The sequence below is a fragment of the Lathamus discolor genome, chromosome 6 (genome assembly GCF_037157495.1).
Source record: "Lathamus discolor isolate bLatDis1 chromosome 6, bLatDis1.hap1, whole genome shotgun sequence".
Classification (NCBI taxonomy): Eukaryota; Metazoa; Chordata; class Aves; order Psittaciformes; family Psittacidae; genus Lathamus; species Lathamus discolor.
In genome coordinates, this window is record NC_088889.1 from 30,590,871 (window position 1) to 30,734,532 (window position 143,662).

Below are 143,662 nucleotides of genomic sequence, written 5' to 3' on the forward strand. Positions count from 1 at the left end.
TGTATTCCCCTTCACCCCTCTCACCACCAGAATTGTCCACAAAAAAACCTCAGCTTTCCCTAGAGCCAGTCCTCAGATGACTAAAAAGCCCTGAGTATCAGCTTTCTAGGTCTGATTTCAAGCCACACTTACGCTGAATAGACTGAAAAAGAACAGCTGGTTTGCTCATACCAAGGCTTGAACATCTTCCAGTGATGGCACTAATTTGGGGCTCTCCTCTAACAGAATACAGGAATTTAATGAACGGTAACCTAAAATTTTGTTTAACTGCGCAGAATTTGAATCAATAGGTTAAAAAACCAAAACTGAGAGATTTTTGATCAGACTCTCCTGTCTTTATCCTTTAAGAACAGCACTATTTTTAGTTTGATTTCCTAAGGGATTTTTTCTTTATTAGCATATTGCATGCAGACATGTGTGAACTCTGCCCACGCTAAGCCCTCAAGTCCTAAGGCCAAAATCATCACGGACAAAGAAACTCACTTTATGAAAGTTCATTAGTATCAGCAACAATACAACAGTATTAACCAACAAGCACCCAGTATCATATAGATTTAGATAGCATTGCTACAAACCAGCTATGAAGTTGTGGCTGTCAGTAAAATAGAAAATAAAAAAAAAAATAATAAAAAAATCCCAAAGCAGCACATTGAAGCCATTCAGTCATTCCTAGCCAAGGTTTGCTTTGTGTAACAAAATACGTTGCCAATGAGTATTCAGTTTTCAAGGTTTCTACATTTTTAGCATATAGTTCTAGCAAGTGCTTGTTTTGTTTTAACACGGTCTTCAGTTTTAAGTTACTATTTAAAACAGAATAGTCTGTAGAGCAGATAGAAAACTATTTCTCAGCAATAAACTGCAAAGTTAGTTATCTTTTCACTGAGAGCCCACAGGGCTATTTTTGCCACTTTTAAAAAAGTGTTTTATTTAAATATACACACAGAAAGTACGTATTACATTGCTGCTGTATGTAAAAACAAGCAAGCAACTCTCCGCTGCCAAAGCCGGTGGTTCACACATGGACAGGTAAAACAAGTATTAAATAAACTCTCAAGAGGCCATTTGTTTAAGTTATTTCTCAGAAATTAAGGTGCCCAAAACTGTGCTCATTTTCACCTAAAAAGGTCAATTCCCAGCATCAGCAGCTACAGTAAGTCCCACTGTCAACTAGAATGAAAAATGGCACAACATATGCAAATAGAATGAAACATGGCACAGAACCATTAAACAGATCACATGAGTCAGATTTCAAGATAAAGGATCTTCCTGAACTTGGCTCATGGCACTCCAAACAAACAGCACTGCATGGGTAAAGGCTTTAAGCTTTGGAAGGATTAAAGTCAGAACTCAAAAAGATTTTCCAGTTGGCATAATTTTGCAAAAGCTTGAACTGAAGCACACAATCAACTGCCTGACAGTATTATCCAGTCATCCTGGAGTACCTTTCCAAAGTAAATTTTTTTATATAGAATATAAAATGCTGTTCTGGAACAAATCAGTAAGACACAGCAGATGCAAGACCAAGATGCAGTCGGATTAACACTGGGGGAAAGGTAGACAAGTCTAGCTTTAAATGGCTATTAAAATTGTACTTTAGCTAACCTTCATTTAAAAGAACAAAAACCAAACAAAACAAATCACACTTGACTGTCCTGCTAAGTCAGAGTTATTTATAAAACACAACCAAACAAAAGAAAACCAAACCAAAACCCCCAACTACACAAGAACCAAAATGAACAAAAGCAAAGCAAGTCATGGTTCCCCAACTAACGTTGTTTTAAAATAGAAGAAAAACTTTGCTCTATTTTGTATTCTTTGGCAGGGAATCTATGAAACTAAGACACACTCTGACAATTTGAACCTTTCCTAAGGATAATCATAAACTCATTTACAATATGTTATGTGGAAGACAGCAACAGTTTGAAAGTCGATAACATGGAATGTACCAACAGATTTATGAAGAAGACGAGTAGCCATTATTTACATGTTCAGGGTAGTTAATTGTTCTTTAGGAATTAGGTTTCACCTGTATAAATTAGAAAGCTACAAAAAGTCAAAATTGAGAGAAGTCCCCACTGTCTTTAAAAGTTCAAATAAAACCATTTTTGCAGCACTTTCCTTAGACAATAGCATATTGCTCGTATAAAAGGTCTCTTATCCTATAGAAGTCCTGACAGAGACAGCCTTCCAATCCAATGCGCCCCGTTTCAGTCTGAAACAAAAAATGTTTCAATTTATTACTTTTAAAATGAAATTTCTCATTAGTGTAATTTAGAATATTATTTACCAAAGAGTTTAATACACAGAACACCTACCCTGCGAACAGCCACCAGGTTGTTGCACACAAGAACTCCTCCTACAAATTCAGCTTGAATACCTTCCCGCAAGAGAACTTGCTTGAAGTCAGACAGCCTTGGCTCATTCATAAACACAGACTGATGTCCAAGAACCTTTAAACAACACACACACAATTAATACTTCTGCTACCAAATACCTCCCCCATTTTTCCCAAGATCTCCTTATCATTGTGTTGGCAGCAGTGTGGCCAACTACAGGACTATAAATGAGAAGGTAGGTTCCGTTTCTGTTCACCTGCAACAAAACATTTCCAGGACAGGAAAAACCCAGAAGTTATCCGTCAAGTAAAAGCAAAAAAAGGTTTATTTCTCTGTTCACATATTGAAGACAAATTGAAAGCTGTCACTGAAGCTCCCTCTCCCAAGCCATGTTATGCCAGGGACAGAGCTGCAGTAAGCTGTACTGTTTATCAGTACATACTTCTATGACAGTTGTCATGAATCTGAACAGACTTCAGAGTTGTCTTCTCATTTATCTAGCTCCTAGAACAGACTACACTTCGGACTGTGCACGAGTATTTTAATAAGCAATTCTAGGATTGGAAGGCATTGTAATCATTAAATGGAAAAGATAAAAATTGTATCTACTCACACACAAAGTACTTTAAAGCAAAGATAAATTTATAGAAGTCTCAAATCACTACTAAAGGAGACATGAATTTCAGTACATGAAGTATTTTCCATAGCATCAACAAAACATAATGTAATCCAGGAGTGACTAAACATCAACTAGTTTCCAAATCTGCAAGTACTAAGTATGAATATAAAACATGTTAGTTAAAAATCTTTATCTTCATAAATAGATGGTACTGTGTACTGGGCAGTGTTACTGGATGCAAGAGATCATCCTCACCTACAAGCATGAAATATGAACAAGAACAGTACCAGGTTTAGGCTTTCATTTCAATAACATCACAGCATCAACCTCTAAGCACTAGAAAAAGCCAAATGAATACAGAGCTCTTGAAAAAAGAAGCCCAAATCAGCATAATTTCTGTACCTCATGGGGTGGCAGAGGTTCCAAAGTAGGAATGATCTCACTCTCCTCACACATATCCTTGTCATCATCACCAAAGAGGCTTTTCATGGCCTTCTGCTGTGCAATGACACTAGAGTCTGAAGAAGGCACATCCACTTGCATCTCTAACTCTTCATCTTCCCTCAGCTCCCCCTCTTCCAAAATAACTCCAGTATCCACTTTTGAAACCCGCATGTCCAGAACACCATCTATCCAAGCCAACTCAGCATCCTTGGCTTTACAGAACTGAAGGGAGCTGACAAGAGAATCTTTTAACCTGACCTGGTTTGCACAAAATTAGAAGTGCTATTAGTTTGATGGAAAACACAGAATTCTTATTTCAAGCTTTAAACCAAACAAACAAACCCCCAAAAAACCCACAAAAAAAAGGCAGTCTTCCTTTTACTATCTCTCCACATAGGTTTGATTCACACTCTTTTAGGGCAGGAAAGGAAGGAAGGAACTGGTATCAGCAAGGCAAGACGGTCTATACTTGCAGAATAGAATTTGTATAACCCTCATGTTGTTACTCAAAAGCAGTGAAGATCAGTATCTTTAAAGAACCTATGCAACTGCAAACTTGAGTTAAAAGGTAAACCAAGAGCAATCAATTCCTTTTAAAATATCAGAAACTTTTTTTGCAGCCAAGAAGTTCCTCAGTTGGCTGTAGTAAATTTAAGGAAAGTTTCCATAGATACATTTAGGTTACTGAACAGCAGTTCCAAATTTCAACCCTCCAAAAATACAACCAATATTTTATAGTAAAAAGGGACGTCATAAATATCAGATTCTAAAGTGACCAAAACACTACCTTACTCTGAGTACTCTGGTGCATTCCAGGACTTTAATCCATCAAAGCCCTACTCTGAAAGACTGTTATCCACATGAGATTGTGCATGATCCCCATAGCAGAATGAAGCTGTATCCAGGATACTACAACTATCCATTTGCAGCACAGCCCGATCAAAAGACACTGGGGTTCTGATGCCCCACTTGTATCTATTATTTTCTAATTCAATGTCTCAAGTGCACTTCATTTGTTTAGAAAGCTTCAAACAAAAAACAAACTAAGGCTAGTAGTTACAAAACTAACAAATTCCACTACCTTACCTGGTAAATGTGAGTTTCGCTGGTTGCATCTACAGTTTCATGTAGTTTTGGCATATAAACTTTAATATCTTTTCCACCAAAAGCTCTGCAACATTCTGCAAGGTCCTGACTGGCCTCAGGTGGTCCATGGACAATGATCAGTTGCCTTGGTTTCATTTGGTTAATAATTTTTTTAATTGAGTCACCATCTGAGCGTCCTTCATAGTCAATATATGTAACTCTGGCTCTAATTTGAATTAAAAAGCCCAAGAACAACATTTTTTAGTTTAAAAGATTTAACCTTCAAGTGCTCCAAAATACTTTATTTAAAAATAGAAGATATATTGAAATCATTCTACATCAGCAAAAGCTGCCAGTACAAGGTATATTATCAATCAGTACGTATGTGCATTTAACACTATAAATTCTCAAAATTCACTCACACAGTTATCCAAAACAGGAGATAAGCTTATTTGAGTAAGTTCTTATTTAAAAATAGATATATGAACATTTGAGTATCTATGCTAACACACTATTCTTCCTCTTTCACTTGTCTCCATCAGACAGAACAAACAGAATGCCTTATGAGTGGGGAACCATAAAACCCTGTACCACACCCCAGAAAGGACTATTAAAAAAACTAACTTAGCTTGGGGGATGAGGGGTGGAGGCACACCAAAACCGAAACAACAAAACAAACCAAAGACCAAGCCCTTTCCCACTTTGTTAATTCCAAACTAGCCTTTTACCCAATTTGCACCGTACCCATACCACCATTCCAGCAGAACTGACAAGAACAAAGCCACTCACTTAATTTCCATTGATTCTGTTGCAGAAATACATTTGGTAGGAACATCTGATAAATCCTGGTCCATAGGCTCTTCTCCATTTGTCAAACCAGATTCTAATTTGCTTTTTTCTTCTTCTGTTGCTTGAAGTTCTGGAACTAGAAAATCCTCAGGTCTAAAGAAAGAAAGGCATTTTGTTTTTAACAGTCTCACAGTGAAATCAAAGCACTACATGATGTAAAAAACAAATAATGCTGACTGTTGCTACTGAGATGTTTTATAACTTTTATAGCCAACAACTGCTTTCAGTATTTCCGTATCTGAGCAGAGGTCATCTGGAAAATACCACTTTCCTATCTTAAACAACCTTGACATCTTGGGAAATCCTGCAAAACTGAGGTTTTCTAGCAAGTATTCCTTACACAAAAAGAACAAAAATCACTAGATTTTTCTAGGGTTAACAATATTCTTTCCCATCATTACAAATTTATTAAAATTATGTGTAATTTAAAGCAGAAAAATAGTCAAGTTAAAAAACTAAACAAAACAAAACCTATCTCAAGATTAAAAAAACCAAAAAACCAAAACAAAAACTGGAGTGGAAACACTTCCAAAGAGGTGTGAATACAGGCCAAGGATCAGGACTCTGCAGCTTCAAACCGATCATGAGTTTCCTGTGAGACTTAGTGCAAACTGTTCTAACTGCAGTTGAAAGAGTATGCAAGAGTGGTGCAAAAGAGACAAAACTGTCATTTTTATTACTTTTATTTCTGAAGTATTATGAAGCTGCTACATGTCAGTATGCATTCCCACCACATACTTGATAATCTCGCCATATTCATCCCATTTAATTCTTTCTTCAGGGGCTGGAAACATAGGATAAGACTTTTTTGCCTGCTTGAAGAAGCTTCCTTTCCGGCTACCTTCACCTTTCATCATCAAATCATGTTTGGTCTTATGTACAGTTGGCTGATCAATATCCTCTTCAGCATCACTCTCATCGCTGGAATCGATATCTGCCCTGAAATGACATTCCAAAAAAGCTGGCATTTTTTTCCTTCAGGTTTAATGTTACATAAACACTCTTAACTGGAAAATAACAGTTTACATAAACACTAACCAAGGACAAGAGCAGTTTCTGTATCTGAGAAAGAGCTCACAGTCAAAGGGCAAATGAAACAGGTCTATCAAAACACCAGATTAAAGATAACTACTCCCAATTCCTCAGTGCCTTTAGACAACTCTATCAAAACTATGTTTTTCATTTATCCCTGTGAATGGCTGAACAGCAGAATGTTCACACAGAAATCTCAGCTCTGACCCTAACTGCAAGTACAAGAACAGCCAGTATACTTACTCTTTAGACTGTTCTAACTTCTTAGCTGCTTCTTTCTTTAGTTTCTCCTTTTCTAGGTATTCTTCAAGTTCTTTTCCTTCCAACTTGACACGTTTCCTCAACTGAACAGGATTAAAATTAATATTATTGTGAGCAGTGGACATGACTTTAATACCCTTCCTACACACTGCTAACAAGAACATTCATATTTAAGTACCAAGGGCAAATACAACTTGTATGTTACATACAACACAAGATTATGCAAATGTGTGACACTTTGGCATGGCAAAATCATGACAATGTTACCTACTAGTAGATTCTACTTTAACAGAAAAACATTTCAAAAAATATTAAAATAAAAAAATACAATTTTTTTTTTTAATTTACAATTTTTTTTTTTTTAAACATCTTCAGGAAATCTCTCTCCAACAAGGGAATACAAATACTCCCAGATGAGCAGTGTTTACTTTTTGTGTCGCTAACAACATAGAATCATAGGTTGGAAAGGACCTCAAATATCATCTAGTTCCAAACCCCTGCCATGGGCAGGGATACCTTCCACTAGACCTGGTTGCTCAAAGACCCATCCAACCTGGCCTTGAATACTTGCAGGGATGGGGAAGCCACAACTTCTCTGGGCAACCTCTGCCAGGGCTTCACAGTAAAGAACTTCTTCCTAATATCTAATCTAAATCTACCCTCAAACCAGAAGGGCCTGGCAAAGTCATACTAACAGGCAAAATAACAGTAAATTTTATTTCTTGCTTTCTGAAAATAAAATTCAAATACAGGCCACTTTGAATAATGCTGAATTCTAGTAATAGTCTAATACTGTAATTCAATGCTTCCAATTCAATCTAAAACTAAACCAAACTGCATCATGAGGACTGAAATTATCATGGTGATCACAAGGGAATCACATTAACAATGTTTACACCGACAGAAGCAGACAAAGGTATAAAATTACTGAAAATAATAATTTTAAAGCAAGAATAACAATTAAGTGTGTCCTAATTCCTGACTTATTTTTCCAGTTCAGGGGGGATATATTGTAATTTGACTTGATTCTTCCCTCATCCAAAACCAGAGTAGGAACAGGAATACAAAAATGGTTAGGGACACTTTTCCCCCATTACATTTTTTTTTTTTCCCCTGGAAAAGTAATAAGCCAGAAATTCTGCTGGACTAAGATATGCCCCATTAAAGTTAATGCTGCTAGCACGACCTAAAGCCAGTTGAGGATATGACCTCTTTTTTCAACAAGTGGCCAGATCCTGCCAGGATAGAGGAGCTGGTATATGTGCAACGTCATGGCGCAATACCATAGAAGAATACCATGGTGCAAAAACCATAGAAGGGCTACAGGTTGTAAACCTGACTATAAAACTGAATCTTATTCTGGACAGAGCAGCCAGGGAGCTGCAGGATGGTGGCTACATGGTGTGCAGAAGCCCATGTGGGTTTATGGCTGGACTCAGTCTTGGAGGTCTTTTCCAATCTACCTGATCTATGATTTTCTGCCAAGAATAACCCATCATATATTGTGATCTGTATATCAATTGCAAGCAGAATTTCATCTATTATAACAAAACCAGAGTGTTTTCTAAAGATAAATATTTAAAAGCAATTTCATGCTCATCTCTATGAAGTATCAGTTTTGCCACACACCAAAAAGCATTTTGCTGTTTTTAGTATGAGACCTATTTTTATCCAAGTCTATCCACAACCAGTTAAGCATGCAACATACTGATTTCAGATTTCCCTCTGCCACTAGAAGTGTTTTCAGTAGGTCAGAAAGGAAACTAAGTTCAGCTTTACCCAAATTCCCTCAGACAGCCCACAGTAAAAAAATCACTGGCATATACAGATGCCACTTACCTCAATATCAATTACTTTCTCAGAAGGATTATCAATCAGGAATCGTGCTAATGTTCCAGCTGTAGTCCGGTAAGTTAAAATTATAGAGTTTTTGGAGTCCTGGCACCACTGAATGAAAAGATCTCTAGAAAACCCACACTCTAAGTCAGGCTGACTGGCAAGAACAACTTTTGGACTCGGCACTCTTGCCAGATCAGACAGACTATGACATAAAGAGAGATGGCGGAACTGAAAAGGATTGTTTCTCTTGTCTTCAAAGCACCTCATCAACTTGTCGCTCATCCATTCAACCTAAAATAGGTTTTAAGAGAAAGTTATTTATAAGAATACAAGTCCTACGACAAGGTAAAAACCTGATAAGAAGTACAGGATGCAATATGCACTCGAAATATGCCTCTCATCAAGGGTAGAAATAATGCTGAGCATAACCAACACAAAAGCAAGTACTTTAAGTCCTCTTCTTAAAGTTATAAACTATGTTAATTAGTATTGTGATAAAACAAAAAATGAGCATCAAGACACATGCTTGTAGCCATGACTGCACTCTGTTACTTGATTGAAAGATCTGAGACACAAACACACACTGTAAAGAGGAAAACATCCAGTATTTACTCATTCTTTACTATTAAAAGAATGTTTTGGCATACATATTCCATTACCCTCATCATAAATGCATTTTAAAATCAGAACAAACCTGCGATTTAGAAAACTCCACTACATTGTAGCTGACGTTATTCAGAAGTGCTAGGGAGTAGACTCCTAATCCTGCATCCTTCGTTCTCCAGATCTGATCAAGGAGCTGAGCAAGCTCCAGAACTCTGCCTGCTGTATCCACCGCTATTAACACATTTCCATCACCTCGCAATGTCTCCAAAACATTAGCTAAGAAGAATTAAAAACAAAACAAAAGCCTACTTATACTTTGAACCAAAATTAGAATGTTTGTAGCTTGGTTTTGTTTGTTACATCCACCAGCAATCATAATCAAAGCATAATGAACACAGAATTAAATTAATATTCAAAAGAGATTCAAAGCCACATTTTTATCAACATTAAAGGGAACTGGATTTTTCTTGGTAGCTCTAAAGATCTCACTGTCTTGATGCTACCTTTAATTTTTCACCAAAAAATAAAAAAAAAAAAAGGCAAGCAAAAATAACACCACCCCCCAAAACCAAACCAAACAAAAAAAAAAACCCAAACAAACAAAACCAAGAGTAAAAGAATGTTTAAAATAAGAATGTGCTGACAAAGGAGATACTGGGTGAAATACACTGTTTTCAAGTATGTTTTTGTTGATTTCAGAAAAATATTTAACCCAAAGGATCAGTACAATCAGAAAAGAGCAATTCAAAATTTGTTACATTTTAATATAGGTTATTAGTTGGATGCTGAGGGAATTTCTCATAGAAAAACAACTGACAGTAGCTAACAAATCACATTACTGCTTTTTTCAAGCCCAAACAGAATACATACTCAGTAGCTGTTCATCCCTTTGCTTCCGCCTGGGTTGTACATAAGTAGCATTAAATGAATCTGTAATAAGCAATGAAGGCCTGCTCAGCATTTCCAAGGAACATCCATTCAGATGACTGTGGAAAAAAAATGCAAAATTTCACTTTATTGCATTTCTATTTTACAAGGGGAAAAAAAAGAAGAAAAAGATACAGCTAGCTTCCAAATACCTGCATGCACACAAACCCCTCAGGAGCTGAATGCTTCCTGCTTCAATCTTTATTTCAAATAAATAATATTGAGTGGAATAAAGAAACCCAGAGTTAACACTTATTTCAAACTGATTAGTCTGAAAACAAGTGAAATTAGTGCTCTCATTACAGCTGGAAAGGCACTGCTACTTCCATACCTGCTTATTACACACCAAATGATGTATACCTAACACAACTTTTAATACATATTGCCATGTTATACTTACATCTCCCTCTTGTGGTTGAAATCCACTGCATAAACAATTTCTTCCTCTCCATCCTTGACAATCTTCCAGATTGTGCCTCCTATCATGTGTCCAGCTGGCAGCGGTGTGATTGACAAACCATGTCCTTTGCCTGCAGAAGTTTTCAATATCTTAGATACATGTATTAACATCCATCACTCTGAATAAGTGAGTAATTCTGAACAACGACAGGCCAAAATTATTACTGGCAGAAAAAAGTCAAATGAAGTATGAAAAAAAGCATTAACATCTGTCCTTCCCATCTAGCCAGTAACTTCAAATTTTTTTGCAATATACTTCTATTCAGCCTCCAGAAAAAGAAACTAAAGTGAAGATCACTTCTTTCCCGCACGGATACTGAGAGGCACTGAGAGCTGCTCTATAGACCTAAGCAACAGCAAATTATGTAACAAAAGTATCACATGAAAGCAGGTACTCTGGTGCAAAACAGACCCCTTTCTAGGGCAACACAAGATGCTTACTGCATCACTGGCTGCCTGAGTACTTACAAAACCACATATGTATTACACAAACTGGGAAGTTTTTCAGAATGACAAATACGCAAATCAAACAAATGGGGAAAAGTGTTCAAGTGCTTCAGTCAGGGACAATCGATCTTTTCAGTACCTGATGCCTTTCTTAAGGCATTGCTGCTCCTTGATGTTGCTGCTATTGTTGCCAGAGTAAAATAAGACTACTCGCGACCATTACTCACTGACTTCATTGCGTGCCACCAACTTGAACAGAAGCACACAGCTTTCATAATAATTAAAACATACATCATCTTCTTATATGCATCCACTGAGTCTTTTCAAATCACTTACATTAAATATGAAAGAGTTTTTAAGAAATACCCTAGAAAAAAGTTGTTCACTAAAATTACTTTTAAGATGTGAAAGTTGGCAGCACAAACATAGCCTTGTTACACATATCTTGAAAAAGGGTCAGCAGCCTTTCAAGGACGACATCCTGTTTCTGTTTTCCAAATTACAGGGCAAGTATTTTGGCAAGCAGCATTCAGGAACTAGGAGATACTGCACCTGAGACTAGCTGCTGGTGGTTAGCTTGTATGCGTCTGTTGAAGAACAGAGTTTCCAATTCATTCTGATCTTTGACTTAACGAGTGAGTGAGAAGCTACTGATCCTCTGGATGCCACAGTTCCCAGCAATAAGCTACACTGAATATCATAGAGAGCCAGTGAAGACCTCCTAAGCCATCCACATGGTGTAACTTAACATCTGAAAACTATCCATTCTCTAGAAAGCCTTCCTTTGTGTTACTAGTTATTGAAGAGTTCAGAGTTATCTACCACTAGGCATGAGTATATGCTTTTGAGAGACAATAGCAGGAAAAGTTACAAAAACATACAAGCAAAAACATGTCTAAATATGTTTTGGCATGACCGCCTCCTCATTAAGTGGAAATTCTACCCATTTCCACATACGATTACTGAGGCAAATGTTCAGCTGATATAGACTGATACAGAGCTACTGATACCAGTCCTGCAAAATGCACATGTCAAAGCTTGCTCCCTTTTTAAATTAAATGTGTATATATATATATTATACATATATACATACACACATACTTTAACTTTTAGTGAAAGACAAGTCATTAAAAGTCATTTAGTGAAACTTGGGTGACAACTTTACCTTTCAAGTTCACAATCTGAGAAAACTTCAGCTGTTGTATCTTATCAAAGGCTGCATCTACATCATCCAATGTAAAGAGTGTGAAATCTTCGGTATTATGGCGGGACTAAAACAAAAAAAGTATGGAGAATTCAAGAACCTGAGCACACTACCATATAGATGCTGTGTACAAAAGTTATCAACTTAAACATACCTGGTAGAGATCATACATGAACATCTGTCCCATTTTATATACAGGAATAGTTGCATAAATGGCACAATTCAACCCCATTTTTCCAACTGCATATGGAAGTGCACCAAGGTGTAGAGGGTCAGGATGAGAAAGAAGAACAGCATCAACCTGGTGTACATGTCTACAAAAAGAGGACAACATAAGTTGGTGAGAAGAGTTCTGTATGGTGTTATGTACTCCCTACTACGGCTATTTTGAGAATACATACACAGCCTGAAGGCCAAACAAGAAAACTTAAATCCTTCCAAGTTCAGAATGACGTTTTTAAAATCACCATTTAAAAGTTACAGATATTTCCAAATGTTCAAGTACTAGAACTGCAAGCAAATACTGAAAACATGATTTCAAGGTCTGGAAGACATACATTTCACGTCAAATTCTTGATTAGAAAGACCTTAATATATACTTGGAAACCAGAAAGTGCATTAACTGAGGGGTCAAAAATATTACCAGTGCAGACATGCTAAAAATTGTTTATACACTTAAAATTCAAAACAGACTACAACTTTTCTTCTGATGAGAAAAACCCACAGAACCAAAGACACAACAATACTTAAATTAATAAGGATAAAATCAAAACATATTTCTTTAAAAACATAAAAGTAAAAGACATAATTAGGAAAAAGGACACATATCTGGGGGAGAGTATTCATTTAGAGTATTTTTTCCTTGAAAAGCACTGCACAAAATCAAAATCAGGCTAGAAGTTTACTACCTAGCATAATTGAAAAACTTAAGGGCATAAAACATATGCAACAAGTGAAAACACAAGTATGGCTGAAAGCTTTAAATTCCCTCACATTGTAACTGAAGTACACACATCCGTCTCCATGGCTTTCACTAAAAAAGGGATTTTATCTAATTGTTTCACAGATAGGACCTGAAAAAATGTACAAATTATCCTAAGTATACAATAATTCTTAGTAAGAATTCAAAGACTGCAAGTGTGTTAATGCTAGAAAATACATGACTAAGCTTAGTTTCTTCCAGGAATTGTCATGGCTCATGTAATCAATGCTTGCATTAAAGCTCCTTGCTGTAAACCTGTAGAAGGTTCAGTATTAAAGCCTAGACAGGTATATTTCTTTGCAAGGCTGGGATAATTTATAGAAGCTATTTTAATGACTGATGGTTTATTCAACTTCTTTGAAACAAAAAGAGAGTTGAACCACTTTGTATTGAGCCTATGCATTTTAAGGAGTCTTTCCTTTAAAACTTAGTGAACCATTCTAAATCAGTTTAAAGCCAAAGTCAGTCTCCCACAAACTCTGTTCTATGTCATGTTTAGGGGAAAAAAGAGAAACCAAAACCCACAAACATCCAAGCCAAACACAAACCAGTTTGAGAATTACAGTTAATAGATGTAACTTGTTAAGACTCATAAGAAAAAAAAAAAGATAAATGTTTTTACTGCAAATATTTCAGCAGCATAATTCCCTTCATATAAACCATAACTCTAACAAAGAACAAATCCAAAACAACTTTGGATTTTACATCACCACACACACACCATTGCATGGTATTTCAGAGACCTATCAAAAAAAGAGTGCATTAACTGAACTACTTACTTTTTCAGAGAATCAATAATATCCATAGAAAAGTTTTCATCCCAGCCACAGTCCAAAAGAAAACGAAATTCATCTACTTGCAACAGATAGCAAAGGGCAGACTCCTCCTGCACTCCTGAAAGCGTAGTCAACTTGATAATCGATGTCATTTTCCTCTCCCAAGTGTTTAATCTCCAACAGAACTAATCTGAATGGAGGAAGAAAATGTTTCATTGCCTAAACCAAAGCAAAAGCCTATTTATACCTAACTTCATTCATTTCTGCGAACACTCAGGGTAACACCTACTGGATATTAATTAAGCCTTAGATATTAACTGGATCCTTGCAGGTGTTTGGTTATTACAAAGAAGATATTTTTACTATTGTAATAAAAAGAACCACTCGGAACAGCGCAGTTAGCAGCAGCTCCTCCCCGCCGAGGGCCGGACAGGAGCGGCCCGACACAGCGCATCCAAGGCTGTGTCCCTTCAAGCCCAGCGACTGTCGCAGAGGGTGTCCAGCCAGAGCTGAAATCCAGCACGGGGCGTGCCGGGGGCTACACACGGCGGCTCCGGCATCCCGCTACCGAGACAGCGGCCTAACCCTGACGAAGTGAGCCTCGCCGGCCGGGCCCAACATTAAGGGAGCAAGGCCTGCGCCCACTCCACTCCCCAGAACGAGAGGAAAAGGAGGACAAGTGCGAGCTCGGTGAGGACAAAGCCGAGCGCTCCACGCCTCAGCCCCGCGCAGAGACCGGCTCCCCGCAGTGGGAAGCAGAGCGCTCCTCACCGAGCACCGGGCCCAGCCGCAGTGTCGCCCGCAGCGCTGCCGGCCGAGCAGCCACTCCCGCCGCCGCCGCCGCCGCCGCCGCCGCCGCCACCCGCCCTGGGGTCGCCTGCGCGCCGGCCTCCCTCAGGCCCACCGGCGCGCCCAGACACCGCTTCCGCCCCGCGCAAGAGCCTCCTCCGCCCCGCGGAAGGCGTGGAGGAGGAGGAGGAAAGGTGGAAGGGCAACGGAAGGCACCACCGCGAGGCTTCCCGGGAGGGGTGCGTTCTCCTCCCCCTCTCCCTGCGCAGCCAGTGGGCTCTCCCGGCCTGCTCGCGCCGCCTGTTGCCGGTGTCCTTGGTGTGGGCGCTGCGCCGGGTCTGGCGGTAGGGACGAACGGTAATGGCGTGGGGTGGGAGCCGCTGGTGGGCAGTTTCCGTGGTCCCGGCTTCAGCCTCGCCCTGTGCCCTGTCCCCTGTCCCCTGTCCGTGCGGCCGGAACACAGAGTGGGGGGGCCGGGCCGGAGCGACCTTCAGCCCCGTAGTGTTATGGCGTCTTGTCCCTGCGGGCCCAGGCGTGCGGGGGACGGTGGGGTCCCCAGACAGGCTAGGAGCAGCGGAGCTGGGAGCTTGGCAGGGCTCTCCTGGGTCACTACCGTGAGCGCCGGCCCCAGCCGCCATGGCGACCGCCTGCGGTTTGGGATGTGCGAGCAACGGCGTTGGTTCTGTCCGTCCTCTGTAACTAGTATGTGGGTTTGAGCTCGCAGCTGTGAATTCCGTGGTGTCTCTTAAAACTTACAACAAGACGCTAATCTTAGCTTTGCTTAGGTTGTAAAAGCTCGCTGGATTTTAGAAATGCCCTTTCTTCCTGTCAATTCCCCACTGAACGTATAGATTAACTTCAGCCTTGTTACAGGTAATAAAGTGGCTGTCTACAGGAGTTTAGGTAGTAAACGCATTCGTTAGAGTTACTTTAATGGGCAGATTACTCTAGAACATTTAAATAGAACTATTTCACCAGGGATATCTTAAAAGACGTTTTGTGTTTCTCTCACATTTTAGGTTAAAACTCTCTTCTCCAGGGCCATAAGTTAGGATTCTTTCTAAAACTGTAAGGATTTGGGAACAGCATTGTCTTATAGTAAGTGAGATTAAAGATGCCGGGTATGCAGCACTTTCCATGTACAGATTTATCAGTAACCCTCCTCTGTTATCCTTTTCTCTCTAGCAGCCATGGTGAATTTTGCCCAAGCTCTGCGTGATCACTGGGTTCACATCCTTGTTCCCTTAGGATTTGTGGTTGGATGCTATTTGGACAGACTGAATGATGAAAAGCTGTCTACCTTCAGAAACAAGAGCTTATTATATAGAAGGTTTGCTTATGTTATTTGCAAAATGCTTCTCTGCTCTTCTTGAGAGTCTTAAGTATGAGAAAAAAAACCATCAGTGTCAAAATGCTAAAGGGAAGAAAGCCCTAAAAATTTCAGCAAACATTCATGAAGGGTTTAAATTACTAATGCCCCCTGAAAATTGGGGCTTTAGGAGCCATCTTAGTAGTGAAAGAAAGGATCACCAGGTACTTGTGTAAATCTGGCATTTGAAAATAATCACCAAGGTTTTGAAAATTAACACATTTATGTCATCAGCTGCTGTATCTTCACTGAAGGATGTGATTGTAGACACTGATGAGTTCAGGCTTGCTGGCCGACCTCTGGGGGAGAATTTAGATAATTTAATGCATTGCCTCAGCTCTATCACTATTAATTCTGTATTAAGACTGTAGCGTTAACAAAACAATGTGAACTAAAAGAATGTTACTATCAATTTGCAGGTGGATTTTTTGTTGTTTTGTGTGTTGTTTTTTTTTTACACTCTGATCTCGCCTAATTTAGGTAGACCAGAGTCATAAAGAAAGTTATAAACTTACTTTTGTAGTTAGTTGCGGAAGTAAGTTTATCACATTATCTACCCCATGACACTTTTCTTACTGCAGTTACTGGTGAAATGAGGCTGGTATTTCAGCTTCTGGCAAAAATCCCCTCTTTCACACCCTAGTTCTCTTCCCACTAAAGTAATGAATTTTTGTATTTAAAAGAAGTAGATTTTTTTCCTTTTGGATCCCATTATGTAGAAAGTCTGTTAATATCTTAGAATTCAGCAGCATCAAGCTTCCATTTAAATGAATGAGAGTTAAGAGTACTCAATCTCTTGAAGCTTTGAAAAGAAAAGAGAAAGTGTATCAGTATTGAAGATCTTTTAACTGACAACAGTTGCAAGGAAAGTTAAATTCATACGTCATTCTCAAAACTGTAGAATAATCGCATCTATTAGTAAATGTTCTATAAAATTATGCTAATTTTAGTCTCTTTCCTTTGTTTTTTTATTTCCGCACAGAGAGTTGAAGCCTGGTGAAGAAACTACATGGAAATAAAGGCTGCAGATGAAATGGAAAACATTTTTTTTTCCGATTCATTATCTTATCTGACTCGTTGAAAGCATAGGGTTATGGTTTTTACCTTGGGAGAATACGTAAAGCTGTGAAAGACAACTACCATTCATCTGATAGCTTAATTTTTAATCTGACCTTTTGGAAGATAATTTAATTAGATGACTAGTATGTGTCCAGGGGTTCTCTTAGTCCATAAATGGTGAGAAACGTTTATCCTCAGAAGTCGTGTTCTGGAGGGGAAAGGAAGAATTACATAATAAAGAAAAACTATGCAAAAATCATTCATGTTGTGGTGTGGTTGTAAAATTTATGTATTTATAGGTCATTTGTGAACTAGCCTTCAGAGAAACACGTAACAGAAACCCAGGATGTGGGCGTCCGTGGTTTGTCGTGTCTTTAGCTGTATCTGAACGTTTGTTTTCAGATTTCCTCGGCAGGTTTGTTAGTAATGCCAGCCAGTGGGATGCGACTTTGTGAGCGCGTGTCGGCAGAGGAAGGTGGAAGGGCCGGGGAGGAAAAGGAGAGGCGAGCTGTTACCGCTGAGCTCGGTGGCGTGAGGAGCCCGGGCACTGTGCTCAGGGATTCACGCTTAGCGTGAACTCGAGGAACCAGTTTAACCCCCGGCGGCGCGGGTCAGCTCGCTGGCCTCCTTGCCGACAGGGGGCGCCCGGCACGACCGCCTCGCTCCGGCCTGACACAGGCAGCCTAGCCCAACAGGGGCCTGCGCGGATTGGCTGCCGAGCAACAGAAGGTTGGATTGGCTGGGGGAGGTGTCACGTGAGGCGGAGGCTGTGGCCATTGACAATAAACATGGAGTCTATCTTCCACGAGAGGGTGAGTGAGGGTTTGTGGAAGGGCTGTGGTTCTTTTTTTGGGGACTGCGGCGGCGCGCACTCGGCCGCTGTAGGGGCTGTTATGCCACTGGTTGGCCTTCCGGGACGGGAGCGTCTTCTCTGAGGAGCCGCTCGCGGTGGCGGCTGGGTCTCCCAGCCCTGCGATAGCCCAGGGGCAGTTCTCGGTCCGACGGCGTACGCTTCGTCTGTGTCGTGCCCCTTCCCGTCATCCTTCCGGGAGCAGGATGAGGCAGCACCTCTGTTTTCACTGTCTCGGGGAAGAGCCGAGCTCTTCCCGGTGCTTGTGGCCTGGCCCAGCTTGGCTCTGCGAGGCCTGCCGGCTCCGCGGGGGAAGGAAGTGCTTTTAGTGAAGATCAAAGAGGGTCAGGACTGAGCCCCAGCGCTGCCTCTCGCGTGGTGACTGCTTTTCTTAGGCTTTTAAAAATAGACCTCGAGTATGGGAAGGTACAGGCTGCAGCTGCTTATGTTGCTTGTGAGAGAACTCGCTTGACTGAGGGTGAGCAGCGGCAGGCAGGGCTGGTTTTGTGCCCTCTGACACAGCCCTTCAGCTACGCTGGCTTGTTTTTGCTTGTGTTAGGAGCAGGGAAAGGGAGAGCTGTTAAGGAAGTCCTAAGTAATATAGTGTGCTTTTGTGTGCTGAACAGCGTTTCCTGTTTTGGAGGACAAATGCTTCTATGAACTGTGATTTATCCAGTTTCCCAAATATGAGCTATTTATGCTTTAATGCTATTCAAATGTAACTTTTTTTTTTTCACGTACTTTCCCAGTGTCTCTGCACCTTTATTGTTCTCTGCTCTCATATATTGCTTGGTTTCCTTAGCAAATAAAGCAAGATAGCAGTATAATTTAAAAAAACAAAACAAAAACAAAACTGTTCTGAAATCTGTGGAGCATGAGAAATGTTCTTTCAAACTAGGTTTCTATTGCAAAACTTGGTGGTCACTGTGGTGTTACAAGAGCAGCTGCCCATAGGATGAGTGTTGGATTTCAACCATTATAGTCTCTGCTACAATGACCTTGAGTTCTAGTCTAGATTTGAAAATAAGTTCAAAACAAGTATACCTTTTCCTTACCTGGTCTAGCTTATTGCATAATGAAGTGATAACTTTTTTTAGTGACTAAGTTGCTTTCTAATTTAATAATAAAACTGCTGGAAATTGAAGTCACAGAGCACAATACATTTAAAGTTGCAAGCTGATTGTTGTTTATAGTTGCTACAGGCTTTGGATTGTGGGAGGGGGGCAGCCTTGGATTGCTCCTTTGTAAGTCAGCTACACAGTTATAAAGCTAAACCTGAATGCCTGTTTTAAATTGGAGTACCAACTGCTTTATCTTGTTATCATTATTAGTCTAAAAAAATTTAACTGAAATTCTGTCTCTTAAGGGGTATTTTCCCCCATCAAGCAATGTCAAAATATTTAAAGTGCTGTATGTGCGCACACATGTTCCTACACTTCAATCTGCACACCTTGGATGTTCCAATAAAAAGGCATGAAAAATATGATATTTATAAAGGAAATTTATTAAAACTAAGACCTAAGCAATGGGGCACTTTTAACAAGGTAATGACAATTGCGGAAAGTAGGACTAACTACTGCTACTGCTAGTAGGAACCACTATCTTAGAAGTTGGCCATTTCTTTGATATTAGTGTTTGAAAACACTGAAAGTAGGGCAGCAGTTTATATCCAGGTAGATTTCAAGGAGGAAGTTTCAGATTATGGGAAGATGCAGTATTGTCTCCATTAAAAAAAACAACAACAACAACAAACAAGCCTGAAGTTAATGTCTGTAAGAACTAAGATCAGTTTTCTCTTCTACATTTTGCACTTACTATGTACAAATTTTGCATATGAAAATTAATGTTTATTACTTTAAAACTGTACAAACACAGAAATAAAAAACACTTATAGTAAAATTAAGATTGAAGACTGTAATACAACTAATTTTCAAAGGTATTTTAATATCTTTCTGAATGAGTTTCATATAATCCTGGTGGAGAAACTTGTGATTCTTGAACAGGTTCTTCTGTTACAGTTTTATCATATGACCAGCAGCAGGGATGTGATATCAAAGGGATGGGAGCTGCTGTTAAGTCTTGAGATCCTTGCTGAGGGAAGGACATGAGCTGGAGGAGGTTTCTGGATTCTGTTGCAGCTGGGCTGTACAGCCTGTCCAGCCTTAGTAACTCATTGCTCAATTAAGTGATGAAGTCCTAGAAAGTTTCTATGATCTGCAGTAGAGGGAACTTTCAGTGTTCCTGCTGTAAGGGGAATCATGGAAGATTTGTACATATGATTTTTATGAGGTGTTCATGGAAGTTCAAAGTCTGTTCCTCTAAGCCATGCTCTTGTATTCTTAGTTTCTGTGGGTTTGGTGGGAGGGAGGGGTGTTACTTATTTTAGTTGAGGGGCTTTAGTTTTAATAGTGCATGTGCATTGGAGTTGTTAATGTAAATAAAAATGAGGACTGATTAAAATGAAAGAGAAAAGCAGGATTAAAAAAATTATGTTAATCTTGTCTGTACTTGTAGTTTAGTTACTTTACTATTCTTTTAGTTAATTTACTAATTTTTAATTTGGGTTGACTACTGTTATCTTAAATGTGCTGAATATGTAACAAAATATCTGAAGTGTTTTCTGTTCAAATGATTAATCAAGAAAAATATTTCCATTGTTTAATATGCTGATTTTTTTTTTTTCTTGTCACCTCATCATTGTCATCAAGATTTTAGAACCAGTAGTATTAGCCTCTTTTACCTAAATTCTATTCATAAATTTCATGTGGAAAAGGAGCTTTACTGCTCTTCCAGCTCCTGATCACTTTCTCGGCAATGAATTGGTTCTAACCTGAACTGGAAATAAATTCTGTGGATACATAATTTTTAATCTGTCCAAAGTCCTAAAGGTCTGCCTTTCTTTTCCCACATGTGGAAAGCAGATTGCTAATAGCCACACTTGGTAGGGAAGAAAAACTTTTAAGAGTGCAAGAGAGATATTTTTTTTTTTTATTGAGAAGTAAAAATCTAAACTGTTTGCTTTTCCTGTGGTTGTGACTTGGAAGAGGACAGAGTCTGCTGTACTGATAGTTGCAGTTGTGTGATTTGGTCAGGTGACTGGCAATTTTTAGTGTTTTAAAAAATAACATTTTGACATTAATTTATTTCCTTTGAGGAAATAAAGTGGCATGCATATTGGTTTGTTCCCATCAAATTGATGGGAGGGTTGTATTCTATAGCATGCAGTGTAATACATCCAAAGAATGTATGGCATTCTGTGTGAGTGGCAAGGGCAGGATACCTGAATTAAATGGTTGAGTCATTTTACAGAGTGAAACATTAATGTGATTTTTTTTGTTGTCTTTGTTTTTTTTTTCTCTTCCAATTTAGCAAGAAGGCTCGTTGTGTGCTCAGCACTGTCTGAATAATTTGCTACAAGGGGAATATTTTAGTCCTGTTGAGTTATCCTCTATTGCACAGCAGTTGGATGAAGAAGAAAGAATGAGAATGGCAGAAGGAGGAGTGTCTAGTGAAGAATATAGAACATTTTTACAGGTAAAATCATCTTAATTTGAGGTTACTTGATATTTGCCTGAAATTTAATATTTTGTACCACAGACCCACTGTTTTGCATAGCTAGGAAAGGTTAATTCCCTAGTGCTGAAACTTCTTAATTTTATAGGTCTTTTCATTCATACACCTTAAATTTGGCATTCTCAAATGTTACTAGTACAGCTTTACAAAACTTCTCCAAAAAGCTACATTATCTTCATCTTACAGGTAGAGGGGTCAAGCATCATAAGGAGGATGATCAGCAATTTGCCATTTTTTGGGTTATTTTTTTGTAAGCTAGTGGCAGAGGTGGAAGCAGAAGTTCCCATGCCTGCCTGTCCTTTAAGCATTGAGCATTTCTAATTTAAAAGTTTGGGGATTTTAATTATTTGGTTACTTAGGTATTGTAATTAGCCTTACATACTAGGCCATACAGAGTTGTTTCTTTAAGTATGTGTAGTTATATTTATTTTCAAAACTTATTTCTGATCTTTTATGCTTACACCATTTTTCCCTTCTCTCCCTCCCAACCTCATACTAAGCAGCAGCCTTCTGTAAATATGGATGATAGCGGATTCTTCTCAATTCAAGTAAGCATGGCTTTATACTGACAGAATTTTTCTATTTATGCAATGTCTCATGTAATTTAAATAGCATTGAGCTTTTTATCTAGCTTGCAGTTTGTAAGCTTAATGTAATTAAGTACTGGACTTCTAAATCTTCAGTGGGTTTTCCACTGAGTGACCTGCAATTCTTCAGTTCATAGACCCTTAAACATATGGTAGGAGCATGGACATCCTGAACTGTGAAATGACACGTGCTGGCAATAAGCTTGATTCTAAGTTGATTCTTACAGGCACTTCATGTGTAGATCTTGGCTCCCATAGACTGCTGGTGAAAAAGCAGACTTGAGATTGTTTTCTCAAGTACAGACTGTAAAGCCCTTGGCAATGGTTTCAGGGTTATCATAGCAAATGGAAAAAGCTGCAGTAGCTACATGTCAGTTTTTATAACACACACAAAACAAGAACAAAAGTTATTGAACACCAAACTTGGGGTTGTATCTAGATGGAGGCGAGGATGGCAACATGGTTTAGTGTGAGGTATCCCTGCCCATGGCATGGGGTTTGGAACTATATGATCTTGAGGTCCTTTCCAACCCGAACTATTCTATGGTTCTATGATGCTTGGAGCGGTGATTCCCGTTGTTCTAGAATCCCTCAAGAGCCTCTGTTTGTTTTGGTTGGTTGGTTGGTTTGTTTTGTGGGGGGTTTTTTGTTTTATTAATGTCAGGGCAAGTCTGTTCTAATCAGTGAAAAGCTATTAATGGTTTGGCATTTCTTGTATTCCTTCATTGTGCTTCATCAATATTGAAGCTGAAAAAAAAGCTTCCTTACGCTCTACTTTTTTTGCCCTGTCACTGCTCTGCTCACTTGCTACGCAGTTGCCTGGCTGAAAGGACAGTGAATGTTAATTTAAATTTCTTACAACACTGTTTCAGTTAGTGCTAAAGAGTTACTGTAATAGAGATGTGCTAATGCAGCTGGCTGATCCTGTGACAGTCCAGTGGTGAAAAATTTCCAATAGTTACTGTGGGGAAGGATAATACTGTACTGGTGGGATGGGGATGGCAGAGCAGTACATTATGAGCAGAGAGATAACATCTTATCAAGCATCTGTGAGAAGTTTACTTTGAGTTACAGCTTTGTCTGGGGTAATAAGCTCTATTAATACAACTCAGTTAAATCCTAGTAGTTTTCTTATTTCCCCTTAGATATGGCATGCATGTTACTTTTACATGTAGATCCATGACAGTCGTGTTTTGCATAATGTGATTTCTAGGTTTCCTAGCAGTGTTTTGAAATCCTGAGTTTTATGGAAATAGTATGTTTGTTTATAGCAGTTAAGACAGTTCTATTGCTTAAATTAAGATTTGACTGGTTTGATTCATGAAAAGTGCTGTTTTTTGACAGGTTATAAGCAATGCCTTGAAAGTTTGGGGTTTAGAACTAGTCCTCTTCAACAGCCCAGAGTATCAGAGGCTTGGGATCGACCCTATGTAAGACATTTTTTTTCTTAGCACCTTGCTTTTATTTTACAGAAAAATAATACTCTTAATCTATGACTTAAATCTTTCTTTAAAATTACTATTTCAAGCTCCGTTGCATTCTGATGGTTTTATTATCCCCACTGTCTTTAAATTTTTCTATTTGGGGGTGTATATGAGTATCTGTCCTCTCTGCCTTTATGATATCTCACTATCTCTGGCATCATAGATATATGGAGATTTCAGTAATGCTGACAACTTCGTAAATGTTACAAAAGTAGTATGAGTATGGTTGTATTACTGAAATTTTATTACGTAAGTTCAAATTAGTGGTAGCAAAGAACTTGAACATTAATATGCACTCCAATAGTAGAGTATTTAATTTTATCTATACCTTTTGTTTTTCTTTTTACAGAAATGAAAAATCATTTATTTGTAATTATAAGGAACACTGGTTTACAGTTCGAAAGTTAGGAAAACAGGTGACATTGTCTCTTTTTACTTAAAAATTGACTTCAGAATGGGGGTGGAAAAATGGTTGCAACTAGACCATGTGTTGGCCTTTTGCAAGCTTTGGCTGCAGTTTAGTAGTATCCTATATTAAAAAAAAAGAAAAAGTAAATGTTAAATGTTTGTAATATCACAAAAATACTAGGGAACTTTTTATGAATATTAGCTTGGAGAAATACCCTAGGATCAATTTCTTAGTGAACCTGCCCTCTAGGGACCTGCAGCTCTTGTATAGTCTGTGTGACATCTTTAGCTCTTTTCTGCATGAAAAGAGGGTGAGAGGACAAAGATCAGCATCCGTATAGCATGCAGACTAATTTTAATCCATAAATTTATAGACATTGTAAAAATAATATTTCTCATTTAATGGACTGTAGGCATAAGGAAAAGTTTGAATTTCAAAGGTATCGATAATTATGATTGCTAATGTTTAAGAGCATCCATCAGGATAAGGTTGGGTAAAGCAGAATCACAACTTTCCGCTATTTTAGAAAACTTTCAGAAACAATTGTTTTATAAGCAGGAAGTAGTTGCTAAAGGTAAGGGGTGGCCATACAAGTATATGGTACATACATATAATAACTCAAGTTACATCCATATCCATTGTAACACCAATGCAGTTTTTATTTCAGTAGCCAGTCATTGTTCTGGATCGCACTGCATAAGTTTTATACGACATAAGCTGGTTTGGTGTTTTCAGGTTTGGTTTTTTTGGTTTGGGTTTTTTGTTTTTCATAGAAAATGTTCGTGAAATGGCTTTTATGCTCTACAATAACGGACAGGAGTCCCTTCATGCATTTGGTTCATTTTGCATGTGGTGGCTACCTATCTTGTCATCCAGATTAAAAACCCCAACAAAAAAAAAAAAACCAAGCAAAAACCAAAAACCAACCCAAAACCAAACAAAAACCCCAAACAAACAAACAAGAAAAAAACAAACCAGAAAACAACAAACTTAAATAAAACCCAACTGTGAGTAAACACATTAAACTCTGCTGTTCTGCTTCAATTTGAAAGTATGGGTGATGTTTACAGGCCATTTTCAATATCAAAAAGGCTGAATGGTCTCTTGAAAGTATGGGAATGTTGTTTTATTATATATGCAACCATGTTGGGTGGAATTTTGTGTGATAATATTCTAGCCCAAAATGTTCTAAGTTTGAGGGGTAATGTCTGCTGTTTGTACCTGCAGCTTGTAACAACATGAAAACAATGCTAGGTGTGTGTTACCTAGAGAGGAATGAAAAATAGACTCTAGATCTGACGTGCTTGTCTTCTGTTACAGTTAAAGCAAAAGCAGTTTACCAAACCTTCATCCTCCATGTTTCCTTTTAAAAGTTTGTCTGTAATCTGTCCATCACATTTGTTTATGTAACTTTATTGCCCATTCCTGCATTGTTGGTTATCTTGCCCTTTTGCAGTGGCAAAGGGTGTTTTTAACAAATTCAGTGACTGAGTGACAGATTGGCAGATAGACACCTCTATTCCAGGTGAATTATAGTATGGGCCCAACTGCAACTGTGTAACTGCAATATGGAAATTTAGATAGATAAATGCATTTTTGTGAGAATGGAGATAGAATTCTCCTTCTACTATCTGAAATTATGCTTCCTGATTAAAATGGGTAGTATTGAATGAGTATGGTATGGAAAAAGGTTCTTCAGATTAATTGCTATATATATGGGGTTTTAAAGATAGAATATTTTGACATCCATATTGTTTATATTTTTTCTGTAGAAGAAGTGTTATTTATGACTGCTTGTCATCTTCAGGGAACTATAATCTGTGTATATATTTATGTCATAACATTATGCTCTTAGTTATTTTTTCTTTTTAAATTAAATTTTTCAGCTTTACCAGCTATTAAAGGCAGAATGTTTAATGAAGGTATTTTATGTAAAGAATTCAACTTCTGTTTCCTGTATCTGTTAATTTCTTAAGATACAGTGTTAACTCATGAAGCTTTTCTTCCCACATTAGTCTCTGAACAGCCTTAAAACTCTGATAAGCAGAATTTTAGATGCTGTCTAAAATAACTCTTCTACAATTATATTTTGACTTGCCTGTTTTAGTCTGTTTGCTTGGTATCAGTGTTTGCTAATGGGAGAGAGCATGCAGTAATTTCCTCACTTCATACCTCCTGTTAGCTGAAGAGTATTTGAAGGGTAACCTTTAGCATTAGAGGTATTGTGCTTCAGGACTTTTAATTTGATAATTTACTAGATTTATTCAGATATTCCATCGTAGAAAATGACCACAATGTACAGAAATGGGTTACTGAGTAATCTTTATGCTAATTTGTTCTCTCAAACCTTTTTTTTCTTAATTACAGTGGTTTAACTTGAACTCTCTCTTGATGGGTCCAGAACTAATATCAGATACATATCTTGCACTTTTCTTGGCTCAATTACAACAGGAAGGTAATAGTAACTTGCAGATGTTAAATCTCATTAATTAAAAGTAGGTAATAATTAATTAATTAGAACTTACGTATTCAGTTAATTATCCTTAATTTTATGATTGAAATAGTGAAATAACCCAAGTCCTTTATAATGAAAGGTAGAGACCTACATTGTAATAAATTGCACATTATTGTGTTCCATATAGCGTGCATTTTAGAGTGGTTTTGCATACACCTTAATGCTGTAGACTTACAATTTATTTTCCTCAGGTTATTCCATATTTGTAGTAAAAGGTGACCTGCCAGACTGTGAGGCTGACCAGCTATTGCAGATGATTCGGGTACAGCAGATACAGCGACCAAAATTAATTGGAGAAGAGACAGCACAATCAAGAGATCAGAGGTAAGGTAAACAGAGATTTCATTTTAATAATGTTAAAGTATGATTAATGTTTCCATCATTAATGTCTCCATGGAGACAACCTCCTTAAGAAGTAATTAGAAGTACTTTTATTGCAATATGCTTACTGCTGGTGCATAAAGTAACAGTAAGTTGGTGAATAAAAATGGTGTATTTTTAAGTGGAAAAAAATTACCTGAATAAGGATTCAATCTTACCATGTGTACAGGTAAGCAATGGGTAAGCAAATCTTACCAAACTGTGGTTAATAGTAATCGATCTATAATTAAGACTGCTTAGTGCATTTGGTCATAAGTAGAAAAGAACAAGAAACCCGTACCTGAATTTCACATCATGTAAGTCATACAGCATTCCCTTTTGGATTAATTTCACTGTAAATGTTGTAGTGCTGCTCTGTTATGAAAGGTACTGATGGTATGAAACATCCTTGAAAACATATAAAGTGCTACTTCTGGAATAATTTTATCACATTTTCATAGTGAATGAATTGCAATAAGCCAATTGCTTAAGGCTTTTTGGAGGAATTTGTTCATTATGATTTCTTCCACTTTGTAAAGGTAAACTGGTGTTGTAAATTGATGGAATAAAATCAAATGACTTGACGGTAACATAGAAAGTGTGTCTAGTTTACAGAGGACCTATTGCTCTAGTGTGGTCATCAGTTTCCCAAGAAAGAGACCACATGCACTGTTTTCTGCTGTTGTAACTGTTTAAGTAGCAGTTGTTTTAAATAATATGTATTACTGCTTTTTGTAGGCTTATTGTCCTTGACATTTTTCCCATTAAACATGTACATGGGTTTAGATTTTCAGTATTCTTTTACAGCTGCAAGCTCTTCTTGCAACTCTTTTATGCTGCTTCACATTTCATTTAGAAATGAAAATACTTGTTTATAGAACAGGTTTTCACAAGAGAAATATTTTTTCCCAAAGTTAAAAAAAAAAAAAGTCAAATTAGTAGAAAATACTGACTTTAAATTTCACAGTAAGTTACTATTTCTGCCTGAATTCTGCCATAAATTTATCAATTTCACAGACTACCCAGAAGTGATATGGACCATGCAATAGATCTTAACCATCCTTTTGATGGAACAGGCATGCTAGATGAAGATGAAGAGAATTTTCAGAAAGCCCTGGCTCTAAGTAGGCAGGAAATGGATATGGAAGATGAAGAGGCTGATCTTCGCAGAGCCATTCAACTCAGCATGCAAGGTGCAGTGCTCATGTAAATTTCTCTTACAGTGCTCATGTTGCTTATGCTTTAGGCAGCTACTGAAATTGGTTTCAGTTAGCCACTTTTTTCAGCATGAATCAAGCTCTCTGCAAAGACTGGCTTTGAGGCATGGAAGGACGGTTCAGAATTCCCTGTAGCTATCTCCTTTCTGCTTTTGAAAAGTTGAAACTTGCATGTTAGCATTGATCATTAGGAAGCAAGAACAAATTGGCAAAGGTGGCAGGAAGGAAGGGAAGCAGTTCTAATGAGGAGAGGAGATAGTATCAAGTGAAGTTAGCCTAGGCGCTTATTTCTCCAGTAAGTATATTTCTTCCTCTGAAGTTTGAAGACATTTTCTGAAGCTGTATTTCATTTACTAACTCCATTTTACAGTAATTAGTAGGATATTGTATGTTCTGTTTTTAGGTAGTCGTCGAAGTGAGAGCTCAGGCTCATCACCACAGAATGTTCCTCAGTTGCCTCACACCAGTCAGGCAGACTCCCTTTCTTCAGAAGAACTGCGAAGGAGAAGACAAGCGTATTTTGAAAAGTAAAGTAGTTGGTACAAAACTACATCTGAAAGTACATGTCCTATTTTCCAGTGCTTTTGGCACGTGGATGAGTTTCTCACTGAGACCCAACTTTTCTCTCTTAACATGTTTTCCTAACAGTACCTGAATTTTGGTATTCCCAGGTGGCTCCTTATGAAGAAAAGGAACTTGTAAATAATAGGATTTCTGTTGGTAGTGCAACATCAGTCTTGTGGGGGATGGAAAAAAATAATACATGTTGGGTTGGAAAGGACCTTAAGATAATCTAATTCCAACCTCCCTGCCAAGAGCAGGGATGCCTCACAGTAGACCATGTTGCCCAAGGCTCTGTCTAACCTGGCCTTGAAAACTGCATGGATGGAGCATTTATCACTTATTTGGGCAATTTGTTCCAGTGCCTCAGCACACTCACAGTAAAGACCTTCTTCCCCTATATCTAACCTGAACTTCCTCTGTGAAAGTTTAAACCCATTACTTCTTGTCCTATTGTTATAGTCCCTGATGAAGAGTCCCTCTCCAGCTTCCTTGTAGGCCCCATTCAGATATATTTTAAATGAAATCCTGTAAATTCCTGTAATTATTTTTCTGAAGAAAAGCATTCTTTCTCGAAGACTGCTTCTGGAAATGATGCCTCTAATGTGCATCACATGAAAGTATTCTAGATGATATTTTATGTTGCTGTTCCGGAATACCTTCTTAATACATAGAATCATGGAATCAGCTAGGTTGGAAAAGACCGTTAAGATCATCAGTTCCAACCATTACCCTAAGACTGCCAAGTCCACCACTAAACCATGTCACTGAGGGCCTCATCTACACATTTTTGAACACTTCCTCAGATGGTGATTGTGGCACAAGTGCAGGAACTGGCATTTTGCCTTGTTGAACCTCATATCACTGGCTTCAGCCCATTGATTCAGCCTTTCAAGATCCCTCTGCAGAGCCTTCCTATCCTTGGTGTTGTCCACAAATTTACTGAGGATGCACTCAGTCCTCTCATCCTCACTGGCCCTAATACTGAGCCGTGAGGGACGCCTCTATTGACCAGTCGCCAGCTAGATATGGTACCGTTTACCACCACTCTTTGAGCTCTGCCATCCAGCCAGTTGCCAGCCCAGCAAAGAATACACATATCCAGGCCATAAACAGCCAGTTTCTCCAGGAGAACGCTGTGAGAAGTAGTGTCAAAGGCTTTAGGTCCAGATAGACAACGTCCACAGCCTTTCCCTCATCAACCAGGCAGGTCACTTTATTGCAGAAGGAGATCAGGTTGGTCAGGCAGGACCTGCGCTTCATGAATCCATGCTGACTGGGCCTGATCCCCCTGTTTTCCTGCACATGCTTTGTGATTTGATTTAGGATCATCCTCTCCATGACACTGATGACACCCCCTGGCACTGATCTCAGGCTGAGAGGAATGTCGTTCCCAGTGTCATCCTTCCTGCCCATTTTGTAGAGAGGCATTTCACTGGCCAACCTCCAGGCCTCTGGGACCTGCCCACTCGACCAGGACTGCTGGTAGATGATGGAGAGTGGCCTACAAGCTCCTCTGCCAGCTCCTTTAGTACTCTTGGGTTTAACCAATCTGGCCCCATACACCTGTTTACATCTCAGTGGAGCAGAAGGTCACTAACCATTTCTTCCTGAATTATGGGGACTTCAGTCAGCTCCCCATCTCTGCCATCCAACTCGGGGAACTGAGTACCCTGAGGATACATCGTTGGGGTATTGTAGCTCTTTCTTATTTCTGTCTCCTAGTGATGAAGGAAATAGAAATGCTGTGGATGGGAGGAGTTAGACTTTGCATGAGAGGGTAAGAATGCAGAACATTCAGATTCTAGGAAAATAGTAATGTGGCTTGGCCACATAACGCTGGGGTGGTGTGATGTCTGGGGGGTAGCAGTGTGAAACAATTGAGATTTTAGGTGCAGGGCTGTTACTGTACCAAACAGCTTCCACTTCTCACTCTTGGCCTTCCTTACAATGAACTAGAGTCGATACAGGTCTCGTACTGATGTTAATCCTATTCTGTTATAAATTTATAACACTTACAGGCAGCAACAACAGCAACAGCAGCAAGATCGGGCCCAAAACCTACATAATAAGCCAGCTCTAAGCTCAAGCACTCTAGCAGCTGACCCAGGTATTTTTTAATACTTTTTTTTAAGCTTATTTTCAACAGTGAAATACTTGTCTTTCCTGCTTTTGTGCTCTGTTTCTTACTTTCCTTGACTGCCTACTTCCTCACTCCAGCAGTCATTCAGATGATGGATCAGAGGCATTACTCTTTTTGGCAGTGAAGGATCACTCTCTTGAAAAGGCTGTTCGGCTTTGAGTGTCAATATCCTGTTTCAGAGTGAAGAGCATTGCTATTAGACCATCTTAGTTCTGGTTTTTTATTGTTTTGTTTAGCTTGAGCATTAAAAATTGTAATCTTTGGGATTTGTGCCAATAATTTGTTTCCTAAAGTACTTTTAAAGTTGTATGATAATGTAATAAACTTGGAGTAATATAATACAAAATTACTGGAAACAGTTTTCAGTAGAATGTAAGTATGTAGGCCTTACTAATGTCAAGTATTGGTGATCCAAAATTAATATGTATTACTTGTAACAAACTGTTGTGGATGGAAAGTGAAGTGCAAAATGTTCAATGATTTTAAAAAACAAAGCCAGTTTTGGGGGTGGAGTGGAAACCGGTGTGTACAAAGGGAACAATGGTAGCATTTAACTACAGTTGAGAATCAGCTCTGTGCATTTATTATGACTTACATGCATTTATTTTCTTTAGGAGGTGATATGAGTGAAGAAGACATGCTTCAGGCAGCTATGAATATGTCTCTGGAATCTGTTAGAAACAACTTGAATACAGAAGAGGAGAAATGAATTAACTATTTTTTTTCCTCTTATTGTCAAAACACTTAAGTCTCCATTATAAATTTTCTGTGTGGATATTGCACAAGCAGGGTTCATTTTGGAGTTCTGGAAGCAGGAATGAAAGGGGGACTGGAAGTCAGTGTGGAGGGAATCTGCACTCACAAAAAAGATTGCACTAATTTACAGAACTTTAGCGCTCCTACTACAGAACCTTTGTTCACAAGAGTAGCTGTATTAAAATTACTTAAACTGTTCACATGAACCAAGTTAGACATGTGTAGCAGAAGGAACTTGCATTTAAAAAGCAAGTCTAAACTGTATTGAGAAATTTTAAAGGAAATACAGAAGGTACTGAAAGGTGGCATCAACTGACTTCCTTCAGTATCAACGGAAAAACAGATACAAGTAATAAACTGTACTCATAAATGATGGATTTCTTTGTAAGGAATCCCTTAAAATAGGAGAAAGAATTCTCTTTATCTTAGATAATTTGTTTTGTGATTGTTTATTGTGAATGACTTAATGTCAACTTTTCGATCCTGCTGTCCACTTTTGAAATGACCTGTTTTGCAGGAGAGACATAGAATCATAGAATAGTTTGGGTTGGAAGGGACCTTCAAAAGTCATCTAGTCCAACCCTCCTGCAATGAGCTGGGACATCTTCAACTAGATCAGGCTGCCCAGAACCACATCGTGGCTGGCCTTCAGTGTCTCCAGGGATGGCACATCCACCACCTCTCTGGGCACCCTTAGCCAGTATTTTACCACCTTCATTGTAAAGAAATTTTTCCTTGTACTGAGTTTGAATCTCCCCTCCTTTAGTTTAAACCATTACTCCTCATCACAACAGGTCCTGCTAAGAATTATCTCCCTATCTTTCTTATAGACCCCTTTTAAGTACTGAAAGGCTGCAGTAAGGTCTCCCCAGTCTTCAGGCTGAACAACCCCAATTCTCTTAGCTGTTCCTCATAGCAGAGATGCTCCATCTCTCTGATCGCTTTTGTGGCCCTTCTCTGGACCGTCTTTAACAGGTCCATGTCTTTCCTGTACTGAGGACTCCAAAGATGGACACAGCACTCCAGGTGGGATCTCACCAGGGCAGAGTGGAGAGGCAGAATCACCTCCCTTGACCTGCTGGCCATGCTCGTTTGAATGAAGCCTAAGATATGATTGGCCTGGGCTGCAAGTGCGCACTGCTGTCTTTTATCCAGTCTTTAATCCACTAGTACCCCCAAGTCCTGGATAACTCCCAGTCCAAGTCCTGGGGTACTCTCAGTTCCTTATCCCCCAGGCTGTATTGATACCAGGGGTTGTCCTGATCTGGGTGTAGGACCCTGCACTTGGCCCCATTGAACCTCATGAGGTTTGCACAGGCTCACCTCTCGAGCCTGTCCAGGTCCCTCTGAATAGCTTCCCATCCCTCAGTTTTGTCAGCTGTACTATGCAGCTTTGTGTCATCTGCAGACTTGATGATGATGCACTCAATCCCACAGTCTGTGTGGCTGGTGAAGATTCTAGAGTACTGGCCCCCATACAGACCCCTGAGAACATGAATTTTGCCATTCAAGAGAGAGTCATCAGTGTGTTGTTGATAATGATGTTACTCCTGAATCGGTGACCTCTTCTGGTTTTACGTTGAATTCCAACTCTAAAATTTTCAGATCCATGATTAAAGTAGGATTTTTGCATTGCCCTAGTATCTTTTGGCAGATACACTTGACACCTTTGGTATTTGGGGTTTTGGTTTTTTTTTTTTTTTTTAGTTTTTGTTTTTGTAGGCTCTTTCCAGTTATGCCACTGTCGTTACTACAAAAGTAGCATATAATCAGTTGGGTTAAACAGGTTTTGTTTTCTACCTCTTCTGGAGTCTTTTTTTTCCTCTTCAAGCTCAACCTTTTCGGTCTTTTGGTAGGGAAGAGCTGTAACTGAGTCTAGGAGAAAGGAGGAGGGGATTTATGTGCCATGAAGTCAGTGCCACACAAATAAGGTGCATTCTTGCAGTCTGAAATGACCCCTGTGCAAATCACTCGTTTAAGAATGAATATTTATATCTCTGTGGATGTTCTTAATGCTTCTCATGAGTGTCTGTCAGAATGTTGCAGCCTTTTCAGGAATGGCCTTTATTCGTGCACCTTACAATTTTTTATCATGATGTTTCTGATCCTGAGAAAAACTGGGGAGCAAATTATGTGAGTAGCTTAAGCTATTGGTTGTAAGACAGTTGCTTTGATATCCAAGATGAATGTGTAAGAGGGTGACCAAACCTGACTTTCAACTACAGTGCAACAATTGAAATATGTTACATTTTCCTAAATGGTGCTTGAAACACAAGTTCTGTTTACATATAAATTAAATGGAAGTATGTTGTAGATAGAGTATGTAAGCTGTAGTCCACATAATGCATTGTTAGCACAGGCATTCTGAGAATCTTTTTGAAGATAACCCTGAATTTCTTTATCAAAATATTCTAAAGTTAGATCATTGCACAATAGTAACATTTAATTAAAATTAGTATGAAATGAATGGTATCTAGATGGAAATACACATTCAGCATCAAGTAGTACTGTACATGAAAGGGCTTTTACCTCTCAGTAAAGATTTGTTTACAACATTGGTTTCTTGATTTCTTAGGATGTTTTTATGTTATACATAATTGGACCTAATTCTGTTTTCCTTAGCTGTGTGCTGAATTTCCACCAATGTCATCAGAACCACTGTATGTGTTAGACAGTATGGATTTTGGCATGCAACAGCGCTACTTTTTAAAAGCTTATTTTAAATTGTCTTTTTTAAAATAACCCTGTCATGCACATTATAATTAATAGCTGTAATGTCTCAAATTAATACAGCTAAACAATGGCTTTAAAAGTCCAGGTGTGCATGTGTCATTTTGAAATGCTGTGTATGTTTTTCAGGATGAAAATTTTTGCTTTCAGTTTAAAATTTATATGAAACTGAAAACAGGAAAGAAGTCTCTAAAGCACTGAATTGTTTCCTTGCTTGTCTGTAAATCCACAGCTTTAATTTCCTGTCTTTTGTTGTGCCATGAACTGATTCTGAAATAACACTCTCAGTTTTATAAATAGGTATAGGCTGGCAATTTGATACCAGTACTTGGAACCTGGACCTTTTGTTCCTTATTATATAAAAATATATTATTTCTATAGCTATATAGTGTGGCAGCCCTATATTAAAAATATAAGAAAAAAAAAAGTCCCTTGAATTGCATTAACTGTAACCTGTGACAATTACATGGTTTTTATAATCACTAAAGCATGGAGGTTTGCATGTGAACTTTCACACTTTGTAAATTACTTTATCACCCAAGTGTTTTAATATGTAAAGAATATAAACAAACAGTGCCTGAAAAGCACATCTGTGTCAATTGTTACAGGGCTAACCATACTCCTTTCTGTGCAGAAACACTGTCACTCTGCAAATACCAATTTAATTTTCAGAGGTATGTCAAGTTTCATGAAATAGATGTATCAGTCTAGTCAAGTAGCTAGAGGCAGCAATTTAAGCTACGTATGTTAACTGCGCCAAAGGAAAAGACTAATACTAATTGGTGACAGTATATATTTTATAACCCAGACCTAAAGTTAAAAATGTGTGGACCTGCCAAGAAGCTGTCAAGAAAAAGCCAGTCTCATTTTTTAGTGTGCATTCTTTTGGTGATAAACAGTTCTCAACGTGGCTGAACTATGCTCATAAAGCATTTACTAATATAGAGCCTATTCCTACTGTTATCTGTTCTGTCAAGATGAAGTGGTTTTTGCATGTTGTAGCTTAAGGCCAAAGTCCATTGTAAAGGAGCAGAAACTGATTTTTTTTTTTTTATTTTAATTTTTTTTAATTACAGTATGATATATGAGGGAATTTTAGACTTCTTTCAGCCAACACATTTTTACTGTCTTCCTCACAGTGAGCAGTCTATGTGACTGCTATGTAATTCATGTTTTCCTGCATATAGACATCAAAGGGGTAGGCAAAATGAGTGATACTTACATTAATATCTTCCAAAATTACTTCTGTAAGTATAAGCTGTAAACTGTTTTCATGGTCCTGTAATGAGGACAGGAGGAAAAAGTGTTGTAGAATCATAGAATAGTTAGGGTTGGAAAGGACCTTAAGATCATCTAGTTCCAACCCCCCCTGCCATGGCCAGGGACGCCTCGCACTAAACCATGTCACCCAAGGCTCTGTCCAACCTGGTCTTGAACACCACCAGGGATGAAGCATAAATGCATTCATTTGTAATTCAGTCATGCTTGAATGCAATTCTTGTTAGGCACAGCAGGTATATATATGAGTTATTTAAAAGTTCTAATTTTTCTGGTCTTGAAACTAATCTGGTACAATACTGGCTTACTCTCCAACATTAGGGCTCCTTGTGCCCTTTAAATAACTTCAGAAAGTTTAAATGTAATTTTCAGATAACGTACTATTTTTCATACTTAATTACTTTGCAGACAACTTAAAAATAACCAATACAAAGTTAAATTTCCAATGGATTTTAATGTTGGACTATTATTATTATTACAAATCTGTAAAATGGTGGGGAGTTTAAAATGTATTCTGCACATGTCTAGTAAAGAATTGTATTTCTGTATCTCAAGACTAATATTATTTGCAACCTGCTTTATTACAAAATGACAATTAGGCTTTTAAAAATTACCAACAACATGTTACAGTTCTAAAATGTCTGTGAAATTTCCTAGAATTTACTGTTTCAAAAATTGATGAAAACATACAAATGGTGGCCTTTTTTATTGGGGAATGATTGGAGAACTCTAGTTACTCAGACTTGCAAAGGTGTGTGATTGTACAACTCATTTTACCAGGGTGTACTTTTAACAGAATCAAAAAGAAAGAATCCAAGGAAAAGAAAATTTGAGGTGGAAACTTTAAGGGGTTAGATAGAAAATTGTGTTTCTCACTGAGTAAGCCATTACTGTTTTGACTAAACCAAACTTAACGCCTGGAAAATCTTCACAGTTACTTAGAAATCATTAAAAAAACACCCAAACAAAAAAACCCTACAGATAATAGATATAAATGATATAAACTCATTTCCCACATACTTAGTTGTTCAAGTAGGAACAATGCTTAATATATACAAATTGGCCCCATTCAAATACTTGATTCTTTACTTCAAATTAGTAGCTTCTTTGTGTTGTATCCAGGTTCGCATCTGAAAAGCATGAGCTCTTTTGCAATAAACTGTTTTAACCTGCATACACACATTTTGCCTTATTTGTATTTCAGACATGGAGGGAATGCTTCAGTACTTAGCCTGCCATAGTCACCTCCTTCGTCAACTGCAGTTCTTCGCTATGTTGAAGTACATGTGACTTTTCAACTGCTTTTATCAAATCGTTTTAACTTTATTTTCTTGGTTAAGAAAAGCAAGTAATTGTTACTACACTTAGTTGGGTTTTTTTTCTCCTAACATCCCCTTCTCGCCATTTATAGCCACTGTGTGAATTCAGGAGAGGAAACTTGTAAAAAGGTTTGGACAGAAAGGGATATAATATTTAAATGCCACTTAGCAAAACGAGGATAAAACCCTTGATATTGTCTTCAAAGCATGCAAACACTGATAAAACTTTATTTTTTGCTACATGAAATTCTACATGTACAAAGCTGCGTAGAGTTACAATTTTGTAAGAGAATATTTTATTTTTCATCTCTTGCCTAACAGCTGTATAATTTAGAAATCATTTTCAGTAACAAATTTTTGATCTTGAGACTCTGCTTTCAGTATCATGTCTTCAGCTCTGGATTCCTAAACAATTTTTGTCTCTATTTTGTGTATATAAAGCATATAATACTGAGAAGATTAAAAAAGGGAAAGCTGAAATGCTTTGTCATTGTTTTGACTGGAAAATAGCAGTGCTGTCTGATATTTTGAAAATGCTTTTGAAATAGGCATGAATATATATGGTTGTATTTGATATCACTTTTTTAAATAAATATGATTATAGCTTCTAACATTTCTCTCTTGACCCCAGTATTTATTAATGTGCTTTCCCTTATGTGTGAACTGGACACAGAACCATCAAACATTAAAACTTTATCTTTGCTATCAATGGGCCTTGCACCAGATGTTGTGTACACACATGAGCAACGGGGCAATTGTCTGTTGCTCATAACAGACATTTTATCATCTCTGATATCCCTTGATCTGTTGATACTCCAGAATTTATGTAAAGACACTCTTGTGAGGAAGGGAGTTGGTGCCAATTCTAGTTATCCTACATCTTTACAAATTGTATGCTTTCTATTTCAAAATAAGTTAGTGTTTCCTGTTTTGCTACCAGAATACACATTCTTTTTGTGACACAATGCACTTGTTTTGTAGCTTTGTCAATCCACAGACTAGACTGGATGATCTCTGTGTACCTTTCTCAACAGTGATGAAGCCAGTCTGCTAAAAAAGAGTTGCAATGCTAAATAGTTGGATTTTAGTTTTTCAAGAGTACTAAGTAGGGAAAGAAAGCTTTCTGTGCTACTTTATTAACTTCTTGCCTTACTTGGCATTATAAAATGAACCACAATATGAGACACTTTTATAATTTCTAAATACTTTCAAAAGGCTGGAGGACACCCCTGATCTTGCTTGAAGATGTTAAGACAAGTTTCCCATATAAATGAATTAACCAAATGCTATTGGAAAAGATGACTCATTTTTTATCTCCTATGGACCCATACGTTTTTTGTTAAGCCATGGAATAGGGTGTTTGAAGCATTGTAAACTTTTCCTCTCCATTAAACCCAGTGTTTGAAATTAACAAAATCATTGAAGATGCACATTTACATTCTGTGCTGTATGACAGCACTAATACTTCCTGTAATTGTGGTGCATGGATTTTTGTTTTGGAAGGGTTTGGTTGGATTGGTTTTTGGTTTTGGTTTGGTTTAGGGTTTTTTGGGGTTTGGGTTTTTTTGTTTTTTGAGCTAGAAATGGTTTTGAAGTAGTGTACAATTTTATCACGGATAATTTTAAGGGCAGTGAATATACTATCTAACATTTGGCAATGTATAAACCTGATGGAAAAACTGTTCACAGGGAAAGCAATCTTATCAAACTTGACAGCTATTTCTGTTACTTTTAACTACCAGACTCTTGGTCCACATAATGTACTCAACCTCAGAGCTGCCTCTTGAGTGACAGTTGGAGGTGAAGCTAAAAAGGCAATCGTATTGCAGGCCAGATATGGACACTTAACTAAAGCTCTGCAAGATACCTTTTGGGAAGTAACAAGCACTTTTTTCCATAGAGGCCTGGTAATGATTGTCAGCTTGTAACTCCAGAGTATGTGGCTTGTGCCTGCTGCATTCTCAGCTGCTCTGTAGAGACTTCACCTGTGAAATGCTTTCTTCTCAGGTTCATTTCACAATTGATGTGGTGCTTTCATTATTAATTTTTAATGTAGTTATTAATTTGAAACTTACCAATGAGCTAACTGCCCTGTATCTTCTTTCCAGTATTGGCAAATTTTTGTATCAGTATTGGTTTTACTGTTTTAATACTGCATTTTCTGTAACAGTGCAGTACCCCTTGTAGTCCCTGTAATTTCAAGTATGTCATATGATCAAAACCAACAGGAATTTTGAATCAAACCAGTGTCAGGGTTGTGGCTGGAAGTCCAACCAACAAACCATTGGTTCTACATCCAAAGTAGCAGGGGCCTGGTATCTTAGGAACTTGCCTAAAACACGTTCAAACACGTCTCTGCTCTTGTAGCAGTTGAGTATTGTATTCTGTTCATGACACATGACCCAAGTATGTTTACATCAGGGTTCGTGTTAGTCACAGGGCCCTGCAAGCCGAGCTCGAAGCTCGGCTGACGTGTCCTTCCACAGGACAGAGTGGCACAGAGCCCTGCGGTAGCTCCGCGGTTCGCCCAGCCTCACTTTGTGACGAGGCCTGACTGATTTACTAGGCGCAAGAGTCGCGCCGGCCGTACCTGTTGGAAGAGTGAGCCCAGCGGCAGAACTCAACCACATGGCTCTGGTTTTGTCCCTCTGAAAGCAAACACGCTCCAACACCACCCGCCCACAACCCCGCTGCACACCGACAACTCAGCCACCCCCTCCGACTACCACAGCTACTCCACCTCTATCCCGGCATCCTCCGCTGCCGCGTACGCGTCATTGCCGGCGCGCGGGCGCTCTAGCCGGCTGCGGTCGCTATTGATGGTGTTCTGGGGGAGGTGTCATGGCTGCCGCCGAGGTGGCAGAAGCAGGAGTCGCGGAGACGAGCCGCTGAGCCGGCTAGTGCTGGGGGGATGCTTGCGGCGCTGGCGGAGGAGTCACTGAGATCTCTTTGCTGAGTTGGCAGCAGGAGCCTTGACCCTCCCTAGCGAGGGGAAGGGAGCAGGAGGAGGTGATCGCCCCTGTTCCAGCGGGAGCCAGCTGCCAGCTGTGCGGGCCGCCTGCCCTGCGCGGAGCTAACTGAGCGGCGGTGATGGCGTCGTGGTTGGGTGGGCTGGGCTCGGGGCTGGGTCAGTCCCTGGGGCAGGTGGGGGGCAGTCTGTCTTCGCTCACCGGCCAGATCTCCAGCTTCACCAAGGACATTCTGCTGGAGGGCGCGGAGGAGGTGGGCGGTAAGTGCGGCTGAGGCGCTGGGCGGGGGGTGTCCGTGTGTTTGTGTGTGGTTGCCGGGGCGGGCCTTGTTCAGTGTGTACTCGCTAGGACAGGCCCGGTTTCGGGAGGGAGCCTTTGCTCCGGCCGCCGGTTTGCCCAGGGGTCGGCAGTGGCGGGGCCTGCACCTGTCCGCCGGCCGGAAGCGACTGAGCCGTCCCGGTACGCGGCTTGGTACCTTTCGGGAGAGCTCCTGGCTTTGCTGGCTGTGTTCGTTCTTAGTCAGCTCCTGGTGAGCTCAGGATCTGAAGAATAGACAAACATATTCCAACCCTATAATAGCAGAGGTTAACCTTCTCTGGGTTTATTATTCGGAAGTTTCTGACTTGCTTGAAGCCTTATGTGATCAGTAATGAAAGCACACAACACTCTAATTCCATTTTGTTTGCTCAGCTGATCTAAAACCCCATCTGATTAGCTTTTGGTGTGGTTTCGTAAAACTGCAGAGGAATTTTTACACTGGTATGATCTAAGCCTGATGTGTCACGTAAGCAAAGGTCCAGCGTTTATTATGTTCTTGTTGTTTGTATTTCAGCTAGGGACAGAGAAACCTGTCAAGTTGTACCATTCTCTTGCAGCCAAGTAGAACACTGCTATGGTTTAATAGGGACAGGAAGTTAGGATGATACATGTTTAAAACAGGAAGCTGAAACAAAATAACTGGGACATTGGAGTAAGATTTGAGTAAAGTAACAGTAAACTTACTCTAGACTGTAGTCTTTATATTTATAAGAAACCTTTTTTGTTACAAGCTGTTGAATAAAACTTTTGATTTTTATACTAAAGCAATTGTATAACATGGTACTAAATATCAATAGGTTAATGCCATTAGTATTGTTTACCATCTTGAAACTATACCTTGCTGAAAAAAAAATTACCGCTCTTAAAGCAAGAACAGCAACCACAAAGAACAGCTAGGACTTCTGAATACTCAAATGTGAAATTAATCAATTCTATTTTGTTTGCAGCTTCAAACAAATTTAGATATAAGGAAGAAGTTCTTTACTGTGAGGGTGGTGAGGCACTGGAACAGGTTGCCCAAAGAAGCGAATACTCCATCCCTGGCAGTGTTCAAGGCCAGGCTGGACAGAGCCTTGGGCGACATGGTTTAGTGTGAGGTGTCCCTGCCCTTGGCAGGGGGGTTGGAGCTAGATGATCTTAAGGTCCTTTCCATCCCTAAACATTCTATGATTCACAACTATGAAGCACTGCCTAAGTATTGTATCAGTCTTGCTGGCAAGCTGATGCTACTGGTCTCATTGATGGGGTTTTTTTGATATACAGGTGAAATGATATGAAGAGAACAATTTGTTTGGATAACTGCAAGGTTATCTTTTTCCCACTTTTCTGAAATACTTGCTTAGAATTGCTTTAAATTTCAAAATCCTATATTAGTTTAGTTTGGAGACTTACTCTGTGCTGCTAAATTGTGTAGTCATCTAGTGTGTTTGGTTTGCCCTTTTAAAAGAGAAATCGAGATTCCGATTCGCACATTTGTGCTTTGATTTGTGTAAGAGACGTGCTGATGTTCATTAGTTACTTCCAGGTGTACTTGACTGCTAGATACTGCTGTAAATGACTTCTGCTTCCTAAAAATTTCAGAGTAGTACATTTTTATGGGTTACTAGCCTTGAGAGTGTAAAAAATCTAGTGGCATCTAAGTACTCTTCCATGAAGACCTTTACATATTGTGTGGCCTAGAGAGCACTTCATGCAGTTCCTAACATTCCTGGGTTTAATTTTCTAATGTTTCCTAATTTTTAATATTATCCCTTACATCCACTGCTTTGACTGCCATCTGAACTGATGATAGTGTTTGTGGGTTATAGACTTTTAACATCTTCCATTTAGCAGTTTTCATGAGGATATTGTTGCTTCTGCAGCACTTGAGCTGCATCACTTTTAAATAACACATAGGAAATTATGAAATACTGTATTTACTTGAAAATTATATTTATTTCAAATAATTGTCAAGCTTGTTTTATAGTCAATCAAGGATGTTTTCTCTTTAAGAAAAGGAAATGTGGTATTTCTAGGCATTGAAAATTGTGCATGGGAGAAGTAAATATAGCCTGTTTGAGGAGGGTTGATCATTAATGGGAGAGTGTCCCAGGACAGAGTTATGTGGGTTTTGAGTTAGAGACACTGATATAATCGATAGTGTCACCTCTGTAAATGAAAGTGAGTCCTGTGGGGGGTTTGTGCCTTCATGAGGGAGGCAGGGATGATGTTTTGTTGTATGGGTTATTTTGTGGGTTTTGTTAGGTTTGTTTATTGGTTTTTTTTTTTGTTTGTTTGTTTGTTTGTTTTTCTTTTTGTTTTCTGAAAATTTAGTTACTGTTGTGTCTGTTTTGTGGAACTAATTCTTGTTTTGAAACTTCACATGAGAATACGGAGAAATACACAACTGTCACATCAGGGGCAAAGTCCTGTGTGAAAAACAGTTCAGTGACATGAAATAGTCAAGCAAAGACTTTTCATTTCCCTTATTTTAAAGCTTAAATCTATGTGGTCTGACTTAAAGTCAAGGTAAGAGAGAACTAAATTACACTCAAAAAGACTCAGGTTTGTGAGAAAGAGTTCTGACAGTGTGCTGATAAGAGCAGCTTTTGATATTTACCTAGGAATGAACATCAAAGCAGTGTAAAGTAAGACACTTGTTAATAACTGTGGTCTTAGTTGATGTCTATTTGACAGACTAAAAGTAGCTTAATAAAAATGAAAAATATCCCTTTCTTTCAGATGCAGCAACAGAACTCCATGTGTCCAATTCTAGACTCAGAGAAATAGAAAGTATTAATGCAGCACAAAAGCTTGAAGTAAGACATTTTGGAACACTACTTTAATTAAAAACAATAAATAACATCTGTTTCTTGTAAAGTTGAAATACAGCACTGAATGTGCTTGTCTGGGTAAATCTAGAAAAGAAGAATGTTGGTGTTAGAATGTGGCTATTTACTTTTTTTTGGGGGGTGGGGGGAGACGTTGGGGGCACATTTCTTTATTGGAGTATGTGTGTGGTGCATGTTTTCATTTTTCACTAAGTGCTGCATCCTGCAACTGTTCCTACTTACCACATGGGCTTGGACTGCAGCAATAGTCTTGGCTCTGAAAAGCTTGTAAATGTGACAGTCTGAAGTTTCCATAAATTTTGGCATTTTGTAGATGATCACATATAAAATCAGATCTAGAATGCCTGGTTATGCTGGACAGCATGTCTCCTGCAGAAGGCAGAAGACAGAGCGTATGTGCTCCTTGATGCAGTTCTATGCCTGTGTTGCCCTACTGTATGTTGGTTTTGACATAACTGTGGATGCATGTGCTCTCCCAAAACTGCTTAAAAATCCCATGTGCCCTTGAGGAAAGTGACTTGGTGTACTTTTACAAATGACTTGTTGGTTTACAGCCATAAATAAAGTCATAAGACCAACAACTTCCATGTATGTCCTCAGCCCTCAAGAGCATTGAGAAGTTAAGATAGTATTTTTGGGAAGTAACTTTTCCTGCTTGTCCTTCTTTAGATTCTTGCCATCTGCTCTTGAGGAGTGTCAGAGAGAGAATACTGGATTGTGTGGATATTAGCTCTGATTTCTGTTCTCTGGCTGTTCTTAAATTCTACTGATGGGTCACACTAAGATGTAATTCAGCTTTGAATTTTTCTTCTTGCATTTACCAAAAACCTTTTTCTGAAATGCCGTATAAAAATGGAAAGCTTGGACATGAATGTGATTTTGGACCACATTTGGAAGTTACTGTTGTTTGTGTGGTTTGAGTAAAATAACAAGAGAAATGTGTATAATTTGATTTCTTTACTGTCCGGCAGATTTACACTTTTCTTAATCTGTAAGAGCTGTTCCAAATTTACCAACGTTAATTTCTTATCTTTGCTAGAATGAGAGACTGAAAAAAGTTTGTAGTGATTTAGAAGAAAAGCATGAAGCAGCAGAACTTCAAATAAAGCAGCTATCTATAGAGTACCGAAATCAGCTTCAACAGAAAGAGGTAGGATACAGAGTGAAATATTTGAGTAAATATGCCAAATAAACTTGCATATTATGCTATTTAATCTCTTTGTTATGGTATCTGTGCTCTTTCAGTGGAAGTATTGGTCACAGTTTCAGTTTTTTGGTTTGTTAATGTAGACACTGGGAGACTTAAGACATACATTGTTGACTTTTGTAATGTAAGCAGAGCTGCCAGGAGAAAGTTGAGATAAGAAAACTCCAGGAATGTCATGCATATATCAATTTCTGTCTTTTTCTGTGAGAAAGAACACTTAACTGAATCAGAAATACAAAGCAGTTTATCTTTAAGGAAGGCAACAGGAGCAAATTCTTATTTGAAGCAGTTTTATTGTCTGTAGGTACCATAATTATTTATCTTAATGTATACAATTTCATGATCTGAGAAGTGTCCCTTTGTGATGGAAACATCAGCTTTATAATCTGTTGTGTAACATGAGATTTCATAGCCTTTTAAATGAAGACAGTTGCCAGTGTGCCTAGAATTACACAAAAGAAGTTTTATTTCTGCTCTATTTATAAATGCATGTGGGAACTAGAGGAAGAAGAATTTTGAGATGTATAGAATTCTGCATATTAAATACAGTAGCAGAGTTGTTACAAGAAAATTGCATGCAGGTAGTTTCAGTTTGTTGTAAATACGTAAATTTTCAATACATTAAGTGTAAAAGAAATCAGATGTAACATAAATGTGGGAGCATCATATATTGCTTAATTCTTATATTTGAATACCCTCATTAATTTTATTTTTTTTTCAGCCTGACTCTTGCTACGGTAGTTAAGTACCTTGGCTGCTGAAAAAAAAAAAAAAATCATTGTTTTTACTGAAACTTCACTTAACTGAGAACTGTTAAAACTTTTAGTATGTATCCATGTGGGAGATACTTTGTAAACATCAGCTAAGACTGCTTTTCTCCCTTAGGAGGGAGTTTGGGTTTTTTTTTTTCCTTTTTGCTTTGGTGGAAGCAATCAGTTATTTGTGCTGGGGACAAGTTGTCTGGTGGTTCACATTTCATAAGATTACAAGAGGCAGAGTGTTTATTGTTATTCTTCCTGAAACAATACATTTTATTCTGTATTTTCAGGTGGAAATCAGCCATCTAAAAGCTAGACAGAATGCGCTGCAGGAGCAGCTGCAAAAGGTACAGACGGCTGCTCAGTCAGCACAGTCGGGAGCTGGTGCTTTACCACCAGCCACTACATCAGCTTCGTATGTTCCAGTGGTCAGACATTCCTCAGGGTTTGAAGGCTATGACATGGATTTTGGAGATATACTCTGGTCACAGCAAGAAATAAACAGATTGTCCAATGAAGTTTCTAGGCTTGAATCTGAGGTTGACCACTGGAAGCAGATTGCACTGGTGAGTATTTCCTCTCAGTTTTACTCTCCAGTCCAAGCTAGTGTTTTCATTGAATTTGGTGGTTTTGAATGGGGCTTCTGAAAGTTCATGCTGTACAATTTCTAGAAGCAGCATGATTTGATGGAAAAGCTGAAATGTAATTACGTTTTCATCATTTTCATGCTGTCACGTGGCTAACATTCAGTTAATAACATTCATTGACTAACTTCCAGATGCGCCATGATGCCTTTATGCATAATTTGTCAAGTTAGGGAAAGGGCTTTATAAACATTTGCCTGTGCTACTTCAGGGTTTAATTTCTGTGCAGCCTTTCAGAAAATAATTTTCTTCTTCCTGGCTCTGATACTATTTATTGACAGTATAATACTGTGATAGTTGAATATTTGCCTACTGGTTTTGCTTACTCTTCTCTCAGTCATTGTTATGTCAGTTGTAATTCATGATCTGCTGAGACAAGAAATAATACAGTCTTTCAAGCTGTTGTTGATATGAGTCATTGTTTTTCAAGCTCTAGCCTAATTTCAGAGGTATACTTTTCTCATTTAGAAATATTCAAGTAAAATAAGGTGCAATAACACCCACTACCACAAACTTTTACATATTTCCATATAATAATAATAAAAATCAGTGGAAAATAAAAATATTTCAATGAAAATGTCTTTTTTTTAACCAAACTTGTTGTAAATTTTAATTTTTCTTCACATTTCCTTTGTTTTTCTACTTTGAGTATCAATAGAGGAAACACACGAAAAATATACCTATTTATCACAATTTTCACATGGATATGTGATTTTTCTTTTCTCAGTCTTCCAAAGTGCAAGGGACAAATGATGCTGAACAAAGTGAAATATGTAAACTGCAAAATATTGTTAAGGTAATATGACAACTTTGACAAGCTAGTCTTCTCTTACACTTTATTCTTGATGGTTTTGCATATGATTACATGGCTTATGAATACAGTTAAAATGTTTACAACACACACTTAAATTTTCTCAATTAAAAACATGTGGGCTTGTAATATCACAGTAACATTTCAGTCAGCAATACAATATTTAAAAACTTATTCTGAGAAAGGGTATTTTTGTGAACTTGTTGAATGCAGTACGTAAGCTTAAAAGAATTACATTGGTATTTATGAGGGTGAATCACTTTTGGAAGCTGTTGATGACTGACTTATGAGATACACAAAATAATTTCTTCTCCCTTCTCAGAAATATCTTATTTTTTCTCATTGAAGATGCAGAATATGCATTTGCCTGTTATCCTTAAAAGTTGCTAGAAATGTGTCCTATTGTATCCGCTTCCCATGAAAAAGTTGTAATCTCTCTACTTTAGTGTTTGCTGTTTTGTGGAGCATGCTGTTGTGTGGAGCATGCTGTTGTATGGAGCGTACTGTTGTGTAAATGTATTTTTAAAAGGAATGTCTTTTGTTTATTTTGGGGTTTTTTTAAGCATGTTAAAAGACAAGAAATGTGACTTCTGTGAGGAATACTTTAATAAATCTTTACTTTTACTATGGAAAATGTTTTTATTTACTTTACTTTTTCTTTCTTGTTTAAGCTTCTGTACTGTATTTTACCATTCTATTTTTCTAATTATACTTTTAGGAGCTCAAACGGAATTTAAGTCAAGAAATAGATGAACATCAGCATGAACTTTCAGTGTTGCAGGATGCACACAAGCAAAAGCTAGTAGAGATAACTCGTCGACACCGAGAAGAGCTGAGTGAATATGAAGAGCGAATTGAAGAACTTGAGAATCAGTTACAGCAAGGTCTTTCTTACCACATGCTTTCTTTTTTAATGTACAGTGAATTTTGGTTAAAGCATCAAATTTGTATGGAATGGTGTAATAGATATCAAATACATGATGTTCAGGAATTTGATTTTTCAACTTGACTTCATCTTGATGTTTAAGATGTGTGTCCCAGTATCTTATATTCACTGTTGCTGGCTTGAGCACTGGAATGCTGGCATTTTATCTTCTGATGTATATCAGTCTAGAGGGTCATTTTCTATACATATCAAATGTTGTGCTCCAAATCCTACACTTCCTGTTTTGTTTTTTTTTTTTTTTTAACCTTACACTTAATGTATATGTGGACAAGATAGACAAAGTTGAAAACAAGAAAATCTTAGTACTTCTCATCAAAATTACTCCTGTGCTATGTGCCAATTCAGTTACTTGACAAAAGCTCAAGACTGACATAAGGACCACACTTCAGTCTGCGGCGTGACTAGATTGTAGAAGAAGCTTAGTTCTCAGAAGATGCTTTTTCTTGTCTTGTAGGTTATTTCATATTCCATAAAAATAGTTATGTAAGATTTTCTTTAGAGGCTTCTTTGCATAAATATGTAATATTTGTCTGGAAACTTCTGTTTTATTATGTGTTAAAACTTGGACTTCTAAAGAGTATATATTCTCCTTTTGGAAAGAGAGATCCATTCCCTTCTTGGAAAGAAGGGAAATAATTTCACAGCCTCTTAACACCTAAAGTAGTACTGATAGAGAATTTATTTCTTAAAATCAGGTGTCTGTTAAGATATAATCTGTCTTTTACTGTATGTACATACACCAGCAGGACTAATTTAATGAAGTTAAAGGGAGGAATCCCTTATCTTTTGCATTAGAAGTCATCTGTAAAATAAATACTGCTCACAGCTTTTGAAGATTTAAGAGTATTTAAATTTTTTTTTTATTTTGTCGGTCTGTTTGACATCATTATAGAGACTGGGGCAAGAGGAAACGTTTGAGCTTGCGCTGAAGTGAATTCACAAGCAGCGTGCTTTCATTTAGCTTTTTTCCCTGTAATTTCTGATTACGCCTTTTTATACTCCAACTTTTCTAGAAGTTACATTGTGATAATATGGTAGATGTCTGTAAACATCAATTCTGCAAAATGAGATTTTTTTTTTTAAGTCAAAGAATCTGTGCATCATTTAGCAAATGGTATACTAATATGTAGCAAATAGCTCTCTATAACAACCATTCAACAAACCTTTGAAATCTAATTAAAATATTAAGAGAGTTTTTGCATCAGGCTGAATTAGATGGGGTTTGATTAAATTGTTCTTAGAAAATAAAGGAATTCCAAATCGCAGTATACTAGATTGTGTCATCCCCACACCAGAGGAATGGGGGTCAAGTATACTTTAATTAAATGGCAAAACATACACTGTTCACAACACTTTACATTTTAAAATTGTTTCAATAATAAATACTACACAAGGATGTGCAAGTATTTGAAAAGCTGCATATCAAGCCAATAGTATGTATAGCCCTGCTTCAAATCTTTATTCTATTTGTGTAAGCTTTCTGTTGATGATGATTATCAAGTCTTTGGCAAAAGATCTGCAGTGCTGCTGGTTTTAGTTAATAGTTAAAATTGCTAACAATCTTTTTTGCTTTTTAGATGGAATGAGTACTGATGCCATGGGTGGCTCTAAAATTAGTGAACAGAAAAAAAATGCTCGGAGTCTAGAAGGAGGAAAAATAGAAGAGTTGGAGGTTGTAAAGGACCAAGAGGATGAAATAAGAAAATTAAATCACAAATTGTCTTCTGCTAAAGAAGAAAACAAAATTCTTCTGAAAGAGCAAGAATTGGCAAAAGTAGAAAAGATCCAAATAATGCAAGAATATGAAAATCTTAAGTCTGAATTCAGCAAGCTTCAAGGTGCTGTTGCAGAGCAAGATGCCCTCCTGAAAGAACAGGACAAGAAGCTCCAATCAAAAACATCATTACCAGAGGATATTGTCAGACTACAGCAAGCACTGTTAGGTACTAACACGATGATTATTTTATTTTTTAATTTAATTATTTTTAGTAAACCTTCACAGGTTTTCACTTTTAAAGCTCAGATTTTACTTTAAGAATTTGGAACTTAGTATGAGAATATATATCTTTTGAAAGTTGCTGCTTTAGAAAAGGGTTTTCCATTGAGGTAAGGCTAAGCTGAAAAGGTGACATAACTGGAACTCGCATGACTGATTATCATAGGGCTTTCTGATTAGGTAAGTAACAACAAGAAGTTTCTTGTTTAAATTATAGAAGTACAATTTTGGTAAAGACAATCTGTTGCTAATATCTTCTCCCTAAAGTAACACTGAAACTTCTGTGTTTAAGAAGTGTATCTGTATGTAGAAAATCTTTTAATATTGCATAATTGATACACTGTAGTGCCAAAGTCCTCCTAATGTAGACTCGGTAGTAAAAGTAATGCTTTACTTTGTGGTGATGGTTGATGGTGTGTTTCAGTCTACAGCACTGATGATTATCATCTCAAAACACTGTGAAACTCTTCTGAGCAGCAGTGTTTCTGGGGCAAGGTGGGAGAATTGTTTTTGTTGTTATTTGGAAAGTGGTAAAATTCTGTTGTTTTTTTTTTTTTCCTCTATAGAAGCAGAAAATGAAATAGCAAGACTTTCAAGTTTAAATCAGGTAAAGCAATTTCTAAATTAAGTCACCAAAGTTTGTGTAAATAGTAACTGATGGAAAACATGTTCTGGCACTATACATTTTTTGGAGCACTTGCACTTGTACATTAATAACCTTGTAATCAAGGAAATAATTGTAGATTAATTCTGGAATTACATGTGGAATTAATAGTAACAACACATTTTGACTTGTGAAACTCCATGGTTTCTCTGTTAAAGAAAACTAGGTTTCCACCTAGCCATTGCTACTTAGGCTGCTGTAACATAAATTTTAAAAGTATTAATAGTATATTCTGTAAAATTTGTCACTTTTCACCTGTTTGGCCTATTCCAGTTTTGATACTATTAGCTTTAAAAAGCTGTTGTCAGCTGTAAAATACTTCTTACATGTAGTACTCTAATAATAGTACATTCCATCTTACTGATCAAGTTAAGCAGTGGAGCATACAGTCTCTGGAACACACCTTTAGAGTTTGGCAGGGTTTGACTTGGTCTTTTATAAACTCAGGCTTGAGAGATTTGGCTTAGTTTACTTTGTATCCAGTAGCATTTCTCAACTGGGGTCTTCTGTGTTTTGCATGTGTTGAAGAGTTCCCATGACATTTTTCATAAGCATGTTATTCAGGTGTCCTTTATTAAAACTTCCTGTCTCACTATGCAGCATGCTGCATGTTTAGATTATCTTTTGGATGTACAGTAATTTATCCCAGCTGTGGATCCATGCCTCAGGGGTGGATATAACTTTGTGTGCCAGACAGTGGCTTTTTGTGCAGAAGCTCGTAAATTACAGTCCTGAACTTAGTGATGAGAAAATAAATGTCTATGTGTGAATGGTAGAGACAAATACTTACTGATGAAGAATTTTAAAGTGGCATAGGGTTAATGTAGGCCTAAAGATTCTAAAAAAAAAGGGCATATTTTACTTTTAATTGTTGAAGGGGGGAAAATAAACTATATAAGATCTGAAGAGGTTATAAATTTCACCAAGGTAAAGTCTAATATTTAGATTATTTTTTTTATTTAAGGAAGGACTTGAGAAGGAACTGACAAGTTCAAAACATAAAAGTGAGAATATTCTTTCTGCATATGCTGAGGATCAGAATTCAGAATTAAGTCAGTTAAGACAAGATTTGGAAAGGAAAGAACATGAATTAAATGAAAGTGTTGCTGAAAGAGAAACATTAATAGTGGAGCTGGAAGAACTAGACAAGCAGAATCAAGAAGCTACTCAGGTAATAAACACTGCAACTATTTATTGAACTGCTAAAATATTTAGATTTGTGCATATTAATCTTTCAAGTTGATCTTTGAATGTAGATAACAGGGAAATAGAAGTTATTCTCCGAGGCTTAAAAAGAATATCGGGACCATCTTAGTGCAAAATTCTAAAGTGCAAGTAACCCACTTATTATGGATGAAGAAATAACATGGTGTGTCAGCTGTCCATAACAGATGTCACTTCCCGAAGTCCAGTTAAATATTACTTAATTTTTCGCTCCTGTCCATAACGGATGTCACGTCCCAAAGTCCAGTTAAATATTACTTAATTTTTCACTCCACAAGACTTTTGACAGATCTTATCCTGCTACTATTTAGACCTCCGTCTTATGATAGTATGCATAACATGAGTTATTTTTTTTAACTTGTATTATTTTTAATTCTATTGAATAATTAAGTTGCTTTATTACAGGTTCTTTTGAATATGAGTATGTATGGGGCAAAAAAGGTCACTGACTATAACCAAAATGGAATGATAACCTTTTTGTCACTCTTCTGATATATTGGACCTGTAAACATCCAGTTGCAAGCCATGTGTTTTCAGTACTGGTTTACTTTATGGAATTAAACATTAAGTTTTTTTCCTATGAAATGAATCCCAGCAAATGTGTTTAAAATTAAGCATGAATAAGAAATTGAAAATAGAATATAGAAATAGGCATTCTGTTCTGTAATTTGTTATTTTAAATTTAGTGCCACCCTGGTTTTAAGGAATGGGTATATTCTGTGTCCCCATTCCAACTGTCCTGGCAAATTCTGATGGTTCTTTTTCTTAGGTAGCTCTCTTTTTTGTTCCTTGATTTAAGTAGTTGTGCTTTTTATTCTCAATGAAGTGTAATTATTTGATATGTGTTTTTAATTAAGTTAGCATTGACTAGTTGATCGTACTTGCCACCTGTCCATGGCAACTAGGAAACAGTTTTGCTTCCTCTCAGGTGTGGGGTTTTGGTGGGTTTTTTTTTGTTTGTGGGTTGGTGGGTTTTTTTCTTTTAGTGTTCAGAGGATAAAAATGCATACATGGTTCAGCTGGTTCTCCTTTCCTAATGAGTTCTTGTCTATGTACATTTCAGCATGTGATTACACTGAAAGAGCAGCTGTCAAAGCACCACATGGAAACTGATAGTATCATCAACCAGCTGAAATTTGACTTAGAATTTGAAAGAAATAAATTATCAGAATTAGAAATGGAGAAGATGGAAACTATTAAGGAGTTAGATATTCAGAAAGAAAAACTAAGCCAATGTTCATATGCACTTAATGATTTGCATGTAAGTAAGCAGCAGCTTCAAGATAATATTAAAGATCTTCAGGAACAATTAAGGAAAGCCCAGGACTGTAATTTTCATCACAAAAAAGAGATTGGAGAATTGCAGCAGAGACTAAAAGAAAGAGAGGAGGAAGTTTCTGTATCTTTGAGCAAGTTAACAGAAAAAAGTAATCAGGAATCTGACTACGCTTGTCAAGATCTGATTCTGAAAGAAAGAGAAGTAGAAATTGCAAAACTACAGAATGACATTTCAGAAAATAAACAGCTGAATGAAGAATTAAAGAAATCTCTGTCGGATCTCAGAGCAGAAAATGTAAAGCTGATGGCATCCACCGAAGAACTAAAGCAGGAGTTAAATAGTGCCATTTCTGAGAAAAATAAAGTTTACTTGGAAAAAGACACTGTTGTGGAGGCTTTGAAAATGGAAAAAAGACAGTTGGAGAGTGAATTAAACCAGGCAGAGAGGAGGCTTTTGGAACAAGCACATAAGTATAAGCAGACTATTGAGGAATTATCACAAGCACGGAGTATGGATACCAGTGCGTTGCAGCTTGAACATGAGCGCCTAGTTAAATGCAATCAAGAGAAAGACTTTAAGATTGCTGAACTTAAAAGGAGCATTGAGCAGATGGAAACTGACCATCAAGAAACAAAAGAAATGTTGACTACTAGCTTAGGAGGACAAAAGCAGTTGACAGAGCTCATTAAAGAAAAGGAGATATTTATTGAAAAATATAAACATCAAGCCTTACAAGTGAAGCAGGAACTTGAGGAATATATAAAAGTTTCAAAAAAGCAGGATGCCTTAAAACAAAACTTGGAGGAAAAAGACAGAAGTCTTGCAGTCATGAAGGAAGAAAATAACCATTTGAAAGAAGAACTTGAACGCCTTAAGGACCAGCAAAGCAGATCTGTGCCTGTGGTTGAGCCTAAAACTTTAGATATTATTATTGAACTTGAAAGTGAAGTAACACAGTTAAAAGTAATAAAGAATAATCTTGAAGAAGAAATAGAAGTTCTCAAAAAAACAATAGAAGATCAGAACCAAACAGCAGCACAACTTCAGGAGTCTTTGCAGGAGCAAAGAAAGGAAATAGATGAGTCTAAATTTCAGTGTGAGCAAATGAATGTCACCCACGAAAGACTTTCTTTAGAGAAAGACGAGGAAATTAAAAATTTACAGAAAACAATTGAACAAATTAGAACTCAGTTGCACAAAGAGAGACAAATTATTCAGACTGATTCCTCTGATCTCTTTCAGGAAACCAAAGTTCAGACTCTTAATGGAGAAAATGGAAATGAAAAGCATGACTTATCTAAATCTGAAATTGAAAGACTGGTAAAAGGTATCAAAGAAAGGGAGATGGAGATTAAGCTTCTAAATGAAAAGAATATTTCTCTAAGTCAACGAATTGATCAGTTGTCTAAGGATGAAGTTGGCAAACTTACTCGTATCATTCAAGAGAAAGATTCAGAAATACAAGCTCTCAATGCTAGAGTTTCCTTAGCTTCCTCTAGGCAGGATGTTCTTTGTCTTCAGCAGCAGCTGCAAGCTTATGTTCTGGAAAGAGAACAAGTACTAGCGGTTCTAAGTGAAAAGACAAGAGAAAATAGCCAGTTAAAAACAGAGTATCGTAATATCATGGATATGGTTGCTGCTAAAGAAGCAGCTTTGGTAAGGTTGCAAGAGGAGAATAAAAAGTTATCTGATAGATCTGAAAACAGCAGTCAAGACATGTCTAGAGAAACTATTCAGAATTTATCCCGTATCATTCGAGAAAAAGATATTGAAATAGATGCTCTAAGTCAAAAATGTCAAACATTATTGACTGTCTTGCAGACATCCAGTACAGGTACTGATAACGGATCAGGAGGTGTTAACAGTAACCAGTTTGAGGAACTTCTACAAGAACGTGATAAATTAAAACAGCAAGTAAAGAAGATGGAGGAGTGGAAGCAACAAGTAATAACCACAGTTCAGAACATGCAGCATGAGTCAGCTCATCTCCAAGAAGAGTTACACAAGCTTCAAGCACAAATTTCAGTTGAAACTGATAGTAATTCAAAGTTGCAGGTGGATTATAACTGCTTGATTCAGAGTTATGAACAGAATGAGAAAAAGCTGAAAAGTTTTAGTCAGGAATTAGCACAAGTTCAACACAGCATAGGACAGCTTTATAACACCAAAGATCTTCTCCTAAGTAAACTTGATTTGGTAACACCGTCTGTGACGATGGCTTCCACTGTTTCACAGCTTTCAGGCGTACAGCACAGTGCGCCGGAGCTACTCAGTGACGAGGCTAAACTCCTTCAAAATGAGTTGGAACAACTGAAACAAAAGTTGCAAGAGAAAGATTCAACTATTAGAACTCTTCAGGAAAACAATCAACGACTATCTGATTCTGTGGCTACAGCGTCAGAGATTGAAAGAAAAAATCAAGAAGGAACTGAGTCGGAGATGAGGCAGATCAAAGAAAAACATGATGTCTTACAGAAATCACTTAGGGAAAAAGACATATTAATTAAATCAAAAAGTGACCAGTTACTTTCTGTCAGTGAAAATCTTAGTAATAAAGAGAATGAAAATGAGCTTTTGAAGCAAGCTGTGACTAATCTTAAAGAACGAAATTTGATTTTAGAAATGGATATTAGAAAACTGAAAGAAGAAAATGAAAAAATAGTTACACGGTCTAGGGAAAAAGAAACAGAATTCCGAGCACTTCAGGAGACTAATATGCAATTTTCAATGATGCTGAAAGAGAAAGAATTTGAGTCTCACTCAATGAAGGAAAAAGCTCTTGCTTTTGAGAAGCTGCTGAAAGAAAAAGAACAGGTATGTGCCTTCATATTTATGAATGTTTTTCAAAATTAGTGACTTGGTAATGCATTTTTGTGTATATGTAGCCATCAAGTATTTGCCTGAAATCTGTTTGTGACTCCCTACTGCATTACACCACAACAAAAATCCTACCCCTGCAAAGTTAAGAAATTAAAAGTCAGCGGGTGAGTGGTTTACAATGTTACCTGTTAATTGTGCAGCCACAAACAACTTTTATTTCATTTACTTGGTAATTGCTCATTTACTGAGCAGCTGCTTAATATTATGCTTTGGCCCTGTTCATGAAGTGCCCTATATTATTTTTACTGTAGGGTGCTCAAACTTCTGCAGAGTTGGCCAGCAGAACTAATTTTCCAATGTGCTTTCCTCTACTGTTTGTTATTCCAATGTGATTGCTTCACAACATCCCTGTGAGGTGAATGGACTTCTGTATCTTGCTTTTATGGCTACAGAAACTCCATTGGAAAAATAAGATGAAAGATCAGATAAGCTAAATTAGTGGTTTCTTCTATACAATTTGACAAATGGAAATATTGACACTTTTTTCAAAATGTTTATTCAGAGAAAAGTTGCAGTGGCTTGTAAATTACCTTGTGTGTAATTTGAAGAAGAATCGCTTTTAAAAGAGGCAAGAATTATGTGGCATCATTGATACACAGGTCAACAGCATGTTTTATGATTTACTGCTGCTGGAGTTAACAAGTAATTTGTCAATTGCCATTTCTTTTTGAGAAATAGGTGTTAAGTACAGTGCCAAAGTTTTTCTGTAGTTTAACAAACACTTGACAGCAGAACTCCAGGAAGTAGATGCTCTGAGTATGTCTTGGTGAGAGACTTTTCTGGTAATTAATTCCAAACAGACAATTTTCTTTTTTTTGTTTCCTCTGTACTGTTAAGGTCTCCTTTCTCTTCCTCTTGATGATTCTGGTTGCTGTTCTTCAGTCTTCTCTTACAGTTGTGCCCCTCCATGCCTTCTGTTCTTAGTATCCCTCTGGCTTTTAGCGTACCTTCCCATTCTCTGAAGTTACGAGCATTGCCCATTATCAGAGAGTGGTATTTATGCAAACCATTGCTAAGTACCTTGGCATTAGTTTTCCCCCCACTATAATTGAAAATATAATTACTGTAATTTAAATTACAATTAATATCATTATTGTTATGTTTTTTAAAATATAATTAAAATTAATAGAATGGTTTTGGCTGAAAGGAACCTTAATGATCATCTAGTTCCAACCCCCCTGCCGTGGACAGGGACACCTTCTACTAGACCAGGCTTCTCAAAGCCCCGTCCAACCCATCCTTGTACACTGCCAGGTATGGGGCAGCCATGATTTCTCTGGGTAAACCTGTTCCAGTGCCTCACCGCACTCACATCTCTGAAACTTTTTCGAATTGCCAACTAAATCTGCAGTGTAATGGATTTGGAAAGCAAAATATGAATTACATTTAACAATACATGTCTTTTTAAATTTGTCATTTTTAAGGCTCAACTTAGACCTAATATGAGTTGAAAACTAGTATTTTTTTTTTCTGTGAGAAGTTTGACTTAGGACAGATGTTTAGCTCTGTTTGCTCATAGTACATGTTTTCCTATCCTGTTCTTAAGAAATACTATGGAATTACTATGCAAAGTTTTATTGTCTCGAAGTACAGTGATGTTTTGACAAGTGGCTTTGAATTACCATTGGGAATTTTAACATTCATCAGTCTTTCCATATAAAGCATACTAATACTTTACAAATTAACACTCTTACTATTTTGTTTGTTTTGTTTTTTGTTTGTATTGGGGGTTCTGTGTTTTGTTTGTGGGTTGTTTATTTTGTTTTTTTTTATTTTTAATTCTAACTTCTAGAAATCTGTATTGTCTGGCTAGGTTCTCTGTGTTGCATGTGTTTTGGCCTGCAGAGTTTCACTCGGTGGTTTAGGCTTTCAGTTTCACAAGCATGTTACATTTGTCTGGATGTTTTTCCTGCACAGATCCTGTTACATACTTTGTGATCACCATGGAGAACTAGAAAATATAGTATCAAAACAGTTTTGTATTTTATGTGTGTTTCAGAAGATGATGTGACATTAACAGAGAACGTCTGCCTGCAGGTTTATGGTTCTAGGGCAAAAAGAATTTTACTGTAGTCATAGAAGTGGGTAATAGTCATAGAATAGTTAGGGTTGGAAAGGACCTCAAGATCATCTAGTTCCAACTCCCCTGCCATGGGCAGGGACACCTCACACTAAACCAGCCCACCCAAGGCTTCATCCAACCTGGCCTTGAACACCGCCAGGGATGGAGCACTCACAACCTCCCTGGGCAACCCATTCCAGTGCCTCACCACCCTAACAGGAAAGCATTTACTCCTTATATCCAATCTAAACATCCCCTGTTTAAGTTTTAACCCATTACCCCTTGTTCTGTCACTACAGTCCCTGATGGAAGAGGTCCTCCGCAGCATCCCTATAAGCCCCCTTCAAATACTGGAAGGCTGCTATGAGGTCTCCACGCAACCTTCTCTTCACGCTGAACAGCCCCAACTTTCTCAGCCTATCTTTGTACGGGAGGTGCTCCAGTCCCCTGATCATCCTCGTGGCCCTCCTCTGGACTTGTTCCAAGAGTTCCATGTCCTTTTTATGTTGAGGGCACCAGAACTGCACACAATACTCCAGCACAGTACTCAGCTTGATTAATAAAACAGATAATTGAAGCTAATAAATATTAGTTATGAAAACAAAGATTTGTATACTTTTATCCAGCATATTCAATATGCATTCAAAACAACATGAGACAAAAGGTAAAGAGCATGGTGGCAAGTTTTCAATAACTGAAAATGTGTTCATGTGTACATGTCAGTTCTGTGTAAATGACATACTTTCAGTTCTTTATATGTCTATGTGATGTTGTAAACTGCATGTGAGAGCATTATTAGTTGAAATTTGACATCTGAAAACATGTTGAACATTGTTGTGATTCATTGAAGGCTAATCTTCAGGAGTGAGGTCATGCTATAGTTTATTTTTTTAAGATTTCTTTATGTGTTAAGTTGTATTAAGTACAGGCAAGTTGACCTGCCTAGGCTGATGCTTTACATGTGCATGGCCTAATAAACGGGTATAACAACTAACAGATTTCTAACACCAGGGGGAAAAGTGAAGTTTTCAAGTATACAAGTGGCTGAAACACTATGTACATAATACATATCTCATCTAAAGATAGTTAGGTATCTGTTTGTTGCAGCAGTCAGTTAAGACAATGCTTCTCTATACTGTCTTTTGATTATAACTTTGTCTTGTAATATGTGAGTGAAATAACTTTAAAATAATATTTTCCCCAAGTGTTGTTTTGTGTTATAGGGCCATGAGTGTCTTGCCCTTTTCCTTCTTACATCAGTATTGTCTTTAAGCTCTTATGGGCAAAGACTGTATCTCCTTTGGTAAAACTGTTTGCTGTGCTTGAAATGCATATTTGTGTCTTCAACAGGGCAAGACAGGAGAATTGAATCAACTGTTAAATGAAGTTAAATCAATGCAGGAAAAGGCTGTTACTTTTCAGCAAGAAAGAGACCAAGTCATGGTAGCACTCAAACAGAAGCAAATGGAGAGCAGTGCCCTGCAGAGTGAGGTACACCACCAAATAATTTACAGTTGCAAGAAATAAAAGAAAAAATAATTTCTGTATTATTTTTTGTAACAATCACTTGTAAAAATAATTTAAAATCTATACATGTGCAGTGTGCTTCCATGGACACGTTTTAAGTTTGCTTACATTATGAAAGGTGATAGTACGAGTGACTTAAGGTATGTTGTACACAGTTACAGCATTCGCGTGAGAAAGAGCAGCGCCTAAATCAAGAGCTGGAGAGGTTACGCAATCACCTTCTAGAGATGGAAGACTCCTACACACGAGAAGCTTTAGCTGCGGAAGACAGAGAGGTCAAGTTAAGAAAGAAAGTTTTGACTTTGGAAGAAAAACTCGTGTCCTCATCTACTGCAGTGGAGAATGCCAGGTAGTCTTTTAATTTGTACAGCAGTAGCATTAGCTGTAGATACCACAGTTAGCTACACTGGTACTTGATGGCTGTATTTTACAGAATTACCATTCTATAGCATGCTAAGTACTTGAGAAAACAAAAAGATAAGAACTTTCGTTACTCTAAATCAGAAAGGTGATATGAAATCTACTTTACTGCTATTGAGAATTAAGGAAATACTTGTCCTTTTAGTAGCAGCTATTGAAATCTCACATGTATGACTGTGCTTAGAACTAGAAACAGCAAAAATTCCTCAACCAATCAATCTAGTTGTCTGTTAAAGAAGATGGACTAAACTTTCTTTTTCAAGTTAAGGCTTCATTCAGTTTGAACTAGTTTTATGCACAAGTACACATGCTTTACACCTGATACCATGGAAAGTATATACTGCTGTAAGATTTTTTTTCTTTTTAGCCTGTGTAAAGTAGGATGCTTTGAAGTTCTCACAGGTAAAACCTGGGAGGCTAGAGCCAGTTGTGATCATGGCAAATAAGTAAAACACCAGAATTTTCAGCCAGAACAACGAAAACCCAAGTATTAAAATTAACGAATGCTTATCTTGGCTGTTTTAATACTGTTTTATTTAAAGGAATGTTGGTTACTTCAGGTGCCAGAATGCTTTTTTGATCTTGTCAAAATGAACAGGTTTTTTAATCAAAAAGTAAAACAAAAAAGTATGTGTGTAGCTGAAGTCTTCACATACTAAAGATGGATTCCACTCTTAACATTCTCAGTAAAGAGATTCTGAGTTGAGCAGAATTTGTTGTGAAAAATTGTGGAGAAATGGGAGAGTTGGGAGAAGGCTGTGTAAAAACTGTTCATCAGAATCTGTCTTAATTCTTCATCAAACTTGTCAAATACCTTTTAAGAAAAATAGCCTATGTGCCACCTGATAGGTACTCTTTCAAAAGACTAGCATAGGAGTAAGTCAGGTTCATAATACCTTTGCATAAGAGGAAGTGAAGTGGAGCATTCAATGATCAGTATGGAGCAGGATATACTGAGTTCTTCAGGCTTTAAAAGTAAAAATTCGTAGAAAGACCTATTGATTCATCTAGAAATTGAAGCAGATAATTGGCAAGATATGGAGGGGGTTTTTTGTTTAAGATAAGATAATGTTACAATAATGAATAACAAAGAGTAGGTTTTTCTTTTTCTAATGCATTTCAAACAAAAATGGGGGGGTTTATTGTAAAAAATTTTATTATCAGACTTATTTAGAATCTTTTGTTAGTTGGTGGGATTTTTCATCTGGTTGGTTTGATTTTGGGGTTGTTTTTTCGTGGGTGTTTTTTTTTTTTTTTTTTCAAGGAGGGACTAGTGAACAAAAATTGCCTTCATTTTTATAAATTGAGCTGAAAAATTAAAGGTAGTGTATTTTTGCTGGGATTTAATTTTCTCTGTGATTACTTCTGTTGTCTTAATAAATAACATATTTTATTTTCATGAAGTCATCAAGCTAGTCTGCAAGTTGAATCTTTGCAAGAGCAATTAAACCTGGTTTCCAAGCAGAGAGATGAAACTATGTTACAGCTCACCATCTCACAAGACCAAGTGAAGCAGTATGCATTGTCACTAGCCAACCTGCAGATGGTACTAGAGCAATTCCAACAGGGTAAGTTTTGTCAAGAAATAGCAAAGATTGCAGCAAGTATTTTTTGACTGGCATTGTGGTGCTTTTTAAATATTAGTTACCTGGTTTCCTTTTTGATAGCTTGAATTTCAGAATCTGATATCTGTTAAAAAAATTGTAAGGATACAATTCTGGCCCTGTGAAAACTGATGGTCAATGTCCCATTTAAGAAATTTGAATTCCACCCCTACCTCATGAAGGCCAGATTTAATAATTCTGAGGTTTTTGCAGTCACGTATCTCAGAGTTACATGCTGTGAATTAAGATTTTCTTGTTTGGCTTTGTATTTTTAACCCTTTAGAAGAAAAAGCTATGTATTCAGCAGAGCTGGAGAAACACAAAAAACAGGCTGAAGAATGGAGGAAAAAAGCGGAAAACTTAGAAGAAAAAGTTGTATCACTACAGGTGGGCTGAATAATGAAATTGAGCTGTATGAAACTGAATGCTAGTTCTTGAATGAATTTTTTGTTTTTAGCTGCTGTGTTGAGTGTAACTGTCTAAGAATGCATTAAGTTACGTAATTATTCTCTCTTCCTTGGAAGAGAGGGGGGCACTAAACGGTTAGCTAAGTAGCATTCCTCTGCTGACCATCAGTTTTCTGGGGATGTTTACAACCCAGTTATTCTAAAGAACAAGTGATGTAAGTCTCCACATCTGTTACATTTGATTTATGTTGTATCAGCGTAATAGTGGTAATGAACTCCCTTGCTTCTCTTTTTGTCTCTTTCCTGCCCTCTATTCAGGAAAGCTTAGGAGAGGCAAATGCTGCACTGGATGCAGCATCAAGGCTTACTGAGCAGCTTGATGTCAAAGAGGAGGAGATTGAAGAACTTAAGAAAGAAGGTAACTACTTCTTTTACATTCCAATTAGCTCAGGAGACAATATAGTATTCCTAGAAACTTATGAAATTCATCTCCTATGAGGAAAAGAGTAATTCTGTGCCATCTTTAGAGTTTTTTTGCTGTTTGTAAAGCAAAGTTGAAGAAGTACGCTTCTGTTAGGAACCTTTCTCAAACAAAAGTCCTATATGGTTGTGGGGTTTTTTGTTCCTTTCCTCTCTCCTCCCCCCCCCAGTACCAAGGCCCTTAATATAGCTATTAAAAAAAAAAGTCATTTTAATATGTGTATATAGTGCCAAATGTCATCAGACTTTCCCAAGTAACTAACTACCCTATTTGATGTAGACACGGGAATACAATCAGGTAGAGAGTAAGGGTGTGCTGTTGGCAAGAGGTGTAGAGGGCACAGTTCTTGCACAGATGTGAGATTGTCTGAAGAGATTATGTGGAAGATCTTGGACATGTGTTTAGATTGTATTTTTAGTTCTCTTCTAAAATAAACTTCCTGATTTCTGATATTTTGAAAGATACCTTCTGCATTGCTCTCAGATTAAGTACTCTAATATTTGGTGAATGTCATTACTTTGGGTTTGAAAACAAAACTTGGCTAGATGGTGGAGTTTGCCAGAAGAAAGAGTTTTGAAGAGTATTTATAGTGAGGGTGGTCAAATGTTGGACTAAGTTACCCAGAGACATGGAGTGTCTATCTAGAACGATATTCAAAACCCGACTGGCCATGGTCCAGGACAGGCTACTGTAGATGGTCCTTCTTGAACAGAGGGTTTTGGACTAGCGGATCTAGAGGTCCCTTCCAACATAAATTTATTTGATTTTGTGGTTCTGTGAATTTTTTGGGGTATGGTTTTGTTTGGGTTTCTTCATGTTGAGCATTAAAATTACAGGAAATCCTAAAAAGACACAATAATATTTTACTAAAAAACAGTGCCACTTCAGTGTATTTCTCTTTTATAGCCTTCCATTATTTAATGTAATCAAATGGAAAAAATGGAGGTAGCTTCTATACAGTGTATTTGAATATCAAACATCAGTAAGATTTATAAACTGAGTCACTCACTTTGGGGTGACAAAATAGTTATCTGAGTAACATAAGGTCAACTTTTTTTCCCACTACTGCATTAATTTTAGTTTTCATGAGAAAAGTTGTCATAGCATTAGCTAAAGTAGGATTTAGAACTAATAATAGTTCTTCTGGATTTCTGTACTTACATCTTAGCCCTGACATGTAATTTTGTCTGCAGTGTTCCATTAAACCAAGAGGGAAAGTTAACTTCTCTTTGTCTAGTTCCATGACAGTTCTGCTATAGGTGAACTTAGTACTGACTGCTGAGGGAATATTAGGCTTTTTTTCTTTTTGTGTTACTGTCTTCATGTATATTTTCCTTCTTTGTTTTCCCAGATGAGCTCTACTTTGTCTTTCACTCTTTATTGTGTGGGTCACCATATTTTACTGCAGCATCCTCTGCTATGGTCAGGCTTTCACTGAGCACATGGGATAAGTCTAAAACCAGAGGAAAACTTGTGGTTGGTCTCTGAAGCATCTCTAAAAAAAAGGAGTTTGAACAGCAAAGATTTGCTTATTCTCCGTGGTTACTTAACAGATTTTACTTTCTGGGTTTTTTTCCCCCATGTCTGGGGAATTTTGAGTGGATGACTTTACTTCAGGTTTGCTGAGGCAAGACCTGGAACATATCTCTGCTGGATGCAGTGGTAACTCTTGCCCTGAACATACAGAACTAATTGCTTTTTAATTTTAAATCATGATTTATCTTACTTTTGAGAAAAATTTATTTTTTTTGAGCATACTTGCTTATGATCATATAGTTGGTGTGTAAAGTCATTTGAAAGTCTTCACAGTTGGAGCATAAACTATTAACAAGTTACAACTTCTCTACTATATAGTTGAATGAATAATTTAGGTACTCAAAATTAGTTGTGTCTAAGCACAATTTGACATCCAAATAGGAATGTTTCCTGAGTTCACATATTAATTTTACAAGCTAAATTAAATTTCAAGCTGCTGCATGAATGTACAGCTAAACACATTTGGTTTTAACTTGATGTATCTGTATCTTTTTGCTTTGCCACAGACATTCACAGCAAAAATTTTCAAACACTGTGGGTGGAAATTAACTTTGGCATAGGCAAATCTAGTACTGTCAATTAATTAATTTTGATTGCAAACCTTTGCATATGAAAGCAAGAGGGATTTGAACTTTAAGGGGAAATGGAATCTCAGTATTTTATCAAGCTATGTTGTATTGGCAAGCAATTTACTTGTTAAAAAAAAATTAACAGGGGATGGTTGCATAAAGGAAACAGCACTTTAATGTTGTTGTAGAATAAATCATAATTTTTATTGAGGGGAAAAAAAAGACCACTCCATTTTCTCTATTTACACAAGAAAACATATAATAGCTTATTGAAAATTGTCCAAACACATTCCCAGACACAGTTTTGTTGGCCAAATCTTTTGAAGGATTTTTTTGAGGATTTTTTTGGCAGGAGAAGTTATTTTAATGGAAAAATATAAGATGTACCAGATGCAGTTTTCTGGATTGCCATAAATGGTTAACAAATTACTGGAGGCTGTTGTAAATGTCTGGTTTACAGCAGTCCATACTGAATTTTGGCTCAGGTCTTTTTTGTTATTCAGTCTTTTCACATACACGAAGTACGTGTTTGAGTCCTTTTCAACTCTTAAGACTCTGTTTTAGAAGGAAATATTCCATTTAAAAAATATGTTTAATGATGAAGTTGCATAGCTACTGTGGATGGAATATAGCTGTTTAGCTGTCCTTAAAAGTTGGTCCTCTTTGATATGAAATCTTTTTTGCCAGGAAAAAAATAGAAAAATAGAAGACAGCAGTGACATTTCATCTAAATTATTGATAAGTTTGTTCTAAAATTTATCATGTGAATAAAAGTTGAAAAGTAAACTTGTGATTGTCTTGCTTTGTAGAGCAGCAATAGCAACAGCATAAGATTTACTTGAAACTTATTTTCAGATTTTGGGTTTCGTATCTTTCTGAGACATTAGTAGTTTAATTTTTTAAGCCACTTTTACTCTGTGGAGACCCAAATAGGAACTAAACTTCCATATACGCTCCTACAACTGTTAACATTCCATAATTATATTGTAAATGTTTTTGTGGTCCTATTTAACCACATTTACAAAGTAGCATAATTTTAAGTAACTTGAAACCTTGAAAGCATGGATTAATTCTCCTGTGCCTCACCCTGGTGTTTTGAGAGAGGGGAATGCTGAAGGGCAGTCATATTGTTGGAATGGATTTCAATGCATATGGATGTAGTTGTTATAATATATCTTGTTGTATAATACATATTTTTTTGTTTGGTTCTTAACTTGTTTTGAATAAGGAGCTTAATCCTTATGTTACTTGAGTAAGAATTTTCCCAGCATGATACTAGTTAGTTTGTTCTACTCTGTACTCTCTAAAACTTGTATTTGTGAAGTAAAATGTCTGTATAAAGATGTGGAGTATCTGAACTAGGTTGTAAGCATTACACAGCCCAGCTCTTTCATGTAGATACATGAAAACTCTGTCGGGGTTCTAATAGAGTTACTGGTGTTAGCTGAGAACCATGTTGCATCAGCATAGTTGTGGCATGCATTTATTAAAATTGAAAGTCATGTGGAAGCTAAAGTGGAATGTTTTTCATGCATCCCAGATGATTTGAAGGGTATAAAACTTTATGAAAGTCCCTTTTCTTACAAAGATATTGAGGCTTTGTGGAAATTAACTACAAAGTAGATACAAGAAAAGTGTATCGTTTTGTGGGTTTTGTTTTGTTCTTTAAATGAAGCATTTCTGATTGGCATGAGCTCAAGAAGTGTTAAAATGGTAGGGAAATTTGTTTGGCACAGTTTCCATAAGATTTGAGGGTAAGCATTCAACCTTACAGAGCGAGATTTTGTACTCTGTTGATACAACTGTAGGGTAGAGTTGGTCTTCACATGGGCAGTCCATGTTATAATATACATGTACTTTTGTATGTCTGTTAAAAAAAAAGAGGGAGTATTTTGCAGAACCACAGTGTGATGAAAAATTGTATTTTTGCTGTCTTTAGGTAATTTGTAGTTTATCTTCTAAGGATACTTTGTATCCTGTAATAATTTGTTTTCTTGTCTAAGAATGTTACATTGCCAGTGTTCTTGAATCTTATGTTTAGGGATTTTAATGAAATAAGTTTTTCTAGCACTTCTACTCTGGCTTTTTTGTACAAACTTACATAGACCTGAACATCAGATGCTTTTATCCAGTTTCTAGTATATCTGATTTTTTCATAATCAGAAAAATTTGTGCCTTGTTTCTTTACAGTCAGAATGTTGTGAAATAGTTACAGCAAGTAAAGCTTTCAGGAGGGTTTGGTTTTTTTTTTTCTTTATTATGGGCTTTATTTTTTAGTTTTGTGGGAGGTCAGAGGAAGCCTGAATTACTGATGCAGAATGACTGGGGTAGTTAAGTCTGTTTTATATTTGACCTAACCAGTAACTTGTGTCTGTGGACTTTTGGAATGATGTTGTGAGGCTCAAGTATGTAGATAGTAGACAAATCATTGTTGAAGGTCAGGAATTTCAGAAAGCTGAAAAGTTATAGCGCTACTCAATGCACGATCTAAACTCTTCTAATAGTTCCTTTTTCAGGTTTGTTGTGAGGAAGAATAGTCCTTTTTGTGGGCCAAGAATGTCGTGATCAGTATTGTGTTATCCTACATGAACTGATTTCAGTGCAGCCACTATAGAATAGTTTCAGAAGTTGAGATCAGTGTGACAAAACCAAAAAAGGGCAGAAAATTTGTGCAGTGGCTCCCAGCACACTGCTACACAACCTCATGTTAATTAACTTGTAATACTGGCCTATTCACTTAATTTGCAGGCCATGATGCCTCACTGAAAGTGTTTGCCATTTTCCTCTCAGTTTTGTCTTTGGTTCATGGTAGCTGTGCCATTTTTAACTGAATGCTTGTATTCCCAGATGTACAGGAAATCTGGCAAAAAAGGAAAGCCTTTCTTGCCAGCATACTGAATCGTGAAGCACAGCACTGGTTCCAGGATGCATTAGTGTGTCACAGCATGCTGTTTCAAGAGCTTGAATCAGTTATCAGGAGCAGGAAAGGTCCTAACAGAAGAGAACCACAACAAGTAACTGATGTTGCCCTGCTAGCTAGTAATTCTCCTGGGAGACTGGAGAACTCCTTAGTACTTCAAGGCTCTAGCAACTTGATAGTGGAGCATGCAGATTTAGGAAGTATTTGAGGTTAGGTACTGAGGTCAAAATACCTGATGACAACATTCAGTTTGGTCAGATGATGAGAGAGATTGCCAGCACAGCACTATAGACCTTGATCAAGAGTTTCTTTCCAGTTCTGTATTATCTAGGTGGAATAGAGCAGCTCATCACACCTTTTGCAATTGAGCTCTTTTCTGTGTATTCCTGTACTTGAACACTGAGTATTGTTCTGAAAATTTTAGCTTATGATTTCAAGTAATGATCACTTAAGTTGACATTTTTTTAGAAAAACGAGCAAATTTTGTTGGTTTGGTTTCTCTTTGGTTTTTTAAAGCACCATCATTATTAGTAAGTTTTGCAACAAAATTTAAATTTTTGTTTATTTGGTCTGCCATTTTATAGGTGAGATCAGAAGAGAAATGTTAGAAGATGTACAAAATAAACTAATGAATCTTATGAACAGCACAGAAGGAAAAGTGGACAAGTAAGTCTTTAGTGAAAGATTTGGTATACGCTTTTGGTTTTCATTTCTCACAGTGTACAGATATGTTATTAGCACAGATGCAAGAACAGTGCAACACTGTGCTTCTGTGTGTGGCCTTGTAATTATACTTTGATTATTTTGACATTTTTCAATTGCTTGGTGGTTGTAAATAGTAATTTTGATTAGTAAAATAGCAGTGTAAATTTTGATTACTGGTGTGTTACTTAAGTCAAAGTGCTCTTTTAATAGCATGAGCTCTGCAAATGGAGATTAAAGTTCTTGATAAACATCTGTTATAATGTTTAAGGTGTGAACAGCAAGCCCTTCCGTGTAGCTGGCAATACCTGGATGTTCTGTAAATCTCTCTTTAGTAATTTTTTTCCCCTTCTCTTTACCAATTAGAACCGAAATGGGGGATAGGCAAGTTGGTTTCCCTGTCCTCTTCATTTACATCTTGATCTGGGAATACACATAAGTATCTTTTAAAATGCTCTCCTGAATCAAGATCTTAGAGTAAGCTCTTTCACTGATTGTAGTACTTACATCAAGATTAGTGCATGTACAATGTAGTTTCATCTTTTTGCATACAGTATTTCTAGTACTGTCCAAATTGACATTTACTATGTAAGAAATGTTGTAACTTGTAGGGGAGGGAAGTGAGTGAGTTACCCTTTTAGTTCCTTGTATTAGATTTTTTTATTTGGATTAATGTAAGTTAGGCAAGAGTATAAGGAATAAATAATAAATTACAGTATCAACTGTTACGTAAGAGCAGACTGTATAACAAGCTTCCTTTGTTCTGCAGGCTTCTGATGAGAAATCTCTTTGTTGGACATTTTCATACTCCAAAAAATAAGCGTCCTGAAGTGCTAAGGTTAATGGGCAGTATCTTGGGAATAAAAAGGGAAGAACTTGATCAGGTAATGCTTTGCAGAAAAGTAGACTTCCTTTTTTGTGTGCAGTATCTTTATCTGAAAATAGAATGACTTGCTGTTAAACTAAATGCCCCTGCACATCTTGTGGGGAAAGTGTGGGGTTTTTTATGTGGGACATGCTGATCTGAATGGAATCTTCTGATAACATTATTTTAGTAGAATGGATCTGATTTTGCTGAGGAATGCTAACGCATTAAAAAAGGGATTTAACTTTGTGCTATTGTGTATAATAGCTGGAATATGTCTGTTACAGAAAAGTAAGCCAGTTTTGTATGTACCACTAGGTATTGTGAAAAATGTGGGGCTCATGTTTTTAAATAAAAAGCCATGGTTTTAGATTGCCAGTCTTCAGAAGGCAGAGAAAAAAGTTTTAACAGTAATTAAAGTATTTATCTGTAGGATTCCCACATAGTCATGGTAAATAAATATAATGAGCACAGTGTTGCAGTTTTCTTTACCTGCTGCTTTATTTTTGGTTTCCAAATTATTATTATTTTTTTTAATACTTTCTAGTTATTATCTGAAGACCAAAGAGGAGTTACAAGATGGGTCACTGGCTGGCTTGGTGGAGGAGCTGGGTCAAAGAGCGTCCCTAGTACACCTTTGAGGCCAACTCATCAGAACGTTTTTAACAGTGTAAGAATTAATTGTGCATTCTCTATGCTTGAGTGGAAAAAATAGGGCAGTTGCATATTAATGCTGATGTTTGGTTCATCAGTATATTGAGTTACTGATGCTACTGTGGCTTGCATTATTTGCTTTGGCGTAAGAGTTTGGGGTTTTTTGGTTTTTTGGTTTGGGTTTGTTTGGGGTGTTGTTTGGTGGTTTTTTTTCTCAGTAAGTAAATAAACAAGCATTGATGACAACTGTACAATATTAAGTGTTGGGCTAATACAGAAATCCAGTTACTGTCCCACTGATTCCTGGGATCACTGACTTCTTACAGTATGTACTTTATCTTGCAAACTGACAGTGCTGGAGGTTAAATATATGTGGGGGTCTGTAATACTCAGACAGCCATGACATTATATTTTGATGACTGTGTTTCCATGTGTGCTTGAAATTTCATTTGAAAGGTTTTCTTAGCTGCTGCAGCTAGTCCCTTTTACATGCAGCTTATAAAGTTGATACATTAAGCTTTCAAATACTGTAAAGCAACAGTTTTCATAGAGTGGTCTGTGGGAGCAGTTTGTCTATTGAACTTTCCGTTTTGCAGACCAGTAAATAATGCACTCAAGGATAGAACACTGAGGGACTGGGCTTTTTGGATGAACCTTAGATATTTTTCTTGCTGAGCTAGAAGAGTATGTTGAGAATTGAGTCCTGTAAAACATCATAAAAAGTGTAGGGATTGGTTTTTGACCACTAAAATAATATAGGCACTTAAGCCACCAGAAGTTTGTAGTCTGATTAACTACAGATGTAAAAGAGGAAAATAAATGCTTTATTAAGCCAAAACTTTTTTTTTTTTTTGTGATGCTACTGACACCTTCAACATTTCTTTATTCAAGACTTTTTGCCAAATAAAGGAAGTAATGGGTTTTAAGAGAAAAGTTGCAAATTTATGTTTCTGGTGGAGTGATTTGCTTGAGCATGATCACAGGAAATAAATACTGTGATATCAGTCATTAGCAGCATGGGATGCTTTAAATCCATAATGGAACTATGGTGGAAGTATGTGTGTTATCTTTAGAATTTTATCAGTTTCACAAAAATACTACTTCCTGAGATCCTAAAACCCTGTGTATTTTGTAAATAAATTTCAATCAGTAAGGACTACTTAGTACCACATACTTAGTACTAAGTATGCACACAAAATTTTTGGGAGACTGTTGATGCTTTCTTGGTGTATGTATGTTTGTGTTTTTAACTTACATACTTTTCAACAGAGCTTCAGTAAAATGTACTAACTGGTAGCCTCATGTAGTCTTTTTCAGAATTGTTTGTGAAATTCCTCGAAACGGAATCTTGCCCAAGCCTTCCTCCACCGAAGCTCTCTGTTCATGATATGAAACCTTTAGGAGCAGCAGGAACTGTTAAAACTATCAGTACTCCATCCAACGTTCAAATGCAAGGTAACATTTGAAGGAAAACTTGAATTCTTGCACAGAACATAAATAACTAAAGGTAGAATTTCCAGGGGCATTTCAGTGATTTTTGTGCTTCCTCTTGTGAGCTAGGAATTTGATTTCTCCCTTCCCCCCAGCTCTCTGCCTGCAGTTTCATACTTTCTCTTCTATTTCTTTTTTTCCTTCCCCCACCCCTTCTTCCCATGGCTTCTGTACCCTGCTTCTTGAAATCTCAATACAAAAGATCATAGGGATCAAATTTTCTTTGGTATGGAGAGGCTTTAACAGCACCTGTTAGAGCCAAACAGATGCTGTGCAGACAACTCCATATGGTGTATCACTAAACCCAGTTCTGATTTTTGGCATCCCTGTTTATCAGCTTGGGTCTTACTGAGTGAAGAATGCAAGTAATAGCAACCTGGTAATGCCTGTCTGTTAGATAGAATCTGATTCCTCAGGGAGGATGGACATAAAATCAATTAAGTATATGGCCTGATATGAAGTCTCTGTAAGCTGTGCATGAGTGTTAACTTTGACTTTTTCCTATGGCAAAGAAGAATTATTCTTATATTATGCTTGTTGAAATGAATGTATTTTTGTCTAAGTAATGCAAGAACTAAAAACTTTTTTATGTGCATTTAAGCCTTGACTTTAATGCAGTCCTGCTGATTTGCAGAAGCTTGTTTTGATTCAAACTTTTATCAGTGAATTGAAAAAAAAACACCAAAGCCTACAACCCCAAAACCCTGTAAGTTGTGTAACTCTATAGAGAGATAAGCTAAAAACCCACTTTGAATTCGTATAAAATAGCTATATGTTACAAAGTATAAATATTTAATTCATAATGTGAATTAGATATTTATATTATGAATTATTATATTTGTGAATTATGAATCCGTATTTCAGTGTGAAATACTAATTCATCTCTGAAAGCAGTCTGTATTTATTTTCTTAATAAGCCTAAATTAAGTTTCATTTTCTTTTTACTCTTTTTTCCTTGTACTATAACAGTAATACAATCGGTAAAGTACCTTGTTTACTCGCAAAAAAGAAAAAAGAGAAAAGCCAGTTTCCTTGTGTGGAAGAACTAAATTTTTGGTGCCCCTTGTCCATACAGGAGCTACATTTCTCGGTGTTTTAAGTTTTTGTTTCTGGAAATAAACCGTATGGTAGCAGTTTTTAAGTGCTGGACACAAATGTCAGTAGAATATCCACACAGAAATGCAGTCAGTCTTGTAACTCATGGCCTGAAGTGTAGACATAGCAATTTTTCAGTAAAAGAAGCAGTGGCAGATGAGATCCAAGATAAGAGAGAATAGAGAGAATGAAAGTCCTTGAGAGTGCTTGCAGTCTATAGCAAGAAGATAGGATTTTCATGTTGCAGAAGTAATAGGCAATTTTAGAGCTTGTTTGTGAAGAAATCCTGTAAAAGTGGGTAGAATTATGAATGCTTTCTAACAAAGTGTTTTCGTTGTTGGGTTTTGTTTTTATATTTCAGATTCTGCAGTCTCGGTAATGGGCAGGAGACCAGACACAAATCCATTTTTAGCACCTCGATCTGCAGCAGTGCCTCTCATAACACCTGCCAGCAGTTCTGGTCATCTGCTTATGAAACCTATTTCTGATGCACTGCCCACTTTCACACCACTGCCAGTGTCCCCTGATGCCAGTGCTGGAGTTGTACTAAAAGACCTCCTGAAACAGTAGATAATCTTGTACCAATACGGTGATAGTAGCACTTTAAGGAAAATGAGAACACTATGATGTATATAGTTTACCACTACGAGGCCTTCTGTAAAAAGTCACATACTTTGCAATTGTACCTAGCTTTTTTTTTAATTAGAAACTAACCAGTGTTTTGGCAATTCTAATGGTGGCATGAATAGCTGCCTTCTTTATAGTAGGAGTTCATTTGGGGTGTGGGTTAAATGTTAAAATGAGAAAAAAATCCATCTTGTTGCTAGATTGTCAGAAGACAAGTAGAAGGACATTTAAATCTTAATTATACTCTGAGTTCTTTCAGTTATGCATAGACAGCGTTAACTCTTAGGTGTTGAGATTCGTTTTTCCATTAAAATGATTTGGCACTGACAGTGGCCTTCAAGACCACAATAAAAAAAAAAAAAAAAGAAAAAGTCTTCAGCCAAAATGAATTGGTCACATTCGGGGGCAATTTGAGACACCTTAATCTCTTTTTGCACAACTATTTCATTTCTCCTCCCCTTTTCCCCAGCCCAGACAAATGGCTGCTTTCAGCAGTCAAACCCATCAGCACCAAGGAATTAACTGTGGAAGTGACTGCTTCATTTTCTAGAGGTGTCCATGTGACGAAGAGTGGGTAATTTAGCAAAAGATAGGTTCACATATATAAAGACATTGTACTGTAATAATCTGAGATGTATATTTGAAAGACTTTTTATCTTGCAGGATTTTGTAAATCCAAATATAGGCTTAAAGCTTGAACACATGTATAGAATTTAAAGGGAAGAAGATGCTTACTTATCTCAAATGTGTAAATAGGTCTTTGTAAGACCAAGACCAAAGTCAATTATTCTGTAAATTTTGCTGTGATCACTTGTACACTCTGTTTGGCAGGGAAAGAATGAAGTTGCATACTAAAGGATAAAAGTCATCTTCAAAGTGAATCTGAAATACAACATCTTCCATTTAAAATGTGTAATTTCTCAATCTTTTTGTGTCATTCCTTGTTCAGTCAGTGTTAAGGTAACTGTTGTGCAAGTTCTATATTAGAACTGTCAAACTTTACTTCTCGTTTTCATTAAGATTCTGGATTAAATAGTTGTAAGAGTTATATTTAAATAAAATCAATTACTGAAACTTGTACAGAATCAACCAAAATAATGCAGGAAGTCTTTGCATTTATGTAGAGGTCAAGTAGTGATTTTCTTTTGCTGCCTTGAAATCTAACAGAGATTTTTAATTACTGTATTTACCTTAAGAACTGCTTGAGTTGCTTTTCTTCAGTATGTCAAGTGTTTCATGGAAGACTACAAGAAGTTGGAAGTGGATTGACCATATTGAATTTTTATTTGAAAGTTTTTACTCCATTAAAGACAGTTTGGCAGTTAAATTTCTGGAAGGATAGCAGCTGCACATGGTATACCAAAGTAAGTTCTGAATTATGTAATAAATGTAATGTGGATTTGAAATTACCTTGGCGGAGAACATTCCAGTTTGGTACTTCAGATGTACCTCGTCATTTAAATTGGAATGATATAGGTACTTTTTTTTTTTCTGTAACAAATACAAAGAAAACTGAAATCTGACGGCTTTTGTGCAGTCTCTCATCTTGTAATCATGTCTATTTAAAGAGATATATATATAGATATATAGATATATATAAAAAAACCAGCTTCAGAATAAAATCACCTTTTGGTGAGCCAAAGCAGAAGGAAGTGTTTAGTTTTTAACAACTATGTGACATACAGTATGAATTACAAATGGACTCATGTTGCTCACTATCCTCTGAATGTACTAACTGAGCAGATCTTTATTGTGCAATTCTTTTCTTTAGTTGCAGAGGATCTGATACGTACAAGTTTCTCTTCAGGAAGCTCTACAAATGCCAGTAAATGAAACTTAGACTTTTTTTTTTCCTGCCTGCTGTAAATCAGCTCCATTTATATAGTAAGCTGTGAGTTTGAGGAGGGAAATCTAAAACCAAGAAAGGTACTGAAGAACTTCGGTTACTCATTAAGCTACTTCCTGAAGTCCTAGGAGGTCTGTTGAGCTATGGGGAAAATTCCCGTGGCTTAAGAGGTTTCTGTTCTAGGGATGCTTATGTTACAACTAAATTACTAGGTCTTGTTGCTTTGTTAGAAATCAAACGTGCTGTGTTCCAGGCAGTACTTTTGTATTGAAAAGTGTAGAACAACTTCAGTGCCTTGTTGGTCCTTAGACTGTGTCACAGATTATTCTAAACTTCCAAGATTTGTTTTTATTGAAAGATTAGCAGATGTATTTTTTCCTCTAATTTTTCTTACGTGTTTACTTTGTGCTTGATAACTGTTTTGTATGTATTTATCTTGCCAATTTCCCACATGTATGTATGTGACTCATGTAGTCTGTCCTGTTAATTGTGGGGGTCTTTCACACAGAGTGTGTGTGGGGAGTAATTCTCTCTGGAATTTGAGCAGGTGCAGTAGCTGAAAATCTTTGTTCTTCATTTGACTTAATTCTTCTCTTTCACCTTGCTTTTTGCAGGGGAAAAAGAGTTTGGTCCTCCTAGTTTTGGTCTAACAATCTGTCAGTTATCTTCAGTGATAACGTAAGAGAGTTCTAGTAAGGAATTAATTTTGCAAACTTGATATAAAGGGGAAAAATAATATTAGGATTTTCTGTACTCCTCTTTAGACTCTTGTATTTTGCTGTTCTTTGTTCATCCTGCATTCTATCCAAAGAGAAGGAAGTAACTGGTTGATCCTTCCAGTTGTTACTGTAGGAGAACGCACAATTGCTGTGTGTTGTCTTTATTTTTTGGGTGTTTGAAGTTAAACTCTTTGCATTAAACCAGTTAGCTACAGCCATATAATTTGGGACATTATAGTGCCCAGTGTAGAAAAAATTTTTTTAACCAAATATTATTTCCCAGCCTGCATTTTGTCATTGCTTCTCACTCATTTTCCTGACCCATTTTGCATAAATAGTTACCAGTAAGGCAGAACACATATAGCAGTGACTGATTGATAAAGTGAAAGAGATGGAATGGAAGATGCTTGCCTCTTAAGAATGTAACATTATGACATGCATCATGAAAGCTTTGCAATTTTAATCCTTGATGTCATCTTGTTGCCGGTTTTAATTAACTGGCATGTAATCTAAAAGATCAAGAATAACTTTCTCAACTTGTTTAATGAGACATACTTGTAAACTTGATGTCGCATTGGGAGTAGATTTTACCAGAATAAAATTAAAATTTTTGAAGAAAAAATACAAATATTTATTTCATATGGAGAGACATTGTTATACCATGGAAATAACAAAAATAAGTTTCATGCATTCTTTCAGAGAGGTCTTCAATTTATCTAGACATCCAAACCAAACTAGTGTTTGTGTTGATACGCTTTTGTCAACATTTTAATAGACATCTGGTAGTGGTAGCAGTAGGGCTTAAGGAATTAAAAACATTGCATGCATTTGTTTTATTTTGGCTCTTCTTTTCCCCCCTTCCAGTAAATTTAATAGTTTGTTGTCTTGAGTAGGTATCTTTCAGGTGGAAAGTTTGTAATTAGGTTTCTTAGAAAATAATATATAAGAACTACCAGCCTATGTTTTTTGTTCTCGTGTTACACCATTATATACTGCTGAATGCATTTGCAGCCCTGCAAAGCTTTAATGTGGAAACCAGTCTTCAATAAAAAAAAAAAAGAGGACTACACAACTGCTGGCATTCTGTTTAAAGGAAAAAATAATTTGTACATGGCATGTTGTTCACAGCAGTAGCAACACTGACTCTTAGACAATTGTATTCATCTCAAGCTTACAGAAGCTGAGAAGTACCTGAAAGCATCACCTGTTGTAACTCGAAGGCATTTTGTAGCAAGTAGTCTTAAAGCATATTATCAGCGGGAGTGTACAAGAAATGTGCCTGTTTGCAGGTGGTGGTACATCTGTTGAAAGGCTAATTTGGACAAATTTATTCCAAATTGGAGTTCAGCCATGCTGCAAAAAGTCAAAACGTTTTGCCAAACGGAAAAAATTGTATCAAGTGATTAAAGGCTTATTTTCTTTGTTGTAGGTAACAATTGGAAGATAACTTGGGTTGTTTTCATACATAAAATGGGGCATTTCTCATGCAGTAAGTGCCTGTATCAAGTAATTTGATGTTGTTTTGTGCCTTCTTTCTGAGCTTGCAGCATTGCTGGTTAAAACTAATTTCTTTTAAAGTGTTCACAGATGTTGTACATCATCCTTGAGCACTGATAGTGAATTAATCTTTCTCTACTCTTGTGTTAAGATATCCATTAAACAGCTTCTAGTAGGTAAGATTTTAAAATCAGTATTGCTTGCGCTCAAGTTTCTATCAGTCTGTGACAAACTGCCTTTGAAAAGGTTGACCTTTCTTGGTCTGTGATGAGTCAGCCAATAAATACTACAGTAGCACCAAAAACATTTCACAGGCCTCTTTAGCAGACTGAAAACACACAATTTTCTCTATTTGTAGCCATTTTGATTTAAGTTCTTTTACGCCTTGGGTTGTTTTGGAGGGGTGTTTTTTTTGGATTGTTCTTCTTGGGAACCCTACTCAGACATTTTCTGCTTTGAGGAAATGAGATGTGGCTCCTTGCTACTGGTAGGTCCAGCTGTGTGGAATGTTCCACCCAGAAAGAAAATGCCACTTTTTTTAAAGTCTGCTTCTGCAATTCTGTTTGACTCCTGTTACCACAGTAATGTACACTATTGAATGTACACTATCTAAGAGTACCTTCTTGAGAATATTATAGTTCCACAGCTGGGATGGTTCTTGTGGCTACAGAAGCTGAGCTTCTGTATTACTAGGTTCCCTAACTAGTGATAAGAATGTAGTCGTGGAGTTCAAAGCTAAACACAGAGTGAAATCTTGAACTGCTAAAAAAGAGATACAGATTCAAATGGAAAGTTCAAGGTAATAAAAAGAAGAAAAAAGAGGGATGGGATATGCCAGATGACTCTCTCTTGCCATATTTCTGTTGTCATATATTAGGTGGACTAGAAAAATGCAGCAGTCAAGAAAACCATGAAACTAGTAGCATGGTCCCAGAAGACTTGGTTTTGGGTGAAGTGGGAAAAAATCTGATAAATTTAATACATGTACCTCTTGATCAAATTTAGCAGTGATTACCCTGGCAAATTCAAAACCATTCATTATGCTTATAAGATGAAAGAATAATTCCTATTTTAAAGATACGGTGTCTGTTGGTAGGGATTGGAGCTTTGTTACATCTAAAAAAAGGTCAAACTCAACATCATCTCAAACTTGAAGGAACTTTGCTGAATACACAAATGGGGGAAGTTCACAGCTAAGGCTATGCCTGAAGACTGGTCAGTGACACACCAACTGATCTGAGACCCAGACACTGACAGCAGCCAAGATAATTGCCTTTTCAGTGGCAGTTTCTGGTCACCAGTGATAGCAGCTGCAGGAAGCTCTGTAGCAGTGTTCTATTTTGCTGGAATTTTGCCCTAAATCAATAAACTAGTAGTAGCCATCACTATAGCAAAGCCACTTCATATCTAATGTTTGTTGATGGAATAATTAGTAGGGGTCAGGGAAAAGAAGCACATAATACACTCAAAATGGTGCATGTTTTATCTTTTGGCAGCTTTCTGCAAAGCTATTCTATCAGGCAAACAAAGCTGTATGATTGATCTTGACCTAGTAAAGGCAGATGGGTGGTAGCTCCTGATTCTCTGGAACAGGAAGCACTGCTAAACATAACCCACTGAGAACAGGAAGCCAAGAGTTATAATGCTTCAAATTGAAGTTTTGTGAAGCAGGGAGTAGGCAGCTAAGGACATGCTAAGATTTTGAGAATTTGACTTTTTGGTGCTGCCCAGAGAGGCAGAAGCCCATGTTAGGATTGGCAGAGGCAACTGGATTTACACAACTGGAGGTAACCTGTTTCATACAAGGTGGGTACCCTGAATCCATGTGCTTCCTGAGCACAGGTAGAGTATTATCAATAAAAATATATTTAGCCTAAGCAACAAACTGGCCACTGGATGTAAATAGTGCAACAGTAAGGAGTACTAGCCGTTTTGAGCAAGTGAGGTGAGTTGAATAAAAATATTAGTTCCTAATTGGGAACATGTAAACAATGAGAGCTGCAGACATTATTTTGCAGGAGAATAAGTAGTCACCATGGGAGTGATCCTGAACACTTTCAGGTGTGGGTGTCTGAGATACTGTATTTAGAAAGGGAAATAAAAGATTGAGCGTTCAGCTAGCCATGGGGGGAGCCAACCAGATGAAATATTGGTTGTAAAATTAACCTTTATGTACAAATGTTTCCCTTGTCTCCTGCAGCAGTTCTCTTTATTGTTATAAGGTATTAAAGTACTTGGGCAATACTTCGGCTGTAATAAAAGTGTTTTCAGAATTGCAAGCAAATCACTGAGTTGGTTCTGGTTCATTTGTATGTTTTGGTTTATCTGCCATACCATGGATCCAACAGTAAATTTTACCAGGAGTAAAAAATATAGTAAAGGAAGTGGCTTGAATGGTGAACTGGAGCAGTGAAAAATAGTCATCAAAACTGAAACTTCCTCTGGAAATAGAATTGGAAAATATTTAGACTGCACTTTGCTCTGTATTCCCAAGTAGTGGGTGCCAATAATAATGAAGGCAAACAGAAGACTGCCTTATTTTTGACAATAGGAGCAGGAACACATGTTTAAGAGTTTTCAGATAGCTTAGAAGAGGCTTATTATGAAACTACAAAAATTTGAGGGGTACAGGATTCTAAAGAAAGCCAATGAGTCATAACCAGGTTTGCCAGATCTGTCTGGACCCAAACCCAGACTGAATAGCACATTGTCTGCAGAGTATTCAGGATCGAGGACCTGCAGAGAGGCATCTGCAAGCAAAGGTCTTGTAGATAGTACCTTTGTCTTTGCTGGACTCTTGACAGATTGATGGCTATGGTGTGCTGCCCAGAACCTGCCTACTTGGACTGGTGATTCAGGGACCCCTCAGCACTCTTGTGATGTTCTTCTGAACTCAGTAAGTGGTTCCAGCTTCCTTGTACTGGTACTTTTAATAGGCAATCTGAAGCCTGCACTGCCCTGGTCAAATATGGTTAGTAAATCTAGTTCATAAAAGAAAACATTTTCATTAGAAACTACAATGGGATAGGGAAACATCAGAAGTCATTGCAATTGATCAAAACCTGAAGGGCCTACCTTTCACTCCCAGAGATATAAACAAAACCCTACTGAGAGGCCAAACTGAGACTGAATTATGCTTGTAACTCACTGGAAGAAGGTTATGTGTACTCTGCCACAGTGATGCTGTCTTGTCTTTGTGCTTGACACTTGAATGCCCCAGTTGCCCGGGGTGCTGATGCAGCAGCAAGAGCTTCCAAAAATAGAGTGCGGAGGAGAGGAGATGAGCTGAGAAGTTCCACTTCAATAAGCAGTTGGACTTAACCTTCTTGAGTCCTTCACTTTTCCCCCTCTCCCTCTTCTTCTGACAGCATCCCAGCAGACATCCTAACAGTATGTTCCAGTGCCAAGACCTCTTGGGAGTCTTATCCACATGTAATTTGGTTTCAGTGCATTCCATGGTCCCTTTCTTGGACTATCAAGGGTGGCTACAAAGCATGAGGGTTAAATCCTAGACTCGAAAAGAAATTACAGCTATTTTACCCAAACTCCTAAGTTTTTGCTGGGAAATGTTCATGTTTGCTATTTACAGGTGCCAGTTAGGAGTTGGCTGGAGTCAGTTTCAGTTGCATGGGGTGACAGAGTAAATGTAAAAATAAATCCATATGCCATGGATCAGAGCTAGTTTCCTGAGATACATAGTAGTTAAAGATGTCTCCAAGAAAATCTAGGCGTGAAAGATCAACACTGTCTCCTGTGCTGTGCTACTGATTTGCCTCATATCCTGGATTTATTGTTCTGTGTTTTATTATATGGAAACCTATTAAATATGGTATCTTATTTGATACCTTCTGTTCTAGCACAAAGGCAATTTTGTGAGAGGTTACGCTTAAATAATTCAGCTGTCGAATACCTTCACATTTAATACAGTTACAACACTTAATTTCTAAATGTCAAGTGAGTTCTGATGAATTGTTACTCTTCATTCGCTTGATCTGTTCTACAGCCTCTTCTGCTGGCACTGCAATTTGAGGCAGATCCTCTCAAGTATTTTTTGGGTTTTTTTTTACTTTTTTATCCCACTTTGAGGACCTGTTGGAGTTTCTTGAGCAAATGCAGATAAAGAAGAAATCATTTCACTTTCTCCTGTGATTTTATCTTTTCTAAGCACTATTTTTATACCTTGCTCATCTGTTGGCTTTGCAGACTGCTCGGCAGTTTTCCTGCTCTTGCTGTTATTATTAGCTTTTATGCCTCTTACAATTTGTTTCTCAGACTTTCTTGGCCTGCTTTACTGTTTCTCGCATTTCATCTGTCAGAGTTTTTGTTCCTTTGTATTTTCTTCACCTGGAACAACTTCAGCTTCTTGAATTTTGCTCTGAAACAGTGGACAAAATGGGGACTGATTGCTTTATCAGGCTCCAGCTATGGGCTCTGTTAGCAGTACGAGTGCCTCTGTTGGGGGAAGGGTCCAGTTCCACTGACTTTGCATGACTGCTTAAGGTTCTGTTCCCCTCCCAGCACCTGAGCTGGAGCCCTGGGAACATTGAGCTACTGCTGCGGGGGGAGCCCCTGGTACTGCTCAGCTCCTTCGGCTGTGACAACCAGTGCATGTCAAAGCAAAGGCTAGCTGATTAAATGAAAAGAAAGAAACCACCTCTGCTGCAAACTGTGTCCTTTTGCAAACTTTTGTAAGCACTGCAGTGTGTGTACAGCAAATAGCAAACAGGAGCGCAGCCCCTGCTCAGTGATGTGGATACCTATAGCGTTCTGAATTGCTTCCTTATAGCAGCCCTCACTGCTGTAGAGCAGTGAATGCTGAGTCTGAAAACAAGTAGACACCACACTCCATTTTTATCACCTGCTTTCATAGCCAATTTATTTCCAGACAGTATGGTTAACTTACAAAACTGCCAAAATAAACAGGTAAATTGTGAAACAGTGTAATCCCTGCTATGGGAATAAGGAAATTAAGTGCAGTAGTTTTTAAATTGAAGAAAATTTTATAAATGTCTTCTGAGGTTAGGAAAACAGTTAAGTACAAAACAGGCAAAATTATCTCTCTCCTCATAAAGAAACCTTCTGTCACTCCTATATTTGTCTAACATGTAACTCTAGAAATCATAGAATAAAGAGTCAAAAACGAGGGCATCTTTGCCGGTTGTGTCACTGGAGAAAGAAACTGGAAGTCTTTTCTTATATGTGCACCTATACCAGTGATATATGTTGAAAAAGGGAATGTTTTCCACCACTTGGAAAGAGAGAAGCTCTGGAAGGAGAGGGCTGATATCAAATATTTTTCTACTCTGGATTTGTCAGCAGGGTTCTGGCAGGTGCCCCTAGAAAAATAGTGCACGCGTTTGTGAACATTCAAACATCCCCACTGAGAGGTGGCATTTCCACAGGCTTGTTTGGGTTTGCTTGGAACCTGAAGTGTTTTAATGGAAAATGCAGAATGGGCTCGATGCTCTGGAAAAAACAAAGTGAGTTGCCTGAGCAAACTAAAAGAAATATTTAACAAAAGAGAGAGAGAGAGAGAGGATGTTCAACTAAATCTGAAGGGGACAAAAAAACCCCCCACCCAAAATGTAAATCCCACGTGATGAAAATAAAGTACCTGGGAGAGGAGGAAGCACAGGTGAAGGTGATGTTTTACTACACACATGTCCCAGCAGACAGGGAATGCTGCCGTGTTAACTTGGAAGGGTGAGCTACTGTCTCCAGTAAGCTGCTGTAACATGTAGCCTGATGCTGTTGTGCCAGATGTGACCGATGCATACAGTGTGGTGCAGTGGTGCATGAGATAGTATAGAACTTGAGAAACTGCAAAAGGCACTGCATTCTTGAGTTATTTAAACATAAAACAAATTGGTCTTGAGTATTTCTAAGGGAGGCTTTAGTACATAGTTCTAACTGTCTGGTCATAATTGGAGACCAGTTGTTTATGTATCCCAGGCACTTGTGAAAACTTAATATTGGCTTGTTCAGATGGTGAAATAGACTTTAGTCTTGGTCCAGAAGTATCAAGAGTTTTAAGTTTTTCTTTGTGGAAGCTCATTATTATCTGAAACTGGCTATAAAGGATTTATGTTTGTTATTGACAGAGGCTGGTAAACATCTCATCATAAGATTAAAGAGCACTGTTTTCAACCACACTGTCTAGATCATTTGACAAAAAATGCAGAAGAGAAGACTTCAGCTTAGCTTATGTATATGTCAATCTTATAAAAGTTGCCCAGGGAGGTTGTGAGTGCTCCATCCCTGGCGGTGTTCAAGGCCAGGTTGGATGAAGCCTTGTGTGGGATGGTTTAGTGTGAGGTGTCCCTGCCCATGGCAGGGGGGTTGGAACTAGATGATCTTGAGGTCCTTTCCAACCCTAACTATTCTATGATTCTATGATTCTATGAAAATCAAACTAAAGGAGCTTTCTAGTTTCAGGCAGAATACCAGATCTATGCTCGAGGAGGAGAATCAACAGGGAAAAAAGAAGTATGAACAGTGTCTGGGGCATCATGTTCTTGGATACTCACAACTGCCCAAGGGGAAGGTGTGAGTTCTCGATATCTTTTGTCTTTAGGTACAGGATGGTGTTCCATATGCTTTGTACAGGAAAACAGGTTAAAAAGCACAAATGCCAGTCATTTAAGGATCAAAAAATCAAGAAGAATGTTGTATACTGATGCAAATTAATAGTAATAAGAAAGGTCTTGCTGAGAGTTGTTGCGTGCACCAAAAATGCTGTGAAGGATTCTGTATTTTTCCTGGAAAACTTACAAAAAGATGTAGTTTGCTTGCTTTCCTTGTTTTTGTTGGGGAAAAACAGAACAAAACAAAACCAAGTAAACAAAAAAACAGGACTGAACCATACTGAAGCATTCTTCCAAGAACATTGCTCTTTTGGTTTTTGCCTCAGGTGGACTTCCTAGACCTTCCGTAAAAATACTACAGCTAAGCAGATGGTCATGAACATCAAACTTGATGCTTCTGCAGGTAATACACCTGAAACAGTTTTGTCTTGCAGCAGATGCAGTTCATTTGGCATAAATTTAAGCTGTTTGGGTTTTGGTACTTGCTAGATTCTCCTATTCCTTATGTAATAGGATGATTAATATGTTTTCAAAGCAATAAAGTGATATTAGTCCATGTTTAGTGTTGTTATATTTCAGAATGGATCCAGTAGTGCCTGGCTTTCCACTGATAACTTTCTTCCTAAAAGAAATTATGCTGTTAGGAGCCAGTACGAGAGTAAGAAAAGACCTGCAAGATAGTAACATCTGCAAGATGTAGAGTCGGATAAAGTGAAATATAGACTTTCAATTATGTGGCTCACCTGATAGGGAGCTCTGAGACCATCTGCTACAACATCACAAGGGCTCTTGCTTACGGTTCTTGGGAAGCAGTGATATCATCAGCAGTATTGTCATCTCAAAGGAATGCATGCTGCAGGCACATGGGTGACATCCCCATACAGGAGGTAAGGAAGGGATGCTGTATTGGCCCTTTTTTCTATGGATACCTCACACAGGTGATGTGTGCCTCAACTGCACCATGTTGAGGCAACTAAGCCCCAGGAGACAGCAGCAGAGCAGGAACTGTTCACTTTCTCCTCCCTAGAACAGTAGTGTGAGCTGCAGATCAACACACCATCTCAGAGACTCTACGTTCCCAGTATGTTTTAGTTAACTCTAGTGATGTTTCTGCCATTACGTATTATGTTAATTTTTCCTGTTAATTCTTGCTTGTGTTGTGTTTGGCTCAGAAAGAAAAATATGTGTGGGACTGTGCTTTTGATTTCTGGTCTGAGCCATCTGGAACAGGTTAGTATAGCATTGATGTTATGAGATAGCACTTGTAGTACAGACAGTAACTGAAGCAGGCCTCAGCTAATAATGTTATGTAGTCCATCTTTGAAAAAGAAGAGGGAACCCTCTGCAAACACCAACAGTGTTTCCCAGGTGGAAGAAACAAGCCCTACTCTTTTTTCAGGCAGAATTAGGGTTTGAGACCAAGTTTCCCGTGTGCTCAGTGCTATTCATGTGGTGGTAGGGTGAGATGTGTGTTTCAAATCGCTGCATGTCTTGTGTTATACCAGCAATACAAATATGACAATACAAAAGCTTGCTAATTTGTCAGTCTCTAGGATCACTTAGACTGATTTCCACAAGCAAAAGCCAACTTTCTCATGGAGCTTAGGTACTATCAAAATGCAATCATCCCAGTAAATACCCAGCAGTTTTGCTCTTAAGTGCTTTACCAGTTTTGCTAGTAGAAAATTTGGTTCTATAAGGTTTGAGAGGAGCAGAACTGATGTTTTAAGCATCTAAAGTTTGGACATATATGGCCTTAAAGAGTCAGTTATTGCCAAATTCCTTTAATGAATTCAAGTCTGTATGGCTGTGTAAAAGATGCCTAAGACTTGTCACTCAAAAAACTTTGGGCTTATACCCCTACTGCCATACAGATCTGTGTGATTTCACTCTGTTCCCACAGTTTAACAGTGTCCTTGAGAATGTTCAGAAAGGGTGAACTTTAAAAAATGACAAGAACATCCAAGGTGTTTGACAACGTAGCTCTGGAGAAGTATAATATCAGAACTAAAAAAAACATAGATGAAGTGTTGTGAAAGTCAGTATATGAGGACTTGGTTTTGTGATACAGTTGTTTTGTTCTGGAGTGCTGAGTGTAATTAACCCTTACTGAATCCCCTGACCGACATAGAGCTTTCGTCTTAGCATTCAGAAGCCATTGGATTATGTTCTCCAGTGCTGAGGGTCCCTTTTAACCCAGTACTGTGCATTATCTGCAGGAGCATAGTGCAATTCATACACCCAGTTGTATCATCCAGGGAGGGTAGAGTTAAGGTTACATGACATAGTTTATGTGTTCCTTATGATTATGTATTACACCATTTTTGAAATCCAAGTCTTAAACATAATTAAGGGCATAGTTTCAACCCTAGCTATGCACAAAGCTAACGGTTAAGAACATAGCTACTTTTACCCCTTTTACACAGGGGTCTGTTCCCGACCTCCTCATGAAGACAAAGAAAAAGTCAAGGTAATCTAAATGAAGTAATACATTTTATAACATGGGGGGGGATATTTGAGACCACTGAAGTGAGAGTGCTGCTAGATGTGAAGTTTATCCACCATTTTAAGCATAAATGGTGAAGGTGTCAGAACACAGTGCTGAAAGATATATTGACTTGTCTATGTTTATATAGGGTGAACAAAAGGGGGTTTATGTACCACAGACTTCTTCCTTTATGCAACTCTTCCTGTCAAAGAGAGTTGTGAGAAGGGTGCGACTGTATCTCCTTACTTAGTGGCTGATGGTAGCCGCAGAAAGGTGCTGCAGAAATTCAACTTTGCCATAACATCAAATCTTTTTATTTAGGAACGAAACCAGTCACCACACTGTAAACTAACCCAGGCTGTGGTTTGGTACGCTTCTTGTACTCTGTATTTTTATTCACCCCAGCTGTCAGATGGAGACAGGAAAAATCAAAACATTTGTATAGTATTCTTTCTTAAGGGAGCCCCTTAGGTGGTCAGGTCTGGATTCAGCTCCTGATTCCAGCGCTGGAACACCTCTGCCAGTTGGCTGATGAATCAGAAATCTTTAGTCTGAGGCAATTCTTTGGGAGCAAACTGGTACTGCATTCTTGCAGTGTTTCTGGCATGTGTACAATGATTTTTCTATGTAATGGTGAGAAAAGTTCAATGGATCAACAAGTGAAATATCAACAAGTATGAGCAGCAAGCTCTTCATCTACACAATTGGATGCTCAGAGGATGTGTTTGCCTGTAGAGCTGTTTCCTATAGTTTTAGTCGATCTTCACACACCTAATATAGAGCAAGCCCTGCTATTTTTCTGCTTGTTAGCTCTCCAGACCACTGAGTGTATTGAGAAACGCTGGAGTTAGGGAGTAATGAGAGCGCTCTCTGTCAGGCTTTTGCCACAATGAAAATTTGCCCAGTCTTTGCTATGTATTTCTTGCCTGCTTTCTGACCCGTGACAAAACTTTCCTCTCACAACATGCCCAGTGACCTTCTTCAGAAGTCCCTTGTGTGAGTTGTTGTTAAGCTCTGGGGAAATCTATTTTAAATTGATTTTTATTCATCTGCAAATGTATTGGTTCTCTTTGAGTAATTCTAGGAGGGTGTTTAATTTTCCATGCAATGTAGGTGCTGCAAGGAAGCCACTGAGAGGCAAACCTGCAGAAATGGCACTGTGTCTGATGCGGTTATTTTGGAAAAGTAATTTGGGCAGTTGCAGGCAGTTAACGAGGTGCAGAGCTGTTGCACTTCCCATTAGCACCAATATGACTCAGCAACTCTGGAGCAGCCCAGTCTTTGTATCTTAACCTGGGTATCCCTGCTTAGAGGCCAGTGTTATGAATACCTGTCGTAACAATTCTGTTTCTGAATCTGCTATAGAGAGGGATGACAGATTTTTGTCTTGCTGGGCATCTTACGTTCGTTAGGAATAAAGGATTTCCTCAAATGGAGAGCTCAACAGAATTTTGAAGTAGTCATTTAATGTCTGTGTCTGTATTCAGTTTCAGTGCTCATCTTTGGATCTAGCACAGACCTTGCAGCATCTGATTGCCTATCTCTCACATCTCATAAGTGTTCTGCTTGACATGTTAAAGGTCTGCTTGTGGCAACACTGTAAACCACCTGAAAAAGTACTTTATTTCCTTCCTCTGCAGTTTTAACTGGAGATCTGCAAGATTTGTCTTTCCTGAGAAATACTTCATTTTACAAGCTGCTCCCTTAAGCATGGGGTCAGTGCTTGCAGACAAACCATTTGTTTTCCTTTGAACTTTTAATTTGTTTATTCCTGTTTCCAGATAATCCCCGAGCAGTATAGTTCCTGTAGCTGCAAGCGTCATGAACTCAAGTCGTTCACCTCCCAGAGGGTCAGACCTTTCATCAGTATGCCATTGGCACGAAGCAGCGAGTGTTGCATATTCATTGTCCGAGACACCAGCTAGAGGGCCTCCAAAAAGCCTGACTTTTTTTTTGTTCTCAAAGCAAGGAAAACAATCCCTTCCCTTCTCCAGTCCCTTGATAAGGGTTTCTGTCCAATAACGGTGCTCTCTGCTCTGAGGCACATTTAACTGTGAAGTTTGCAGCGGGAGAGGCTTTCCTTCAAGCTGTTAGTGTTTTATCCTGGCAGGCTCCTCGAGGTTGTTGTGAGGAGTCTAGCCAGTTGGTGAGCTTTGTAATCTAAACCAGCTGTCCCAGGCTGAGGCCCCCATTTGCATTGTTTAACATACTTAGAAAATGAAGTGTTCATTTTTAACATTCCTCCTCCAATTGGTTTAATGCTGAATTACAGAAGAGAACTAAGCAAAACCAGGTGCTTTCTCTGTATTCTCTCCAGTGTCTGAGGAGGTACAGACGGCTCCCGATCTTCTCCATTACTTGCTATTTCATTCTTTGGACTATAAATGACTGACGAACTGAAGTGCTAGCAGAGGGTAATGTTTGGGAAAACTTTTTAGTTATTCATCAGCACAGACTCTGTTTTTTTTCCACCTTTCCCTAACGGTTTTGGACATGCAAGGATTAAAAAGGTAAGTGGTATGCATGCAACTTCTTTACTTACTGAAGGGAAACCTACTTGTGGAAAATAGCTGTGGCAGGGATTCGGTATGCCAATCCACTTGCTAAAGCCATTTGCAAAGAGACGGGATCTCAGTGGTCAGAGGTGGTGAAAGACAATCTGTCTGTTATTAAATCTGTGCTGTCTCTGACAAGTTTCTTCATAATCTGTGCTTATACCCTGTGCTTTAGGAACCCCGGCATCCGCGGGAGTGCTGAATTGTGGCAGCAAACGATCCCACTGGCTACAGTGATTGATTTGAAGCTAATTAGTTACTATTGCAGGACTTAATTACTAGTTTAAAATATTTTGCCTGCTGGGCAAGCTACTGTGACCAGCTGCATGTAGTGTTGATAGGTTGTGCTGTGCGTGTCTCAATAATTCTTGAGGGGATTTGAGATCTAAAGTAATGAGCAAATTGAGGTGATGGTTGGAGGCAGAACACATATGAGGCAGTAAGGTCACCCTCCACCGAGATAAAAGAATATATTATCTTGTAACAATGGAAACTAAGACTGTCTAGAAATGTATAAGTTTTGTCTGACTAGTTTTATAGGGGATTTTGTTAGTGTGCACTGCTCTGTAATAAAGTAGAGTGTAGCCCAGTTGCTAGGTGTTAACATGCAGCTAAAACCTGTTTTATTTCCTCTTAGTGCTGTTCTTGTTATATGCAAAGTGAGTACAGAGTCTTTGTAATGGTGCATGCTTTAAAATCTCTTCAAAAAGATTGGAGGAATCAGTAAATGAAGTGCAATCCTAAATGGGTAACGTTGTACTTTGAATGCTTTCCATCTGACTCCAAGGAAAAGTCTGTGCAGAATTTGCCTTTTCTTGTCACTCAAAAGCTGCCAGCAAGCACAATCTGTCTTCGTAGCACTACGGACAACCATTTTAGGGTTTATGTTTACTTTTCAGAGCTTGTGCCTGTCTTCTCATTTAAAACAAATTTGTTCAAATGTGTCGGTCACTGCTTGTGTGTGGTTTTGACTGTTGCATTTATAGGTCTCGTTCAAGAGCTCGGTTTGCACTGGAAATCAGAGACAGCTCTAAGAGAGAAAGTTGGCAGCTTGCTTGGGTAGCAGAACTAAGGCTACCTAAAATATCCCTTGCTTCCTGTGCTGGTTTTGTGGGAACGTATTGTGTACAATTGCTATTCAGAACTAGAATCCAAGATAAGCAAGATGTGGGTCTAATTGTATTGAGAAGAAGTTTTATACGAGGCCGTGGCAAAACACTGAAATCCATAGTACATAGAAAAAATAATTTCTTATTATCCTCTCGTGGGTTTCAGTCTCCTGGTAAATACTTGGGGCTGAGAGCTTAGTTGACCAGAATTTTTATGCTCTAGGTAAGGAGTTCCAAAAATAGCCTCAGAGCTCTGTTAGAAAGGGATCCTCTTCTTTCAGTTGCAGTGAGGAGACCCAGTAGGTCCCACTAGATGCTAAGATGATATAACTGTGGAAGGCTTCACTGAAGATAGCAACTTCTAGTAGCTGATGACCTGGCAGAGTCTGTCTGCTTACAGAGCAATGTATTGCTCAAGATTGAGTAAAGGGACAGAATCTGGCCCTAAGAAAATGGATTAATCTCAGATATAGTCTCCTGGGGATGAAATGCGGTTTAGCGGTTAGAGCAACTGGCTTGGATTCAGGACCTCCTGCATGACATGTCTGCAGTCTTGCCAGTGCGTTGCAACTGTGAGCTTAGGCAGGGCCTGTGCTCTGGTTTACCCGTCTGTACAATGTGCATAATGTGCAAGAAAAGCTTTTATATTCTCAAAAGAAATGTGCCAGAGAGGGGCAAAAATGCCTACTGAATATTGCACACCTGTTAGTTAAACAGCTGCTGCATGGGGTGTCATAAAAATATAGGTTAGTTAATGGGCATGTACAATCTGATTTTGATCCTAGTTGCACAAAACCATAGTATATTAGTAACTCTGAGATCTGAGCGTGGCCCACAGTTGTATTACTCCTCTCTTGAGGCCAAATTTACGTTAGCAAAATGCTGTGGAATATACTGAAATGTCACTAGAAATTAATTTGCCCATGTGTATTTAATTCTATGTAATGAGCCTGGATATTAGAAGGTTTTCAGCCTATTTTCTATGCACATTACAGGATACTGACTGCTTTCACACTGGCCATCTGCCTTTCAAGACCTGGAAAAGCACAGGTGAGAGGTATACACAGAGATCTATGTACTGTTTTGTACTGAAGTGCTGTATGGCATGAGACTTAACTGGCTAGCAGGTGAATAGGAAGCTCTGTGGTCTGGGGTTTACATGAAAAGGAAGCTGTGTGGTCTAAGGGTTTAGAGGGGAGAACTTGGAGCCAGCGATATTCTGGAGTTGAACAGGGACTAAGCTTATTGACTCAGCATTGCCAGCTCAGCAAGATATCCCTGTAGAAACCTGTAACTCACTGAAAATCTGATTCTGCCTGTTACCTGAATGCTTCTGGGAAAGGAAATGAGAAAAGCCATCCCATGAGACCAGGGACAGCTCAGTTCTGTGGTGGGAACATCCACTCTTGGAAAACTTATTCATATAAATAGGCATTTTCTGTATAGCAGGATCTTGTTTTAAGACTGTTTACTTTTGGACTGTGATCCTGAATGACTGTATCCTAGCTTTCATTTTAATTTATGCCTGATACCATTTTTGTTCAAGAGGCAGGACTTTTGAGGGTGGATGGAAGTAAAGCAGTCCAGTTCCTGAAATAGCAGAAGGATTAGTTCTTCGTGTTCTTGGGTTCCATGTGGACTTTAAATCAGGAAAAAGAGTTCCCAAAGGCACGTTAAATTTGGATTCCTAGTTGATAATCCAGATATACTTAGTGTCAAGAGCTGTGTTGCTAAATACCTTTGCCAAAAGTCTCTGAAATGTAGTTGGTTTTTCTTTCCTATTACATTGAAAATTTCCTGCACATGGCATGCTTATGGATACTTTTGTGAACATGTCTGTATGGGAAATGCTTTTCATACCCCTGGAGAATTTTTGAGATGTCTTTCAGGGTTTGTTTTTATAATCTGAAAAATGTTGTTTCCATTGTGATTTTCATAAAAATATCCTGTACCATAAATTGATTTTTTGAAGTCTAAGCAGAAAGCAACTTGAAACCAAAATCGTATCAATGACTTCTTTCTGAAGATACTGAAACCAGTCATTTTGACAGTATTGGATTCTTTTCTAGAATAAAGTTTTAGAAAGTTGTTGAAACCAGTTCTACAGCAGTTTCAGTGCTTCTAAATCATCACTTACTTTCCAAAAGAAAATAGTTGTGTTAAAATTACCTTAACTTTTCCTGCTAACCTAGGTGTAGTGTATGCGCCACAGCACAGAAAAGAGAACAAAAGGTAGATTACGTACATTCTTTAAAACATGAGGCTGATTATACATTCTCCCATCAGATATCTCGGCTTTCCACTACGTGATACCAAAACATTTCAGAATGCCAAAATAAATGAGGACTGAATTCCTTCATACTTGTTTGACACTTCTAACAGTGGGTTTGTGTATTCATATGTGCAAGTGGCAGGTGCACTCCAGGCAGTGCCATGTGTTTCACTTCATGGTCCCTCCCTAGCTCCTGCAGTGACCTGCTTCCACTGACTTATCCCTCTAACCCCTTGTCTCCCACCTACAGCTCTTCTAAACATGAACCAAGTACTTTACTCTTCCACTGATTTCTTCCACAAAGTCTAAAACTGAGTGGTTTTATCATTTAGCAGCTACAAAAAAAAAGGAAGAATCTTGAACACACTCCATCCCCTGGTCACTTCAGTGGTTCCCTGTTTTTGGATATCTCATGCTTACATTCCTTAGTATAACCTATTAACTGTCAGGTTCCTGTGCTTGTGTCAACTGCTTGGCTGGTTGCTGTGTAGCTGGAGACACAGTCAAAACCTAGGGAGAGCAGGGAATCGTTTTAATGGGCTTTGATACAATCTTCACTAGGACTGATTGATTGGTTTAGGAATGCTGATGGCCATTGATGAGGTGCTGAATACTCAAGGTTTCAGCCCTGATAAAGACCAGCACCACAGGATAGGAAGGAGCAAAGCTTCCAGTAACCTTGCATGCCTAGAATATGTGCCATCTAAAGATTTATCCTCTCAAAATCAAAAGGTTTGGTGTAAATGAAAAGCCTTAGTTTTATTTTATTATTTTGTTGTAACTGTTAAGGGGCTGGCATATGTTCTGAGACCTCAGGTTCACGCCTTGCTGGTTGGCCTTTGGGGAAGGGTCTTCATTTTGGTGTACTGAAAAGTGCTGGACAGTTGTGCTAAACATAGTACTCCACATGAGCATTTGATTCTGCAACTCTCTCATTTTACGGTCACTGACTGTCCTTTGTTTTCTTATTTTAGCAACAATGCACTAATGGGTTTGACCTGGACCGTGCCTCTGGGCAATGCTTAGGTAGGACTTTAATTAAATCAATACATTTAAACGGAGTTCAGAAATCCTGAATTTATTGAGTTTACATTGTGCTGCTGCTAGTACATTTTAGTTGAAAGCTCTTGCTGTGTGACAAATATGTGTGTTTGTATATCTGTATATATAAATATATATATGTATATATAAAAATATGTATGTGTTTACATAGCACAAGTATATAGCAACATTGCTGAGATACTAATCAGCTGTCAGTGATTCTCAAATAACTGTGCTGCATTTTGATGAGAGCTCACTCTAGTTGCCCAGTGACAAGGGTCATTCACTCTTCTCTTTCTCCTTCAAACTCAGTATTTACTGGCTTTCTTGGAAGCCTCCACTTGGTGGCTCAGAGTCTACCAATTCTCAGTGTTGAAACTCCAAGTAAATTGTTGAGGCAATACAAGGAAACACACTTTGCCCGATGACATCTTTTTATCAGTGGCATTCAGTTTTCAGGGCAGCATCTTCTGCATGCATTAAAGTCACTCAAGCAATAAGGAAAAAAACAGAAAAAGACTGCTCGCCCTGTCATAGCAGCCTACTGCTTCTGTGCCCCAAGAACCAGGCAAATGCTCAGTTTGGCTAAACCATCTCTATCTTTCTAAATTTAACTCAGCGATGATCTCAGTCATAGCAAGAAGTAGGTCTGCACCATGTCGCCACATCTGAACATCCCTAACTTCTGTGGGAGGGAGTTCAGGCCTTCCAAATCAGAATCCAAGTTTCACAGCTAGGCAAACCAAACCACCAGTGTTTGAAATCCTGATCTGCATGTTGTGGTTTGGACAGACCCTTTAGCAGGAACAGGCGGTAGCATGCTGTAGTCATGTGTAAATCAGTGCTTGAACGGAACATATACAGAATAACAAAGCAGCATTTCCTCTCTCCTTCTCCCCTCTACTAGTAAAGTAAAGCAAGTGGAATATAGGGTATGTTGAATATATGGGGTGTTTCCTGGTTTAGTATGATCTGACTTCAAAGTGAGGCTCCACAAGGAAGGATTAGCTTTTCCATTCAAAGAGAGTATCAAATTTTTTAGTAGTCTTGAGAAAAATGTTAACTATTTTTTGATAGGTCCTATGAAGAAGCAATCGCTTATTTCACTTTTGCGATTTGATTCCAGATATTGATGAATGTCGAACTATTCCTGAGGCCTGCAGAGGAGATATGGTGTGTGTCAACCAGAATGGTGGCTATTTATGTGTACCCCGAACAAACCCAGTGTATCGATCACCATATCTGAACCCTTATTCAAATATTTATCCACCGCCCCCAGCACCAGGCCCTGTTCCTAACTACCCTACTGTTACAAGACCTCTGATCTGTCGATTTGGTTACCAGTTGGATGAAAACAATCAGTGTGCTGGTAAGTAGTGGAAATCTTTGTTCTATACTTTTACTTATATTAAAGCTTGTCTGACATTGCAGAAACAATTGTCCTTTAGTAATTGAATCACTCAAGCCCAGTGTTTTGAAGTTCAGCTACACTTTTTTTAAAGGAGCTGTATGTTTCATATAGTCATTACAAGCATATAGTTCATATAGTCATCACATCTTATCTTGCAAGCCAAGATAAGATTTTATTACTTAATCAGTCTTATTATTTAATCAGGAAACCCACTTTCATGACAGAAGTAATGTTTTTATGAGATAAACAACCAATTGATGGCAGGGGATTTGTCAGTGCATCAAAGGCATGCCTTTTATTCTTATGATTCTGCCCTTAAAGAGAAGGTGGCTGTCCATTTAAAGTGTTAGATGGGGACTGAGAAAACCTTGATTCAGTTGTTGGCCATATGTGATAGTTCAGATGTCTCAACCTCAGTCTTCCTCCTTTAAATGGTATAAATGAGAGTGGTCCTCTCATGCTTTACATTCTTTGCTGAGACTATAAGCCCCTTGGAGCACATATGTTTCTTATCTAGAAACAACTATTAGCACAACTGTTAGCACTACCATTGCCTTAACGACTATAGACTTCAGCTGAGACTGGAACTCCCTGTTGGAGGTACTGCACCAAACAACACAAGGGGAAAGGATCACTGCCCCAGCAGAGCACTGACTTTGTCTTAGCACATTCGTGTTCCCCATTCTTGAATAAAAAAACCAAATAAGCCTATGAAAAATTTCTTGTGTTAGTAGTTTTTCTACTTTTGCATCTTTTGCTGGATTCTGATTCCACTTACTCCATTTTATACTATGTTTAACTTTAATATAAGCTGCTTCTGTGTTACTCAGATTTAAGGAAGATTTAGATTATATTCCTTTGGTTTGCTTCATTTGATAATGTCATGTTATGAAGGAACAGACAGAAATATTCTTAACCAAACAAAATGAATTCCACTGGCCAAAATATTTATTTTGATGCCAAATCTGAAATCAAGAGCTCAGGATCAGTGATCACTGGTGGCTGCTCAGGGTAAGTGCTAGAGATATAGCCCACAGGTCTACCACAAAGTGAACCTATAGCCACAACCGCCACTTCTGTGTTTCAGTTGTCCTAATGGTAAAGGTTTTTCATCTGTTATCTCTTGTAGCTAATTGTCTGAAGGCTTTTATCAAAATCTGTTTTGAAACAGGACTGCTCTTTGACAATAAAATAGCCCAAAACACAGAAGATACAAGCTTTCAGTAGAGAACGTTGACTGTCTTTAGACTAAGAACTGCATTTAACTCAGAACACTTCTTTATTGAATGCTGCTGCAGAACAATGCAAGAGCTAAAACTGACTTGTCTTTTGGGCTGATTCTGCCCTATTGTTTGAAATTTCTGGCAGGACTTGGTTTCAGATGATGTACTTTGCTTTCTAGTGAAGACACCATGATGCTTCATGGGAGCTGTAAGAGTCTAGATTTAAATTCACAGACTTCAGGGCATTTTTCTGTATTTGAATCATTGCCTTCATTACATTTCAAGGTAGGAAAAAAGTATTTTCTAACCAGCACTAGTAGTAATACCTACTGGAAAAAAAAAAAAAATAAAAATGAAGCAACAAACAACCTAAAACAATACAAAGAAAAAACCCCAAACCAATCTGAGGATTTTTTATGAGGAGTTTTGAAGTCCTGTGATAACTGGTAGGTTTGCTGTTAAAATAAGCATGTATACTATTCAGTCATTTGAAAATTGAAGTAGTCCTTCTCATCTTAGCAAATTGATCAACCTTGCTTATGTCATAGAATCATAGAATCATAGAAAAGTTAGGGTTGGAAAGGACCTCAAGATCACCTAGTTCCAACCCCCCTGCCATAGGCAGGGACACCTCACACTAAGCCATCCCACCCAAGGCTTCAACCAACCTGGCCTTGAACACTGCCAGGGATGGAGCACTCACAACCTCCCTGGGCAACCCATTGCAGTGTCTCACCACCCTAACAGGAAAGAATATCTACTGGTTTGTACATTTCTGGGAGTGTTTTCATTTTGCCAATTTTGATGTAGATGAATCAGGAAATGAGGCAGTTAGTGGAAAAGAAGTGCTGAAATCAAAGTGGAAATGAAACCCCTCTGTTGTCTCTGGCATGTCACATGCAAGCCATGCTAATCAAAACAGGTGGATTTGGGGAACTTTGACAGTGGACCTGCCAGCCTGCAAAGGAATACGTGTTCCTATTCATGCTGACAGAAATGTGATGTCTAATGCTTTCTTCAGTCATGGCTGTTCACTTCTGTTGCTTTAACTTTCAAATACGGGAATTTAATTGTAAAGGAAAGTCTGGTGAATAGAGACATTAACGAGAATAGATGGGAAAAGACAGGCTGCTGTTTGAGTGCCGCAGTTAGCTGGGAGCGGTTTTAGAAAGTCTGCATCAGGTTTGAATTTGGGCAGATGATGGATCATATTTGTGTTAAAGGAAGAAAAACAAAACTTAAAGGAAAAAAAGACCTGTCAGAGGGAAGGGGTCTCTGCTGGGGTTAGATTTAATCTTTCATTCAGTGAAATCCTCGAGAGACGCGTCTTGGTGTAGGACTTATTTTTGTATCTGTGTGCACTAGGCTGGAAAGTGTGGACATGAAGGGAGGTATCTCACTGCAGTGATGGTAGAAAGGCCTGATCCCCTGTTTCCAGAACTTCTGTTGCAGTTAACAGGGTGTTGTGCTCTTTCGCTCCTGAAGTCCTGGAGATAAGACAGCAGGGAGCCTTGACAGCATCCTCAGGAGTAGCCAAACTTTTGCCCAGGTCATTCAAGAAAGTCTGAATCACATGAATGATTGGTCTATCCTATTATAAACTGATTATAAGCATTGCTCATGTTAATGATATTTCAGCTGCTCTGTGCTTCCCCGCTTGTCAGAATTCACAAGCTCTTAGGATATGAAGCACTTTGAGAGTTAATTTGTGGTGGAATGGTTGAAAAGAGTAAACTGGAAGCTATTTTGCCCAGTAGCTGAGCCACTATATAACTTACAGGCTTGTTACGTGGTGTTCTGGCACCTGCCTTCCAGCACCTTCTTTCCAAATAAGATCAGTCACAGCTATTTCCATCAGAGATGATGACACTTTTTGCTATTGACTCCAGGGGAACCAAAGCTATTCGAATGCCAATGTTTCTGAGAAATCACCAGTTTTTAACAGAGCACACATTTTTGTCTAGTCAGATATGGGGTTATATTATAGGTCTGGGCTACATCTTCTATTGCTAGGCCAACAGAAATCTTTACTTTTTCTTTGCATTCCAGTCAAAACAGCTTATTAAACACAGGAACCTTCCCTGAGAGATTTGCAGCCTCAGCTCTGAAGAGCTGAGCTTGTTCAAGAGGCTTCCAAAGTGAAACAGGATTAAAAGTTAATCTGAAAGCTGTGAGATTTAACAGGCTCTTTTCTGTTGTTTGTGTTTGGGTTTTTCACATGTGTGTGTGTGTGTGTGTGTGTGTGTGTGTGAGTTTCGTTTCTCTTTTTTGTTTTGTTTTCTTTAGTTTTTATCCCCCCTTTGTTACAGGTAGGAAGGCTGTGAGAGGGTTGCTCTGTCACAGCCTGCCATCTGGCCTGCCCACATTCGCTGGCTCTTAGAGGAATGCGCATCCCTGGTGGTTCACATAACATTCCCCCTCTTGGGCTGGTATTTCCAACACGGCAAAAAAGAAAAAGACATTTAAGCCATTCTTCTCCCTTTCAAGCTTTTTTGCCTCATCCTTTCTGCCCTGGAAGGTTCGCCATCATGTTCACCACTCCTTTATCTCCAGATCTTGTCCCGTGTGAATACAAAACCTTTCCTGGCGCAAGTGACACCTGTCAGTGAGAACTTTGCCCATTCCAGTGTCCTCTGCATGGTGCCAAAGTAGCTGTAGTCATTCATTGCTAGAGGAATATTTTAATAATTACTTTTTAAGTCTTCTGTGGGTTTAATTCCTGCTACAAGGCATTTTTACCTCTGGAGTTGCTGAATACTTTGTATTTTGTATGTATAAATGTATTGTGTTTTCAACATCACAGGTTGGGAATGATTTATAACACAGTTTACACTGGAATAAAAGACCATACACAGGAAAAGGCAAAGAACATCTAGCACAAGAGCACTGCATGAACTGTTTGTCTTCTAATGCTGCGTCTCTATAAATACAGAATGGTTAGTCATAATAATGACTTTTTGTTCAAGGAACTCAGTCTAGTAACTGTTGGCAGGATTAAAGTGGAGTGAAGGCCCATGTTCTTGCATTATACATTCATAAGCTGAGAGCTCTTTCCAATTTCCCTTCACTCCACCTTGCTGTTTCCTGTTTTACAATGATTTTTAAAACATGCCTCAAACACAGATCCTTCTGTGCATTGTGGAAAGAACTGTAATGGGTGGGCTCCTATTTCCACTTTCTCTCCTATTAATGCGCTTGTACAATGTGAGGAGTTGATTGAGGTGGGGAGGCATCTAAGAGAGTTGAATGGAGGGATTGGAGAAAGCAGGCTGCAGTCTTCTCTCAGACTGCTGCAGAGAAGTAGATCATAGAATCATAGAATCATAGAATAGTTAGGGTTGGAAAGGACCTCAAGATCATCTAGTTCCAACCCCCCTGCCATAGGCAGGGACACCTCACACTAAACCATCCCACCCAAGGCTTCATCCAACCTGGCCTTGAACACTGCCAGGGATGGAGCACTCACAACGCCCCTGGGCAACCGATTCCAGTGCCTCACCACCCTAACAGGAAAGAATTTCCTCCTTACATCCAATCTAAACTTCCCCTGTTTAAGTTTTAACCCGTTACCCCTTGTCCTGTCACTACAGTCCCTCCCCAGCATCCCTATAGCCCCCCTTCAGGTACTGGAAGGCTGCTATTAGGTCCCCACGCAGCCTTCTCTTCTCCAGGCTGAACAGCCCCAACTTCCTCAGCCTGTCTTCATACAGGAGGTGCTACAGTCCCCTGATCATCCTCGTGGCCCTCCTCTGGACTTGTTCCAACAGTTCCATGTCCTTTTTATGTTGAGGACACCAGAACTGCACACAATACTCCAGGTGAGGTCTCACGAGAGCAGAGTAGAGGGGCAGGATCACCTCCTTTGACCTGCTGGTCACACTCCTTTTGATGCAGCCCAGGATACGGTTGGCTTTCTGGGCTGCGAGCGCACACTGCCGGCTCATGTTCATTTTCTCATCGACCAGCACCCCCAAGTCCTTCTCCACAGGGCTGCTCTGAATCTCTTCTCTGCCCAACCTGTAGCTGTGCCTGGGATTGCCCTGTGCCAAGGAGTCCCCAGGTGTAGGACCTGGCACTTCTCTTTGTTGAACTTCATGATGTTGGCATCTGCTCACCTCACAAGTGTGTCAAGGTCCCTCTGAATGGCATACCTTCCCTCCAGTATATTAACTGAACCACACAGCTTGGTGTCATCAGCAAACTTGCTGAGGGCGCACTCAATCCCACTGTCCGTGTCAGCGATGAAGATGTTTTAAACAAGACTGGAAAGATACAAGCATAAGGCAAGATGAGTATGACCTAGAGACAGAAGGAAGGGAGGAGGCCAGAGGACTTAATTGCAAAAAAAAAGAAAGAAAGAAAGAAAGAAAGAAAAAAAAAGGGCATCATTATTTAAAAAACAAAAGCTGAAAGGAAGAAGCACAAAACCAGAGGGAAATGGAAAGATGTTTTTTCCAAGAGAGAATTGTTCTTCAAGTCTTCATCTGTGGAGCAGTTGCCTCATCTGTGGAGCAGTCATTGCTTCAGCTTTCCTCACTTCCCAAAGACTGCCAGGACCTCCTACATTCCCTACCTACAGGTCCCCATTCCTACATTCATGGAGCAAAACTCCTTCCTTCAAAATGTTACCTTTGCACAGATGGGTTTTAGATCATTATCTTTTATATTGCAAGCATACCTAAAACCCACATCCAAGTGTGCAATTATACTGACCTGCCCTGTGCACAACCTCATTAAGAGCAGCCTATGCCTAGATGAGTTTTCAGGCAAAATGAAAGAACCAGATGTGTGTGTGTCTTGGGAGAGGGGAGGGAAATGGAGATAAAGGGAACTGAAATGAGGTGCCCAGGTCTTGTGGCAGGGGTAGAGCATGGAATTCCTTATCCAATGGCTTAGCTACTAAGTCAGGTTGCCTCTTAACAGTGACTTTTCTAGTAACCTTTCTGGGCATATAGAAACAGGAGAAAGAAAAAGAGGGAAATGCAGCAGGGAGATTATGCCCTGGAAGGGGCTGTGTAAAGGAGAAGCAAATGTAACCCATTCCTGCATTGCCTTTTTAAACCCCATTTGATTCAGCTCTGTGACCTTTTGGTCTGTGATACAATCTCTTCTGCTATTCCAGAGGGCCAGTTCCTGAAGGCTATGCATGGTCCATGTTAGGGCAGCACTGCCATCATGTCCAAATTAACTAGGAAAAACAAAAAAAGAAAGATTGCATGAGAATAGGTTCTGAAAGGGGTTGAGTGCACTGTCCTGAAAGGATATGTAATGGATAACAACTCCCTTTTAAATTAAGGACCATGATATGTAGCCTTTATTTATAAGACGGTTTTCCTTTTGGGTTTTGTATGGGGAAATATAAATTCAGACCTCATGCTGCCATAGCAACAGGAAAGTTGCTTCTGAAGCATTTCGAGAAGAAGCTGTAGTTGGTGGCTAAGGCTTGGGTTGGAGGATTTTGCAGTCAGCTTTTGACTTTGTAATAGATAAATGTGCTGGGTATTTTGGCTCTTCAGGTCTTTCTGTGTAAACTGAAATAGTAATAAATTTTCAGGATTGTACCATGTGTAATTTCATGAGTAGGTGATAGGTGCTGAGATAAATCCCTGATGAGAATCATGTGAAAATATATAAACAGGAGAAAAAAGGCCCAGTTTAACAAGCCTACAACAGTGAAGCTCAAAGTGAGACATGCAGAACTTATTTACTTTCCTAGCGCACTAAAATGATTGGAAATTACTGGGTACTTTTGTCTATGTTTCTCCTTAGATCAGAGGAGAGGGGTAGCCACAGAATTTAATCAGTATCTCCCATCTACTTCAGGAATACTTGTGTTACAAAAGCTTTAAATGATTATTTGATCCTAAAGTTTTTCAGTCACCATCTACTTATACTGTGCTCATTTCCTGTTTTAGCACAGTTCAAGACGGTTGACCCTTGGTTATCTAATGTAATGAGACTACACAAGTCAGATAAAAGAAATACATGAAAAATACAACCTGTGTACATTAAGAGAGAAGATTATATGCCAGGTGACTAATGGAAGAAGGATCATTATCATCATAGAGTACAGGCATATTTAACATAGCCCTGTACCATTGAATAAACCCGCATTGTAAAGCTCCAGACAAACATAACTCTTCTGGGTCCAGGCTCAGTGTTTCTGATCTGATGGTCTTATCTATTCACAAGCCTTCATAAAGGTAATCATTAATTGACCATAAAATATTAACAGGTAAAACTGTACATCTGAAAATATTCAGAGTTCCTTACTCCCTCAGGAAACCATTGCACAGCACAGAGGATGGGCCAGGCCTGAGGAAAGGCAAGATTCAGTCCCTACAGTAGGGTCCATTGATAAACATATCCTCCCCTAGCAGAATTTACCAAGCAGAATGAGGGTGGAAATGCTGCTTTCCACTGAAGTAAATCCATTTGTGGAGGGGGAGTTGGCTTGATAGGAAAGGTTGCTGTATGTATCTGTCTGTAGCAAGACAAACTGAGCCTTGTGTGGCTTGAATTATTCCTTCTTTCATTCCTTGCTAAGTGCACTGTGGGAGGAGTAGGGTTTGGTGGTTAAAATACAGGCAATGCTTCGCTTATTTGTAAAGTTTCTACTGCTCACAAAGGCATGAGTAAAAGAAAACCAAGAAATACAACATGCAAGCCAAGAAGGCTGGCATGTTATGAAGAAAACTGGCATATCTGTACTGGAATGAAAACTAGCAGTCTCCTAAGTTCAAGTCCATCATTCTGCATGTCAGTGCCTTTCAAGCATCACTGACTGACTGTATTTATGTGTGATGATGTGAAATGGGAAAATGAACAGAACTAGAGTATAGCCACAACTGAACTTGACTGAACAACAGTCATCCTGGGTAGGTAGCTACATAGTCAATTAGATACCAAAATCTCTTAGACCTCTCATTATGGACCCCATTGATTTTAGTGAAGATTTTAGGATCTGAGAGCAGAAGTTCTTGCAGTGGATTTATTAGGTTTAAATTAATCTGTCTTGAGCCTAAGCCACTGAGCGTAAGTAGCTTATGGTCAGGGAGATTGTTACCATATTTTCCTCCTGCTCGTCTCCTGATACCCTGATAAGAATTTCCTAGACATTGTGAGGGACAAATAGGCAGCTGGTCAGGAGATCACTTTATAATTAGAACCTGTGGCTACCTGGGGAATGTTTGATTATACTTTCAACTTTAACTTGAGCTAAACCAATTCTGTCTGGAAATGTCTTCACCTGCTTATTAGTGGTGATTAAAAGTTTTCTGGTTTCTTCTGTATTGAGGCTGGGAGCCAGGAGGGAAGCAGAGTGGCATATGGAGGGGAACAACTGAAAGAGAATGTGTCACGTTACAAAGCACAACTGGTTTGTATGCAGCGATAGGGCATAATCAAAGAAAAGACAACATCCATGTCTTGCTAGATGTGCAGGCCACCTCCAGACAAAGGAAGGTTAAAATCTCTCTGGACTGTGATCTCTCTGTTTCATGGTGTGTTTCAGTTTTCCCTCTTCATGCAGTTGTGTGACACTTTGGTAGACAAGGCGGCAAGAAGCCAGGAATTCCATCTCTCTTGTGTTTTGTAGACTGCAGAGGGAAACGGTATGCAAGTGAAAGAGGGTTAATTGATACTCTAGGTTTTGGTTGGTTTAATGGCCTCAGTTAAGCTTGGTCTCTGAATTGGAGGTTATTGGGTGATGGGCTCTGAGCCAAATAATACACAGACTTCAGCTGTCACCAAGAGCTAGTTGGCAGGAGGTTACATCTGACTCACTTCAGAGGAGCAGTAATCATGCCCAGCTTGCCATATCTGCAGGCATGTGCTGGCCAGGCCAGGACTCTCACCCCTGCTCTTAATCTCAGAATGATGCTTTAGACTCACTGCTAACAGCAGTTTGACATATGGGGCTTTGTGGCTGCCTTGCCTTTATTATGTCTTACTTCCAGGGATTTCAGCAGTGCCAGATCAGTTAAAGTCACTATGTACCTATTAGCTCTGTCTGCTCTGGAGTGGATTTCGTGAGCTTTCCTTTATGGGATAGCTGTCATGCAAGGCAGTCCTGCCAACTAGACAATTACAGGGCTCGAAAGAAAATTAAGTCACTTACTGGTGCTGGAAGATTGACTGACTTCATGAGCACCCTTCTGCAACATACTGGCTCTGTGGCTTCTTCTCTCATTTTCCTATGGATGTCTGTTTCTGTTGTGGATGACAGTCCGTGTGTAACTTTCTTCTGGGACCCTCAGGGACTCTGGTTGTATGAGTGACACCTTCTCTACCTCCCTGTGGCATAACACGCAGAGTTCAGTATGTGGTAGACAGAGTGTTTCTCTTCACCTGAAAGGCTTATTTATTTTCAATGCCCTTCATAGCACCAGCACTCTGCCTGGGCCTGTGTTACTATTTGCATGTATTTGCAGCACTCAACAGTGCCTAGAGATGGCAGTGTTCTCAATAACTTTAAAGTCACCGTTTTTCTTGGCCTCTCCCTTATATTTTTTGGGTCAGCTTTGTTTCTTTTCACTTGGTTCCAGCCTGAAATTTGCCATGGCTATATGTCACAATCAAGATGCTAAGCCAAAATATATAGAAAATATGAATTGGCTGCTTTGACAATATAAATCAGCCAGATGGTCCGTATGTTTTGCCAGACTCTATAGGCAGAGGTAATGTGCTGGCATTGCTCCTTTGTCTTGTCCCTGAGACATGGGACCCATGATGGAGCCGCCACGCAGAAAGAGAAGAGCTGCCTGATGTTGTGTGGTGTTTACCATGCTCTGGCGCCTTCATCTGCTAATTGACTGGCTTCCCATTTTAGTATTTCAATGAGATGAGAGAATTTTTCAAAGAAAATAAAGCTACCAGAAGATGAATGGGAGTTACACATCGCCGGCCCAACTGAACACAGTAAAACCCTTTATGACATTGCAGTGTATCAGGTTATAAAAGAATACAGTAGGCATGTTGCAATGGAGGAATAGTAGAAAATATATCAGCAGGAGCATTTAAAAAATGCCTAAAGCAATTGTTAACAAGAAAGAGCCTTGCACAAGTTGGGGGTGAGATAAATGTTATCAAGATCTATAAGTTGCTGTATTTTCAAGTCCTTTGATGTATTTCCAGCTTCCACTGTGCACAGAGGCACAAAAGAAAACTGATTGTTTTATCTAATGCTGCAGAGAAAAGTTCATAGCATGGTTAAGAGCTGCCACCCATTAAATAACAGTTATTATCACTATGGTGGAGCAATGCAAAGCTGAGATAGCTTAAATGGGTAGCCAGACATCCCCTTTCTGAAAGAGGAATCTCAGAGTAGTGCAGAGTCAGTTTGCCAGACTACCACTCCTTGCTCCCGGAGCAGGAATTGGCCCAGGGGGAGGACATGTGGTCTGAAAGCTATAACATGCTTCTAATTTTCAGCTATAGTAACCCCTGTGGGGAATCCCAAACTAGGCATAGGCTGGAGCAGCCTTGGATCATACTCATATATTTCAATGGTAGACTGTAGCAATATATGCAACACTTGTTGCCAGCAAAGCATTAAGCAATGCATCTGGAGCTTTAATTCAGAAGCAGGTTGAAATGATTTTAATCAAAAGTGGAGCTGATGAAATAGCGGACTGATGGAATAGCCCAGGACTGTGCGCTGACAGCTATCATTTGGTTTCATGCAGTCATCCCAAAATCAGGTAGCATGCTGGTTTTAGAAAGGAGGTATTCTTCCCCACTAAATCAGTGCTATTTGAAGGTACAGTTTTGTAAAACCTGTGTTATGTTATTCAGGTAGTACACTGCATTTTGGGACAAAATTCTCAGTGAAATCAGTGATTTTATCCCTTTTTTTTTTTTTTCTGTTTGCAACATGACATTTGGTTCATTGACATTTTCAAGGGGTTTTACTAGACATAGTTGAAAAGTGGCGTAAAAGAATAAGACTTTTGTACAGGGTTTCAAATAAGACTTCCAAGACTGCTTATGATCTTCATTGAAAACAGTGAAAATTTTATCTTCATATTCCACAGGCGATTTTGCAAACCTGAGTGTAGATTTCAGCTGACAGTCTTGTGGCATAGATGTGCCCTACAAAGACTGGAGGATATCTCTAAATGCAATCAGCAGCTGGCAGTTTGCAGTATATCCATTAATGGCCCAACAGGCTATGCACATTCTGAAGCTGATAAGAGATGTGTTCTGCTACAAGATAGATACAAAATACCACCATGTTCTTCTCCACCCAAATGCCAAGCTGACATCTAGAAGCTTGGGACATGAAACCTTCTTGGAAACACGATCCATCTGTTATTCATTCCCTCTGTCCTGGGGAGGACAGGAAATGCAGAATCAATCATTTTCTGCAGTATATGATTAGAGATGATTAGAAAGACTACAAATGGTAAAATGCTAGTCATGCTAAAGATTTGCAAGGCATGCTTCTGTGCTGGAAATTGTGCCTTCTGAACTATGCCTGCTCTCTTGCATGACTGAATATGACCAGAGCCCTAGTAATAGAGGCTAATAAAGGGAAGTACTATAATAAAGTAAAAATGTAATTTAGTTATTCACTACAGCAGGCCCACATGATGGAAAATTCACTGGGATGCGCCTTCTGGACAGTAAGAGCAGGAGTTTGCTCCAGGAATAACCACAGATGTGAAATGTTCCTGCTGGTTGGGAACATCGCCTTTTCTGTTTATTTCTCTATGATTTTTTTTTTTTTTTTAATTACCTAAACATATTTTTTTTTGGGCCAGGCAACTTGGTATTGAACCGTTTGTCATAGGAATGCTCAACGTGAGTGTGTGTCTTTTTGAGCTTTCATGGCCACTGTGAGATGTGGTGGGACTGCCTGTGACATTGGTGGTATGACTGGCCACATGTTCAACCTTTAGCACTACTCAGCAATTCCTGAATTCTGGCGCAAAGAAGCTAGACTTAACTTGGAGCTTTGGGGACAAAACCATGCAGACCTGTATGTGTGAGTAGGGCAGTCCTGGTTCTAGCTGTGTTTCTACATCATCCTGTGAAATAGTTCTCCCATCTCAAGAGTTTCTAGTAAATTAAGCAGAGATTCACCAAACATTGCCACGGTGATGAACTGCACTGATACAAGGTTTACAATTAATATGTACGTGCAAGTGTTCTAAATATTTTCTCTTAGTTACCTCCAGGAGGGAGTTCAGTATGCAGCAGATTCCCAGACTCCTGTTGCTTTCATGGGCACCCAATTCTCCCAGTCATACTGGTTCTCTGGTATCGAAAAACATGGGCATCCTGAGGGGTATCCAGGACAGGACTACTATGGTAGTTACAGGGTGGGAGCACATAACATACAAGGACAGGCTGAGAGAAGCAGGTTTTCTCTGTCTTAAGAAGGTAAGGCTGGTGAGGAAATTGTATTGATTTCTGTCTCCTCAGCTGTCTGAGTACATAGAGAAGTAAAAGCCAGACTCTTCTCAGAAGTGCATGTGAACAGGAATGAACTAAACTTGCAACATGAGAAATTGTTGTTAGATATAAGAAAAAATGCTATCACTGTGAAGGCGGTCAAACACAGAATCATAGAATCATAGAATAGTTAGGGTTGGAAAGGACCTTAAGATCATAAAGTTCCAACCCCCCTGCCATGGGCAGGGACACCTCACACTAAACGATGACACCCAAGGCTCTGTCCAACCTGGCCTTGAACACTGCCAGGGATGGAGCATTCACAACCTCTCTGGGCAACCCATTCCAGTGCCTCACCACCCTAACAGTAAAGAACTTCCACCTTATATCCAATCTAAACTTCCCCTGTTTAAGTTCAAACCGGTAAACACTGGAACAGAGGTTCATAAAGTTTGTGGCTAACTAAAGTTTGTGTATCCTTGGAGAATTTCAGACCTCAGCTGGAGAAGGCCCTGAGCAACCTGACTGAATAGCCCTGCTTTGAGCAGAGGCTTGGGCCAGATGGCTTCCAGATGTCAGCTCTAACATGCCTCATGCAATGGTACTGAGACTGCAGTCCCTGAAGTGCAGGGGGCCTGTGGCTGACACCGGTTCTAGCCTTTAATTTATCTTTTCATTTATTTCATTTATTTAGACTCCCATAAAATGAAAGTGATATTCTCTTTGTCACAGAGATTTTGAGGTTTAGCACCATCTTTGGATGGAAGCTGATATAGTGAAGTAGAAGCAATGATCAAAAGTGAAGGATTTTATTCCCAGCTTTGCAGTGAAGTGGTTCTTGAGTTTCACAGAGTGCAGGTTCAGCCAACACCATCCAGATCAATACATCCTGTTTTACACCAGGGTCAGTACAGGGGAAGAAGATCTGCCCTTATCTCGATTGATTTATTGATTGATGGGCAGGAGCCAGAAGTCCTGCACGGAAGTTAGGCACCTTGTATTAGAAATTTGCTGTATGAGGCTGAAAGTACCTTGTCCTGCCTGGAAGCTTCATAACCATCCAGAACCTGCCATGGTCCTGCTCAAAACTGGTAGTTCTTGAGGCTAAACAAAATACAACTTTCTGCCCCAAAAGGCTCAGCATATTTGCTCTGAGGGCTTGTTATCTCAGGAGTTCACAAATCTTGAAAGTTTTTGTCTTAATTTATGCATAAAAGGTAACTGGATGTGGTTGAAAGCAGAGTGGTGGGGGGAAGCCCTTTGAGATTAAACACCTCTTTTTCCAGGGAGACATGAAATGAGAGTAAGAAGAACAGGAGAATTGCCAGTAGACATCCACATCACATGCCAATTGGAATAAAGTAAACCTCCCATATCCACACAGTTTTCATTTATCCAGGAAGATTTGCAACCCAGTTGGCCGGCGGCAATTTTTGGAACATTGCAAGCAAATGTGGCTCAGTCATTATAAAACAGTGAACGCCAAATCTGAGTTAAAGCCAGTTATTTGAGCAGCAATTATAAGCATTTTCCAATGATCACCACCACAGAAATAAATAAATAGATGGCTTGCTATGTATACACTCAAAGAGGAATGTTGCCCAACATGCATAGCTCTTTGCTATTAACAGCAATGAGGACACAGCTGTCTGAGCCTGAAAGCTAGTAGTTGCAGAGTATAATTCTCAAAGATTTTTCTTCTCCACTGGCTCTTGTCCATTACCCATTCTTTGCTTACAAAAAAGCCCAAAAGGCCCTAACATTTATACAAGAATTACATTGGCTTTATGGTGCTTTTGAGATTGTTATAAAGCATGCTGACACATGGACTGATTTGAAACTGAGATGAAATATGAAAAACAATTCTCTCCCCTGATAAGCTCCCCAATGCCTTAAGTGCCAAGCATAACACTGTCTTCGTATTCAATCACGACAGCTCCTAGAGCAGCTGGCAAGGATTGTTGCCATGGGCAGAGATCTGAAGTTCTCCCTTCCTAAGGACTTCTAAATCACACTGAGTAAAGAACATGTGCCTGCACCCGGGCAGACCAGTGATGAGTGTGTTCAGTCATGTATAACTGGTCAACTTTACGTAACCCCTAAAGCAAATAGAAAACTGCCCCATTGTCCAGGCACATCTTGCATGTTGGTGCTGCCAGGGTCTTTTCCTTGGTTGTATATCAGCTGAGTTTGTGGATTAAGGTCTTAGACTCCTGGAGGAAGACAGAGCACTGTAGCCTCCATTGCATGTGTGTTTGACTTGTGCAGTTCAAGTGACACGAGGCAGTATACAGCCATAGCACCTCCTACCTGTAGCCTTCTTGCATGCTCTAGCCAAGCTTTGAAATCCAGTATATTCTTGAATGAGATGCTGATGATGATTGCTGGAGCTTTGTGAGAGAGTGATTAATGGTGAAACACATATTGCTATTCCAATTCCCCATAATCGAGTTCCCTTTTTTATATTCATGCATGGAGTCCTTTCTTTTTCATGTATATTACAGATTTCAAGGTATCCTGTGACAATGACTAGAGCATCTGCAATGAATCCTCTCTAGGGGTATGTACATATGGCACATCTAGGATGTCTCTTGTATTTTCAGGTCTCCAATACTTCACTCCCACATTTGTTTGCATAACATGCTTGAGCAATGGTTAAAGCTTTTGTTATGTCGTATATCCAAAGTGGCATTTTAATGGAAGAAGCAGCCCTTCCAATAAAAGTTTCTATTATATCCTTCAGGTGGATATTTGCATCCCTTTATTTTCATTGCGGCTTTAATTTCTGGATCCATTTGGATTGATTTCTTCTGTTGTATTAAAAGTAGTGCTGTTCTTCTCTTTACTAGTTATTGTGGTCTATTCAGAGTCTCAGACCTTGTTAGCCTGCCAAAACACTTGGAAAAGGAGCTCTTAATGACTCAGTTAAAATGTACGGTCAAGAAGTTCACTTATTAGAGGAAATGTAAACTGACCACCAATTGGCTAAACCAGCTGGCTGGACTATTTGTGCTAGTGATTTCTCAAAGCTCCCTGGGGAGCGAAAGTGGGAATAGCAGTTCTCTTCTTTTACTTCCCTCATGCTCTGTACCCTAACAGAAAAGACTTTGAAAGAATTTGCTGGAGAAGAAGCCAATAGGATTTCACAGACATGTTTAAAAGCTTTATAAATAGTGATTTAAATGGCAATATTTTAAAAATATTCCTTCTTACAGAGTCTTTTTAACATAGCCCATAGAATTGCAGAGAAAATATAAAATTCAGCCATAGAAAATTCATGTTTTCAATGTTAATAGTTCAACTTTTAATAGTTTCTACTGGGAAATTTTAAACACCTTCTCTAGAGACTTCTCTAGAGACTGTTTCATATCATGAAGCAGAGGGAGGGCTGTAAGGACCTTTTGCTAGAAGTATGTTTTAATTTCTTAGTGTGCATTTCCTGGCTCTGATTGCACATCTTTTTCATTTACATTGCAATAGAAAGTGTGGCTTACATAACCTCCCAGCATCTGGGAGTATTCTCAGTGCTCACTGGCTGCTCTCACCACCCTACCAGCAGATCTCAGTGTAGCATATGATCACACAGAACCAATAAGCTAGAGAAAAGGATAGTACAACAGTAATTCTCCATTTATTCAGCTGAAAAATGTGTTTCCTGTTGATGCAGATGAAACCATGCAGAGCAGCAGCTGCCTGGTACCTTCTAATTCACCAGATTCAGTGTCATCAGTAGGATTCTAACACATCTCTACCCTACACCACCAGGGTACTTGGGTCACTCTCATTCTGCTATACCACAGCTACTTGGAATAGTATAAGTGAGGTGGGGAAATAACTGAGATTCCCAAATCACATGCACTGACCATGGATTTCATAAGTTGTGCAACAGCAAATCATGAATCCAGAGTGTACAGTTATGCTCCAGCCCATGGAGTTTCCATGTTTAAGCAAAGCCTTTAACTGAAATCAGTAGTTTGTGGTCTTTCTGATAACAGAGTTAACAAGCAGACTGTACATTTGTGCAAAAGCTTTCATGGGACACCAGGAACAGTCTGCACAGCCCACGGCCACATGTGATCTTGTACCAACAGGGAGTTGTGGGATGAGGTAGGAATGAGGAGCTGTGGTCATGCAGATGCTGCCAGGTGTACAAACCATGCACAGGTCTGTTCTGAGCAGAGGAGGAAGAGGCTTCTACCCCTTTTGTTCCCTTACTACTCACTTACCTCCATGGCTGTCCTATAAATCTCAGTCAAAAAAGCAGGACTAGGACTGTGCTGAAAGAGTAAAGTCCTTTCACAGTTTAGCTGTTTATCATCATCTTTGAGTAATATCCAAAGTGTGCTAGCTAAGGAACAGCTCAGATAGCTGGCAGGAGATCTAGAACCTGTGACACATGTTGAGCAATACTCATACCAGGCAGAAGGAGCAGGATTACAGATTGACGCCTCACACTATTTAGTATCCACTTCCAGGGTGACCATCTGTGTGAAAAAACACTCTAATCCTCATCTACCCATCAACCAATAATATAATGTATACGGGATGCAGCTACAAAATTAATTCAGCAATCAACAACCAGTCCTCAGACACTGAAATATGCAATTGAACAGGTGTTTAGGGAGTTGGTCTTGGATTGTGCCCAAGCTCAGCAGGGTCAGTTGTCCTTGGACAAAAACACTGACCCCACACAGCAGTAGTTTGAATTTGGCTTCAGTCTGCACTTTAGGAATGTGGCATTGTTATTTCTCCCCTTTTCTTATCAAATGTAATTATCTTGAGAAAAAAAGTTTTGAGAAAACATGTGATTTCACGGAGTAAAAATCTACTACTGAGGAAATTATTTCTCAGTGTCCAAATAAGGAGTGGGGGAGAAGTTTGGAGAAAATGCTCTGTTCCAAGTAATCTTGGAACTGACACCATGTTACTGAGCTCGGATGTTTAGTCCTGGCCTGCAATTATTCCCATAAAAAATAGACATCCAATCTTTGTATAATTGTAAAGTGGAGCCCTGAGGGTTATAAATAACTGAACGAGCTTCACTGTTTGAGCAGATTTTAGAGCAAGCTTGCAGCCTTGACCCTCTCTGCAAGAACTTTGCGTCTTGAGAGTGGGGTGAGCTCCTGGGGTTGTGATGATACAACAGCACAACTAAAATACAGACAGGTTAAAATAGAGAAGTAGGGCTCCCAAATCACCCCCACCATCTAGCAGAAGGGGGAAGAAGACTTTCCATGGCAAACTTTTTTTGATCTGCAAGACTCGTGCTGTCACAACTGTCAAATTAATCTTCAGCCTTACTGTGTTGAGCCCCATGGTGCTAACTGCTCTCAAATAATCACAATGGCAAAAACATACCCACTTTTGTCAGTGGTTGATCCAAAGAAGGAAATGCAGCCATACCTGCTACTGTGACCCACAGAAATTTGTGGCATGATTATCAGAATTCATTACTTAAGAAAGGAAGTCATGCATACTAAATATGTTCCAAAAAGAACAAAATGTAACAGTCCATCTGCGAAACAGTGCACATTGCCAAAATCATATTGTCTTGGAAATCTGCTGTCCACATTGGCTTTCCCCTTCAATACAGAGTCCAAGCAAAGTTTGTCTTCTAATCACCAAAGTCTCCAAGAATTTGGTTCTAGCTCAGAGATGATAACTCCACATCTTTCCATGATAGCCCTCTGCTAGGGGCGTTAGCACCTTCCCAGCCAGCAGGGAAAGGAGCTGTCATGGAGGGAGTGGAATGGTCACAGCACCCTAAGCATGGACCACACTTGTGAAAGAATAAGCGTAGTCGCAGATCCAGCAACTTTCAACAGCAGTGGATGGACTCCAGAAGGCAGCAGTCTCCCTTGCTCCTGAAATGGCAGGTGCAAATCACCTCCTTGAGATGGAGCTTCTTTGGTAATCTTTCCACATGCATTTACTCGATCATGCGGTATGTAACCATAAGTACCAAAATCAAACTCATCACTATATTTATTCAAGTTTTGGTTTTCTTTTGAATGTAGCTTTTTGTCAAGAAAGTCTCTTCCTAAAGGACTCTGATATTGTCTCTAAAGTGATCTTAAGGCCTTTGTTTCCTTCTGTGTTCTTTAATTCATAAAGTCCTGTTTATGCGCAAAGTCCCATTTTTCTAAGCACAAGAAAGGTAAAGAGTGCCTTTGCTTGCAGTATTTGAGCCTCACCTTCCAGTGGGCATCTCCTTCCAGTTCTTCAGCACCTCTGCTGCTTCTCCTCTTGTGTGCTGGCTTTCTTTTGTGGCTTTCCACCTCTTAAAGTCACTTAGCTTGTCAAACAATCACCACTTCTCTTAACCTGCAGTTCAGTCCTCTCTGGGCTCTTTAATCCAACAGATTGTCTGTGGATCTTGGATTCCTGAAGATTCTTGAAGAACTTGGATTCTTCATCTTTATCTTGCTTCATGCTTTATGAAGATGCAATCATTCTGTGTGTCCTGAAAGAAAGGTGGTTGGCATGCCCAGCATCTTTAGGCTGATGACTGAACATATTCTAGCATAACAAAGTTAGCAACGTCTTCTAAATTTTCCACATATTTCTGCTGTTACTGCAAACATTAGAGGTATGATATCTTTCACTAAAAATCAAATCTATTGATAAAAGTACAAACAGAAAAGTGAAAAATTGCACATATGTACATCTACATCTTTACAAAAGAGAAAGCATTTGATAGAAATTTACAAATTTCTATCCTCATTTTCAGTAGTTTCACTGGCCAAGAGACATCTCCCAATGGCTTCAAGACACCACTTTGACCCTATAATCCTTATTTTTTATGACACAGGCCATAGAACCATGCCCAGCAACTGGTGTTTCAAGCACACAGTGTTTTGCTATAGCGTATTTCAAAGAAGAAATACAATTCAGGTATAAGGCCCTGAAGTAGGGGAACATCTACTATGGGCTTTATTACTTGTTTTGCCAATGCTTGATCAGTAGTACTGTTAGAGTTTGTGCCTTATTTTAATTTTGAATTTGTTTGAATTTGTCTTCTAAACTCTGAATTTCATCTCATTGTCTTTTGCTGGCTTTAGTGACTATCTCCAGCTAAAATCTTTGTTTCATAAAGGTATTTATAGATCACAGGCAAATATACTTTGAACTTTTTCTTAGATAGATTATTAAATGGAGCATTGCCTCGCTCTGAGACAAACTTCTGTGTCTTGGAATTACTCTTTGAAGATTTTCTGATCTCTTTGCAATATTGCTTTTTGAAGCATCGACACCAGAAATGTATTTCAGTGATTGCTTTACTAATGCAATATACAGTGGTAAGAACAATTTCTGGTGTCTACTCGGTGTTCTCACATTTATGTTTGTTCTTTCAGCAACACTGTGTCAGGAGAAGTTCATGTTCAAGCAATTATCTTTAATGCCTCCAGAGTTATTTTAATGACCAACATTTTTTACTTTTGATATCAGACCTTGCACTTGTCTGCCTTGAAATGCACTTTCAGATGTGCCCACCATGCTTAGAAAATTGCTTTCATATAAGAGTTGTGTTCTCTTTTCACTTCTTGCCTCTACCAGCTTGTGATACTCTGCATTTTATGACAAATGTGGAAAACAGTGGACCAAAACAAGATCCTCAGGATCCTGTAGACACTCACAACATGGTTCTACATTTATGATTCTCTCCTGAGATTTCTGATCTCCTCATTTTAGCCTCTTTCTTTTGAGCAGTATTGAACATGTCTGCTCTTGATTCAGTGGATTACTCTTCTTTTTATGCTGTGTTTTCTTGCAATATTATTGATACAGATGAGAGTGGCCTCAGTTCTGCTGTCTTTGCAGACTTGAGTCAGTATAAATGATGACTAAGTCTTCTGGTAGGAGTTGGCCTTCCTGGTGAGGTGTGCTGTTTTGCTGCAGTTTGGCATCTAGGTTTTCTTTACAACTGTATTAGCATGCTCCCCCATTTTTATGTATGCATGGCTCTTAATTTTTTTCAATTATTATTATAAATTAAATAAATGAATTAAGTAAATGAATTAAAGAAATGAATTAAATAAATTAATAAATTAAATTAATTAATTAATTAAATAAATAACTGAATTAAAAATTTCATTCATTGTTCCATGATGTGGCTAAATTCTAAAGAATCCACGAAGATTACTGCTAGCTTTTACAGAGCCAGTAATTTGCATGCTAGAAGCAATTAGTTCATTTATTTATTTTGACATTGTAAATGATATCTATCCAGTCACCAGGCATGCTGCCATCCATTAAAAATACAATCTGTACCAATAAAAACAAAGCATCAGCACATCATATCCCACAAAAGGCAGCCAGTCAGCCAGAAACATAAAAACCCCACTTTCTCCACCCTTCCAGTCCCCAGATGAAACCTCATTGACCCAGCCACCTCACCTCTGTTGAAATGTCAAGTAAACAGGTCACACCCCAGGGTTGCTACACCAAACCACCACAGCCATAAATTTTTAAGGCAGATGCACTGAACTAAGAGAGAGGGATGTGGTTAATTTAGTGTATTCAGGCTCAGGCTCTTGCAGCAAGGCTTCATGACAGATGTATATGGAGATACCATCTAACTATTCTCTCATTCAGCCAGTAAACCAACGATCTTTAAAACTCATGACTTCAGCCATGAGGCTCTGCATTCATTCTAGGTGGCATTCCGTAGGAGGCAGAGAGCAGAGGTCTGGATGGGCTGTGTGGTTGCTCTCAGCATTCCTTTGAGGAGTAACAAAGAGAATTGTTCCCACTTCAGGTAAAATTTTAATTTCAGACTGGACTTCTGCCTGAACTTCTGCCCTTGGAACTAGCTGTGGAAGCAGTAATGTGAACACAGCGACTGGAAGGATGGATGACTGAATGTAGATGACTGCTGATTCGACAGCACACAGCATAGTCAAGAGCCAAGATATCCAGGGCCAGCGCTGGCTATGGACTCTTTGACAAGAGGAGTTTTGAACAGTGATCCATCCTGCCCTGCCTTGGCTCTCTAGTGTGGTTTAAGTGCTGAACATCAGTGCTTTCAAAGTCAGGAACCTCTAAGGAGTCACTCAGAGTCACTTGGGAAAATTTGGAGTCACGCAAAATGATTAGATATGACGATCTTCAACATCCTCTTAGTTTCGTATATAATTTCATAGCAACAGCCCCAGTTCTGTCTATAGAAGTAAGAAGTGTGGTAGCTAGATAACATTTTCAATTTGCCACTGACAGTGTCAATAATTCTCTTTCTGTTTCAGTAACCTCTGGAAACTAAGATTCGATGCACCATTAGGGTAAACCATTAGCATTGGGAGTAGCCTAGAGTTTAGCTGAAAGAAACTTTGATGTCGCTGAGGTCTCCTGGTAGAACACAATGCTTTCTGAATGATCGTTAATCTTTATTTTAGATCTCAATAGCCAATGTAGAGACTGCAGAAAATTCCTGAAAAAGTCACATTTTTAAGTGATCATATAATAGGGGCTACATGAAAGACTACAAGTCAGAAATAGCTGTGACCTGTTCTTGCTTCTGTATTGTTGAGTGATTTCAGGCTAGTCCTTTAATTCTTTGGCCTTGAATTTCCTTGTTAAAATCCAGGGACGCTGATATTTACCAGCAAATGCAACATTGCAGGGTTTTGTAGTACAGTTTGATTTGTATGAGGATTGGAAGGCTTCAAATAAAAATGGACTAATTGTGAACTCTCTCTTTATAGAAGAGGACAGGCCTTGCCATGAATAGTTTCAGATGCTAAACAGTGAGGTAGGCTTAACTATAAAAACAGATTCTGTTATCCTTATTTTTCAAATAGGAAGCAGGGAGGTGGAAGATGAAGAGCAAGTATGAGCTCCCACAGAGTAAATTCTCAGCACATAAGATACAATGTGGTCACTGCTGCTGTGCTGGTTCTTTGTCCTGCATAGTAACTACCAGATCCTCTAGTCTGTTTTCACTGAGGACACGTCTACTTTATAATTGTGTCCTAGTTGACCTCATGGCAATTCTCCTTGTAGCCACATACTGAGTAATCTAGCCAAAATCACAGGAGAGGTATTCAATAAAGCTAGCTGTTAGCAAAATCTAGACTTGCTCTTGGGATGCAGGTAATGTTTTCTAAGGATCTTGGCTATAAAAGGTACTAAAAGCAGGTTCAATATAATGAACTCATCAGTGATGGGTGACATCATCTGATGCTTTCATGGTGCTGATGTTAAAATCACCAAATATCACAACCTATTTACACCCTGAACTGGGGGCAGTGGGGTTTCTAGGTTTTCTTGCTAGCTTGCTTTGCTTTAGTAACTATTCTACTCTCCAGCTTATTAGACTTTACTTTGGGGCTGACGTTTCATTGTGGTATTTCTTTCTATGGTGAAGACTCCAACTCCAGCTATGCTGGATCAGAGACACTCTTCCAGGCTTCAGAAAACTGCATCTCAGGGACTACTTTGCCACGTGTTCTAATCCTTGTATTGAGTAGTCCTTACCTTTCTTTTTTATTACCTGAATTTGTCTTATCTGCTTTGAACATACAAAACTGATGACAATCCAGTATCATGTACATTTAGCATCACAGTTTTACACCAGTATTGTGTGTGACCCCCCATCACAACGGCAGAGGCAGTACAAATGAACTTTGAAATTATATTACCAGAGCATTATCACACCTAAGATTTATGTTCAAATGGGACAGAAATAAGCTGTGCAATCACAATAAGAAATTACTTACGTATTATTGACTAGCTGTCAGGTTGTTTCCACTTGCAATTTTCCACTCAACCAAAAATGCCTGAGAGTGTTTTGATACAGTTTCTATGCTGTCACTTCAGTATAGGGAATCCATTATAGGCAATCTCTGTAAGTTTTATAACTAGTTTTCTCCACAGTGGAAATAATCTGGTTTTTGGTTTTTTCCTTTCTCTGTCAAATGTCTAGTTTTGACTCTATCAGCTACACCAGATTTACTGTATGCTGCACCATGTAAGTGAGCTGGGCAATGTTCCCTCTGTCTCCCAGTTCTGATATTCTTCAGGATGATACTTAATGGTTAACCAACTGTTGTACCAACATATTCTTTGGTTGCATTGGCTGAGTCTGTCAGAGTTTAATGGGACATAATGTTAAGGGGCAATCTTAGAGAAAGACAGAGACTGGTAATACAGAACTCAGTGTGTGCACTCAGGCCCAAATAAAAAGATTTGATACTACCAGTAAAGCTGTTTGTACCTGGTGGTTGCATTGAGCTTCATTAATGAAGTCAGTGAAGTATTGTTCACTGTAAAGTGTGTGGAGTCAAGGTGTTTTACATAGGGAACTTCAGGTTGATCAGGTTTTCCAGGGACACCAGTAACCCTTCAGGTAGCCCTGTTGTAAAATATTTTGCATTCCAATGGAAGTATGTCTCCAATACCACTACAGAAGCTGAAGACTGGGAGTAAGCAGAGAAATCTGATTGGTAGATAGCAAAGGAAAGACGATCTATGTTTTACTTTTCTGGAGTGATTTTACTGCTGCTCATGCAACTGCTACAAAGACGGCTCAGGAACAAAGCTGATCCCATAGACAGCCATTACTTTTGATGAAGGATGCATGTTGTACCCCTGCAAGAAAGATACACCACAGAGCAGTAGGGGATCTATAGTCTTCAAACATCATTGCTACCATATGTAGTGGTAAGATCCTGACTTTCATTCTGTCTCCACTATGCTTCATGTGTTAATATTATTGGAAGCAGGGAGCATGGAAAATTAAAACCTCCTTTTAAAGCTTGGGGTAGGTTAGAAACAGCAGAATTGGCCAGATCCCAAGGTCCAACTCCTAAAACAATAAGCAAACCTGACAAATAGAAAGGTTTTACATTTAGGAGAAAACCATGTCATTTTATTAAATTTATGGTTAGATAAAATCTGTGTTCAAATACTACCAATTATGTTATATGCTGTGTGAAGGAAGGATCCAGAATTTTTAGTCCAATTGCAGAAGCAATAGCTGAGCTGAACAACACATCTATATAACTACATAGTCTAGACTTGTTATCTTACCCCTTTTCCACTTCCCCCACTGTTCTGCCAACCTTCGTCTGGCCAATACATGGGAACCGATTTCTGACAGAGTTAATTACCTCTAATTGTCCCAGTCTTGTTATCTTACCAGCTTTGACTCACCATAAATTGTTCTGGTACAGATGTTGGCAAGATAAGAACTCTCTCCATATATATGATATATAGGTATTTATTTCTGTATCTGAACATGTTAGATATGCTGCTGTGGTGGATTGGCTCAGTTATTTTAAGACTGCTGAGGACTTAGAGCTGCCTGGCTCTGCTAGGTGCCTCAGGGCAGATATTGAGAGGCAATTCCTGCCCTCTGCTGCCTACTCCAGCCCAGCACATTTGTGAGATACTTTCAGTCGTGACCCAGCAAAGTCTGGGTTAATAAGAATGGGAGGGAGCGGTGATGTGTGATAATGGGGTGGTCAAGGGAGCAGCACAGTACTTCAGCAAAGGCCAGTGCACAGTATGCTGGAATAAAAAATAGTCTGGGTATCAATAAAGAAAACATCAAAATCTGAGTTGGATGAAAAAATGACACAATTTATCTTTTGATATTTCCATTTCTGACATCTAGAGGCAAACCCGATGCCAGAAACATCAGGAAAGAGATCGAGCAAGGAGGGATTCAAATTGAACTTCTGACTCTGAAAGGCATTTTTAATCAGTTAGGTTCCAGGGTCCTGGCTTATATAAATGTAGGAATGCTATTCACCTCCCCTGCAAAAGAAAAAAGAAAAGGAAAGAAAAAAACCCAAAAGCCCACAACAAACCACCCTGAGGCATTGTAATAAAACCCAAATACATTACAAATATTAAAGATGGTTAAAATAATTAAAAATGAAAGAGTTTTATTGTCAGGAAATTGATTCCAGGGAAGTGTACTTTTTTTTTCTCAGGTGAAGGTTGATTTTGGTTGAACCTTCTGTCAGAAAAATTACAGTGAGATAGTCTGCACTGGTAAGGGCAGGAAATAATTGTTTTTATATGTCTGAGTTGTGTTTGTACATCTCTTGAATGTCCATCCATCTCTAACTCCACAGTGGGGTTATATAGCCCTTCTAGCAGCCTTTTGCTAGGGCTGAACACTGCCATGTAGCATGGAAATCTCAGTTCAGTGACAAAGGTCGGTGTGGAAGTAATAAAAAGCTCAAGGTAACGCGATCCCTCTCTTGAGGAGCTCTGAGAAACACTGAGTCATCTGCAAGAGGGAGAGACTTGGTGAGCACTCTAAGTTCTCACCTCCCTTAGATATTTATTACTATGAGTTTTACTTCAGGTCATGGTCATTCTTGCTGCTCCACCACACTTTGGTTCCTCGCATGGAGCCAGTGTTCGTTGTGAGTGCAAGCCCTTTTACAGTGTGCACAGTCTTTTGCTGTTGCCATTTCTAACATTTTCTTGCTGTATTTCTGTGTTGCAGATGTGGATGAATGCGCTTCAGATTCTCACCAATGTAACCCCACCCAGATCTGCATAAATACTGAGGGGGGCTATACCTGTTCCTGCACTGAAGGCTACTGGCTGTTAGAAGGCCAGTGTTTAGGTAAAAACCTCATGTGATATGCTATTTGAGCATCTGAGCATGTGCACATATGAATAGCTGAAATAATGGCACTGAGCATCTTTGTCAAGTACATGGTTAAACCTTCGGCTACGTGGAAACTGTCATCTTTGTAAGTGCCAATGGTATGCTTGGCAGAGACTCCTTTGTGGAACAAAAATGTAGATGTAAATGCCATATGACTAGCATCCATGTAACATGTGGGATTTTCATATTCCCAGTCTGAAGGATTCCCTTTCTTGTAAGATCCATCACAAGCATGTACACAAAAAGATTTATTCTCCAACAGACCTGTCCTTTCCACATTGTGACAATGTGGACCCATAGGAATCAGTATCTGATACCAAGAAACAGACCAGTAAGTCCCTAGATTCAACCAACCAAATCTTTTGCTTTCGGGTGAGAAACACCTCTGAGCTGGGTGCTGTTTTGGTGGCTTCCAACCAGTTTTGTTTCTATTTTATTATTTTCCTTCCAGCAATGTCCTGTTCATACTTTTAGCTCAGACCTGTTAAAAAAAAGCCATCCCTCAACAACAGCACAGGAAAACCTTCCAGCTCCCCTTTCCTCCAGCCCATTCCCCTCACTCGACATGCCAATGTGATGATAAAGTAGAAGTTAATTTTAGGTACACAGATAGGACCTAGGAGATAGGATACAATATTTTTTGGTAATGTTTGCTCATTAATATATCTTTCCCCATGGCACAGGCTGTTTGCCTGCCAGCTCTGTGGAGCTGGACTGTCCTGCCACAGTGCCTCCACTGGAAGGAGAACGGGCTTTCCCTGCCCATTCATCCCTGGATCCTCTCCAGTTATTTTCCAACTTTCTCCTCTCAAGTACCAATTCCAGTGAAGGACTGACTCACGGCTGCTTTCCCAACTACTGCAAACAGCTGCTGTGTAGCTAATCTGGCAGGGACAGAGCCGAGCCTCATCCAAGCCAGGGTCTGCGCAGCCATAGCCACTTTGGGGAGTCACTGTGTTGTAGTTCTCCTGGGATATGAAACCTCCAAGTCCCTTGCTTCTTAATCTCTGATAATTCTTCTTCTCTTGGGGAAGAAAGGCTTGTTTCAGGAGTTGTGCAGGTGTAAGTGATGGGGTGGAGATGAGGGAGGGCAGGGAGTGGGATTCTGTTTGTTTTGTTACCCATTTGGTTCTCCCAGTTACAGCCCAAACAAGAGGGCTGTGTACAGCAATTCGGGATTTAGGCATGGATCTAAAGTACTTTACTGCTTGATGGATATACCAGAGAACTGAAATGGCTGTATTGCTGAATTGATTCGGATATCTGCTTATGCTATTTAAAATAAGCAATAATACCCCAGTGCTGCCCACTTTAAACAATCATGTGAGATTATTAAAAGACAATTCAAAGAGCTAAAAGCAAATTGTGTTTATAGTTGCTATGTTTTTCCCTAAGTGTCAGAAAATTCTCATTTTTCCATGCTTTCCACTGCCTTTGGAGAAGTGACTTCAGCTGGCGTAAAGCAGTAGGAGACCATTTACTGTAATCAGAGGTTTTAGAGACAGGCTTTTTTGGTGCACTGTTAGTAAACCACAGTTACAAAAAACTACACTTCTATCAGTTGCAATTATCCTTGTATCTACAGCAGTATCCACACAACCCAGCCACAAAAGCAGTCGTGTAAAAGTCCTTATCCTCAAAATGTAGCACTCTTGAGATAACAGTCCTGCAAAAGCCAAAATATGTACTTAGTGTAATGTATTGTATTAATGAAAAGAGATAGTACTTTACTTAAAACCCCATGTTACTTTTTTCAGGATTTAGGCCAAGCTTCTGCTGGTCTACATACCATACCTGACCCCGGACTTTAGGTTATCATCTTGCTATCTGACCAGAGATAATACACTTGTTTTTCTGCTGCACAAACTTGACTTCAAAGCTTTGAGAGTAACCATTAAAAAAAAAATCTCCATAAATCAAAAGCCAATTGATACCAAAGGAAATGTAAAGCTTTGGAAAGGTCAGCTGCATCAGGTGTTTCATTTCAATTCTTAGTCCAGGGGCTAAATTCTTCTAGCATTTACCATCACACATATCTTACACCATTTTCTTGTGCTTTTAAGTACTAGTTCCATGTATCACTAATGCTGCAATTCAGCCCAAACTGCTATTTTGGCATTAAATGTACTGTTTACATTTTAGAGGCTGTAACTTGTCTGTTAAAAATGAACATAAAATATGAATGTGACTATTCGGAAAAAAGCCTTAAAGAATATCCTCTCTAAAAAAGAAGTGTTTAGTAACAAATACTGCTTTTCTAGTGAGTAGCTTTGGTGTTTGTAGAGGTAAAAAATGATTTCTATCTTGCTTCTGACAAATCTTTGCTACCATGTTGGCTGTGGTTGTGCTGATAGCCTGTGCCAGCTATCAGGTATGCTTCTAGGTGGCTGCTTAAGGGGACCGATTCTTGGCTTCCGTGTGGTATCACATTAAGACAAAGATTACAGCAATGACAGTCAGTTCATGGGGCATACTGATAGACATCAGCTGTGGATAAAAACACATTACTACGTTCTTCTGGGTTGAGACATATTTTAACTGACTCTGGGTCTGAACATCTGAAAGTTTGGCTGTTATATCCCTAACCAGTATGCTGGGTTATTTCTGTGTTATTGGTACTGTTGACTTGGTGTGTTTGCTGCTTTGTACCTGCATCTGAAAATGCAGGCAACTCTACTTTTCATCTTTCCCATCTATAGATATAGATGAATGTCGCTACGGCTACTGCCAGCAGCTGTGTGCCAATGTACCCGGTTCCTACTCCTGTACATGCAACCCAGGCTTTACCCTTAACGATGATGGAAGGTCATGCCAAGGTACGGTGAATGACTGAAGTCTTTGGTCCCAACCCAGCAGCTCCCTTAAAACTTGCTTATGTTTTAGAATACAAGTAAACTTGCTAGCACTGTTTTGAAAACATTCATGTTTGTCAGCCTGATGTATTTCTGCAGTTTCACAGTACCTCGGAGGGGTACAGGTACAACATGACTATACAACCATACTACAATATGGAGAAAAATACTCACAGAGACCCAAACCCCCTAAAATCTAGAGTTACTTGCTTCACTGAAATTACCAAGAGTTTAAGCACTGATTTCATATCTAAAATCTGAGGCTATGTGACCCACCTGAGACAGGGAAACTGTCAGATCAGTAAATTAGATCTGAGTCTCCCAGGTTCCAGACTTGGGTCCTGAGTATTGGACCACCTTTTGCTGTGATATGCTACCTCAACCAAAGTCATAGAATCTACCACAGAATCATAGTATCAGCTAGGTTGGAAAAGACCTTGTAAGATCATCATATCCAGCCTCTACCCCACGACTGACCACTAAACCATGTCACTGAGGGCCTCATCTGCGAGGGTTTTGAACACTTCCAAGGATGGCGATTCCACCACTTCCCTGGGCAGCCTGTTCCAATGCCTGACCACCCTTTGGGTGAAGAAATTTTTCTTAGTGCCCAATCTAACTCTCCCCTGATGCAGCTTGAGGCTGTTACCTCTTGACCAATCATTCATTACTTGGGAGAAGAGATTAGCAACTTCCTTGCTCCATCCTCCTGTCAGGTAGTTGTAGAGTGGTAAGGCCCTCCCTGAGTCTTCTCTTCACCCGATTAAACAACCCCAGTTCTCTCAGCCACTCCTCATAAGCCATGTCCTCTAGGTCCTTCACCAGTTTCATTCCCCTTCTCTGGAAGTCAACACAGCTTCTTCATAAAGCCTGTCCCTAGCTAAGCAAGGAGCATCTTCCCACATGCTGTGGGAAATGGTCTCTGCTAATGATGAACTGCTAATGAGAAGTTGCTCATGTCCTAAACTGAGAAACAGAAAAAACGTTTTGTGTTAGTCCTAAGTTTCCTTGAGGACTGTTCCTTATTGCATTATTTTCCTCAGGAATATCCTCCTGCATTTTTCTCAGGTCTTTTATGACAAATCAGTTCAATGGCTTTAAAATTGCAGGATAAAGGCAGAAGCATTTGTAATAAATATTTCATCTGCATCTTCCATGTTTGGTTTTTTTTTTACTGGAGACATTCCCAAAATGCCTCATTTCCATGCATGTTGTGTTTCCAACATGCTATTTCCAGGCATCAGCCTGAATCCTAATAAACAATGCTGACTCGGTGGTATTTTTTCAGAACAAATCATTCTGACTGTACAGCTAATCTCTTGAAATTTTTACAGTAACGAGTTAAAAATAGAGTTTGGGGTGAAGTCAGTGATACATTGGGCTTTGGTTTTCCGTAGATGTGAATGAATGTACAAGTGAAAACCCTTGCACTCAGACCTGCGTCAATACCTATGGCTCTTTTCTTTGCCGCTGTGAACCTGGCTATGAACTGGAAGCTGATGGAGTTAACTGCAGTGGTAACTATCTTTAGTTATTTGTTGGTTTGGTTTCTTTAACTCTGTGAAGTTTTCTTTTTCCAGTGTACTGTTTTGTGCATGCTTTTTCACCTTGTTCCATGGTTAGCACCAAGACTGCTGCAACTCTTACGGTCTTCTTTCTAGTTAAAGCACACATCAAATACCCAGAAGAGCACAACAGAGGAGGGCTGTAAAAGGTTTTAAAGAAATAAGATGCATATTAAAAAGCTCCAAGATAACAGCAAGACATAAGAAAATGCTTTGTAATGCTGAACAGGGAAATTTATTAGAGCAAGTAAAGGGATAGTCTTAGAACATTCTTCCATGATTAAATGGTTTGTATAAACCACTTTTCCATTTGCCTGTTGTATTCCTCTTGCTCTCATAACTGCACACTTCTGCCTGAAGCCTCCCTCAGAAGTCCTGTATGGCTCTAGCTACGCTTCAGAAACAATATATATTTTCTCAGTACAGCTATTGCTAATATGTTCATCACATAGCAGAAGAAACTGTGCTCATGTCACTGTACTTTTTCTCCCTTGTTTTTGTTTTTATTGCTTTATTTTAACTAAGGCAAAACTTATTTCTTCGCTTAATGTTCCCACAGCCTGATAAAATTAGAGAATCCAGCCAATATTTCTTTGGAAGGAAAAGCACACTGGAAAATACTTGGGTTTTTAATTTACAGTAAACAGATGTAAGATGCCATTTCTGAGAGAGAAGGACATGCAATATGCAGTATGTGTGTAGATTAGTGTTTCTAAAGTGTTTTTTCCCTGCAAGCATCCTTATTATAAGGGAAAGAACCAAGAGTTAAATCTCCACAGGGTCTTCTAAATTTAACATTTAGAGCTGCAACACCTAACTTAAGTTTTCTGCTTTCAAATGGAGTTTCTCCTTCCAAGTTAGACTCCTGCATCTTTTCATGTGCTCCTGAGTTAGCTGGGGACCTGAATGTGTGAAGATCAATGCAATGGCACATAAACACTGCCAGTGCAAAATGCTACAGAGGAGGTGGTGCTTGAGTCTCATTCATGTCTGAGATTTAAGGTAGCAAAAGGGATTTTCCACCACCCAGATTTAGAGCAGAAAACCTTTTCTTGACAATTCTGTGCAAGAAAATGCTTGTCAAAGCAGGTAAAATTTTTCTGGATGAGCTTCTTCCACTTCACAAGCAATCACTAGACATTGCTGATGCTCATGAAGGGAATGGCTGTTTAGGAGGACACTCCTATGAGGCATCTTGGATCCAGATGTACTTCAACATCTGCTGGATTACTCCATGGCAGCTAGGTTAGCTTGAAGGTGGGAGGTGTCCCCGCCCCAGCTGAAGGGGAGAGGCAGAGATTTCACCTGGCTTTCCCAACACTGGCAGTATTTTCTAGTCACAGGGGTCTTGCTTGTGCATTAGATGTGCTCTGAAATGCCTACCATCTTGTCCTCTGCAGGTAGTCAGCAGAATACCAGAAGTGTTTAGGGACAGTAAAGGTGTGTCTGCCCTGTGTGGGCTCAGTGGCAGAAATGTAGGACCTTTGGGGCTTTAAGTCCCTCCAGCACCTCCAGCTGAACCCAGCTTATATTAATTCGATGTGCTGGAGGTATGGGCTTGGACACCTGCAGGGGGAGGGTGGTATCTCGGTCCCTTTATGGAGTCAGCCATCAGTCCATCTTCTGTTAGGAAGGTGGGTTTTTATCAGCAAACTCACTGGGTCAAGTCACACAATGACAGGACTATGTAGGTGTAGAATTCCTTTCATCTCTCTTTTGATAATGTGGCTACAGCCATAAAGCCACTTTAACATATTTGGACCTCAAATACTTTCCAATGCATCTGCACAAAACACTGAAAGTGGATAAATGGACTGAGCCCAATTTAGAAGAAAGGGAAATTCAGTCTGAAGAGTAAAAGTGATTTGCCTGGGAGAGTCAACATGTTAGAGCTGGGAATAAGAACTTGGGAGTTCCTGGCTGGGTCTTTGGCCTTTGTTTCTTTCTTCCCCTGAACAGGGAAATAAGGAAATGATTAAGTGCAGACTCCCTCAGTCTAGTGCCTTTGCATGTGTTTTCCCTTCAGTCAGCCATGCCTCCATGTGCAGCTCTGAAGTTCCTATTTCTCACTTAAGCACAGTTCTGCAGACTAAAATGACTGATCAAGTAATGAGTGCAAAGGGAAAAGAGCACAATTTCTGCTTTCAATCAAAGATTTGACAGACTGCTTAGCTTCCTGGGTATCTTGAGAGATGGCTGGGCCTTCCAGTTGGTCTGGCCCAAGCAGGGATGAGCTCTGTAGTCTTGCTGGAATGCCTTGGAAGTAACTGGCTAGAGGCTAAGAAATATAAAACAGCCGGGGCTGGCTGCAGGACTTCTGCTGGGACCCATGTGGCCCTGGGAAAGGGAAGTTTGCTCTCCAGAAAAAAAGTGGGGGAAAGAAAGCAAAGAAAGCCATTGCCAAGTCTCTCCTTTCAAATTACAGTTGCAGCTTTGTTGTTGGAGTGGCTCTATCTCTGACGTAAAACAGAACTGAAAACCTGGCCAACTGCTGACAGGTATTCGAAAACAAAAATAAATATATAAAATGCATTGTGTTCAGCAGCAGTTTTGATTTCCTGAGGAAAAAAGTGTTTAACCATGAACTTGTCGTATAGCGTTTTGCTAGGCTGCTCCAATGCTCTAGGGAGCTGGAGGGTGCCAACCTCCAGCTGGGGTGATGGGCACCTAGTCTGGATGGCCACCTGCCTGTGGAACTGCTCCTTTGACTATAAAGCCAAAGATACTAAATTTTGTTTTACCACTGCAGACATGGACGAATGCAGCTTCTCAGAGTTCCTCTGCCAGCATGAATGTGTGAATGGGCCTGGTTCTTACTACTGTATCTGTCCTTCGGGCTATAACTTGCTTGATGATAACAGAAGCTGCCAAGGTAAGAACGTTCCTGCACTGATTAAAACCCAAGGGGACCAGAAAATAGTCCTGTGTCTGGAAAGGTTTTCAAGAATTGCGATGCTTTGTCTTGGCACTGCACAGTGAAATACTCGTAGGGGCCAATTATGTAATTCTGGTAAGAATGTCATCACGTGAATAGTCCCGCTGAGGTGGATTGGTTTGTTGGTGTAAGACTTTACTGACTAGGAAACAGCTACATGGGAAAGCCCTCAGATGCATTCCTCTCTGCTGCACATCTCTCTTTAGCTTTCTTATTCTCTAAGGTCAGAGAGCTTGAGCAGCCAATTTCCTTCCTATTTTTGCAGCAGTCAGCATATGGGAGCACTCCAACAGCAGAAATGAATGGAGTAAAAACTGATCTTAAAACAGGAGCCAGTTAACAAAAGGCCACTTCTCATGGTGCAAGAGTGTTAGGAATTTTGGGGCAACCCCTTAAGATGGAAACTGGCTTGTAAGAGTGGCGTCTTGCGCGTATTTTGCTGATCTACCTTTTCTCTTGTTTCTGGTGTTCTAGATATCAATGAATGTGAAACCAGAAATTTCACCTGCACTCCACAGCAAACATGTTTCAATATCCCAGGAGAATATAAATGTTTAGACCCAGTACGATGTGAGGATCCTTATATCCAGATTAATGAGAAGTGAGTAACGTACCCAAAGCCACAAAAGCAAATTCTCTCTGTGTGAAGCATATCTAGACTGAACCAACCAGGCTGCATTTTCATGACACAGCCATGAAATGTGTCTAGAAAGGTATGCATACATGCTGTTGCTGCATCTACCATTGGTAAGGTTTGTAAATATAAGAAATTGCAGTTCCTTACCAGATCACCAGGTAGGATGTGATACGATACTCAGATATGTGGGAAGTTAGACTGGAATAATACTTATCAGGGAGTAGAGAAAACAGCAAGGTTTGTAATGTAATAAGAGGCATTTACTTATATTACTAACTGACTTCACATATGCTCAGATTCAGCCTGTTTATTAGTATGAATATTTCCTGTAAATACGAACAAGCTTATGTCTAGAAAGTAATTTAAAACATTAGATGACAGTTATAGCAGAATACAGGTAGTTTCCTAGTGCTTAAAAGTTAGAGATGCTGAAAAGTCCACAGACTGATTTGCCTTGTGCAGAAATCTAGTATGTCTGGGTAGGCTGTTAGCACTGTTACTGTCTAAATTTGGAATTATTTGAGCAAGCAAAAAAAAAGCCCCACATTTCTAAAAATTGCCTGTTTCTTTTATATTTTTGTAGATGTTTTTCTGGGGCTCAAAATATTTCAGCTCCAAACAGATGTCTGTATATTGCAGCCCATAGTATTTCACCCGTAGTATTTCACCCATAGTGTTTGGGGGTTGAAACTAGATGATCTTAAGGTCCTTTCCAACCCTAACTATTCTACGATTCTATGATTCTATGATCTGAACTGGATTTTTAAAGATCTGAAATCTCTGTATATAGGTTGCCAGGTTGGACAGGGTCTTAAGTAATGTGGTCTGGCGAAAGGTGTTCCTGCCTGTGGCCGGGGGATTGGAAATACATGACCTTTAAGGTCCCTTCCAACTAAAAAACATTCTATATTCTGTGATCTTATGATCTAAATTCCCCAGAGCCCACCTATAGAGTCCTCACAGATCAGCTTGCATTAGAACTCTTGATCTCTGAGCTTCGTATTTGGTGGCCTTGGCTGGTGCCCAGATGTGACAGTGTTTAATTTGTGGCATCTATCTAGAAGTGGTCAGTATACAAGCCATGTGAATTCCTTGCATCTGTGTTTTCTGTGGAAGAATTTGGGTGTTTGTAATGCCAGGAGCCTTTTTATGGTGGTCATGCCAGAGGAACTGTCTTAAACTGGTGTCAGTAGTGGAGGTAATAGAAAAAATGAGCAGAAAGACACAACTCTCTCCCAGTAAATTCCCCAGCATGGCTTTTATGATGTGAGATCCTGCCTCAAACTTTACTAGATTTTTCTGAAGAAATCAGCAACATGTGGCTAGGGCACATGGGCTGATGCAGTCTCCTTGGTTTCAGAGAACCTCACATAATCTTATGGAAATTAAGCAGCCATAAGGGAGAAGTCCCTGGCACAGAAGAATAAGAGGTTGAAAGAGAAAAAGTAAATACAGTATTAAATTGTCAACTTTCACAGTGAATTTCTGCAGGGGTTTGAGCTGGACCTACTTTGCGAAACATTTGTAAGCAAGGATAAATCATAAGATGGGCAAAGTCTGCAGGACTACCTGAGGACAGTAGAGAAAAGTGGTGGTCAAAAAAGAAGTGCAGAAGGAGCCTTAATGACTGTGCAATAGCAGTAGCAGATGAAATTCAGTGTAGTTGAATGTAAAATAAAAAGACAACCCCAAATTAAATAAAGATCGCTGATCCGATCATAATCCACCCAAACTGATATTTGAGGGTTGTTATAGATATTTCTATGATCTGCAATACTTACCTAATGATCTGAAAAGCAGTCTGAATTTGAGCTGTTAATAGGCAGATAATGTCCTTAGAGCACACGCCATTGTGTGCCCATATCTTCAAAACTGTGCAGTTCCTTCTTTTCCTCTCAAAAGAAATACAACTGGACAAAAGTTCATAAAGAGCAGTGAGGATGATCAGAAGTATGAAATTGCTTCCTTGTTAAGACTCTTCAGCCATGAGCAGGGTCAAATATGAAACCCTGAGCTGTGTGAGGAGGATGAGCAGGGGTTGCCTGGCTACCCTCCTTTCAATAGAAGAGCTGGAAGCATCAAAGCCAGCAAGGGGCAGTGCAGAGAGGGGAAGGGGGGCTATGGAGCTCCTGGCTGCAGATGGCAAACATTCATGTGGGTATGAGGGGAAGCTGGACAAGCTGATGAATAAGAAAGAGAATGTTGTCTCTAAGGAGACAAGGGATGCCAAGATATTTCGGCCTAGAAGACAAGAAAAAGAAGGCAGGCATATAAGTGGGTCAGAATAGCAACACAGAGAATACAAAAAGTGAGAAAATTCATTACAAGTTTCACTGATTCTTTTTTAGCTGGTCAACAACATTATTTGTTTATTTATTTAAGCAGCTGTATTTGCATTAAAGAATCAAATATTACAGAAGTTTGTAACCTCCTATGACAATCCTATCTCTAACAATTAGCCGCTGCATGTGTCCAGCTGAAAACGCCGGTTGCAGAGATCAGCCATTCACCATCCTGTACAGAGTGATGGATATGGTGTCCGGGCGGTCTGTGCCTTCTGACATTTTTCAGATGCAAGCAACAACTCGCTACCCTGGAGCCTATTACATCTTCCAAATCAAATCAGGGAATGAGGGCAGGGAATTCTACATGCGGGTAAGTCTGGTGCTCACTGAGAGAAAACACTGAGTTAATGTCTCATAAGCTGAATATCCTCATAGCAGAACTTACTTTTAATGAATATTGTTTAAAGATTGAGGATGAAGCATTTTTACATGTAGACATGCAAAGCAGTGAGCTGATCTGCAGAGGCTGCTGGCGTTTTCAGGAACATAACGGACTCAAAGCAAACACACTTTTTTTATGAGACATTAGGTTCAGCAAAATCCAGGGCTTTACCCACACCTAAGAATATCTCAGGGCTCCCATGGTCAAGAGAAACTATGTGCCAAACCTTTTATATTTGATGAACAAACAGTAACTGTCACTGAGTCAACGTTTCTTGTTTGCTGTATTAAACTCTTCATTGGAAATTGGGAAAAAATAAAAATCACAAAGTCAAAAAACAACCAACCAGCCAGCCCAAAAAAAAAGCCATCCAAAAAAAAAACCAAAAAACAAAAAACAAAAAAAAACCCCACCACCAAACCCCAGCCTTTATCTCAGTAACTGATTTTCTGGGTTGTTTTCTTTCATTTGTTATATATTTTTTTTTCACTGAGAATATACATTTTATGTATTTATTGTTAGAGGAATACACTACTTTTTTCTTTAATCTGAATTTTCCTCAGAAGACATCTCTGTTCTCCAGTCACGTTAACTGCACCTCTGATGTGTAGGGGCGATGGGAAGCATCTGCACAGAATGAGGCAGAGGCACCAGGGATGGTGACATTCAACAGGTTGATTTTTAACCCTAGGCAAAACCTGGCTTTGGTATTCACATTAAGTAATATTCAGCAGCTATTGATGGTTCCCGTTGCCCACAGAAATCAGTAGTGTGACAGATTCCAATTTCTCACAAAAGCCTCAGATTCTCACTGTAAAAAAAGGAAAATGTTTCAAAATACTGGAATGACAAGCGGTCCCAGAACGATCATTTACATCTCACAAGAGCTTTCCTGTTGCAAAGCCATTACTGATGCCACCAACCTTTCCCATTCATGCGGGTTGACCCACCAGATGCTAAGGCTCCAGCGATCAGTATCAGTGCTCAAGGTGCTTGTTTTCTTTACTTCATTTACCACACCACCGTTTATTTGTCACCTAAGCCACCCCGTTCGCCCAAGCTACCCCTTCCCTGGCAGCGGCTTCATTCTCCGCTCAGGTCGTAGCCAGCAGGTGGTGCCCAGTCGTTGCTTCGTTGCTTTGGAAAGAAGAAAGGCGGGGCGAGGGCAAAAGCGCGGATGCTGCGCCCGGCGGCTGAGGCACCAGGGGCTGTCCAGCTCCTCACAGCTTTGTTGGGCTTCTCTGATCGGAGTTAACACAAACTGCTCAGTTTAGTGATAAAACAGGAACCTCTTTGGGTACGTAAGTTTCTGCCAGAAAAATAAAACAAAATGCACTTGGTCTTAGCATCAGAAGCTCTGTTTCTTAAATGTTCATAATACACTGTTCTGGCCAAATATTTCAAAGGTCTGCTTCCACTTACTACAGACAGATTTTTGTGAACTGCCTTCACATATTTAAAGCTCTCTTCAGAGGGTAAGGTTTTGTGATGTTAAAATATGCAATTATATAACAAACCCTGATCCTGTTCACATAGGAACATCTGTTCTTTGAGATCTGTTAACATAACCCCTTCTTGGTGTTCTCTGCTTCAAAATAATAATGTTCTTTACATCAAACAAAATAATATCTTCCCTCCTCCCTCTACCCGCCCCACCTCCACCCCCCCCTCCACCCCCCCACCCCCCCCCCCAAAAAAAAGGTGTCACTACATGTTTATACCCTAAATCCATGTTTCTATCTTTTCCCTTTTGGACAATAGCAAAATTCTATGTTCAATAGCTCCTTTTGTGTTCAGGGCTCCCAAAGGCTCTACAAACTGTGGAAGGTGATAGTTCATACAAAACACTGAAATGGAGCCAAGGGTTGAAGTCAAGCTATCTCTCCCCTGAATTTCAATGGCTTCAAACAATGCAACAGAAACCATTTATTTTGGCTGCTTGAAGACTGTAGTGAGGCAATAGCAAATAATAGGCAATCTTACCTGCTTTCTCTTGGTTTTGTGCACAGCAAACGGGACCAATCAGTGCTACTCTGGTGATGACTCGCCCTGTGAAGGGCCCCCGTACTATTGAGTTGGACTTGGAAATGATCACTGTTAACACCGTCATCAACTTCAGAGGAAGCTCTGTCATCCGGCTGAGGATATATGTATCACAATACTCCTTCTAAACCCTGAGTTCGTGCTCTGAAAACATTAAAATGAGAGACGGTTCTTCCTCTGCAGAACTCTCATCAGAAGCCAGTACGTATAGTAGCTCCAAACCAAATCAGTACTTCTACAGACCCGTGACCTATGCCTGTCTGAGGAGTGAGGCCTCTTCATGCACAGCCCGTACCAGGCTGCAGACATCTGAAGATGTATTGTCAGCAGATCCCATATGATTCTCTATGTGGTCATACATTTTAAGGAGTCTTCTTTCCATTGTAAACACTTCTAGGGTATGAGTCTTATATTTCAAAGATTGTGAACCTTTGTATCTCCAAGGCTGCTTGGCAAAAAGCACCAAAGAAACTGAGGAAAAAGCTGGCTTTTGCAATCTTGCCTTTTTTATTATTATTATTATAAATGGAAAGCAGACAAACAAGCACAAAAAAGAAACAAAAAGTCACTTATTGAAACAAGGGATCTCAGAAGTGCTAACTTACATTCCCCATTATCGCTGGAATTATCAGTCAGGCACTTTGTCTCAATTCACCCTGCATTTGTCTTAGTTTCTCCTGTTTTTTCTTTGATTTCATTTTATAGTTAAAACTCATTGTAAATTCATTCCAAAATACATGTTTTACTATGTAATCTTCTACTTTCTAGCAAGGTGTCACATGTTTGGGTTCCTTCCTGTATTAAATCTTTCTATATATAACAGAGTTCATAGAAATCTATCACTGGATGGTATGTTTTACAATATTTAGGATGCTATGCTTATTTTCACCCAGGCTTTTTAATATAGGCCTCCACTGCCAGAACAGTGTCCAGGATCTTTAGAGCAGATAAAACCCAGAACCTTATTTTCCTGTTTTCCTGGGTTTGGTAGGTGCAGACAGTTTGTAATGGTTATAAGGTAGCAATACTAACTTTGTAGTTGAGGTTACAACTAACCTCCTATTCAAAGACCACTCAGGTCAGGCGGTCCATATTCCTTTAGAAAAAATTGTTATGTTCATGTGCAGTCTCCCTCCTGCATTCCTAACACTGAGGAGAATAAGCTGAAAAGGACTTGGACCAGTCTTACTGTTCATGCCTTTGCCACAAAGGAGACCCCACTATACAAGTACCCAGACCTCAAATGAAGGGATACCACAGTTTTGGCAGGCAATGTCTTCTCAGGTATAACTGCTGTAACCAATAGAAGGTTTCTCCTAAAGTCTAATCCGTATCTCTGCTGTTGTAACTTAAATCCATTGCTTTTTAGCCTACTTCCAGTAGAAACAGAGAACAGTTTATCTTCCCCTTTGCCGCAGTCTTTAACGTGTCTAAAGGCTGTTGTCATGTCTCCCCTCAGACTGTTCCTCTCTAGTCTAAACAAAACCAATTCTTTTGGTCTTTCCTCATACATCACATTTTCTGGACCTTTGATCATTCGTGTTGCTCTCATCTGGATTCTCTCCAGTTGGTTCACATCTTTCTTGAAGTGCAGTGCCCAAAACTGTGAAAAGTATTCCAGCTGAGGCCTCACAGTGCTAAGCTAAATCTATATATGTGTTCAGGAGTTTGAAAGAAACCTAAATAAAAATTGTATAGTTTGGAGATATAATGCTTATCTTGTTGAAGCCACTGGCAGTTTGGTCTTTTATTTTAGTAGGGATGAGGGTTCATATGCCTGGTTCTTTAATTTCTCTGAAACAAGCTCTTCTGCTTTTCCCCTTGCTACTTCCCTTCTTGCCTTATTTGCCCTCTAGCATTGCCATGGCAGGAAAGATAACCTTTGCTTTGTCTTTTGGGGAGCTGGAATTGCATAATACTACTTGGTAAAAGAAGTTTATGAAGATTGTAACGCAAGCAGGCAGGAGCAGAGTGGAAGCATGATATGAGGTCTTCGTTAAAGTTGAGTATTAAATTGGAGAATACAGACTCAGAAAGTTATCCCAGCACAGACTGCATTACACAATCAGAAAACTGACTCTTGTTCCCAACAAGCTTTGTGAGTTAGTCTGACCTGGGTTTCCCTAGCTTTATTACACTCTGCTCTTTTTACTTGTACTCAGTTTGAAGGGAGCCCTGATGCAATGACTGACAACAACGAAACACTGAGTTGAGTGTGCTTTAGCAGATCCTATTTCTTCCTGGTTTAAAGTTGTCTCCATGCTGCCACAATGTCCTAGGATCTTGTGGCTTACAGCTCTGTACGCAGGCTGTCCTTTATTGTAAAAACAAAAGGGCTGGAGACGGACTCCAAGGTTTAGCAGGCCAAACTGAGGGCAGGAAGCCAATGAGTTTTGTGAGTAGCCAACTTGGAGGAGATAAATGTAGAGGAAATGTGGACAGAAATATCAGAAACAAAAATGTGTTTCTTGAGTGTATCATGGCTCATCATATACCACAGTCTTGAAGGGGAAAATAGAGACAAGCAGGAAAGAGGAATGTTAGTTTATAGTTGTGGGGCTAACCAAAAGGACTCATGTGGCCCAGATGATGGAAGTGATACATGGGGAACAAGCAGGCTCTGGTGGCCCAGAGAGGAGGCAAGGGTCAGGCAGGGTCTCTTACATTAAAGATGTTAAACTCTTCACATGCTGAAAGTTTTCCCAGCACTTAAAAGCCCCATTTTCTCCCTTTTGTGCCCCTATGTTAAGGTTTCTTCATGCTCAGTTGAGAAGCCCTCTTCTTTCTGCCATCACATCACCCCCTGGAGATGAAGCACACCCTGTTCGGCATCAGACAGTTTCTCACTTCTGGGCTGTTCTCCCATGGCCTCCACATACCAGCCTGATTTAACCCTAATTTAGAAACATCAAACCCCAGAGGAATTCCATAACAAAACACTTTGTTAAGAGAGTAAAGCTTGAACACTTGGTTTTAGCAGGGTCCAGCAAGTACTCATAAAACTTTACACTTTCTATATAAACATTCCGCGCCTTAAAAAAAAAAGTGAAAAGTCTGGAAACAAAGGAATTCAGCCACTTCTCAAATGCCATAACATCTTTTATCACTCACTATCACTCCAGCCAACTTTAGCTTTGCCAAAATATATGCCAATCTCAAAATAATAAATTACTAGCAGTTTATAACATCTAAACTCTCCATTTCCTAGTCTGGGGTCTGTTTCCAATAGACCATTGCAGACTTGTATAGTACAGCAATTCTCACCAAATTAAAAAAAAAGAAAAGAAAATAGGGATATGCATGTCAGGTTTATACAGCATGAAAGCTAAAAAATGCGAACTTGCAACTCCTGTATACATTCATGTCCTCCTTTGAGGCCAGGCCTCCCTAAAAGTAGACAGAATTCCAGGTCCAGAAAATGATTATTTATTCTAACCTATTGCAGAGGATTTTCTGACACAAAGGGGTTTAACATGTATTTAGTAGACAATACTCTGTCTGGCACAAGATGAGGGCATTGACCCCTGTCTGGATATGTGTGGCTTTCCTCCAGCTCTGCTCTTACATGCTGCTCGCTTGGGGTGGCAGAGCCATGCCCCAGCTGAGCTAAGATTGCACAGCTCTGTGCCTCTCCTCCCTGTTGGCTGTCATGTCTGTTTAAACAAAGGTCCCCAGAAGAAAGACTGGCTCTCACTGTGTGTATGTGCAGCACCTATTGCCAATGCAATAATTGGAATAAAAGTAAACAAAAGCAGAAATGGCAGTCATTCAGTCATTTTGATACAGATCACAGCGATTGGAAAGGAGAACCTATTCTGATAAATGAACCAGGTGATTCATGCTAGTCAGGTTAGGTGCCAGACGGAGAATAATGGCAAGAGATGAATGATCCAGGGCTGTAGAGGCTGAACGGGTCCTGTTATCTGGTCTATTTGACTTCCAGATATTTTTAGGGGTTTAGGATGTTTTGACACAGACAAAAAAATGTTGCTTCACCTGGGAGTTTGCTGGATCCCACAGGATAGCTTGTCAACTTGTGCTTCTCTGACAACAACAACTTTGTTGAGACTAATGAAGCTTCTTTGAGAGCGTGGTCACCCACCATCACCAAATGCAGTGGTCATTCAAGTTCTCCAATTTGGCTTAATCACAGAATATGCTACTGAATATCTTCCGTAGCATGTAGCTGTATTAGATACAATTAAAATTTCATAGAACAAAGATGTTAAAATAAATAATAAATAAATATGTTCAAACCTGACAGGCACTATTGTTAAAATAAATCTCTATCCTGGATGGACAAACCCCTCACCCTTTGCATGACTCTGCTGCTCTTTAACAGAAAGATCAGAAGTATCCTTAGGGTCTTCCCTGTGCGTGTGTAAACAGCTGTTCATGTATGTGTATGCAAGGAGAATTTACATAAGCTAAAACTAGCTGTGGTAGTGTGGCTCTGCATTTAGAAGTCAAAATGTTGTAAGATAACCCAGAACAAGCAAATTCTGTTTCCTCATCTGATATGAGTGTAGCTGTCACATTTTGTTGTTTTAAGTCTTTGAACCAATTCTGAATAGCTCAACCCCAAAGCAGGTGCCAGTCATGAAGACTGAGTCTGACGGGTCAGTGCTGTAGGATCCAGAGGTATTTGTGTGGGGCTGTCTCTGATTCTGCAGAGGGTTTCCTTACCTGTTTCGGTGCAGAGTGCATCCGATGTTTATAAGTGTGTCTGTCAGAAGTGAAAACCTCACCTACTCCAGCTCTTAGTTCAGACTTCTGAGATCCCTCTAGTGGTTTCCATTGGCCAAACTAACCCCCCTGTCTAACTCTGCTGATATTGATGAAGTCACAAGAGGGAGAGTTTTGGTGCAAGGCAGATACACTTTTACACCAGCAAGTGAATAATGATGCAGTAATCTTTATGCAAGAATTGAGGAATGTAGTTCTGTAGCAAAGGGATCTTCAGGAAACACTTCAGCAAACAAAAGTTCCTGAAATGTCCAATCTCTTTCAATTCCCTCTTGTATCCCAGAAGTGACTCATTCTCCCTTTTGAGTTTGTCCCGAACAAGTGATCTCATTATGATCATGCACTGCAAGCACACACTGAGTGAGCTTCACTTCTCTGGCACTATAATCATTTTTCGGAGACCTTTTCACACTTTTTGGAGATCAGCTGGAGGCTATGTGCCTCTTCTAAGCTCTGACTGACCTCAGCTGCTTTTCTTATAGCCAAAGCAGGTCCATTATTTCCCTGCCAGGTTCCCCTGCACCCACCATCTGTACAACAAGCTCTTCAGATGTTTCACTGGAAACAAAGGCACTGCTTTTGACCCACCTGCTGGTTTTGAAGCCCCCTCCCTCTGCAATGATGTAGGCACCCTCACAGCAAAATATTAGGTCTGAATGGCTGAAAGGATTGCCCAGCCTGCTGGCAGGGCCTGACTTCATGAAGAGGATTAAAACCAAACATAACCCCCCAGATTTGAAGGCTATAGATGCTCTTTTAGTTCCTGATGAATCACTTTTCTCCTGAAATTGCATCTGTATCATGCTGACTTGACAGTCTCAAGGCTTTTTAAGAAGCCTGATATGGACAAGCTTATGCAATACATCCTTGGGCTCTAGACACCTTGGATGAGGTTTTCCCACTTTGCAAACAGAGTATATGGCCCAATCGGAAAGTGCAATGTCACCACTACGCTGAAGTCAGTGATTGCTTACCACCTTACCCTGGGTCTGGATTTAGCCCAGGTTTTTTTAGGTCTTGATTCTCGGTGCCAATGGTGTAAATGTAAGCAGATAGGTATTATTTTTACAGTAGAGCTGAAAGATTGCTTCTAGTAAATAAACAGTACTACAATTGCAATATCTTTTTCTGTGTGGGTACTTCAGAATACTGAAGTGGGTACTTCATGTTTTCCTGAGGCATCTTTGGGTACTTCTTGTTTTCCTGGGGCATCTTTGACACTTCAAACTTTCCTCTGGTATTTCAAGCCATTCATTGATGTGCTTCCGTGAATGATTCCTCATCCCTGTTCTTCAACGGCCAACCCAGGCTCTTGGCTCCATATACTGTTAAAACATCAAGCTATACCCAAGCCTTTGCAGAGTCATGGCCCATGCAACGTTCATAGAAATTGTTCCTCTCTATAATCTATAAGGGATTATGTTGACTTCCTTGAGATTCTGAAGCGTTCAAAGTAATGCATGTGCATGTGTTTTTCAATACTGGGACCTAAGTCTGGAGGTTGCTTATCAACAACTTGCTACAAATGTTCTGTTACACATGTGAAATCATAGCTGCAAAGGTTAGTTTTGACAAAATCCTCAAAACATACAGCATTTCTTGGCTGCCTACACAAAATGCAAACACAATTTAGAAGTCCAGCACCAGACTTCTCTTAAAAGAAATTGCTGGGTTTAAGAAACACTTTGGTCAATAACCTCATTTTGTAGATTATGTAAAATCCAAACAAAGATTTGTTATTAAAATCAGTATCTCCAAGGGAATCTGAATCTAGTTCATCATTTAAAAATACTGCTTTAGACTCTGACACCTGATGCCATTCAGGTACGGGAAGGGGACAGAAAAACTGGCCCCTTTCAAAACAACAGCAATTACTCTACAGAGATCCCAAGGCTCCTGCAGGGATCGGAAACACCTCTCAGTCCAAGTCTGCACCCCATATCAGTGATGAAGGCACTAAACTTATAAAGACATGTCCTCAGCTGAAGGATAGATATCTTCATTTACTTTTTCATGATGTCAAGTGAGTTTCACTTCATAATGTGTATAAAATCTGTCATTGTGTTTATACATTTATGGAAAATTCAAAATTACTGGGCTGAGCTGTTGCCTACCACATGCACACTACCTGGAGCAAGATCTAGCCTATCCCTCTGTCATTCCCCAGAGTTGTGCACACTTAATTACCCAGTCTGATTTGGTGTGAGTCACAATGGTGTAAGTGACAGCTTTTGGTTCACACCACTCTGAAGTTATTCCCGTAGATGAAAAAAAAGAATTATTGAGGGATAAAATTACAGTTGAACCAGAAAGTCACTAAAAAAAGAGCTTGCTCATTAGTTAACATTCAGTGCTTTGGTTATGATGCCGTTGATAGGAACAAAATTAATCAATTAGAAAACAAAAACATAAAAAAAGATGTTATCTCCTTAGAAAGATAAGTACTCCTGTAGCCTGTAAGTAGCTCTGGAATGAAGATACCCCACACAACATCTGGAAAAGGAAGAATTCACTCCTTGGCCTCCAGCATCCCTGTCTCCCGTTGGCAACATTAAGCACAGTTGATTGTTATGAGGATTCAGACACAATGGCTGGCTGATGGATAGGCCGGAGAAGGGGCAGAGGCAAGGGAAGTACAAACCAATATAATGTAAAAGTTCTAAGGAAAGCTCTCATTGTGCAGTACCTCTGAGACAAGTCTCTCTCTTGCTGTACACAATTTTTCAGCTTTGCTGAGGCCTTTGAAAGAAAGAAAAGTACTAGCAGTCACTTCAATAAAAAAAAGCAGGGCAGCATTCATGTGTTCAAATTCAGCATCAGCTTTCAATAAAATCACACTGCCCTGGCCAGCCTGTCACCTAATGAGATGCACTGGACACCGGAAGCCTGTAAGTACAATTCAATGTACAGGGCACATAGAACCACCTTATACCAACAGTTTCTTCTGCACCCAGTATAAGTGTAGGGAGAAGAACTTGCTGCCCAGCTGAACAGATGCTCCACAGAACTTCTCCTTTTGCTTAAGCAGTAATTTCCTTAAGTCTTACTTGCAGGCTGTACAGATTAATAAACATGTTATATTTTGTATCTATCTTCATTCTTTTTGGAAGAGGAATACTGTAATTTAAAATGGATGGTTTCGATGTCCCTCGTCCTGCCCCCTTAACCAATAAGCATTACTTCATTTGTAGCAGAAAATGACCTTTTAATTCTAGTATTGTTTTACAACTTGTGAACAATTTACATTGAATATGCCAGTAGGGACTATTTTAAAGCTTTTTTAAAATAAAAAATACATTGCTAACAAAAATCATAACTGAATTCTAGTTTATTTTGATTGTTGCCTGGTTTAATGGTGATCATATAGGATCACTACAAGCATTCACACCAGAATCATATAACCTCTTTGCAAAACAAGCTGAATGAGGATCAATGATATTGGTACATCTATTGGTCATGAACACTAGTAACATACATACAGTGGAAGAGAAAACTTAAAAGCAAAATACAATGAATAGGAAGCTAATTTTCTTTGAAAGTTTTTGTTGTAAACTTGCCCATACTTGGAGGTGCATGTATGTATTTTACCTTCATTTCTTTCTGCGTTTATACATAAGGCTCAAATTAATATTTGTGTAATACTACTTTATCTGTACCAGGAGCTTGACGTATCTGAGATATTTCTTTCCCCCGCACCTCCACCAAAGTTTTGTAGAAGGTCATTGCTTTTGACGGTGGGGATGGCTCCCATGCCTCATTCCTCCAAGCACCAGCCGTGCTTTGCCCAGCATGTGTTTGGAGTAGGGTGTATGGGAGGGTTTATAAGCTGCATGCTGCAGCCTTGGAGGCATTCCTGGAGGATCCTAGGAGATGAGCTCTCCTCCCAGCCTGATGTGGTGCCACTCTCCTCTCCCAGTTGCCCTGGATCTTAGAGGTACAACATGGATCAGTGAAGGCAGGGGTTTGTACATGGAACATGAGGCTATGGGCAGAATTTGGCTTAGCTCTGCAAAATAAACTTGTCTCCTTAACAAGTAGTGTTAATACAAAATAGACTGAACTGGTTTCCTCATGCACAAATCATTAACTAGCAGCTAGTTCTCACTCCCACCTGCACTACATAGCTTGTGATTTTAGCACAAGAAAGGCTTTTCCACCCGTACCATACTAAATGACCCATGCCTAATGGTGTTTGGCTGTTGTTGGTTGGTTCTGTGGCTGAAGGTGGAATGTTCTTATTTCAGTGAATTGCAAGGGCAGCCAAGCCTGGTGCTGGTTTGCTTTATGGGAAGTGAATGAACTTAAGTCACACCATTGCTCTCTCACATTCCATCACTCAAATAACTCACTGCAGAAGTGAGGTAGGTAATACGCCATTCACTGGGCTTGTGATGATTTACAAGCCACTCAGAAAGCCGATAAAGATCTTTATAGCTGTTTCGGACTCAAAGGAACTGCTGCTGCTCATTTACGGTATCATGAGGACACGTCAGTTCCTTCCACTACACTGCAAATGCATTACTCCTGAATCACACGCTTCAGAAAAATGACACTGAAACGGGCACACGTGCAAACCAGAAGAGGAGAGGCCACTTACAGGAACACAGGGTTGCAAAGTTTCAGGAGAAGCAAACAACTGTCTAGAACTGTTAAAAAAAAAAAAGGAAAAGAAAGAACAGGTCTATGGTCCATGATTAAGGACTTTTGGTTCTTCAGTCTCCATCAGGATGCTTTGGTACAAATGGCCTGAAGCCACCAAATAGCTGTGCTTTCCACTCAATTTGGTGGAGAATAAACACTTTAGGAAACAAAATTGCTCAGATTTAGCTGTTGGCATACAGCTCAAGTAGCCTCATCTGAGGTTTCCAGACCTGAGCCACTGCATTCTTCTTTCTCTAGCTGCTAGCAGTCCACTTTTCAGGTTGTTCTTATTATATATGCTGTCATGTTTGTCTTAGATGGGGTTGCACATGGGACTGAAGAGTGTGACCCTCCTTCCCTTTTTTTCCTCTTTTCACAATGTAAGACTAATCTGCTCTGACGGTATCTTCCCAGCCAAGGGTCCCTGTTCAGCAAAAGCTCTGCGGATAAGGCAACAGTATCTCCAGAGCTGACTCACAAGCGTGGAGATTGGACTTTGTCTTCTGCCAGTGCTGTCCAGCCAGCTGGTTAAGGTCACTGCTGCTGGAGAGATGGGGTTTGGCTGGGCTATGGAGCTGACATCCTGCAGGGATTTAACCTCCTACAGCACTTCCTTAAGGGTGAGCTATGAATCGTGTTTCCTTGAGAAGTCCCACAGGCTGTAGTCTGTGTATCAGAACTCCTGCCTCCCTCTCCCCCCTCTGTTTTTGGTGGCACCAGTTACTCATTGGGCCTGCAGGTGCTGCTGAATGCTGTTAAACTGTCCTCAGTGTCAGCCTGCACATAGCCACATAAGCGATGGAAAAAATGAACCCTTCATGTTTTTTCCAAGAAGTGGGAAATATTTTCTCATACCAGTAACTTATTAGGACAGCATGCATGAACTTGGCTCTTTCACACTGATGCAAGGCTTCATAGTCTATGGCACTGATTATAAGGACTGTCCTGAATGGCAGGTAATTGCTGATCTTCAGTGGCACTCTGCATTTCCATTTTTTCTCTTTCTAGACTGTTTTATTTCTCCCTTCCTGGGCTTTTGCACAGTTCAGACACCATACCAGTACAGAATGATCACCAAGGCCCCCTAAAATCCAGTACAGAAAAACAGTCTCTGTCTGCCTGCTAATGAAAATCCTTGTTAATTATGGGATAGCCACATCAGTGAGGGAGCAGCCACAGCACTGGCTGAGAAATGTTCAGTTAGTTTTTCTAAGATCTTGAAGAACTAGTTCAATAAATCCTTGCTTGCTTGAATGAGTGCACCTTCCATCTCCCATCACATTTTTCATTATGTCACTTGGATACACACGCATGTGGTTTTAACATGAAGTTAATCCCCAAGCTGCAGTGCAATGATTAACCCTTCACCCTTGAATTTCTTGCTACCACATGAT

The 143,662-nt window shown here is 39.1% G+C and overlaps 5 protein-coding genes across 13 annotated transcripts; 4 read left to right on the forward strand and 1 right to left on the reverse strand.

The window, feature by feature from the left end:
- Positions 1–479: 479 nt before the first annotated feature.
- On the reverse strand, positions 480–14,829 carry CPSF2 (cleavage and polyadenylation specific factor 2). The gene is made up of 15 exons (XM_065685649.1): positions 14,639–14,829; positions 13,871–14,057; positions 12,264–12,423; positions 12,071–12,176; positions 10,400–10,529; positions 9,943–10,058; positions 9,161–9,348; positions 8,467–8,757; positions 6,610–6,710; positions 6,073–6,273; positions 5,275–5,427; positions 4,486–4,711; positions 3,358–3,657; positions 2,316–2,450; positions 480–2,212 (listed from the first exon to the last, which is right to left on the reverse strand). The coding sequence occupies exons 2-15, from the start codon at positions 14,017–14,019 to the stop codon at positions 2,120–2,122; spliced, it is 2,349 nt and encodes a 782-aa protein (XP_065541721.1). The 5' UTR covers positions 14,020–14,057; positions 14,639–14,829; the 3' UTR covers positions 480–2,119.
- Positions 14,830–14,904: 75 nt separating this feature from the next.
- On the forward strand, positions 14,905–17,343 carry NDUFB1 (NADH:ubiquinone oxidoreductase subunit B1). Of its 5 annotated transcripts, XM_065685653.1 has the most exons (4): positions 14,929–15,013; positions 15,676–15,754; positions 15,842–15,986; positions 17,008–17,343. In XM_065685653.1, the coding sequence occupies exons 3-4, from the start codon at positions 15,847–15,849 to the stop codon at positions 17,042–17,044; spliced, it is 177 nt and encodes a 58-aa protein (XP_065541725.1). In that variant the 5' UTR covers positions 14,929–15,013; positions 15,676–15,754; positions 15,842–15,846; the 3' UTR covers positions 17,045–17,343. The 5 variants fall into 5 exon arrangements, with proteins under 5 accessions (XP_065541724.1, XP_065541722.1, XP_065541723.1 ...); XM_065685652.1 differs by lacking the exon at positions 15,676–15,754 and having other exon boundaries at positions 14,905–15,000; XM_065685650.1 differs by lacking the exon at positions 15,676–15,754 and having other exon boundaries at positions 14,906–15,013.
- Positions 17,344–17,845: 502 nt separating this feature from the next.
- ATXN3 (ataxin 3) lies at positions 17,846–37,479 on the forward strand. Of its 4 annotated transcripts, none has more exons than XM_065685656.1 (11): positions 17,846–17,896; positions 21,304–21,468; positions 22,011–22,055; positions 23,439–23,524; positions 23,928–23,994; positions 26,355–26,442; positions 26,694–26,826; positions 27,880–28,055; positions 28,483–28,606; positions 30,662–30,750; positions 31,398–37,479. In XM_065685656.1, the coding sequence occupies exons 1-11, from the start codon at positions 17,873–17,875 to the stop codon at positions 31,490–31,492; spliced, it is 1,092 nt and encodes a 363-aa protein (XP_065541728.1). In that variant the 5' UTR covers positions 17,846–17,872; the 3' UTR covers positions 31,493–37,479. The 4 variants fall into 4 exon arrangements, with proteins under 4 accessions (XP_065541728.1, XP_065541731.1, XP_065541729.1 ...); XM_065685659.1 differs by having other exon boundaries at positions 17,866–17,896; positions 21,308–21,468; XM_065685657.1 differs by lacking the exon at positions 17,846–17,896 and adding an exon at positions 18,108–18,278.
- A 2,170-nt stretch (positions 37,480–39,649) lies between these two features.
- TRIP11 (thyroid hormone receptor interactor 11) lies at positions 39,650–73,876 on the forward strand. Of its 2 annotated transcripts, XM_065685660.1 has the most exons (20): positions 39,650–40,095; positions 42,875–42,951; positions 44,024–44,134; positions 45,240–45,515; positions 46,321–46,389; positions 47,123–47,288; positions 48,928–49,293; positions 49,913–49,953; positions 50,975–51,181; positions 52,298–55,327; positions 58,806–58,946; positions 59,138–59,331; positions 60,807–60,970; positions 61,290–61,393; positions 61,732–61,831; positions 67,504–67,585; positions 68,391–68,505; positions 69,034–69,156; positions 70,448–70,595; positions 72,088–73,876. In XM_065685660.1, exons 1-20 carry the CDS (start codon positions 39,957–39,959, stop codon positions 72,294–72,296), a joined length of 5,862 nt encoding a protein of 1,953 aa, XP_065541732.1. In that variant the 5' UTR covers positions 39,650–39,956; the 3' UTR covers positions 72,297–73,876. The 2 variants fall into 2 exon arrangements, with proteins under 2 accessions (XP_065541732.1, XP_065541733.1); XM_065685661.1 differs by lacking the exon at positions 46,321–46,389.
- Positions 73,877–87,552: 13,676 nt separating this feature from the next.
- On the forward strand, positions 87,553–134,603 carry FBLN5 (fibulin 5). The gene is made up of 11 exons (XM_065685662.1): positions 87,553–87,997; positions 90,147–90,201; positions 92,398–92,449; positions 93,591–93,833; positions 119,955–120,077; positions 122,822–122,938; positions 124,372–124,491; positions 127,289–127,411; positions 127,949–128,075; positions 130,571–130,766; positions 132,848–134,603. The coding sequence occupies exons 1-11, from the start codon at positions 87,981–87,983 to the stop codon at positions 133,007–133,009; spliced, it is 1,335 nt and encodes a 444-aa protein (XP_065541734.1). The 5' UTR covers positions 87,553–87,980; the 3' UTR covers positions 133,010–134,603.
- Positions 134,604–143,662: the final 9,059 nt, after the last annotated feature.

Bases quoted from the DNA above. Each gene is read 5' to 3' on its own strand.
- CPSF2 (XM_065685649.1), bottom strand. From the start codon at position 14,019: ATGACATCGATTATCAAGTTGACTACGCTTTCAGGAGTGCAGGAGGAG. The intron at 5,428-6,072 runs GTATGTGGTGGG...TTCTTTCTTTAG, and splicing joins GAATATGGCGAGATTATCAA to ACCTGAGGATTTTCTAGTTC. The intron at 4,712-5,274 runs GTGAGTGGCTTT...AATTCAAATTAG, and splicing joins ACAGAATCAATGGAAATTAA to AGCCAGAGTTACATATATTG.
- NDUFB1 (XM_065685652.1), top strand. From the start codon at position 15,847: ATGGTGAATTTTGCCCAAGCTCTGCGTGATCACTGGGTTCACATCCTT. The intron at 15,987-17,007 runs GTTTGCTTATGT...ATTTCCGCACAG, and splicing joins AAGAGCTTATTATATAGAAG to AGAGTTGAAGCCTGGTGAAG.
- ATXN3 (XM_065685656.1), top strand. From the start codon at position 17,873: ATGGAGTCTATCTTCCACGAGAGG. The intron at 21,469-22,010 runs GTAAAATCATCT...CATACTAAGCAG, and splicing joins AATATAGAACATTTTTACAG to CAGCCTTCTGTAAATATGGA. The intron at 22,056-23,438 runs GTAAGCATGGCT...GTTTTTTGACAG, and splicing joins GCGGATTCTTCTCAATTCAA to GTTATAAGCAATGCCTTGAA.
- TRIP11 (XM_065685660.1), top strand. From the start codon at position 39,957: ATGGCGTCGTGGTTGGGTGGGCTGGGCTCGGGGCTGGGTCAGTCCCTG. The intron at 47,289-48,927 runs GTCTTTCTTACC...TTTGCTTTTTAG, and splicing joins TGAGAATCAGTTACAGCAAG to ATGGAATGAGTACTGATGCC. The intron at 60,971-61,289 runs GTAAGTTTTGTC...TTAACCCTTTAG, and splicing joins ACTAGAGCAATTCCAACAGG to AAGAAAAAGCTATGTATTCA.
- FBLN5 (XM_065685662.1), top strand. The intron at 93,834-119,954 runs GTAAGTAGTGGA...TCTGTGTTGCAG, and splicing joins TGAAAACAATCAGTGTGCTG to ATGTGGATGAATGCGCTTCA. The intron at 120,078-122,821 runs GTAAAAACCTCA...TCCCATCTATAG, and splicing joins GTTAGAAGGCCAGTGTTTAG to ATATAGATGAATGTCGCTAC.